This window comes from Zalophus californianus, chromosome 4 (assembly GCF_009762305.2).
Source record: "Zalophus californianus isolate mZalCal1 chromosome 4, mZalCal1.pri.v2, whole genome shotgun sequence".
NCBI classification, from domain to species: domain Eukaryota; kingdom Metazoa; phylum Chordata; class Mammalia; order Carnivora; family Otariidae; genus Zalophus; species Zalophus californianus.
In genome coordinates this window covers 13,426,692-13,568,573 of record NC_045598.1, presented here as the reverse complement: position 1 = coordinate 13,568,573, position 141,882 = coordinate 13,426,692, and the positions used below count along the sequence as shown (strand labels likewise).

The 141,882-nt window shown below is 53.9% G+C and overlaps 1 protein-coding gene across 2 annotated transcripts; it reads right to left on the bottom strand.

Annotated features, from left to right (window-relative positions):
- Nucleotides 1-22,979: 22,979 nt before the first annotated feature.
- On the bottom strand, nucleotides 22,980-117,226 carry PAX7 (paired box 7). 2 transcript variants are annotated; one of them, XM_027570309.1, is made up of 9 exons: nucleotides 117,142-117,226; nucleotides 114,314-114,549; nucleotides 113,589-113,718; nucleotides 112,557-112,691; nucleotides 66,635-66,834; nucleotides 60,533-60,698; nucleotides 58,989-59,191; nucleotides 30,091-30,337; nucleotides 22,980-23,095 (listed from the first exon to the last, which is right to left on the bottom strand). In XM_027570309.1, exons 1-9 carry the CDS (start codon nucleotides 117,224-117,226, stop codon nucleotides 22,980-22,982), a joined length of 1,518 nt encoding a protein of 505 aa, XP_027426110.1. The 2 variants fall into 2 exon arrangements, with proteins under 2 accessions (XP_027426110.1, XP_027426113.1); XM_027570312.1 differs by having other exon boundaries at nucleotides 112,557-112,685.
- Between the last annotated feature and the right edge of the window lie 24,656 nt (nucleotides 117,227-141,882).

Sequence of the window (141,882 nt, the reverse complement as noted above, 5' to 3'; positions counted from 1 at the left end):
TGCAGATCTAATGGCTCAAGAAGTCCACCCAAAGCTCTGACCACGGGGATGGGTCGTTCACGATGATAGGCTTACAGACACAGGGAAGAGATGGATTAGCCTAGGAATGACCTTCATCAAAGTCACCCAGCTTGGGCAGGGGACAGAGACCCCCTGTCCTGGGAGCTGAGACCCACTGGCTGCCTCCCCTGTCCACTCCTGATGAATCCCAAAATTCCCTGTCTAGCCCATGGAGCTGGAGCGAACCCCAGGCAGCGGCTGCTCATCCTTCCATCTCCAGCCATAAAGAGACAACAGAATGGAAAAATAATTAAAAAATAACAGTGGAGGTGGGGGGGCACATTGGTAGGGGGGAGAGCTGGGGGCTGGGGAAGCGATTTCTAGAGAAGAGACGGGTGGAGGGTTGGAGTGGCTGGCGTTGAGATAACCAACAGATGCGATTCTTCAGATAAGCGTAGCAATTTAGATAAATCTCAGGCTTTGGAGCTGGTAGCCTGCGTCTGCCTTTTTTCAATTTTATCTCTGAGCCAAGGGAGGGGGAGGGGGAGGGCAGGGAACTCTGTGGGGTGAGGAGATGGGAGGAGGGGAGGGCAGGGAGGGGGGCCAACTTCATCTTCGGGGACTTTGGCTTTTCTTTTTAATGTGTTTTTCCCAGAAGGTGGGAAATGCCAACACACACTCGGAGACCTAGAAGGCGGCCTATGTTTTTTAAAAAGCGGCGGACAAAAATCAAAATATTTGAAAATGTATTTCATGGTAATTATGTCATATTTCATGGGCTGGTGCCACTACTGAAAGAGAGGCTGAATGCCTTAATTTGTATAGAAATTGTAATCATTTGTTCATTTCAAGGTGAAAATTGCATTTTTTAATTTAAATTGTATCCTGCATGATAGTCTATTATCTAGTAAAATTGTCTCCATGTCTGAATGCCTTATATGCAGCTGCAATGCTTGTTACAAATCCACTTATATTCATAAAAGCAGGTGGACATCTCAGGAAATGGAAGCCGTTGTGTGTGCGCGCGCGTGGATGCGTGTGGATGCGTGTGGGTGCATGTGGATGCGTGTGGACACGGTGGCCCCTCTTGCCCGGCTCTCATTCCTGCCTTCTCGTCCTCCTTCCACCCCCCACCTCTGACTCTCATGTCAGCATTTCCAGATCTACTTAACAAATGAGAGTTAGTTGGAATAAATGAGGAATAAATGCACAGTGCGGAAGAGCAAGCCTCGGTCCGAGTCCAGGGGGCCGGGCAGGGCTGGGTGTCCCCCTTGTTGTGCGCCCTTCTCTGGGCAGCTTGCCGCCTCAACAATCCCCACTCTGGGCCTGACTGCCTGACTCTGAATCCTGGTTCTGCCTCTGGCTAGCTGCGCTCTGGGACTTAGTTTCTTTGCCTTTAAAATGGGGTAACAACAAAATCTACTTCTGGTTGTTGTCAGCAAGCCATGGAGGGGGTGGGGGGGACAAATCTGCCGGCGATCTGTCTAAATGATCTGCCAGCTGAGAATGGCTTTTAGATTTTTTAGTGGGGGAAAAATAAATCAAAAGAAATGATAGGAAGTAACCTGAAATTCAAATTCAAGTGCTTATAAATAAAGTTTTATTGGAACACAGACATGCTCATGTGTTTATACATGGCCGCCCTCCCACCACATCAGAGCTGACAACTGTTACAGAGACTGTAGCCCACAGAGCAGAAACTACGTCTTTATAGACAAAGCGTGCCCATTCCTCAAATAACATAAGTGAAGTGCTTAACCCAGCGTCTGGCGTGTCTAGGCATCCATCCTCATTAGTGGTTACGACAGGCTGGGGACTTAAGGAAGTTTGAGTGTCCAGAAGAAAATCAACCAACCAGTATTTCTGTGGCAACAGTTACCATCTACCCAGCTTACATAGGTGGCATGTACTGGTCAAAGATACAGAGTTTCTCTCTGGGGCAAAAACTGGAAATGGGGACCTTGTTTTCCCCCCCAGGAATTTCGTACAGGGTTTTCTTAAAAAGTCTAAGACTTTTTTTAATCCCTGAGATGTCAGAAGGGGTTCTGGACCAAGAGTTAGATACTCTATTCATCCACTTCTCTGGGGCTTAGTTTCCCACCTGTAAAATGGTTCCCTTCCAAGGGGCGTCTGGGCGGCTCAGTCGGTTAAGCGTCTGACTTTTGATTTCGGCTCAGGTCATGATCTCATGGTCATGGGATCAAGACTCCACAGCGTGGAGGCTGCTTGAGATTCTCCTTCTCCCTCTGTCGCGCCCCCTGCTCGCATGCACTCTCTCTCTCAAAATAAATAAATAAAATCTTAAAAAAAAAAATGAGTCCCTTCCAGGGAAAGGTCCAGCTGCAAGTGCCTTATGACATGTGCAAAGGGTCAGCACGTTCCTGGCATATGGCAGCTGTCCAGATGGTCCTTTTCTTCCCCTCCTTCCACTGGGGTAGGTTTGGTGGTCCCTGCAGGACCCTGTTCAGGAGCACCAACTACCCATCTTTTAGTCCATCCAACCATCCATCCATCCATCCATCCATCCATCCAACCATCCATCCATCCATCCATCCATCCACCCATCCATCCATCCATCCACCCATCCATCCATCCATCCCTCCCTCCGACAATTTCCAAAGCATCTCCTATGTCCCAGGTACTGTCTTGGAGGAGGCTCTGTTGTGGTGTCTCTCAATTCCAGGCAACCTTGGGCAAAGGAGATAGAAAATCTACACTCAAACACAAGCTGGGTGTCCCTTGGTGAGTGACTTCATCTCTGACCCTCATTTCCCCAATCCCAAAAATCATTGCCCTCTCCCTCACAGGGTTATGGGGGAGTGCTAGAGAGGGTGTGTGTCAAAATGCCTCGGAAACTAGAGAGCCATGCAATTGTTATTTAAGGATTTACCTTCCCCAGGAGTCAGGTTGGGGATGACTTGCCCAAGACCACACCGGGGAGAAAGTAACGCAGTTAAGTTTAAGGACAATGCTTGGTGTTACAGACTGGATGTTTATGTCTCCCCACACCCCAGTTCCTGTGTTGAAGCCTTAACCACACTGTGATGGTGTTTGGGGATGTGGCTTTTGGGAGGTAATTGGGATTAAATGAGGTCATAAGGGTGGGTCCCCCACGATGGGATTAGCACCCTTATAAGAAGTGGAAAGATGCTGGAGTCCTCTCTCTCCATGCGCACATGCCAAGGAAAGGCCACGCGAGCACACAGCTGGACACGGTCTGCAAACCAGGCAGAGTTTGCACCGGAACCCAACTACACTGGTACCACGATCTCAGACTTCCAGCCTCCAGGACTGTGAGAAAGTAATCATTTATTGGGTTTAAGGTAATTTTTTAGAGTCCAAGCCGACTGAGACACCCAGGTTCTTAGCCCCCCACCCCACTTCCTCCCTGGATGTATTTTATGAAGGGAAGAGAATGCTAGCCTTGTTGTGTAGCCTGGAGGAAACTGGGGTTCGAGGGAGCCAGGGATGGGGCTCTGGGGCCTCAGTTTCCCCATTGGTTGTCAATACCAGCTGTGTGACAGAACCAACAGGGGAGCTAAAATAACAATAAAACAATAATAATAAACATGCCTGAGCACCATTCCCAGAGGGTCTCCTGTATGGGTCTAGGAGGGGCCTGGACCCCAGGGCGTTTAGTGCCCCTCCCCCACCCCTCTGCGATTCCACACAGAAGATTTGTTGGGTGGAAGCCCTCCCCAGGCAGCAGTGCCCTGAGCATGAGGTCATCCCAGCCCTTCCCGTGAGCCCAGGGGAAGCAGAGGGGCGCCAAGGGGAGCAGTTCACATGGCAAGTCCGCCCATGCCCCAGCCCCAGCCAGAATTCCTGGAGGGCTCCCAGTGCTCCCTGCCAACTCCGGGGAGTTTGGGAACATGGGCATAATTCAACTGGGATGGATCCTGGGGCTGGGAAACTGGAACCTGGGGCCCTGAGCTTGTGCCTCTTCCCCAGGAGCACCTGCTCTGTTCAAGAGTGGTCTACGTGGGTGGGGCGCTCTCCTGGCCATCTTCCAAGCAGGGTTCCGCATTCACAGGGGCATTTACCATTTCCCGTGGGCCTACTATGTTCTAGATGCCTTGCTGACCACCTGCCACCATGAGGACCTCACCAGTCGTTCTCCCGTCCTGGCTTCTGGTGCCATTCTTCCTGCTCTCCTCTTGCCCCCTCTGCCTCTTTTGCATGTTCCTTCACTGGATTCCTCTCCCTTCGACCTCAGACGGCTGGAGTGCCTGCAGCCTGGTCCTTGGCTCGCTTTTCTTCTCCTGTCTCTACCTCACTCATCCCTAAGTGACCTCAGCCAAACAAATACCAACTGAATTTCCCGAGTCAGCCGCTGCGCCCCCTCCTCTCCCGCACGCTCCACAATGGCCAGGCGCTGCCATCTCCACTCGGGGCCCCTAGGCGGTTCTCCGCTCCCACCTGTGGGACCCCTTCCCCGCCCTCGACTGGCTCCTCCCCAGTCTTCCCATCTCTGTAAATGGCCTCTCTGCCACCTACTTTTTAAGCCAAGGCCCTGGCCAGTTGCCTCCCACTCCTCCTTTCTTACCCCCTTCCACATCCCAGGTCATGAGCAGGACCGGCAGGTTCCTCTTCCAAAACGGGTCCTGAATCTGTCCTCTCCTCTCCACCACCGCATCTTTTTTTTAAAGATTTTATTCATCTATTTGACAGAGAGAATGAGCAGCAGAGAGACAGGGAGAAGCAGATTCCCCGCTGAGCAGGGAGCCCGACATGGGACTCGATCCTGGGATCATGACCTGAGCCGAAGGCTGACGCTTCACTGACTGAGCCACCCAGGCACCCAGACAACCTTTTCTTGACATAAATCAGATCATGTCATTCAAGATGCCCCCGTGGCTGTCATTCACTCTGGAAATAAAATCCAGCCTCTGCCAGGGTCTACAAGGCCCCTGCCCATTTTGCCCTTCCCATCTCCCACCCCAGATGAATGACTGATTGACTGCCTGAATGAGCAGATGCATGAATGAATGTCCTTGGAAGGGCCTTGGCTGGGAACTGAGAGCCAGAGTCACAAGCCCTGGTTACTCTGGAACTTAGGACAATTCCCTTTGCTCTCAATATTTGTTGCAATAAAATCTCCTGTCAAGTAAGGTCTGTTACACCCATTATATAGATGGAAAAGAGGAGTCTGGGAGGGGTTCCGTCCCAAGCCAAGGTCACCCACCGGTAACTAAGAGGGGTAGGATTTGAACACAGGCCCATGTGGTTCCAAAGCCCACAAACCTTCTACTGTGCTTCTACTCTGACTGTGCCTCCCACCCGAGACCCCTCTCCTTGTCTCCAGGTTAGGGCCAGAGGCTCATCTAGCTGCTGCTTGATGCCCCCCCCCACCCCCGCCAACTCTGACTGGGAGCGGGAGCCCTTACTCTGCAGAATCCTCCAACCCCCAGGACCTGGCCACTCCCAGATCAGCTGCATGGGCTTGGAGAGGACACTTCGTAAACCACAGTGTACCGGACGGCCACATCCAGCTGTCTTCCTGAAAGAACAGCTCAACTGCTACTCTGGTAAGGATGGAAAAATTCCATTAACTTAGTGGGTCTGGACGCAGTGTAGGACGGCTGAGGCCTCTGTCTCCCAGCCTCTGGGCAATGGAGCTAACCCCTCCTGATCCCCCTCCAATCTAGAGTTTCTCAGCCTCGGCACTATTGACATTTAGGGTCAGATAACTCTTTGTTGGGGGCGGTGCTGTGCATTGTAGGGGGTTTAGCAGCATCCCTGGTCTCTACTCACTAGATGCCAGGAGCAATCATACTCAGGTGTGACAACCAGAATGACCTCCAGACTACCAAATGTCCTGGGGCACCAGTAAGAAGTGCGGCTCTCATCTTGGGTGTGGCCTGGTCCTTATCTGCCGTAGCTTACAGGATAGTAACCGTTCTCCCAAATCATACCATGCTACGCTACAGGCTTCTAAGGTTAGTGACTCATGTTGAGCACCTGCTAAGTGCCAGGTGTTAAACATCTAACACAGATGAACTCACTCACTCCTTACGGCAGCCCTCTGGGGTAAGTATGATTATTACCCCGTTTTATAGATGAAGAGACACAGGCCCAGGGACATTGGGTGAGTCACCGACAGGGCTCTGTTCCTGTAGAAGGTGTGTGCCCACAGCCACGTTCTCACTCAATCCTGGCACCTTTGCGAGTCATGGCCTTGTGTTGCCCAAATTCCAGAGGAGGAACCTGCAGTTCGTGCAGTTTCCACGAGTTCACCTAGTGCCCACCAGTCATGGCAATTGGCAGAGTCAGAGTTTGACCCCCAGCCCTTATGGTAAAGCCCATTATCTTCCCACCACTCTCGGCTGCCTTTTAGACTCATAACTATGCTTCCAACTTGACAGGTGCTTGGGGATCGTTCACTTATTCAACAGATATTTATTGATGTCTACTCCACACCAGATCCTGTGGTTAAGAATGTGGGCTCTTCTGGGATGCCTGAGTGGCTCAGTCGGTTAAGCGTCCGCCTTCGGCTCAGGTCATGATTCCAGGGTCCTGGGATCGAGTCCCACATCGGGCTCCTTGCTTGGCGGGGAGCTTGCTTCTCCCTCTCCCTCTGCCTGCCATTCCCCCTGCTTGTGCTCTCTTTCTCTGACAAATAAATAAAATCTAAAAAAAAAAAAAAAAAAGAATGTGGGCTCTTCCTTATCTTTTAGACACAGGTGCTGATGTATCTAAGGATGAAATGATGGGGACCTGGAATTTGCTCCAAAGTAGCCCAGGATGTGGAAGGGAGGTGTGAGAGGGTACAGATGAGATGAGCTTGGTGGGGAGTTGATAATTACTAAAGCCAACGGATGGCTACATCTTGTGATCTACTCTCATGAAAATTTCCACCGTATAAGGCATCTAGCAGTGTGAACGCTGATTCCTTGTTTGGGTTCAAATCCCAGCTTCACTACCTAGGGTGTGATCTTGAGTAATTCTCTTTGCCCCTCTAGACCTCAGTTTTCTCATATGTGAAGTGAGGGGACAGCGATTTGTAGCTCGCAGGGTCTTTATGGGGATTAAATGAGGAAGCAGAGAGAGGGCAGGCCTAGTCCCGTACAGTGTGGGGACCTGGTCAGCAGTGGGACTCCCGGGGGGCAGGTCATAGCAGATCCTCATTCACTGTCTACGGGGGGAAGTGGGGAGCCAGTCTCATCACAGGGCTGACCCTAGCGGTCTCCTTGTTCTCCTCCAGCCGTGGTCACCAGGGAGGCTCTGAGCCCTGCGATGGCCCGGGAGGGACTGTAATCCCGAATTACCCACAGAGCGAGGAGGAGACAAAGCTCCTGATCCCCATGAAGAACTCTGACTCTGTGCAAGTCCGTCCCCTTGGCCCCAGCATGACGAGGTCTCGTCTGGAATTCCTGGTGGCCGAAGTGCCACCTTCCCACCCACCCAGCCCTCTGCCTCTTCCTCTGTGCTCCCTCGGGGCTGACCTCTTTCCCTCAACGGCTCTCTGGGCCGCTTGAATTATTCTCATGTTCCCAGACTCTCCGGAGTTGGCGTGAAACACTCGGATTCCTCCAGGAATTCTGGCTTGGGATGGGGCACGGGCGAGCGTGCCATGTGAACTGCTCCCCTTGGAGCCCTTCTGCCTCCCCTGGGGATCGACTCATGCTCGCAGGGCTCCTGCTTGGGGAATGGGCCTCCAGCGAACAAGTATTCCATGAATTGCCTTACATTTCCCAGAAGGTCTTGCGCTAGCAAGTTGGAGCCATGTGACCAATTCCATATGAGAAAATAACGGTGTAATTTCTGAGTTGAGGCAGCTAGAGCCAGCATGCCCCAGCCACCCTTCTCTTCCCTGACTAGGGAGACATGGGAGGCCACGCATTCCAAATGGTACAGCAACATGGAGGAGAAAACAAACCTTTCTAGTATTGGCCCACTGAGATTTGGGGTTTATGTGTCTCAGTAGCAGAGCCAAGCCTCACCTGGCTAATATAATAGGGCCTTTAAAGGGGTCAGCTCCACCTCCAGAGGGTCTGGAGACTAAAGATGAGCTACGTGGGCAACTGGACATAGCTCCCCAATAAAATCTCTGCACACTAAGGCTCAGATGAGCTTTCCTGGTTCGTGATAGTCTGTGTGTATTGTTATATCCCGTTGCTGCAAGGAGTTATCACTGGCTTTGACTCCACAGGGCAAGAAGCTCTGTGTTTGGAGGCCCCCCGTGTTTGGAGGCACCCCCCGGATTCCAGCATGCATATCTGCCCCAGCCTGATTTGTCTCTGCATCCCTGTGCTGTCGTAAACCATAACCACGAGTGCAACAACTTTCAGTGAGCCCTCTGAGTCCTTCTAGCAGATTATCAAACCTGAGGGTGGTCTTGGGAACCCCCAAACTCCAAAAGAAATGAGTGTCAGAAGTAGGGGTGGTCTGGGGGCACTGTCTTTGCCTTCTTCTGTCATGGAAGAATTATACCTGGATGTGGTACCAGGTGAACAGACCCGTGTTCCCCGGAGGTGTGAGTCATGGGCTAACCTGTCTTCTGGAGACATAATCATAGATGAGGAAGGTGGTGATGGAGGTCACCCTCAAGAGCACGGTGTTGTCCAGCAGGGCTTGATGCCCCCCATCCCACTCCCAGGTGTTTAGGCCATCCCATAAGGGGGCTGGCGCAAATGTTCAGCCAGTACCGTTTATGGGAGTGGAGGCAGAGGTGAAATCGAATGGACTATTACCTAGTACACAGCGGTGATGCTCAAATATAGTCCCACGGCGGAAGTTCAGCATCACCTGAATATGCGAAGAAACGGAAGAAAGTCTACAGCACAAAGATATTTATGTAATTCTTCACACACACACGGGTATTTTTCAGGAATCTAAGGATATACATTCAACATGGAAGACGCTAACGGATGAAGAAAATGATCAAAAAATAAGACCATGAAAATTACATTTGATTAGAGCTTACAGAGCTACAGGAGGGCACCATAGTTTATAAAATTACTAGCAGAACTGGGGCCCACTTGTCTCGTCTTTTTTGGGAAGTCTTCGCCTTGCGCTGCCCCCTTTTTCTGGCTTCTACCTCAAGCCAGTGCACCAGCTAGCATCGATTTTGACACAGTTCCTTTTGCTTTTTGTACCTCATGTCTCCCACCTGCCTTCAGCACCCCATGAACCCAGAAATATGGGTAGATCTTGATGCCTTCTCCCAGCTAGTCAAGGGGTCTCAGTCCTGATTGCAGCTTAAAATCACTTGGGACTCTTAAAAATTACCTGCACCCCCACCCCTGCACCAAAATGCTGACTCATTTGTCTGGGGTGGGGTCTGGCATTGGCCCTTTAAATGGCCCCAGGTTGAACCCATGGATGGGAACCAATGGGCTGGATGCTCCTCATTCCGGCTTCCCTCCGTCAGAGCCTGTTCTCTGGCCACTGCCATCATCCACGTGTGTCTCCCCAGCTCGGCTTTCTAAAACACCTTGAACAGGACCTGGCATAGACTGGCCTCTCAGGGGAATGCTTCTTTGAGATGAACTGTGTTACAACTGTTCAAACAGATGAGTCACACATGTCTTATTCAGTTCAGCCTGGTGCTGCAATCATATATAATTTTTTTTTCAGTTGCTCCCAGGTTCAGCAACTAATTTCCACCTGGATCTTAGATCTCTTACTTACAGAGGAAAAAATAGTCATTTTTTTTATTTTTCAAGTTTTGAACAGCTGGGATCCACCCCCTTGCCTGTGAGCCTACTGCTTTATGTGGAGTCCATGGGTTTGAGGCAGTAAGTGGGTAAGGGCAGGCTCTGGGGTCATTTGGGCCTGGGCTTGATGCTTCCCAGGCATGAGATCCAGAGCAGAATACCAACTGCTTATCATAAAACGGGCTCACTTGAGAACGGAGAGAGATTGTATATGCAGAATGCTTAGTGCACTATCTAGCACATATAAAATATATCATAAATAAAAACGTATTCTTACCAGCTTCTTTTGGTGATGTTAGACATCTCCAAGCATTAAGACTGCCTGCAGAACCAGGGGCCCAAGAGGGCACAGAAACTTGGGGCCAGTAGGCAGAGAGTTTATGGAGAACTCCAGGACCAGTGGTCATATGGAGCCCATTTACCTGCACGTGGGACAGAGCTAACCTTGTCTTTCTGGTCGGAGGATCATGAAAAAAACTTCCTGTGAGTCAGAGAGTGTGAGAAATCTCTGGGGTTTTTAAAAATTGATTTTTTAACCTTTGCCCAGCTCTGAGACCAACCCCGATGGTGGAGCAGCATTGAGGTGATGGCAGTGGTGGCAAGTGGTCCTCTAAAAGCCAGAGAGAAAACCCTTCTGTCTGGATGGAGGAGCCAGGCAAAGGGGCCCCATGTTGTGAGGAGTGTGGAAGGAGTCCCAGAGTTTAAAAAATATATATATATTTCTCTCCTGTGTCTTCTCCCTGAAGGCAGGTCCAGTCACATGCAACTGTGACAGTGTGGGAAGCTAAACACTAACAGAACCCCATCTTTCCAGCCAGAAGGACCAGAAAAGGGGGCCCCTGGGAGCCAGGAGTTATAGGGAAAATCTCCAAGAGGAAAGAGATGGAGAAGAGGAATCCTTAATTCTGTGTATGAATTGACACAAATACTTGCCTCACCCTCAAGCTGTGAGTGCACAGAACACACATTAAAATGCAAAACAAAATACAGCAAAGGCTTTGAGGACTGAAAGATGCTATAAACCACTACCCTAGTCCCAGAGTGGCACATGAGTGGGATAGACCCAAACAGCATAGCAAAGGCTTTGCATACTGGGCTCAAGTTGAAACTGCTCTTCCTGGAAGGCAAGACAGATCTTGAGATCTGAACTTAAATGGGTTGATTGTCTGCTAAATTAAAAGAGCAACAAAACAAACAAAGACCCCATTCTCCAAGGGATTTTAACAGGATCCAGAGTCTCACAACATAATGTTTCAAAAGTCCAAAATCACTTGATGTATCAAGAACCAGCAAACTCAACTGATTCTCAAGGGAAAGGACAATCAATAGATGCTAACCTTGAAATGACCCAGAAATTGGAATTATTAAAGGTTTTAATATGGCTTTTATAACTGCACTCCATGAGGTAAGGTGAACATTCTTGAAATGAGTGGAAATATAGCAATTCATAGCAAGGAAATAGACACTACAAAAAAGAACTAAATAAAAATTTTGTAACCAAAACATACGGTATCAGAAAAATAATAAAAATCACTAGGTGCATTTAATAGCAAGATGGAGATAACAGAAAGTAGTCACTGAATTTGAGAAATGATTTAATCTGAAGAACAGAGAAAAAAAGATTGAAAAAAATGGACAGAGCTTTGGAGACTTGTGGGGTAATAATGAAAGACCTAGTATTTCTATCATCAAAATCCCTGAATAAGGGGAGTAAGAGGTAGATACAGGAAAAATATTAAATAAAAAAAGTGATGGCTAAAGTTTTCCCAAATGTAAGTGAAAAAACATAAATTTACAGACTCAAGAGGTCACTGAGTCCCAAAGAGGGTAAGCTCAAAGAAAACCATGCCTAAACACAATCTAATCAAACTTCTGCAAATAAAAGATAAAGAAAACGCTTTAAAGCATTCAGAGAAAAACAACACTTACACAAAGGGAGCAACAGTCTAAGTACCTGTGGGTGTTTCATCAGTAACCACAGAGGCCAGAAGACATTGGAACATCTTTTCTGAAAGAAAGTAAACTGTTGACCCAGAATTCTATACCTAGCAAAAAAATCCTTTGGAAGTGAAGATGGAAATATATATACTCTTGGATGAGGGAAAGCTAAGAGAATTCTTAACCAACAGATATTCTCCAAAAGAAAGAGTAAAGGAAGTTCTGGCTGAAGGGAACTGATACCAGAGGGTAACTTGGAAGTTCAGGAATAGAGAAAAGGCAACAGAAATGGGAGATATCTGGGGAAATATAATAGACTATTTTTCTCCTCTTAAGTTCTTTAAAATATATGATTGTTCAAGGGAGAAGTATAATATTGTTTGGGAGTGTTCAGTATATGTGCATGTAATACATGTGTCAGCTATAACATCAAGGGTTGTAAACTTCTATATTTTATTTGAAATTGTAAAATATTAACTCTAATTAGACTGCAAATGGTAGGTATATAATAATCGCTAGACCAATCACTAAAAAATATTAAAACATGTGCCAAAAAGCCAACAGATAAATTAAATGGAAAACTAAAATATACCTAAAGAATCCAAAGCAAGGCAGGAAGAAAGAAAAGAGAAATTTAAAAAGGAGATTACAAAGAAATAAGATGGTAGACCAAATCCAATTACATCAATCATACATTAAATGTAAAAGGCCTAAATATAGACCTTAAGGACAGAGATTATCAGACTTTAACAATGCTGTCTATAAGAAACTTGTTTCAGTATCTGTATAATTATACTCTAAAAATTCTCCAGGATGTTTACTGTCCAGCTTTTTTACATTCAATATTTATCAAAAAGCTCAGTTGGGGAAAAAAGTCATGTTAAGTGTGATATTTTGTTTATGAGCTTACCCTCCCTCTTTAAGAATTCCAAATGATCCTTGGATCAAGTGAAGTCATCAGAGAACCCAGTGTCCAGATCATATCTTGTTCTTATCTCTCCCCACCTGCCACCAGGGTTACTTTTATTGAATTACCATCAACCTGTATTGAAGACCTTTATAAGAAACAATTCCTCAAGAACAAATCAAAACCACAACGAGATACCACCTCACACCAGTCAGAATGGCTAAAAATAACAAGTCAGGAAACAACAAATGTTGGTGAGGTTGTGGAGAAAGGGGAACTCTCTTACATTGCTGGTGGGAATGCAAGCTGGTACAACCACTCTGGAAAACAGTATGGAGGTTCCTCAAAAAGTTAAAAATAGAGCTACCTCATGACCCAGCAATTGTACTACTAGGTATTTACCCCAAAGATACAAACATACTGATCTGAAGGGGCACCTGGACCCCAATATTTATAGCAGCAATGTCCACAATAGCCAAACTATGGAAAGAGCCCAGATGTCCATCAAAAGATGAATGGATAAAGAAGATATGGTATATATATCCAATGGAATATTACCTAGCCATCAAAAAAATGGACGCTTGCCATTTGCAATGATGTTGATGGAACTAGAGGGTATTATGCTAAGTGAAATAAGTCAAAGAAAGACAATTATCATATAATTTCACTCATATGCGGAATTTAAGTAGTAAAACAGAGGAGCATAGGAGTAAGGAGGGGAAAAATAAAATAAGATGAAATCAGAGAGGGAGACAAACCATAAGAGACCCTTCAATATAGGAAACACACTGAAGGTTGCTGGAGGGAAGGTGGGTGGGGGGATATGGTAACTGGGGGATGGGCATTAAAGAGAGCACATGATGTAATGAGCACTGAGTGTTATATACAATTGAATCACTGAACTCTATCTCTGAGACTAATAATACACTATATGTTAATTAATTGAATTTAAATAAAATGAAATTTTAAAAAAGAAAAAAAGGAAACAAACCTTCACAGCACATCTTTTATATTTCGGGAGTTTGTTCTTGAGTTCTTATTTTTGACATCACACTGTCCTATTTAAGAGGACACCAGGGAGAACTATCCTTTAGCAAGTTTCTTATTTTCTCATTGACATCAATACTTGCATAACTCATGGGTTTTCCTATTTTCCATTGGCTGCTAGGAAACTCCAGGCATCTCTCTATAATGTTAATAAACATTCCTACAATAAAAGATCCAAGGGTCACATGAATTTGTGAAACACAGGGCTAAAGAAAGTGAAATTGGTTTTTTTTATTCTCGATCTCATATAATCTTCACAATTGCCTTGGAGGTTGGTACCATCGTTATGCCATTTTTATAGATGATGAGAAAACTGAGTCCTCAGAGAGACCACTTCCCCAGCGTTAACTAGTAGTGGTGTTAAGATTAGACCATGCTGTTTGATTTCAATCTGCTCTCTTAAAACCATAGGCAAATCATGTATGTAAAATACCTAGCAAAAGCAAATGTTTATCCATATGACATAGGCAGCTAAAGAGCAGGCCTTAAGGGCTAGCTTCACAAAAGTAGGGAGTTCTGTAGGGTCAGGTGGATGTGGACCAGCCCAAAGAATCAAGGAATCCAGCCACCCATACCCCAACATTTACCTAAGCCCTTCTGCCTGGGAATGCTCCAGTTCAATTTTACCCAAAACTGTTCTTGATAATCCACAAACTTCATCCTGGTACCTGCTCCTCACCCTGACTTCTCCCAGTTCCTACTTTCCCTTCTTGGAGGTCTGCTCTCCATGGACCAATTTGACGGGGCTGGGAAAGGGGGCTCCATGGGTTTCAAATGTATGATGGAGGTAACTACTTATGGTCAGCTGTGTACCACTGGACATGGAGAAGGTAGAACCAGACAGAGGGATTTGTGTGTGTGTGTGTGTGTGTGTGTGTGTGTGTTAAATTTCCCAAGTAATGGGTCCTAATTCTTAACTCCTCTGTAATAGATATCCAAACTCTTTCCATGCCTCAAGGTAGGTGGAATGGACTTCCTGGTCCCTTGATCTTGGGCTTGACTATGACATTTGCCTTGGCCAATGGGAGGTTAATGGATCTGACAAGAGAGGAAACTTGAAATGGGGCTTGAAATGGACCTTCACAATGCCCTTTGAACTCTGGTGATACGTACTCATGGCCCAGTAGCAATCTTCTTCATGGGCCCCCAAGAACAAATATCATCAGACCTAGAGCCAAAAGTCTTCTTATTATTAGTTTTCTATTGCTGCATACCCAATGACCGTAAACTTAAGAGGCTTAACACAACCTCCCCTCCCTGCTTTATTATCTCACAGTTTCTGTAGGTCAGAAGTCTGGGCACAGTGTAACTTGGTCCTCTGCTCAGGATCTCACCAGGCTGGAATCAAAGTGTCACCAGGGGCTGTGATCTCATTAGAAGGCTCAATTGTGGGAGAATCTTATTTCCAAATCCATTCGGGGTGTTGGTAGAATTCAATTCCTTGGGTAAGACTGAAGTCCCCACTTTCTTGCTGACTGCTGACTGACTTTCTTGCAGCTCCTAAAGGGTTCCCTAATATCTTAGCAATGGTTCTGTTGTGCTATAGCAGCTTACTTCTTAAAGACTGCGGAAGATCTCACTACAGTCTGCTGTGATGGAATCTTGGGTAATGTAATGTAATCACGAGAGTGCCTACACCACCATCTTTGCCAGACAGTGTAACCGTGTCAAGGTAATGACCATCCCATCATGTTCACAGATCCCACCCACTCTCAAGAAGACATATACCAGGGAACAGGAATCTTGGTGGACATCCTGCAGGTGATCTGCCTACCATACCACCCAAGCCTAGATTAGCCAAACCATGGTTGACCCACAAAACTGTGGAAGTGAGAATTAATGTTTGTTGTAAGCCATTATGCTTATTATGCAGCATTACTGTGGCAATGGCTGACTGATACACTTCAAGAAGTATTGTCCTCCTGGTTCACACAGTGTCCTATTTGCACTTTGGGGAGGCAACCTGTTATGATGGACAGGATACTGGGACAAGTCCTGGGTTTGAATCTCTACTCTTCCACCTCCTAGTTGGGGACCTGGGGCCAATTGCCTCACTTCTCTGGGGTCATTTTCTCATCTGTATAGTAGGGTCCACAATGCTTACCACAGAGGTTTAGTGTTAACTAAAACAATGGCTGAGGATCACCTGGTACACAGTAGGCACCATAAATGTTAACATCTTTTCTCTCTAAAGCTCATATTTCTAGCCAACATGACCTTGTCTTCCAAGAATGAGTGTGGTAAAAATTCTGGGAGGGGTCACTGCCATGCTGATACCTGTGGGTTATCTCACTGGTGTCTCCTCATCAGATGACAGGGGTGACCTGTAGGGCTCTCTAACCCTGAACCAAATCGTGGAAGAAAGCCCTACTTGGTTTCTATGGGGTACAGACCCTTGGCATCCACCCTCAGACCAGATCCCTGCTCCATGTCTCCAGCACTTCAATATTAGGATGCGACATGGAAGCCTTCTTTTGGAGAGTTCAGTCCCTACTGGTAACTAGCTGTGTGAGCTTGTGCAACTTTCTGACACTTGGCTGCTTTCCCCATACATTAATGGTGAATTCTGCGCCCCCCAACATCATTGTCATGCTGATGATAGGACAAAAAGTGCATGCATGGGCACACCACAGGAGCTTTGTAGTCAGTGTTTTCTCTCCCTCAGAGAAGAAACCATCTTTGTGGTTCTTTTAGTGCCACTCTCTGCCCCACTCTACCTCCAGGGTCCACCCTGGCAGGGTGTTCAGAGCAGGTCTTTACAGAAATATTTGTTTTCACATCATTAGACTCACTTGAATCTCAGGAAAACCCCCTGCATAGGTGGGCATGGTGGTCCCAAGTGCTGTTCCTGACAGTCCTGCCTCTCATCTCCCAGGCACAGGATGGATTACACTTCCTTTCCCCGTTTCAAGGTCAGTGTGGCCATGTGACTTGCTTTGGCCAATGGAGGGTGAGCAGAAGTGTACACCAGCCACTTCAAGTGGACGCTTTAAGAGCCAGTGCACAATTTACCATATCTCTCTTTCATTCTGGTACCAGCAGCCAGTAATGCTCAAGACAATGCCCATTCTCCATCAGGCTGACTATGATGAGTAGCGGTCACAAATATGAAGGAGAAAAAAAATTAAACTTTTCGTGTTTTAAGCCACAGAGATTTGAAGTTGTTGGTTACTGCATTCTAGCCTGATACACTGGGACAGATATTATTCCTATTTGAAGGATCAGGGGAAGTGGCTTGTCTACAGTCACACAGAGGGTACCTGGGACCAAGGACAAGGCTTTACATGAGGGAGCATTTTGATTCTTTCCAGGGGAGAGAGAGCACAGAGGTGACTGGAGCCCTGAACATACTCTCCCTGGTGCCTCTGGGAAGTGAGTCCCCACTCCCTGCAATAGGTATTTACATCACCAGGGCCAGGAGATTGATTCTCTGCTCAGAGCAAGCCAGTGGCAGCCTGGGGAGTGGGGGGGGGGGCTTCTGGAAGCTGTGCTCTCAGGAGGACCAGGTGTTCTAGACTCAACTCCACAACAGATAGATGCCTCATCTCTCTGTCTTCTGTGTCCCTCCCCACTCAGGGCTCATATATCTCCTGTCTCAGGAATTTCTTTCATTCACTAGTAAATTTTACTCCAGGAAAGATTGTGAAACTCATTCATATAAGATGTGCATGAGCAATGAGACCAGGAACAGAGGCTACTATGTTACACAGCATTACTGTGGCAATAGCTGACTGATACACTTGTCCATCCAATAACCGTTCTTTCCTTTTCCTTCAGACACAGAAAACTGGTTTTATTCTGGGCAGTAGTATGCCTGGGCAGAAAATTACATTTCTCAGCTTTCCTTGGTCTGTTGGATGGGATTCTTAGAAAAGGTCTAAGAGGGGGGGCAGAGAGCTCCAAGGGAAAGTTGTGTCTGGGAGCAATTTGGCATCACTCAGCACACAGTACCGAGTATTGCTTTCCCAGCACTGGTAGTGGACAGCTCTGAGCCATTGGGGGCACTCTCTGGGCCACCTTCCAGACCAGCTTTCGGCTCAGTTTATTATCAGGGTAACCTGAAAGATCCTTAGGGATTATCTAACCTGCTTTTTAAAAATATATAGAGGGGCGCCTGGGTGGCTCAGTTGGTTAAGCGACTGCCTTCGGTTCAGGTCATGATCTCAGAATCCTGGGATCAAGACCCACATAGGGCTCCTTGCTCAGCGGGGGGCCTGCTTCTCCCTCTCCCTCTACCTGCCACTCCACCTGCTTGTGCTCTGTCAAATAAATAAAAAATCTTTAAAAATTTAAATAAAAAATAAAAATAAAAATATATAGAAATAGGGTCTGAGACAGGGAGAAAATTTTCTCAGGACCCACATCGAGTCACATGCAGAGCTAAGAGCAGAACTTGATCAGTTGTTGACTCTCCCCCATATCTTCCTGACTTACTGAATAACTATACAGTTGGGGGTGGGAGGGTGGGGAATGTGGCTGGGAGCCCTGATTCTGACATAAGCTGCCTGGGTTCCTAGAGAGCTGGTACAAAGCTCTGTAGGGATACTGCAGGGATACTAAGTAGAGGAGGGAAGACCCAATCTCCCTCAGTCCTGCCCTGGAGCACTTGGCTGGGTTAGATGGACTCGGGTCCATAAAAATATCCTACCAATCCTTAATGTACAATTTCTCCCAGCAACTCCCCCACCTTGCCCTTCTTGTTCAGATCATCCAAGTAAACCAGTATGCTGGAATGACATGGGTATCCTGGTTTAGAGCCAGGGGAACATATGTGGAGTAGATGTTGCTGTTCTTTGCCCAGATCCCTTTTACTGGGCCAGTGTACCTGTCCCCTAACGGATGTGATGTTGCTGCTAAGGGTGCATTGCTGCATCTTTCTCTGGAGAACTGCCCTCAGCCCACAGGAGCCACTTTGACCAGAGTTGCTTGGGCACATTAGCCTTTACCTACCTACCCACATCCCCAGGCACAGGCAGCAGCCAATGAATGACTGACACTTTGGAACAAAAGACCAGTCCTCCAGGCTCAAGGTGAGACTAACTATGTGCTACTTATGCTCCAGAGTTCCCTGCACTATCAGGTTGAAACTAGATTCCAGTTAAGACTCCCTCTTTGCTTAGCTCCTTCCCCTGTCCTATGTCATTTCCTTCATTCCCTTATGCATTTCTCTTGAGGGTTCCCCCTCCATAAATCCACCTGCCCATGAATCCCCATATCAGGCTCTGCTTCTTAAGGAAACATGGAAGCTTCTCCTCCTCCTCCTTCTTCTCTTTCTTTTTTTTAAACATGAACACTTCTGAGTGCTCTCCTACCTTCTAAATTCAACGTACTGGGAGAGGGCCACAGAGGGCTCTAAGCTTAGCAGCAAGAAGTCTGGCCTAGTGAGCAGAACTGAAATTTCATCAGAGAGATGCTTAAGCAACAGCATTCATTGATCAAATATTGATTAGGCATCCACTACATGCCTAACAGCTGCTTGGCACTGGAGGACCCTGTGGTCCTACCCTGACCCTCTAAATTAGGACAAAGGCCTTCTCAACCACCCCTTGGTTCCTTTTAGGGCAGCTGCCTAATGACAGTCAATTGAGTACATGGAACCTTGGAAATGCTTTAATTTCTTTTAATGTATAACAGTTACGCCTGAGTTACAGAGGAAGCGCTTACAAGCAGGTAGTTAAAGCAAATGCCAGTTTCTCTTTCTAGTCTACTATTCCATATAGCTGAATAAATTATGGTGCGATTATATTTAAACACACACCCTTGCACCCACAGGCCCACGCACACACCCCACTCATACTCTCATGCACACACACTCACTTCCACATGGAGGAATATGGCTGTGAGTCAAACACGGAAGTAACCAGGTTGCAATTATTAGGCAGAAGGAATGATCTAGAGTGCTATGTAGGTATTTCCCAGGTGGGGAATTGGCCATGTTAGAGTTGACAGAAAAAGCATTCAATACACAGTTGTCTGAGCATTTCAAGATGGTGGCCAGAGTACCCCCCATTTGGTCTTGGTTAGGTGTCTTTGCAGGACAGGGCTGTCAACTTCAAAAAGCGTCCAGTAGTGAAGGGCACATCGGGAGCTCGGCGAGAACATCAACCCGAGAGAGGCCCCAGAGAATGTCTTTTTTGGGCAATCATGGAATTTCACCAAGTTCCAGGATCCAAATCTCAGAATGCTTCGCCAGCTCCATCTAAAACAACGTTGGATCTCGGTGGAGTCTGGGCAAAGTCTTGGACCTGTTCTGCTCTCAAGCCATAGTCAGATTGGAAATCTGACCTTCTCATTTTTCTTCTGGGCAAAATTCCCTCTTCATCCTTCTTTCCTTCTCTCTTATTCATCTATCTCTCTTCTTCATGTTCTTCTGGCAAAAGAATGGCAAAAGTAAATCAAGTAAAAAATAAGAGTATAAAGCATAGCTTGGTTCTTACACATCACTTTTTTTTTTCATAGCAAGAGAGAAATACCAAATGAGAAAACAAAGCAATAAAAATGAAAGAACCCAGCAGAGCCTGGAATGTATACTTTGAAACACACAATATGCAGATATATCCCTACAGATGGTCCCTGGCACTAGCACGACACACACTGTGGGGGTTTTCTTTCTTTTTTAGTGTATATATATATATATTTATATAAAAGTCAACTTCCTATAAACGAACAGCACATCACCACATTTCCAACTAATGTACAATGAGTTCAGAAGAGGGACCCCCCCCATAGGTAGGACCAACAGCTACTTGTGATAAGTTGGAGGAAACATCTCTTATTTTGCTACAGATTCTATTTACAGGAATGGATAGGGATTGTTTCTGGGCTGGCCTGGCCATTGCGATTCAGGCCTTCTTTCTCAGGCTGCGGTCAACCCTCAAGAGTTTGAAGCCTTGTACCTCTTGTCCCATGTTATCTCTCTGGTAAAGATGTGAGCTGCCAGCATGAGACTGAGTTTTATGAACTGAGTTGGCTAGACATGTTAATACACAAAGTTTTAGGGAAAACCTGCCAGGGTCAGGGTCTCTTTCTGAGGGGGGTGGGGCTCCAGGGGGGAATAAGTCCCATTTACTACCAAGATGGCAGCTTGGGAGAACTCCAGAGAAGTTGGACATAATGAGAAGTCACTTGGTTTATTCCCATTTCATCACAGGGGGCAGATATTTGGGATTGGTCCTAGCACAGGAATGTCGCCTCCCGGGGGTAAGGCTGGGCAGTTTTGATGTCATCTGCCTGAGAGCCCTGCTCGTGTGTATGTAACCGGTCTCAGATGATTTCTGAGCCAGGCCTCCAGGGGGGAGGATTGACCATTCAAGGAATGTCAGTGAAGACTGTGGTTGATCTTAAGAGCTGCTTCCTGGCTGGGATGGTCACAAACACAGGAACTGGGTCATCAAGAGACGACACAGTCTTCCTTTCCATCCAGAGCTTGAAGAACCAAAAGTCTTCTGCAGTAGATGCTCCAGTTGAAAGCTTGGGTGAACTCCATGGGCTACACATGTCCAGGTATCTGCTGCTACCAGAGAGTCTATTTGTCCCCATGTATGAATAGGTTTCTCTAAACAAGAGATATGAGCCACCCTGGCCACAGTCCAGGGCAGGCTTGATATTACCACGTCTGAAGATGAGAAACAGGTGAGCATTTGTCACTGAGGTGGCGTCCATGCAGGAAAGTGTCCTAGCATCTTGCCAGTCCTGTTCCCCAGTAGGGAGGAACTCAGGTTGACTCATAAGGCAGCAGCCCTTCCTTCCAGGAATGTCTTGTTGGCTGAGAGCAAGCGGCACGGGTTGAGCAAAGAGGTGGCCTCACGTACCCAGGTGGGGACAAGCAATCTGGCCCAGTCTCTGCGGATTCAGTGCTGTGTCTCCCGTCACAAGTGCCTTTAACCTAGTAGCACTTGATAAAGGTTATCCAAGTGTAGATTATAATCATGGTGATGGTGAAGATGAATATAATTTTGATAAGTAGGTGAAGGTGGTGAAAAGTCCCAAGGGAGGCATAATCAGGGGCTTGAACAATTCCCCAAAGGTCTCAACTTTTAAAGAGAAGGGATATGAGGAAGCCATGGGTGTGGCCAAGGAAGGCGCCTTTCCCCTATTCTCTGAACCCTTTGGCATCCCCCACCTGTCCAGGAGCGGTGGCTTGAAGACTGGTTACATATGCCCCCGCCTAGCTGTGCTGGATGAGCAGACAGGGCCCTCTCAGCCTAGAGTGGATCCACACTGAAAGGTGCCACTGTCAGTGGGACGGGGACACACCCCCTCTCCCCCCAAATGTTAAGGGGAATCCGTGGGTAAGCAGTCCTTACTGGTCCAAGAAACCTCCTCCAGAGCTCCAGGGGAAGCTCTCTGCACTCCTGAAGCTTAAAGGGCAGATGGAGGTCCCCTTCCCAGAGGGTCAGGTCTCCGAGGGACACTCTGTGAGAAATCACAGCTCCATGGGTTGTGGACTCGAAGGCAAGTGCTGAAGTCTTTTGGTGACAAAAGTCTGTGCCCACAAGCAGAGGGACCCCAGCTATGAAGACCCCTTCTGAGCCGGCCCTATGACTCTTCACACAAGACTTGCTCCCCTCCCCCTCCCATCCGATTCAGAGAATGAGAAAACTGAAGGGCCCGTGGGCTCCCCAGGCCCCACACAGGGTGGGCAAGGTTGGAATCTGGGCTTCGGTCCAGGAGCCTGCTGCCTCTGGGTGCCTGGGTTGGGTCCTTGTACCCCTGGCGGCCCACTGCTGGTGAGCCCTGCCCCCTGGTAGGCCTCTTCCTGCCCTTTCTGGTACCCCGGCCTGGGCTAGATTCCTCTCCTACACCCAGCAGAGGTGTGTGGGGGAGGGTCCTGGAGTCCTCAGAATTCCTGGGTGATTCTCCTGGGAAAACCCCAGGGCTAGGGTCCCCTCTCTGCTGATGTCCCAGCATCCAGAGGAGGAATGGGCTGTGGTTCTGGCCCTGAGCCAGAGATCCACCTGAGAGGGCTGCCTCCCAGCACTTCCAGCTGAGAGTGACCCTGGGAGGTACACCCTCACCTCTGGCCAGGGTACTCGCTGGAGTCAGGTCCAAAGGGCTCCAGTACCTCATTCCAGACACCATCCTCCTTTGGGTGCCCAGGGTGCTCTATTCAGGGTGAGCTTCCATTTCTGTGCCTGAGATAGCACAGAGGCCAGGACAGGGTTTGACTGGGGGGAGGGTTTGACTGACCCAAAACCCTCCCGGGGAGAGAGTGGAGGGGCAGACTCCAAGGGGGTCACTCTGGGGTCCTAAACATAGGTGAATGGTAGACTGGCTGCACATCTCCAGAGGGTTGGCTATGAGAAGGGAATGGGCTCCTTCCCTGGCCTCCTGGGACCCTAGGGCGATGAAAGGACTGAGGCCGGGAGGCTCAGGGATCAGTAAGGGTTGGGCTGGGACTTGGTCTGGGGCAAGTCGCCCCAGGGGCCCTAGTAGGCCTGGCCAGTTTCCACAGGCAGGAGTCCCAGCACAGCAGAATGCTCCCCAAGCTTCATACGACGCTGTGTGGAGAGGCTCACGTTTTTGGCCAGGTAATCAACAGCAGCTGGAGGGAAAAAAAAGAGAAACTCCTAAAAATTGACGTTCTTTTTACCTATTCTTCCATCTGCTCTGCATCCATCCATCCACCCATCCATCCATCTTTCCATCCATCCATACATACATTTATTCATTCATTGATTCATCCATTCACCCTTCTGTCCACCTGTCCGCTTGTTCTTCCATCCATCCAACCATCCATCCAACCATCCATCCATCCATCCATCCATCCATCCATCCATCCATCCATCCATCTTTCCATCCATACATACATACATTTATTCATTCATCGATTCATCCATTCACCCTTCTGTCCACCTGTCCGCTTGTTCTTCCATCCATCCATCCATCCATCCATCCATCCATCCATCCATCCATCCATCTCTTCATGAAGCTCTTTCTCTTATCTCCTCTCTAACCATTGAGCAAATATTTACTTAACACTTATTATTTGCCCAGCTCTCTCGTAGGTTCTGTAAGAAGGTACAGAGGATATCCACATTGCTGAGTGAAGAATTAGTTCCAACACACCTGTATGTATGTCTGCTATGGGAAATGTCCAGTGCATCCCACAGAACCCAGGTAGTAATGAGGGCAAGGTCCTTCTGCCTTCTCTGGACCCTGAGCCAGCTCATGGATGAGGCAAAGCAATATCCCTTACTCAAAAGCAAAGCAGCTTTTGCAGTTGAGCCAAGGGGGTCCATGCAGAAGGAGGAGCCAGGACCTTGATATGCAGGGAGCTGAGACCTTTAGTCTTGAAGTTCTGGCCATCCAGAGGAGGGAGATGAGAGTCTGAGGGTGTGTACTTGTGTGTATGCGTGAACAGTGGAAACAAAAATCTCTGTGTAGTAATGGGCACTAACATGAATGTTCACATATGATCAATGTTCACACAGGTACATGTGGATAGATGCGGGTGAGCTGTGCATACCTGTGTGAGTAGAACGTGGGGATGCCTGTGCATGCACAGGTAAGTGCGTACAGGTGAGTTGCCCCTAAGCCAGGTACACGTGTGTGTGTATGTGTGTGTGTGTACAGGTGTGACTGCTAGGTCTGCATGTGCATGTATTCTGTCTTGATTGTATGAACTGCACCTGCCTGAGGCTACAGCGGAAGTCAGCCCTGACCAAGTGATTTGGCTGGCATGTGACCAAGGCCTCTTGAGGCAGAGATGCCTCCTCCCAAGCTGGAATCCATGGCTGTGGCCAATTCAACCCCTGGGGCCTCTCAGATCCAGAGGTGAGAAGAAATGTAATGAACGCTACCTTGGAATCACGAGGCCTGGACCAATACTCTCCCTGTCACCTGCCCACCGAGGGACCCTGTGGGTAGAGCCAGGAGGTGTGGGCACAGCCAGTGGGCAAGGCTCAGGGGGGTGAGATGGCCAGTACCAGGAATTGAGGCCCTATTCCCTAGGGTTTCAAATCCTGCACGCGCCAACTTTTACTGTGTGATTTAGGCCACACCAGCTCACTTATACAAGCCTCAGTTTCCTTGTCTGTAGAGTGGGGATGCTGATAGCACCTAGGTCAACGAATTATGGGGATGAGGTGAGCAAATGCAGATGAAGAGGTTAGTCAGCACTGCGCCTGGTACCCGGTGAGCTCAATGGCCTTGGGCTCTCGTACGATTGGGACTCAGTGAGCAGATGTGACCTTTGATGGAGGCAGGAAGGAAAGGAACAGCAAATGGAGCAACTCAAGAGTCCCACCTATGTCCTGTTCATGCGGCTTTGGGCAAATCACGTTGCTTCTCGAGACCCATTTCCTTGTCTGTAAAATGGGTAGAACAAATCCCAGCCTCCTCAAGGGCTCTTATGAGGATCAAATGAGATGATACGCTTTAAGATGCTGGGCATAGAGGGCTCAGCAATTGCACCTAGATTCGCAAAGGATATGCAAATGTCCTGGGGCTTTAGGAGTGCCTGGCTGGGCCCCATGTTCCTCAGCTTCCCAGGCTCTAGGGCCGGAGCTGAACCCCTGAGTGCTGTCCCTGAGGTCACCCAGCCTCCAGACTCCCAGCTGGTAGCACAGAGGTGGCGGTGGCCAGCCTTGCCCTGCCTTGGGGCTGCCCCTCGCTCCGGGTGGAAGCGTGAGAAGCTCTGATCTCCGGCCTCAGGGGGAGCCTGCAGCTCAGGCATCTCATCTCTGCTACTTGGAGCAGGTCTTATCTGAGTCCCGGGCGACCTCGACCTCGACCTCACCTCGAAGAAGCTAATCTGCAGAGTAGCAGTAGAAAGAGAGGGGGATCCTGGCCTAAGCCCTTCCATGCACTATCTCAGTTCCATGACCCCATTTTACAGGGGATGCAGCTGAGACCCTGCCCTAAGACACTGTGTAACTTGAAAGGTCACATGGCTCTCAGGTTGTGGAGCCAGGATTCAAGGCCAGGCGGTTTGATGCCAACTCCTAACCACCCCCATGCCCTTCACCCACAGCCTCCTACAGAATAACCCCTGGTGTGTGCACAGCACTTCAGAGGCTAGGAGACACTCTACACTCCAAATCCTGCATTGGCCCCATTTTTCTCCTCCAGGAAATGTAAGTGACTTGTCCAAGGGCACATGGCCAAGCCAGGTGACCTTTCCTGACTCACCGAAGGCTCTGCCTATTCCCCCTGATTCTACCTCATGCCCAACTCTGTGCCCACCTCTGCAGTGCTCCCTGGGGGTGGATTGGAAAGGTCTGGCTCCAAACAGCAATCAGAACGACAAAGCCTGATCCCCTGCCTATTGTGTGCTCCCTGTGGGCTGGGTGGACACAATCTCATTTCACTTCTCACCAATCCCAACAATCTCAACAATGGTACAGCTGTTCCCATTTTACAAAGGTGGAAACTGAGGCACAGCAAGATTGTGCTGCTTGTGCCTGTGGTCACTCCATGTCGTCCTTTTTAGCCTCTCCCGGCTGCCAGCGCGGGCTGAGTACACAGTAGGACCCACGCCCTGTCAAGGTGGGCAAGGAGACACCAAGAAGCCCAACTTTACTGATGAGCAGCCAACTTCAAGGGCACCCCTTGTGTCGCAGAGCCTGCCTCTCCCTGGGGTCGAGCCAGGGGCCGGCGAGGGCAGGGCTGTGACATATCTCATTACGGCCTCTGTCAATGGCCCTCCCTGTCCCTCTGTCTCTCTGTGTCCCCTCTCCTCTGCCTTGTGCCCGCGCCTGGGCTCTAAATGTCTCAAATTAGATTAATCGGGAGTTGGCAGGAGATGCCAACCAGTAAACAAATCTCAGCCGTCAGCGCCTCGTCAGCCCGCGGCCCCAGAGGAGGACCCTTCTAGACACAAATTCTTATTAGACTTGTCAGATCTATTAAAATTCTTTTCACACTTCTGCGTTCTATCAGCCCCATCATTAGTACGGCCCTGGCCTCTGGGAACACCAGGGCCATATTAATCTGCCATGTGCCCCATCCCTGCCCCCTGCCCCCACCCCCTTCAGGGACAGGAAGACAGACAGATGGACAGATGATGACCAGGAACAGAAGAGAAGGTGTGGAGGTGTCCCTGGGAAGACAAGGGGCCCGGGAAGAGGAGTGGACTCTCCTGCTAGGGAGTCTGGCCACGGGCACACTCCTGGCCACGGGCACACTCCACGCCCGCCCACAAGGGAGCCTCTCTGAGGGCTGTAGGCATGGCTGTGTTCACATGGATACGGGCTCTCGGGCAAATAGCCTTTCTGGGATCCACTTCCTCGTCTGTCCAGGAGGAATAACCACATACACCACACAGGGCTGCCATGAGTGCCAGACACACAGTAGATGCTGAATAAACCTCGAAGCCATGTGTACAGACACACACTAGTGAACCCTCAGAAATAAACTGGTGTGTGTCCAGCTCTTCACACGTAGGTGCCTGTGAAGTCACGGACGGGAATCCACACAAAGGTGGGCCAAGGTGTGTATTGTTACTGAGTGTCTTACACGAGTTTGTGGTCTGGCCAAAAGAGAACCAGGTTGGAAGTTAGGGGACCCAGGGTCCACCATTCACCTATTGTGGCCTTGGGAAAGTCTCTAGAGCCTTAGCTCTTGCATCTGTAAGCTGAGGAAAAATAAAATCTACTTTGGGTGGGGTTTTGAGGATGGCATCAAATGAGGAACATGCAATTTGCCACACGCCTGGGCTAGACTCATGCACGGGACAGAAGGGAGCAGGTGATGGGTGCACCTAGGCACGCACAGGGGCTGTCTGGGATGTGCACTCTTGCACATGGACTGGGAGCTCAGTCATAGGTGTCTTCAGTGTCCCATGAACATGGGGCAGGTGGTCAGCGGCAACATGACGTGTCCCTGTCCCTGACTGTCCTGGAATGTCAAAGGTGAGGAAGACGGCACAGTGGAAAAACTCTGGGTGTCTAATCCCTGGACTCCCATTTCCCAGATGGCAAAACTGAGTCTCAGAGGCAGGGTGACCTGGCGGCAGAATCAGTGGTAGTGGGGCCAGCTCTCCCTTGGGCCCCTCCCAGCTGAAGCCTGGAGCCTTTGTGGGGGTGGGGTAGGGTCTGCCCCGGGATTCCCTCTGGATAGGGCTGGAGAATATGGCTCAGGAGGAGCTCTGAGCCACCCCTGGAGGAGCCAGGGGAACAGGGCTGGAGCTAGAGGGGGAGAGTAGGGGGAACGGAAAGGAGGGAGGGAGGGGGAGGGGAAATGGCTCTGAAGAGCTTCTCCCCTAGCGAAGGAGGAACAAACACTCCTTTCTCGCCTCCTGGGCCCTTTCCCTTTTGATCCCCCCTCCCTTGCAGCCCCCATGCTGACTTTGGGGTTAATTTTATTTCCGACTTGGGCAGGCACCCCTGGAGCAGGGCGCGGGGGCTCCGGGTATGACTAACGCCCGCCCCAGGCCGGGGCTGCTGCCTCCGCGGAGCTGCTCTCAACTCTTTATCAAGAGCATGTGTGTCCCGCTCGCTCTGCCCGGTAACGGGGGCTGGGGCCGGGGATTGCCCTGGGCCCCTCTGGAAACACTCACGTGCACATGTGCGAGCCCAGCTCTCAACCCTACCTGCACACACGTGCTCTACCCCCTCACACACTTGCTCCTCCCGTGGCAACTCCACGCAGTTACACGCACAGGCAACACCATGTGTCCACGGCCCGATGCACAGCTAAACACAGGTACATGCAGCCTCGCCTATGTGCGCACCGTAGCTCCCACGCACCCAGATTTACGCACCGCATGTGTAGTGTGCATGCCCGTACAGAACATCTATGCACCCACAGACACATACAAACTTTTGTGCACGCCGGAATGCACATGTATACAGACATAGAGCCACGCATATCCTCACACTCTTACACACATCTGCACACACGCATACGTTTGTTACACATGCCCACAGAGTGACATCTGCCAATCACGTGTCACACATGCAGGCACACACGGAGACAGCCAGCCACATGTACACACCTGAATGTACACTGAAACACACATGTGTATGTGTGACAGACTCATATACTCACGGGACCAAACGTGAGCACTTGTGTGTTCACATACAGACTCACGTGCGTATCACATGGCCGCAACAGGCTCATTTAAACTCAGCTATGTGAATAGCCAGGTGTACACATACGTGTACCACTCACATTCACACATACAAACACACACCTACACACAAGGATGCACACGCAAACACGTGTGCTGAACGACACAATATACACAGACACACGAATCATACGTATCCATGACACACGTGTTCTCACACACGCACGCACACACACACACACACACCAAACACACACATCCATGGGGCGGGGGCCGTGAACACAGCTCAGAGGTGGAGGGTGGCACAGCTGGCCCTCATTTAGCTGTGGAGGCCAAGGCCGAGCGAGCAGGAGCGGCTGGTGTGGGGGCAGGAAGCAGAGGTCAGTGAGGCTGGGCTGGGCGGGGGGGGGGGGGGGCAGAGGACGCCCTCGGGCTGGGACCTCAGCCTCGCCCCGCACGCCCTTCTGATTAGTTTGACACCAGCAGGTGAGGCCTTTGCCAGGAGGGGGGCAGGAGGGGAGCCCGGTGACCTCGGCTCTCGGTGCCTCATGGCCTGCCCTGACGCTGCCCCATCTGGCAGCCGGAGGCTGTGGCCGGGCCTGCCTTTTGCAGCCTCTGGTCCGAGGGTCAGCTTCCCCCCTCCACCCCACCCCTGCATCTAAGCAAGGTGCCAGGGGGATGGGGGCTGGGGAGGGCCCAAGAGACCAGCTCAAAGTTTGGAGCAAACAGGGCTGAGGACGGTTGGGGCTGGGATACAGGACAGAGATGAAAATCCAGCTGTCGCCCACACCCAGGGGGCAGAAGGGGGCAGGGTCTCTAGCACCACACCATCCAACATGGCGGCCACCAGCCACACGTGGCCACTGAGCCCCTGAAACGTGGCCACGCTGCCGAGAAACCGGATTTTACATTTTAATTTAATTTTATCTAATTTAAATGTGAAAACTGAAATTCGACTTAGCTTAGTGGTTGGGAAACTTTACAGTATATTTGGAACAACTTGGGTGTGTAAATCCACTTCTCAGTTGTAATTTTATGAAATTTAAATACAGATCGAGTAGTTCCAATGAAAACTTAGTGTCTGAATTAAAACGGGCTGGATTTCAAAGACACCGCATGAAAAAAGAAATGCAAAATAGCTCACTCATAACTCTGTATGGATGACATGTCAAAATGATCATCATTTCAGATATACCGGGTCAAACAAAATACATTAGTGAAAATCATTCCACTTGTTTCTTCTTGCATTTTAAGCTGTGGCTACTAGGACATTTTAAACGCCATTCTTGGCTCCTGGTACGGTTCTCTGGGACAGCACTGCTCTAAGGCCACAGTAGGGGGAGTGCAGGGGCCGGGCTCAGTATCAGCTTAGGACAACAGTCCATTCTTGCTGGGCCTCGATTTTCTTATCTGTGAAATGGGCACCCCCACCCCAACACCGCCTCGCAGCGCTCTACAAATAAGCAGACGGTCCTCGGAGTGGGGCACGGAGGGGGAGGGGGACGCCTGGGGCGCCAGGCACTCACTCTGGCTGTATTGGCCGTACTGGTAGCCAGCCACGGGGTCCACGCTGTAACCGGTGGTGCTGTAGGTGGGCGGGCAGTAGGACTGGGAGGTGGGCAGGCTGTCTCCCGGCTTGATGGAGTCGGCCCGCTGGCTGCAGCTGGCCGAGATGGAGGTGGCCGAGTCCAGCCCGCCGTGCAGCGGGGAGATGGAGAAGTCGGCCTGAGGCTGCGGCGGTACAGCGCTGGGGTTGCTCAGAATGCTCATCACCTGCGGGGGAGAGATGGTCAGTGCGGCCCGAGCAGCGGGTGTCGGGGGCTTGGAGGACGGGCCCCACAGACACGGTGTGTGGGGGGACGGTGCCAGGCTGGCCCCAAACAGGCCTTGGCTGGGGTTGCTCCCTTGAGATCCCTGCACAGCCCCAAGAGCCTCAGTTTACCTGGTTTGCTTGCCCTTATGGGTAAGACGGCTAGTGGTTTCTCCTGGTTAGGTCCTGACCCATGGACTCACCCCTTGCAGAGAGCTCCAGGGGGCAGGGCAGGGCCTCATTCCCCTCTTCGATATCCCCAGGCCTGGTTCTAAGGGACATCTGGTGTGTCTGATGAATGAATGAATGCATGAACGAACGAACTAGTTGATGATGTCTCTCCCATCAGACAGGGGCTCCTCCAGGACAGGAAGCCGAGCCTCCCCTGTCAGACTCGGATGCCCCCATCTTCCAACACAGAGTTAGAACAGGACTCTGGATCTAGTCTGGCTTCACCCCTGGTCCTGTGGTACGCCTGCTCTGCTCTTGACTTTGAGATCCTGCTTCTACAATGCCAACATCCATGGCCAACGCTTTCAAAGAGCCTCGCGGGTACCCCTCCTTGACTCTGGTAGCTCTCAGATGTCTGTGATCATCACCCCTTCCCTGCTTGGCTGGGACAGCAAACAGGAACTCACCACCAGTGCTGGTGACCCCAGACTGGCAGGGTGAGGCTCATCTCTAGATACTCAGCTTAAAGAACCTGGCGTTTGTTCACTGATGTGTTCACTTATTCATTCAACAAACATGCATTGATGGGGACTGCAGCCCCAGGCCTCAGGCAGGGCCCTGGCTCTTCAGAGGAGGAAGAACCATGGTCCCTGCCCTCGGCAGGGGGGATGTCTGCATCAGGAGGGGGAGGCAACCAGGAGAAGACCATCAAGATATGAAGTGGTGAGGGGCATGACAGAGGCCGCTCAGGGGGGCTGTGGGAAGGGAACTCAGCCAGTCTGGTGGTCCAGGCAGGCTTCTGGAGGAGGTGACACCTGCTGTCCAGCTCTCCAGGACAGAGAGTGGGGAAAGGTGGTGCAGGCAGCAGGTGTCTCTCCGTGTGGGAGCACGGGCGTCCCGGCCAGTCCCGGGAGACAATGGAGAGGCAGGCCGTTGTGCAGCCGACCTGCAGGGCCCAGGACCCTGGTGACCTCTTGGTGATGCCACACCCCCTGTGGGAGGGAGGCTTCGGTGCCAGGTGGGAAGCCGAGCTGCTAACCTGCCCAGCAGCAAGCTGAAGAAGCAGGCTGTGGTCCGTGCTGGGCACACGGCTGTGTTCGCTGATTTCCCCACTTGCCTCTTGGGAGAAGGCAGACTAGGGGCACTGCTAGAAGCAATCTTGCTGCCGACTGGATACCTTCTGGAAACTTCTACCTTCTCCTCTGTGACTTGTCCCTACCATAGGCACTGAGGCAGGGCAGGGGTGGAGGGCATGGATGTGGAATCCTCAGCCCAGGGACAGCCCCTGGGCTTCTCCACTTACAGCTTCAGATGTGCCTTAGCACCTGTGACTGCCCACAGTCTTGAGGAAGAGACATGACGACTGTCCCTAACTCAGAGGGTGGCTGGGGGGATGAGGTGGGGTCTGCATACAGAGGGCTTTACGCCTGGCCAGCGCTCCCGGGAGCAGGGCCCCAGCTCCCCGAGGGCTCCTCTTCCCTTCCCCCTTCCTTTCCTTCATCTTGGCATGAACTCACATGGCTCGCCCAATCCAGAGCCCTACAGAGGTGCATGAGGCTGAGCCGTGATGCCCCTTCCTCAGATGAAGGAACAGAGGCCTTCAAAAGGCTGTGTCTTCTCCAGATGTCACCGCAAGTCTGTGGGGAGCAGCTCGGGGTCCAGAGGCCTGAGCCCACTCGCCTGATAGGGTCAGGACTGACTCTCAAGGATGAGTTTGGGCATCTGAGCCCTTCAGAGGTCCTCAGTCCAGGGGCCAGCAGCAGCCTGTACTCTGGGCAGCCACTGGCTGGGGGTGATTGAGGTTGGGGCCCCTCGTGGCTGGGGCATGAGCACAACCTCTCCCTGACCCTCCCCTGGATGCTCCCAACAGAACCCCCTCACTCTGGGGTCACCCTCCTGGGTCCTTGCACTCCCCCTCCCCCCAGAGCCAGAGTCAACGGCACTGGGCCTGGGGGGCTGGTCTTTGCCTCCACTGCAGCTAGTAGGGCTTAGGTGGGACTTGACAGTGTATCAGCCCTGTCCACAAGGCAAAGACCCGAGGGGATGGGTGTGTGAGAAGGGGAGAGTCTGGGCAGGTGTCCGGCTACTCTGGGCAGTGGCCTGACCTGTGGAATCTCCTACATGGGAGGGTCCATGTAGGGGTACAGGGGTGGTGGCAAGAGGGGCCCCATGAAGGGGGTGTTGTGTGAGGATGCCTGACACCGTTGGGCAGTGTTTGTTGCTTTCTGACTGTGGAGATGGGTTCCCCAGGGCCTAGGAAATTTGGTGTATGTTTGGGTGGGATCTTAGGGGGAACTAAGGAATCTAGCACTTGCCAGGGGGTTAGGGGACCTGATTCTCTTCCATGTTGCCTGTCAGGTGCCCAATCTAGACTCCACTTTCCATCTAAATTAAGAAAATCACCAGGGCGCCTGGGTGGCTCAGTCGTTAAGCATCTGCCTCCAGCTCAGGTCATGGTCCCAGGGTCCTGGGATCGAGCCCTGCATCGGGCTCCCTGCCCCACGGGAAGCCTGCTTCTCCCTCTCCCACTTCCCCTGCTTGTGTTCCCTCTCTCGCTGTGTCTCTCTCTGTCAAATAAATAAATAAAATCTTTTTAAAAAAAATCACCGCCAATCCCACCCCCCCGCACCATATAAACATTAATCCTCTTCTCCCCTCGAAGGAGGCCTGGACTCCAAGAATAGACTCAGAGGCTTAGGGAAAACACACAGGCCCCATGTCCCTTCTTTCAGGAGGATAATTATGGGCACGGGGAGACTCTTGGGAGGGTCTGTCAGCTCCGGTGAGACCCCAGTTTAATCCTTCCCTCCTGCACACGGCCAAGACGCCAAGCTCAGAAGAGACAATGGAATGGGAGGGGAGGGGTTCGGGAGAGGAGGAGCATGTTTTGGGATGGGCTGGGAGCTATGTACAGACAGTACTCATCCTGCAGGACAGAGAACTGCCACAAATCTGACCACAGCACTCAAGAATTATCAGTGGCGGGGCACTTGGTGGCTCAGTCATTAAGCATCTGCCTTTGGCTCCGGTCATGATCCCAAGGTCCTTCTCTCTCTCCCTGTTGCTCCCCCAGCTTCTGCTCTCTCCTCTCTGGCTCTCATTCTCGCTCTCAAATAAATAAATAAAATCTTAAAAAAAAAAAAGAATTATCAGTGGCTCCTCATTACCTCCCCGATAAACAGGACAAAATCTTCTAGTGATCAGACCGCTACCTACCTGTGCCAACCCCTCCCCTTCTTCCTGTCTTACACTTTGTGTCCCAGCTAGACCGCATGATATGGTGTTTCCCAAAGACATCTGACATTCGTTCATTTATTCATTCAACAAACATTTCATAGAGTGCTACCAGTGCCAGGCTGCAGAGAGGGCTGGCCCATGAGCTCTTTGAGGGCAGGACAGGACTGGGTCTCACCTACCCTCGCTGCCCCTGCACCGAAATTGTGCCTGCTACATACTATGAGCCCAGAAAAACCCAGCTGAATTCATGGATATCACTTAACAGATCTTAAGTGAGCACCTATTATGTGCCAGACACTGAGCTGAGCATGGAGGACGCAGCAGTGAGCACCAGCCCTCCGTGCCCTCCTGGAGCCAGCTTCTCATGAAGGAGGCTGACAATAAACCAACAAATACATAATATAGTTTCTGATACCGGGAAGTGTTTATAGAGGATAAACGAAGGGGACAAGCGCAGTAGTCAGGCAAGAGCTCCCCAAGAGGTGATATCCAGCAAGACCCAAAAAAGCCAGCTATGGGAGGATGTAGCAGAAGAGCTTTGCGGGCAGAGGAGTCAGCAAGTGCAAAGGCCCTGGGGTGGGAACACACCCAGCAGGTTTTAGAAATAGCAAGAAGGTCAATGTGGAGAGTGAAAATCCTGAGAGCTGCAAGGCTTCCTAGAGTTTTTCAGAAGGGGCTTGTGTGGTGCCCACTGGCTCAGGAGTTCTCAGAATCAGCTCAGGCCTGGGGAGATTTTCCTGTAATGGGATTTGTTCAATGGGATTTGCCCTGGAACATCAAATCAAATCCACATCTGGGATAGGTGTGAATGGGGATGCGAGGAGGCTGCTTACTCTCTCTCAGAGTCCCTGGTGGCCTGTGGATCAAAAGGGCTGCCATTTCATCCAACCCCCTGTCTCCAGGCATAGCAGTTTCCAAGCAAATGGGACAGGACCCAATTGAAGAGACGTGGGAGCATTGACTCCTTGAGCAAACAGGCTATTGTTACCTAGATTATGCAGACGGGGAAACTGAGGCTCAGAGAAGAGGAAAGGCACACCCGAGATCACACAGCCTGGAAGCGGCAGGGTTGGGATTTGAACCTGCGTCTCCCTGACCGGGAGCTGGGCTGCTTCTCACCAGGCTGTGCCAGAGACTGTGGGGAGAGAGGCCCTTGACAACTCTGTGGTGGGGAGTGCTGTGGACCTAAGTGGCCCTCCGCGGCTGCCGGTTGGCCCCTGGGCCCCTGGGAGCCCCTCTTTGCCCGCAGAAGCAGGAAGCTTTGCCCAGGGTTAGGGGCTCAGCCGAAGTCTGGGGCCTGCAAACTTTTGAACTTGAGGAAGTCCCAGTCTGATGCGGTAATTCACCCCCCTCAAGAATGCTAAGGCCTCTCCCCCGGTGGGTTTTACTTTTTTCCTGGTGACCTTGCTTTCGCTAATGTATTACTTCTTGGTACGTTACCGTTACTAACTCAAAATCAATACCGACCTCCACATCTGTAAGGTTTTATCTGAAGGCAAATCTCCGGGCTGTCCATCAGGCTGAGTGACAGCCATCCCTTCCTCGGCCCCCACCCGCCGCGGCCCCCGCCCGCCCCCAGTCCCTTCCTCTCCCTCTGCTCTAAATCAGTCCCAGCCTCCACCAGACTAAATCAATAAGGGGCGGCCTCATCCCCCTTCCGCCGCTGGGGAGAGGCTTGCAGGTTTGGGGGGTGGGGGCTGCGGGAGCCCCGTGCCAGCCCTCCTTCCACATCCTCCGCTCGCCACCCCCTCCCCGAGATGTGGTGGCGAGCTCCCCTCCTTTAAAAGAAGGGGATGGGAAAAATGTAATTAATTCCCTCCGCTCCTGAGCTGGCCCCAGGGCCTGGGACCGAGGAGGCTGAGCGGTGGGATCTGCACCCTCTGTGATAACCGAGCGCGCTTCGGGAGTGAGGCTGCAATTAGAAGGGGATCGCCATCACTGGGGCTCCGTGGCACGGTGCGGGGTGGGTGTTTGGGAGCCGCAGGGGAACAGAGAGGAGACAAGGCGGGGCAGGGATCACGCCTGGAGAGTTCGGGACAGTGGGACCCAGAGATGGGACCAGGGCTGGAAGGAGGCCAAGGGCCATCTGGACCCATGGGCAGGTCAGGGAGCCCCACCTCCACAGCCGGAGGGGATCCCGAGGCCCCAGAGGGACTCAGCCGTTCCGTGCTCTCAGGGGCTTCCCTGTGGCGCCGTGGGCCAGAGTATCAGCACTAGCATCCGGGCTCAGCCGCGGGTGAGCTGTGACTCTCCACAATTTCTTTAACCTGTGCCTCAGCTTTCTCATCTGTATAACGGGCACGGCAAGAATTGTAGCTACCTGTAGGGGCGTTTTAAGAAATAACTGAGTAAATGCACCTTGCACGCTTAAGGCAGTGCCGGGCACGCGGTCTGTTCTCAGCACAGGCCCACTCTCCCCCTCCACTTTCACCTGGATGAGGAGGCACCTGGCCTGAGCTTGAAATCATTGCTGGAAGGCGGACTCCAGGAACTCCTCCTGGTCCTGACTGTGTCTTTCTCATCTCTTCTTCCCCAGGGGCCTGGTGCGCAGTGGGAGCTTTCTGAGTGGAGAGGCCCTGCCCGCACACAGAAGGGCACGGGGCCCTGATGGCCAATCTGCGAAGTCTCCAGCAGAAACTGAGGCCCAAAGGGGGCAGTGACTTCCACTCCAGGAGAGTCACCACAAACTAATGGCACACCACGCCGGGCTTACTGCCACTCCCTCGGGCCCTCCGCCTGGGGGTGGGCTCCAGAAGGACCTGCTGGTGTGGCTCACTGAGCACCTTCATCTCCGCCTCCAGCCCTGGGCCCCCAGCTCACTAGCTTGTTCTCCTGACTTCCACAAGAACTGAGGGAGGGGGCAGGTTTGGGGGGCAGCCTAGCTCACCACGTGCCCTGGTCCCCAAGGGCCTGGGGTCCCTCCTTGTGTGCAGATCGAGTTCACGGGGGCAGGCTGAGGGCTGGGGTGTCGTGTCTGCCCCATTGGGCTCTGTCTGCTCGGTTACTGCCCCTCCACCTTGGCTGCCCACTGGAATCAACCGGGGAAGTCTTTTAAAATGACGACGCCGGGGGACGCCTGGGTGGCTCAGTTGGTTAAGCGTCTGCCTTCGGCTCAGGTCGTGATCCCGGGCTCCTGGGATCAAGCCCTGAGAGTCGGGCTCCCTGCTCAGCAGGGAGTCTGCTTCTCCCTCTCCCTCTGCCCCTCTCCCAGCTCATGCTCTCTCTCTCTCTCTCAAATAGATAAATAAAATCTAAAAAATAAATCAAATGCAGATGTCAGGCTCTCACACCCTGTAGATGCTGAGTAGTTGGTCCGAGGGTCTGGGCATCAGGAGCGTTCCCAGCCTGCTGCCCCAGGTGATTCTAATGTGCAGCCAAGTTTGTGAAACACTGCTTTCAAATCAAATCATTGTTATTCTTGCTACACACGCATAATAACGACCGCAAGTCCTCATCCACACGGATGAAGACACGGGCGCGCACACAAAACACACTGACACTCACACCGGTTGCACACAGCATTATGCAGACACGCCAGCACGAACACACGAAAAAGTGCGTGTATGCACACAGCTAGGCCAAAGCCCATCACATGCCTCACAGACCCACACTCAGGCAAACATGCACACACATTCACACACACCTCAACCTCACAACTCCACAATCGTCAGCTCACTGATGCAAGCCGACGAGCCACCGTTCACCCTGCTCCAGCCCCCAACGGACACCCAGACACACATCACACAAACACACCTCCAGCCCATCCCACCGCCTGTCCCCAGCTCCACACTGGGATTAGTGCAAGCGAGAAATCACCCACCCAGGCAGCCAAGCACCCGCCCCATTCCCCCTCTCTCCTGCTCCCGGCTTGCTAAGAGGATCGGGCCCCCTCCCCTCTCCCTGCCCCCTGTGGACAGCGGTAATGGGCTTCGGGTGCTGACTTTGAGCTTCCAAACAAGATTTCCTGCAGGTCTCCCCGTCCCCGCCCCCCTTCGCCTTCCATCTCTCTGCTTATGGCCCTCACCCTCCCTCCACCGTCCACACCTCAACCAGGAGAGCTGGTGCCCCGCCTGGCCAGCAAGCTTGCCTGCCCCCGTCCACCCACCCCCAGACCCCAGCCCCTCTCCTGCGTCACCACCAGCCTTCCGTGAATGCTTTTCTAAGCCTGGCTACTGCCATTCTCTTGCCCAGCACAGCACCTTACAGTTTCCAAGGCATTTCCCTTCAAGCCTCAAACCTTTCCAGATGAGGGACAGGCTTAGGGGCTCACCCAGAGTCACCTAGGGAATGAGTGGTCTCAGTGGGGCAAGAACCCTCGACCTCTGACTTCTAGTCCAATACTCTTGTTCTGCACCTGACGGTGGTCTTCGTTTACCATAGACAGCTCTCATTCTTAAGTCCGTGTGTGTGTGCATGTGCGTGTGTGCGTGTGTATACGGTGTGGGTGCACGTGGGAGTATCACATGTGGGAATATTGCTCCCTAGCCCCAAACTCCTTTGGGTTAACTCTCCCTTCCATGTAAGAGTCCAACATAGCTGACCCGAAAAGACTCAGGAGACAGGCAGGCTCTGTTTGATTGCAGAGGGAGGCAGGGAGGGGAATCTCTGCAGAGAAAGGCTTCAGCCTAGGCTCTGTTAAGAACTCCCAGAGTGTGGAGGAAGATGCAGGAAGGCTAAGCTGGAAAACAGTGGGAAGTCTTGGGCTTGGGCCTCACCCAGAGGATGCTATCAGCCTTACTGTGGCCCTACCCATTGACCCTGATCCTGACCCTGACCCAGGAGGTCTATCCTATTCCCAGTGCCTGGCACATAGCAGGTGTCCAACTGATACTGGTTGAGTGAGTGAATGAACGAATGAATGAATTTATCTGTCATCCCCAGCGCAGGGCCTGGCATAGACTTGCATGAATGAAAAGAAAAAATGGAGGGGTCTTGTGGCACATTCACATGGTCCCTCAACTCCATGGATTTCAGAGCCTCCTCCCCACCCTGGGGGTCCTTGAGGCTTAGCTAAAGACTAGAAGGAGGGGGGATGGACAGAATGACTCCCACTCATTGTCTAAGAAGTTAAAGACTTTCTCTCTCTCTCTCTCTCTCTCTCTCTCTCTCTCACACACACACACACACACACACACATTTCCAATGTTTGCTCTATGAGATGTCAATCTCCAAAATCTAGAAATATCTGGAAGCACTGGAGGGGGGCTGGCTTTGGCGTCCACTCCCTGGGTGGTGCCTGGGTCAGGTGTCCATGCCAGGATGAGTCCAAGGACTCCTGGCTCCTGGCAGGGGCTGGAGCTAGTGGGGTATGGTGGGATTTGGGGACCATCTCTGATGGCACGATAATGGTGGAGGGGGAGTAGAGCGACTGCTGTGAGCGGCGGCGGCGGCAGTGGCGGGGCTGCAGAAGGAAGGGGCCGATCGCTGGGAAAGATATGACTATTTAAAGATAATGATTGCATAAATTTAATTAGCACACTTTCACGCGGCAAATGGCCGTTTTGTAATTAATGTATCTGGCCTTACTAAGCATGAAAGATTCCATCTCCTCCCCCTCCCCTCCTGCTCCCCCTCCTCCGCGGCCCTAATGAAAGACAGAGAGCAAGTGACAGAAACAGTTTGTCAGTGGCTCCAGGTGTCAGGGGCCTAATTGGCTGAGCTGAGGGGAGGGGGGGTGGGAGGGCTGAGACGGGGGCCGTGGGGGGCGCCTCCTGGACTCCGGGCACAGGTTGGGAAAGGAGGAGGTGGGGAAGGCCCAGGCTCTCGCCCCCCTGGCGTGGGGGGTGCTCCCCCTTGGTAATTGCCAGAGACGAGGACGCAGATTGGCCGTGGCAGGGAGTGAGTGGTGACAGGGAGGCCTCGTTAGTACCTGGGCAAACAAGCTGGCACATATCACAATGCGTTAAGGACTCCCAGCCATGATAGCTCAGGGCCCGCTCCCCCTCTCCCAGGAGCCAAGTCCCTTGAGCAGAATGAACGAATGCCCTCCCCGCCCCCCTGCCCCTGGGTATGGAGAGGCTCAGAAGGAAAACTGATCGTCAGCTTCCATTATTAAGCACCTACTGTGTGCCAAGCACCTACTATGGGCAGGCAGCACTGCGATTCACCCCTTACACCTGCAGTCAGGAGGATGGGTGTTTTCATTTTGCTGAAATTGGAATGCATTTTACCACCCGGAACGCCTTGCTGGGGCTGTCCTAGCAGCCAGGTAGCATCGGTGTTAGGCAGCAGTGACAACGGGGCTGGGTGTGAAGCTCCTCTCGACACCTTCCGAGAAGATCAAGGATGGGCCAGCATCAGACTGTCTTAGGTTCCAGGAAATATGGGTATTGGCTGTTCCGTGTTACAGGTCAGGAAACTGAGGCTCGGGGAAGCCCCAGGCTACACAATGAATAAGTGATGGGGCTGGGATCTGAGCTCAGGAGGTATAATTCTGAAGATGATTCTCCCTCTAGCATCTACCTAAGGGACCCACTGCAGGGCCGGCCCAGCCCCCTTCCTACCCCCACGGTGCCATCCCCTGCAGGCTGGCTAAGATGCTTGGCGGACTCCATAGGAAAGCCTCTTTGTTAGGTGCCTACAGCTATCAATCACAGTGATGTCCTCTAGAGTCAGAGCTGCCTGGTTTTCCTGGAGGATGACCAGGGAGGGAACAGAACTGAGAGGGTTCCCGCTGCCATGTCCCTTCCCCTTGCGCCATGGCTGTCTCGGGGCTGTGTGCACACCCTCCTCTCTGACAACGACCCTCCACTGTCTTCACCAGCCACCCTCTGCCAACCTCAGCCGCCAGCCCCTGCCCAGTGTTCTCCGAGGAAGGCGGGGCAGGGAGGCCTGGAGCCAGCCTTGGCCGGGTGGAGCAGGGCCCAGCCAGCCCTCTCCTGGACCAAATTCAATTTCAAAGCTTAATGAGTTTGCAGAGGAGCCCGGTGAGCTCGCTGACGCTCCTCCTTGCCGGCTGGGTGGTTCCCGGCCGGGCCACCGAGCGCTCAGCGGCCCGAGCAGGGAGAGCCCTGGGCTCCATCGAGAGTGGCGGGGGCACTGAGCGAGTGAAAAATGTCAGAGCAAATTGCTCTTGACAGCGTTAATATCTGCACCTCATAGCAATAATTACATGTAAATAAATAGCAAAATCACACTCAGCTGGAGGCAGCTTGGGGAGGACAGACGCTGCTAAGGACCAGCTGGGGACACGGATGCTCTGCTTCAGCCTTTTCTTTCCTTCTTAGAGTCTCTGCGCGCCCCCTCGCCCACAGCCAGAGTCTTGCTGCAGCACAGAACACAGAGCGCTCGGGCTCCTGGCCGCTCGGACTGAAAATGGGAGGGAAAAAGAAAACATCTGGATCCCCACCCCCTCCCGTTCCCATCCAGCTGTGGGAGAGCGGCTGGAACATGCATCCTCCCAGTCTCTTCCTCGCCTCTCTCCGCAAGCGTATTATTCCACCTGGGGGTCTTTTAGAGACACTCACCTCTGAAATCCACATCTCTGTCCCAACCCCTATCGCCCCTATCCGGGCACCCTGCAGGCCGCCTCCTGGCCTTGACCTCCACACTGCTGCCCTGGCCCAGGTCCTGCTTCTGCACCCTCTGCTTCTGTGATCCTATCAGGCTCTCAGTCATCCAGACCCCACACGGCCCCGTCATCTCCAACTCCCCGGCCGGGCCCGACACCCATGCCGCTGAGCAACGTCACGCGCCATGCGACGTCACCAGCTGAACGTGGCGTGACTTCCTGGTGAGTCAACCTGACACGATGCTACTTTATTACCTTATTAGGACCAACAACTATGGCGGCGCAATGGCAAAGACGCCGTAAGGTGCCTGCACGTCTGTGTCACAGGTCTGTGTCCCCACGGCCCCAAGAGTACACACTCAACCAACAGCAGGGGTACTTTGGAGAGAAGCTGAGAGGCCCCGGGTGTGCAACCGAAGTCGCCTCTTGCTATCATACTGGTTTGCTTCTGGGCTTCTGCCTGCAAAAGCAAGGACCATGTCTTACCCACGTCTGGATTCACAGTACTTAGCGAAAGGCCTCCGGAGGTGTTTGAGGGACCAGGAAAAGATGGTCCCATTTCCACAAAATGGAAGTGGAAGGGCCAGGGGGACAGGGGAGGAAGGAAGGGAAAGGTGTAGGGAGGTGGGAGGTAGGGAGGAGTATCAGGCACCTGATACTCTTCAGACGAGCCCAGGTGTACTGCAGTGGCTGGGTTTAATCCAAGGTTCCATCCCCACCCCCTCCCCAGAGGGACCCAGGGGCCTGTCCTCCAGGGGCCCAGCCTCCCTCCCACTTCCTGTCCGCCTCATAGAGAGTTCCCAGTCTGGGCTCCGTGCCCCAGGAGGAGGAGTGCAGAGGGCCCTCCAGCTACTTCGCTGCCCGGCCTGCTTTGCCTGCACAGGGCAGGGAACGCAGGCTCCATTCTTCACGAAACAAATATCTTCTCCAGAGCAGCCCCCGCGTCCCACACCGTCTTATTTAGTTCACCGACTAATCCACTTATCGAGAATAAAGCGCCCGTGAATCCCCATTTGATAAAGGCAGTCACAAAATTAGCAAAAATGTGCCCACGGCTCCGACGCACCAAACAAACAAGAGGCTGGGGGCGGCTGCGGAGAGATGTTGTCTCCCTTTGGTCCCCGGGCCCCGGAGAGATGCGGGAAGAGATAGCAGCCCTCTCACGGGTACTGCAGGCTGCGAAGGCGATGCCACGGGTTATTAGGGAAGGGGGCTGGGCGAGGTGGCGAAAGGAGCTGGAATGGAGTCCCAGCTCCACCCCATGCCAGCCCGGGGCCCCAGCTCCCTTTACAGCCCAACTCCGTGACCCTGTGCCCAGCACACCTCCAGATATAGCCGCTCGGCATCCTGGCTAGTAGTTCTCCACGGCTTTCGCTCCAAGCCTTGCCTGTGCTAACTCCTTTGCTCCTCACTCCAACCCTGGGAAATCGGTACCCCGGCCACCCATGTTTTATAGATCAGGAAGCTGAGGCACAGAGAGGTCAAGTCACTTGCTCAAGATCATACAGCTGGTAGCCACTGCCCCCAGCTGGAGAATTATTATCGAAAGCTCTCCCGTTCACCCCTGGCCAATTCAAACTCAGCCGCCATCTCCAACCAGGGTCCCCAACCCTGACGGCAGTCCCCCAATTACCTGGCCATACCCCCGTGATTCATGATGCCGTCCCTGCCACTGCACAGAGCCTTCAAGTTGCTGGAGCCTGTATGCCCGCTCCCCCACAATCTGATGATGCCAAGTTCACCTCCCTGTACCTCTGTCAGAGCCAACGTTATTCTGTGCCCCACGTGCACCATCAGTGACTCTGGCGCCAGGGCTGTGGGGGCCTTCTCGCGGAGCCCAGAGGTCTCCCGGCTTTGCCCCAAGGGGCTCCAGGCCCTTTGCAGACACCACCTCCTCCTGACCACAGCAGCAGGGTTATTAATGCCATCACACAGATGGGAAAACGGAGACTTGAATAAAAACTCGGCCAGAGTCAACCGGCCCATCTGAGGGTGGCTTTGAGGAGGGGTCTTTTCTCTGCTCTTGGTGGCTGGAGAAGGTCCAGGAAGAGGGAGGAACCAGGAACAGGATTCTGGAAAGCTCAGTCCCTGTGCTGCCCACATAGCCACCAGCCTGGCTTCGGGAGGAGGGGCTGGTCTCAGACCTAGGGGGCGGGGACATTAATCACAGGGAGCATCTGTGGGGGGAGGAGTATCTGGAACTAAAGGGAAACACTCATCAGAAGGGCAGGACTTCTCACCCCAGGCTCCCGGGGCTCTGAGACCAACCACCACCACCCCCAGAAGGCCAGGGCCGGGTGCAGGGCATCTGGGGTTCAGGCCCGGGCAGCCCCCTTTGTTTGGGAAAAGGCCCTGCCATGGATACCTGGCCTGTCGGTGGGAGGAGGGAGAACAGAGCAGCAGGACTCGGGGGGATGAAGGCACCTTTCTGCTGTTGCCTTCCTGCCGGAGGGAGCCAAGGGGACACAGCTGGGAGGTGGTGGGGCTGGGGTCCATGCTGCAGAGTCCGCTGTGTCTCTCTCAAGCCCTCTCTCCGTGCGCCCCCTCCAGCTTTGGGGGCCCCCTCCTGTCTCAGATCCCTGTCCCCACCCCACTTCTGTAAGTTTGTGTCCCTCCAGCTGTGTCCCTGAGTCCCCATCACGCCTTGCTCGCTGGCCTCCCTTGTTTGCTCTGTCTTCCTGCCCCTGTCCCTGCCCCTGCCTGCGTACCCCTCTCCGAGTTGCTCTGTCTCTCCTTCTTTCCTTCTCTCTCCTCCCGTTTCTGTCTCTCACAGTCTCTGGGTGTCTCTCTCTTCCTGTTTCTATCCCTTCATGTGCTTCTCCAGACTCTATCTCCCCCTACCTCTCCCCCTCTCTCCCCGTGCCCCAGCCGGTCCCTTTCCCTGATGTTCTCTACACCAGCATCTTAGACCGTTTCTCTCTATGGGTCTGTCAGTCGGTCACGGGCACCTCCCTGCCTCTCTGCCCATCACTCCTGCATACCTCCAGCAGGAGGTACCTCCCCAATCAACCTGGAGCTCCTTGCACCAAACCTGAGCCCACCACGCCCGGGGTGCCAGGCTCACACCCTGGTCCAGCTGGCTGTCGCCATAGCACGGGACTGCCGGGCCAGGGGAACCCTCAGCCCACCTCCCCTGCTCCCCTGCTTCTCCTCTGGGCCTTCCCTCCCAGGCCCCTCCTGTTCTCCTCCCTCTGCTGTCCAGGGTGGTTCACTGAGTCACTGCAGGGAGCTCACAGGGATTGTGAGAGCTGGGCGGTTGGGGAGGGCACTTGAGCTAGTGCTTCTCAAACTTTCCTGCACACGGGAATCCCCTGGAACCTTGAAGTCCAGACCAGACCCAGAGCAGCCAGGGTCTAGTCCAGCCTCTGCCTGTGCTGGCAGCCCAGCCTGGAGGAGAGTTTCATCTCTGCCATCCGGCAGACCTGGGTTTTGGATGCCGACATTATCCCTTGCTGCTGATCTTGAGCTTTGCCTCTCTGAGTCTGCAAAACCGGCATGACGATTCCAGAGCCTCAGGACTCAGCGAAGATCAAATCACAGAACGGCGCAAAAGTGCCTCATGGACCCCCATGCTCTAAACAAATTGATGATGACATTGCCATTATTACGGACAATATCGGTGCTGAAAGAGCCACCCTGCTCCTGCCCCTTCGGGGGCCAAAGCAGGGCGGGACCGCAGTTGGGACAGCTGCTTCCTCCCTAGAGAGGGAGCATGGTATCAGCTGGGGTTGAGGTCAGCACCCAGGGGGCCTGGGGAGTTAGGGGAGCAGGGTAGTGGGGGCATTATCTGTGGTGGGGAAGGGAAGGCAGGCCCTGCGGGAGGCTCAGGGACTTCGGCCCTGGGCATCACGTCTCAATTTCAGCCTGGATGTGCCCTTTTGTATAAGATGCTTGGCAGGGGCCCTCGCAGGACCTTCATCTTCCGACCCCAAAGGTCAGACCCACTGTCTGGAGAGAGGGATGCATGCTGAGCCCTCATACTCTCTGCGGGTCCCCAAGAGACCAGCAGGATGGAGGAACAGGAGCTGGCCAGGGGTGTGTCTTCCTCACACATCCCACCCGGCTCTGCTCCATGCTCCAGATTTCCCAGGGCTTTGCGTCAAAGTGGGGATTGCCCATGGCACTTGGAGCAGAGGCACAGCTGAAGGTAAAGGCTGTCCTTCCAGCCATGGCCACGCCCACTCGTGCCCTCGGAAAAGAATCCCTGAGTCCTTCTAGGCAGTGAAAAGCGTGCATGGCCATTGTGGTTATCTTTCTTAGTAAGAGGAAGCACTGGGTTAACTATTTCTGGGATGCCTTCGGCCTTGGACATTGCTGAAGAAGAGATCTCCGTTCAGTTCAAACAGACCCTACTCTGAGGTCATTTCCTAAAGAAAGGGGAGGTCAAGGTGCTCCTGGGAGGCTGACAAGGTGAAAGGTTGCTAATCCAGTGCTTTGATAATCCAGGCTGCCTCAGTTGGTGTCTTCTTTTAAAATATAGATTCTCCTGGTTCCCATGCAGACCTATGGCATCAGCCAATCAGGGTGGAGTCTGGGATTTAGATTTTTAACAGGCATTCCAGATCATTCTGATGCACAGGCTTAGGAACCACAGTCTCTACTGAATCCCCGACACCAGATTCTGCTGCTGCCCCCCCCCCCCCCCCCCCCCCCCCCCGCCGAATCGGGACGCTCAGTGCTTTACAAGGCCAACCCTTCCATGCCGGCTTGGATGCGGACGCCCTGAGCTGAATTCTACCCCTGCCCCGTGACCTCCACCCCCTGCCACCAATGGGAACGCGCGCTGGCTCTCTCTGCCCCCAAAAGACAGCTCTGTGGAGGTTTCTGGTAGAATGATGCAGGTTCCCTTTTGGCTTACTTTACAAAATCTGACCTCCCGAACCTCCAAGTCAGACCGCAGCCTGCCAAGGGAGCTGGTTGGAAGCACAGCTGGACCCCTCCAGGTCATCCCTGTCCAGCCCAGTCAGGTCAGACCTGAGGAAGGGGTTTCCCTTGTAAGGGGACTCTGGGGGCGGTCACAGATATCCCTCTACCCCCATCCTCTCCTTGTCTGGGGCATCCCCTTTTCTCTGGAGGCTTTTGGCTCCTGGTTTGCTTGCTTGTCTCTTGCAGAACCAACCGGAAGGGAGGTCGTCCAAAGCAGGGGCCTTGGAGTTGGGCAAAGAACGAACGCTCAGGGTGTCCATCCATGCCCACAGCTGTTTATTGGATCCCTATTGTGTGCTAGGTTTTGTGGTGGAGACATGGGCCACCAGCAGAACCTGGTCCTGGCTTTAGGGGCAGAGAGCAGTATCCAGAAAGTTAGAATTCAGAGCCAAAACTGCTACCCTGGGAGGGGGTGTGGCCGCCCAGACTGGAGGGTCGGGAAGGCTTCCTGCAGGAAGTGGCCTCTGGGCTGAGACCAGAGAGATGAATGGGTCTTGGGTAAGTGAAGAGAGGGAGGGCGAGCATGTTCTAGGCGAGGGAGGGCCAAGTGCATTGGTGCAAGGGGGCAGAATGAATGCATGGGGAGTGGGGGAGGAGCCCTGGCCCCGCCGAGGAAGCGAGTCTCCGGAGCGCCGGCCGCTGGCTCGCCCACCGTCGCCGCCCGGCCCCTGGGCCACCGCGTGCTCCTGGGTGGACGGCCGGGCCAGGCGGCGCGCGTTCCGGGGGCGGCCGGGCTCGCGCTGCTCCCCAGTCCCGGGCCCGGGCAGCAGGAATTAAGCAGGCCACCGAGCCCGAGCTCGTCCTTATCTCGGGGAGACAGTTGTTGGGAATCACTTTGACTGAGTGGTTTTGTCTCCCCGCATTTTCCACTGTCAGGCGGCCTCAGGCCATGGATCAAAGGCGCGGCGGCGGCGGCGGCGGCGGCAGCGGAGCGCGGGGAGGGGAGGGGTGGGCGCGCGGATCCGGCCGATCCCGCGCCCCTCTGTCCCCCCACGGCCCGGACCCAGCCCCGCCTCCCCCGGCCCGGAACTGCGCCCAGCCCCCGCCCGGAGCCTCTCTCCCCCAACCCGCTTCCCCATCCAGGGTCGTGAGCGCGTGAGGTCTCAGAGCGGGCAGATTGGGAAAGGAGAAATGGGGGGTGGGAGGGGCGGGGGCTGGAGACATAGGGAAATGAGAGAAGGAGTGGAGAAGAATAAGAGATTAGGAGAAAGAGAATGGGAAGCAGGACTGGATTTGCGGAGAGATGGGAGAAGGAAGGAAAGGGGTCTGAGAGCCGCCTGGGTGCAAGTGGGGTGAGGGACAAGGGGTGGGGAGCACTGGGGTGCTGGAAAGAGGAGTGCGGTCAGCAGAGAAATGGGAAGCAGAGGGAAGTGCCCAGAAGAAACCCCAGGTTCATTTCCCATCAGGTGGCACCAAGAGAAAATTCTGGGCTGAACCACGGGACATGGAGGCAAGACTGGCTGGAGAAGGAAAGTGGGGGACATGTCTGGCTGGGCTGATGCCAGGGAGTCTGTCCTCCCTCTAAAGAAAGTGCTGGCCTTCATCACTCACAGGGGAACAGGTGCTGAGTGGAAGTGACTGGCCAAGGCCATACAGGAGGGGCGGTGGCACTCAGGCCTGACCTTCCAAAGGTCACCAGCAGTGCCTTAGGGGACACTGGTGGAGATCTCAGATGCTCCCAGGAGCCCCAGGCGGGGGGAACGTCCTCTGCCAGTTTCCTCCCCATCAGCCATTATCCTGCAGCCTAACTCCTAGGGGTGGCTCAGAACACCTGTCCCCACTCCCAAAGGTGTTGGAGAAAAGTTCACAGCTGGGGAGAGGGCCAGGAGAGAGGAGGGGCTGTGGGAAGGGTCCGCAGAGAGGGGAGCCCTGGGGCTGAGGTTGGGGCAGGGCAGATGCCTAGACAAGGAAGCAGGAAGGAACAGGGGAACTCCAGGGCACCAGGGGAACATTAATTCTGCAACAGGAGGTCTGGGGCCTGGCCCTGCCCCAACTCATTGTGTGGCCTTGGAGCCCCCATCTGCAAATAGCTACCCTGAAGTGTGCCAGATGCCAACACGCTTTGCATATCACAACGGGCTCATTCCTCAGACTACTCTATGAGATGGGAACTACTGCTAGCCTTGCTTGATGGTGGGGGAAACTGAGGCAGAGCAGAACCTCTTTGGAATCATGCAGGTAGGAAGTGACAGTGTTAGAGACTGGGACCAGGCGCAGGGACCCTAGAACGCACGTCTTGACACCCCTGCTCTCTTGCCTCTTGGGGCTCTGGGAATAGTGGAGATCAAAAATCTCACCGGCAAGTGGGAAACAGACCATTCTCATGACATGTGCCAGGTGAGAGCATGGTCTCTGGGGCCAGGCAGGCTGGGTTCAAGTCCAGGGCCTGCCACTTGTTAGCGGTTTATCTCAGGCAAATGATTTAAACTGCTTGGTTCCTCTGTCCCCCCATTTGTGAAGCCCTCCCCTTCCAAAGGAGATGGTGCAAAGATTAAATGAGCTGATCCATGTGAGGGGCTTAGCACAGCGTCTGGCCTGCAGTAAGTGCCCCGGAAAAGAGAGCAGTTCTTTTTATACAATTATTTGTCTAGTAATACAAGCACTTTTAATACACCGATAAAATGTGATAAATGCACAGGCAAATCACAACTAACCCACCAGGAGGGGGTGAGCAAAGGCGTCCCGGAAGGTGGCCAAGTCTTAAGGAATAAGCGGGAGTGGTTTCAAGATGACAGGGTGGTGGAGGAGGAGTCTCAGCAGAGAGACGCAGAAGGAGTCCCGGCAGGCACAACGTCCTCGGGGCAGGGGAGAGCGTGACCCCTTGGGGACCTTCCCAGTCCCCTTGCCTGTCCTAGCTAGGGTACTGCCCGGCCTCCCAGGTCCAGTCGCTGGCCGTCCTGGTGGCCTCCCTCCTGCTGGGGACCCTAGGGACTGGCCTTGAGCTGCTCAGTGCGTCTGCCCGCTGTATTAATTGCTAATCTCCCTCATTTTCTTCCCCTCTATCTGCCGGGACTGTCTCATTCCAAGTCCCCATGCTAATCAGAAAGAAGGGCAAATCCGCTATCTGCATTCTTTCCCACCAAACCAGGCAGCTCTAGGAGGCTAAAGCCCCGGCCTGCTGGGAAGCCCGGAAGGCCCAGGCTGGGTCCCCATGAAAGTGAGGAGGAGAGATGTGGGACACAGAGGAGAGCCAGCCCCTGTCCACGGATCTACAGGCTGTGGCTCACGTGCTCGTACAAAGAACCCACAGAAATCACAGACTCTGAGCAAGAAGGTTCCTTACTAGCAACTGGTCCATCTTTTTCATTGCACAGATGGGGAAACTGAGGCCCAGAGGGGTGGCATCTACCAAGGTCACACAGTGAGTGAGAAGCAAAGCCAGCAGGGAGCTCAGATCTCCCGAAGTTCTGATTGGAAATTGGCCAAGCCAGACCTCCAGTCCCAGAAAGGAAATGGCCCTCTGCTTGAGGATGGACATCGCTCATTCAGTTTCTAATCAGGGCAGGGAGAAGCAGAGAGGAGAAAACTGTCACTTAGTAAGTTCTTACTATTTGCCCCGCATGGTACTAGGTGTTTCCCATGAACAAGGTCTCATTATTGCTCATAATCTCGCAAGGTGAGTAGTATCGGCCTCATCCTACCGCTGAGGAAACCGAGGCTCAGAGAGCTCGTGTAACTTGCCTGTGGTCACACAGCAAGTAAGTAGAGAAGCTGGTATCTGAACCCCAGGCTGTATGATCATTCCACTTGCTCATGATGCATCTGCACTAGACACTGGTTTAGTAGTTGCCCTATGATTTGCTGCTGTCCTGCCCGCACCAGCCCCCTACCCCTTCCCTAAATATTGTCTCCCCTGAAATATACTTGGTTAGAGAGAAACAGCCATGTCCATTTCTTTTTTGAGCCTCCCTATAGGCTGCATTAATAACAGGAGCCAGGGAAATGAACTTGAAGGGAATTGTAGGTAATGACATTCAAGTACAAACTGAACGATCAGCTGCCTCAAAAACCTTTTGGGAACAGAGCATGGCTGCGTGTGATCAAGTTGCAGAGGCCCGGGGGCTCACCACTGGTGGCTAGAGGCCTACCATGTGCCAGCCACTGGGTTCTGTGCTGTGCCAAAATGAATCAATAGCCACCGGGTGCTGCTGCCTCGCCTGTGGTCCCCCTGAAGAGTGTGGTCCCTGCCATCCAGGCTCCCCTTCCCCACTTGCTCACGCCAGGCCTTATCCTGCCTGTGGGAAGCCTGCACCCATAGCTTCTCAAGGTGCGAAGATCGGATTGCTGCACCTGTTTGGGTGGTGGGCAAAAGAGGGGCCCAGAGCAGCCCTGACTGAGGGCAGCCCTCGACCCACACCTCTTGTCCAGACTCAGAGATGTGGACTTAAGATGCTCTTTCCAGAATCCCACCCGGTCCTCTAAGGAAGGAGAAAGGGCCAGGGTGACCCTCCTACTTCTCCCTCGACGATAAAAAGACTCTAAATTCAAGCAGAAGCAATAAACCCGGCCCCCCAGTTCCTGGCAGTTCCTGCACATAGGCACAACCTGCCTCCCTCAATCGCAGTCTGGAAAGTTCCTGATCCCAGGCTCGCCTCCCCCGCTCCTATCCCCTCCACCCAGGAAAAAGGAGTGAGAAAGGCAGAGAAATAAACAGGGGTCTGTTTTCACCGGAGATGAGGCTCTGTCCGGGCCTCTCCCTGTGGGCTGGAACTGAGCCTCTGATTGACGTGAGCAGGTGGTTTTGTTTGGCGAGGAGCTGCCGGGAGGGAAATAACTCAGCTTTTCCCACTGAGGAGGGTTAACTGTGGACAAAGGCAAAGCTGGATGTGAGAGCAGGATCTTGGCAGGGTCTGTCCCTCTAGGGGCTGGCAGGGCTCGAGGACGCCCAGGGCCCCACTGCCGATTCTCTGAGCCTTGTGGCTCATCCCTGTCCCAGGGCTGGCCTGGCAGGAGTCAAGGGGAATGGGCACTTGGGGTGTGGGGTCATCCGATGAGCTGAGTGGACACGACTCACCACCCCCACCTGGCACCCCCATCAGGGCTCTTATGAGAGGGTGGCAGATGTGGCTTGTGGCAGAGGGGTATCTTGAAGCTGGGCTAGCACTGGGTATGGTTGGGGAGGGCAGATGCTGCCAAATGGCATCTGGCTTCAGGGCCAAGAAACTCTGGCCATAGACTGTCGCCCTTCCCACCAGCTGACCCCTGACCCCATCACCACTGGTCACGGTGAGAAATGGGTACATGGGTTGGACGGGGTGACTCAGCTCTTCCCTAATCCTGGGGAAAGCCACTGAGGGTCAGAGCCATGTCCGTCCAACCTGAGCCCGTCACTCCCTCCTTCCTTGCTCATCCTTTCCAGGGACCCGAGGCGGGAGAGCAGAGATAGGCTTTCCCCGTGTTTTCTGCAGAGAAGGGTGCTTTCCACACCCAGCATCCTCTCTTCCCAGGACTGGGGTCAGGGGGACATACTACACTGTCCTGGACTAGAAACCAACTCAGGCATTTTCCAACCAACGGAAGGGAGGGTAGGAGGGAGAGGAGGGAAGGGAAGGGGGAAAGAGATGGAAGGGAGTAAGGCAGAGTTGGAGGCCAAGGCACAGATGCGGGGAGGGTGGTGGGCGGATGGAGAGTGGATTCGAATTTATTAAGCACCTACTATGTACCAGGCACTTTACTCAAATTCTCCCTTCGTCCTCAGCACCACCTGAGAGGTAGAGATTATCACTCCTGTTCTCAGATGAGAAAAATGAAGCCCAGAGAGGTTAAGCAAGCCACGCCAAGGCCACACAGCAACTCACTAAATGGCTGAACCAGAACTCCACCCCAGAGCTGCTTGTTGGCAATGAGCCTTGCAGTTTCTCTTGCCCACCCCCCTTCCTCCTACTCGGGGGACTTGCGGGAGAGACCCTCAGGGAGGGGGCAAGCCTGGAAGAGATCCTGAGAAGGCACAGGGAAGGAAGCTGGAGGCAGAAGAGGCGCCCAGAAGGGAGGAGAAGAAGGGCTGGGCGGGGCACAGAGGCGCGCTCACTCGGCTGGGGGCTGGGGTTAAAGCCCCGTGTTCCTACAACCCACTAAGCCGGAGAAATGAATCCTGATCCCTCCAAAACCCAACCTTGGAAAATGTGCGAGAGAAGGGTCTCCTTTCAGGGGAGCAGGAAATCCTCCACACCTCCTCCCGATGCCCTGGTAATGCCAGGATGTCCCCAATCTGCTTTGAGGAATGGAGAGATTAAGAATAATAAAAAAATTGCAATAAAATACGTGTGAAGGAGGGGGTAATTGTGGACAAACGCAGCATTCAAATTCATTTTTCAGCTCTTTTACACACCATTTCAATCTTATTTTCTGCTTGTTAATGAGATCTTGTTGCCTGGGCTAGGCAAAACCTTCCAATATCGGGACGTAATTGCACATAATTTTCTCTCCTACCAGTGATTTGCATCAGTTTTTAAAAAATTCTGGGCTATTTAACACCCCACCATCCCCCTCCCCGTCTTCCTGCCTACAAATCTCCCACTCCCTCCTCCTTCCTCATCCCTGGTCCAGCAAGACTCATTTTAAATGCTTATTATAAACGCAGTGTCGCCAATAAAGAGAAAAAAACACAAGGAGGAAGTGAGAGGAGAAAGAAGCACGGGGAGTTTCCAGGGCCCACCGCATGAGGGGCACAGCTCGGTTCCCTAGAGCCAGCGGAAGTATCCTGCTGAGGGTCATCGCAAGGCGCGGTGCGTGGGTTCGGTAGAGCTGTGTCAGGGTCCCGGCTCTGCCGCTCAGCTGCTCTGTGGCCTTCAGGAAGTTGCTGAACCTCTCTGAGCCCGTTTCCTCAGGCGGAGGGTTTCCTCAGAGCTCGAATGACTTCATAGAGCCAAAGCGCTTACGTGGGATCTGGCACTCTGTAGGTATTCAGCTGATGGAGCATCTCCCCTGGCTGGACTAGCTGCCCTGGGGCCCTCGAAGGAGGCCAGGAGGGGGATCTGCTATGGTGAGCCATTCAGGAGACCCCTTTCATGAAGAAATTAAAATAAAGCCTTGAGCTTTATTCCTGCGGGTTTTCGGAGGAGGGGAAAGCTTAGCATTTGTTGATTCGGACTCTGAACCTGACTATGCCCCGTGGGTGCAAACCTCAGCTTCACCAGATGGGGTGCAGGACAAACCTTGGGGGGTGGCGTGGGGTGGCAGATACAACAGAACAGCAAGCACAGTGGGCTCTGGACGCAGACCGGTCCAATCCCAGCCCTGCCACTTTCCAGAACCTACCACAGAGCCTGGCACACGGTAGGTACATGGATGGATGGATGGATGGATGGATGGATGACCCTGGACAAGTCGGTTTCCTCATCTGTAATTTGGAGATCACAGGATATGGCCAAGGCTCTGTGAGTGAAAGTGGCTACAACATTTGGCTCCATCGGAGCCGGCCCTCCAGGAACGTCTACTCCACATTAGCTGTCGCTGTAATTATTCCGGGCAAAAGAGGGAAAGGAGAAAAGAACATCAACGAGCCCAAAAGGACAAAAAACCTTGCATGGTGATCGCGGCCGTGTGATGAACCACACACTGACGGTACGTTTCATTAGTTCAGTGTGGGGGAAATGGTAAATATGTAAATCCCTTTTACAGGTTCCTTCCCGTTAAGCTCCAGAGAGAAGCAAGGACACGATGAATGTGGGGCCTTATGAAGGAGCAAAATGAACTGCGGTGGCAAGAAAGAAATGCCCCCTTTCTGGGAAGCAGTGGCAGGGGCCCTTGGCTGGGGGTCTGGGGCTCTGGGGGCTGGTCCCAGCCCTGCCGCTAACCCGACGAGGATTTGGAGCAAATTTTTCCCCCTGTCTGGCCCTCAGTTTCCACTTCCAACTCTGACAGAATCTGCATCTAAAAAGACAGGGGGAGAAGGAAGCTCAAGCCAAGGGTGGGTCCTCTCGCCCTGGGGACACACCCACAAGGACCCCAAAGAAGCCCCCAGCACAGGGCACCCTGCCCGTAGCCTTCAGCCAAAGGACAGAACTGCGCTCCTGGTTCTTTCTTCGGGACTCTGGATGGTGAGCTGCCGTGAATGACTTTCTGAGCCTGTGTCCCCTCAAACTGGGAGCTCTCCAGGACAGCATTGGCTTCTGCCGTCGCCCTAGGGCATCTGAGGACAGAGTTTTTTCCACTTCTGACTGTGAGCTCCTGAGGACGGGAGGGGAGTCCTTCCTCTCTCAGACCAGGAGCCCCTCAAGGCAGGCGCCGTGTCTCCCCCATCAGACTGGGGAATTCCCAAGGGCAGGTATCCTAAGGGACCAATACATAGGTGTCCCCTTTGTATCTCTGCCCACTTCCCCTACCAGCGTGCCCTGCCGTAGCAGGCATCAGATTGCTCGCTGTCGTTCACGTTCACACCACAAAAGGTTCCTCTTGCCCTAAGTTGTCCTGAGTTGTTTTCTAAGAGTTGTTTCCAAGGACCTCAGCCTAGGGGGGCTGCGAATCCTAGTTCCTGATGTCTCATGGGCAGTACACTGACCCCTGAGCAACATGGGCTTGAACTGCGTGGGTGCACTGAATACACTCTGCCCTGGACCCCGGCTCTCACATAAGGAAGAGTTTTGGGGTGCCTACTATGTGCCAGGTGCTGTCCTAGGTGCTGTATTTCAGTAAATACAGCACAGCACTGCAAATGTATTTTCTCTTCCTTATACTTTTCTTAGTAACATCTCTAGCTCACTTTCTTGTAAGAACACGGTATAGAAGAAATAGAACCTACAAAATAGGTCTTGATGCACTTTACATTCTCAGTAAGGCTTCAGGGCAAGAGCAGGTTATTAGTAAAGGTTTGGGGGGAGTCAAAACTTACATGTGGATTTTCAATGGTGTGGGGACGTGGGGCATCCCTAATCCCTATGTTGTTCAAGGGTCAACTGTGTTGGTTTTCCTTGTACCTCTTCAGAAGGACCCCAGGCACAAAGCTGGGGACGTCCGTGTGCTGAGCGCTGAGTCCCTGATCTTGTAAAGCTGGGCTTGGCAGGTGGTTGAGGGGCGGGGCTACGAGGGAACCAAGCCTCACTGGTGTCTGAACCTCTCAGAGGCTTTTCGGCCCATGTGACTCAACTCTGCCCAGTGGCCCCTGACCTGAGGCCCTGGCCTCAGTCTTCTCATCCAAGACATGGGTTGAATGAACTTTCCCCTCCTCCGAGCTGAAGGGGGAGAGGATTTCTTCTTGCTGCCAATCTCCAAAACAGAGGGTAAGTGTGCCCATTTCTGAGGCAGGAGGGCAGTTACCATTCTAGGCTCCAGAGAGGGGGGCTGAATCCTGGCTTTGCCGCCCCAAGTAGTGAGGGTATAGGAAACACTCAGAACAGGGTCCGAGTCACAGGGGCTCGAAAGTTTAGCTGTCCTTGTCAAAGTGGTATCAGACACATTCCGTGAACTTGCTGTTAATTATTATGTATTGTCTGTCTGTCCCGTTAAACTGCTGGCTCCCCTAGGGCAGGGGGTCTCCATCCCTTACGTTCACTGATTTATCCCCAGGGCCTAGAACAGTGCCTGGCACATAGCAGGCACTACGTAACTATTTGTTCTGTGAGAGCCAGGGTCCAGGGCAGAGCTGAATAAATGGCTTTTCCATGGGATTCTGCTGGGCAGTCTCTCCGTGGAATTTCTGAGGCTTGACAGCCCCCAGTTCCCAGGCTGGGTCTGAGACAAGGACCCGGGTCTGGCCCCGGGAGGGGGCACCACTGCAGGCAGCACCAAACTGGCCAGTGTGATGAGCAGGTGCTCAGCAGAGCCCCAATGTCATCCCCGAACAGAATCCCCTTGGGCTTTTGTAAGAACAAGGGCCAAGGCTATCTGGGTGGCAGTGGTGGGGACCTGCAGCCTGGGGGGAGGGGAAGCCCCATCCCAGACGGAGCCCACCCCATCCCTCTTGAGCCCATGCGAGCTCCAGACAACCGCCCTGCTGTTGGGGGGACAGGACCCAGGGGAGGGGATCCGTCCTGGTGGAGAGCGCCACCCCCCACCCCTCCCGAGACCACGGAGATGTGCCCAAGACGTGCAGTTGGCCTGCTCAGAGGGAGGAGGGGGCGTCCCAGGACTCACAAATACCAGGAACTTTTGTACAGACCCAGAAACACCCACTTGCTGCCCCCTTCCTCCTGAAGTGATCCAAGCTGAAGCCCGGCAGTTCACACGGACAGAAGCACACACAGCCGGCCCTCCTGTGCTGCCTGTGCGCAGCCCCCTCTCCCTGCCGGCAGCTGTTCACCTCCTGGTCCCCTCTGCCCCTGTCAGACCCTCCATCTGTCTTCACACCTTTGGTGGGAACCTCTGGGCAAGTCTCCCGAGTTGGCCCAATCCATCATGTCCTCATAGCCTCTCCGCCTGAAGTGCAGGGAGGAAGCCTCCCAAGCAAGGGTCTCTGGGAGGAGAGGTGAGGATCCAGCTCAGGCGGGGAGAAGGTTGGGCTACTGGCTGCTTACAGTAATGGCTGTTTTGTTTTGTTTTGTTTTGTTTTTTCCTCTCTCCTCCTTCCCTGAGGCTTGTTTCTGGGCCCACACGGTGCATGGGCATCCTCACCGGTTATCCCATGGCCGAGCCACGCTCCGGAAGCCAAGGTCCCCTTACTGGCTTGTCTCTCCTCTGCCCCGTGACAAAACTGTCATGTTGGGGAGAAACCTCAGCCCACGCTGAGACTAAAGCGGGCTACGAAGAACAGTAGTCAGCGAGCCAGGTGCCCTAGACTCCTGGCTCTGGCCCAGCCAAGGTGTCCCCCGGCCCCCATCCCACAAAGTGAGAAGGCTGGCCCATGTAATCTTAACGTCCCTCTTCAGATTTCCAAGTGACGCTCCTCTAACCTGTTTCGTACTGTGAGGCCAGGCCTGGACCACATCTTCAGGTGTGGTCACCTCGGGGCTCTGCTGCCACAGTCAGCCGGCCACCTCTGGGGTCCTGTTCTGCCTGTCTCTCGACTCTCTGGAAGGTTAGCTCAGCCAGTTTGTCCTCAGTACCGAAGCCAAGGCCTTGAACCCCAAAGAGGCCAACTAGGTTCCAGCGGGTAAGCATTCTGGTCTGCAGGCTGCATCACCCCCGCCCCATAACGTGGGCCCCAACAGGCCTTGGTGCATCACCACTAAGAGCTCTGCATGGAGCTGCTCAAGTTCCCCAGAGCTCAGCTCTGCCCCAGCCCTGGGCTAAGTGTTCTATGCGCATCAGCTCATACCTTCCTCAACAACCCCCTGAGATAGATGCTAGTGTCGTCCCCATTTCATGGGTCGGAAAAATCAAGGCAGAGAGAGGAGAAGGGATCTTACCCATAAATAAATGATGACACAAAAATGCACTCAGCTGTCAACCACACTCATTAACAGAGGCAAACAGGGATGAACCCAAACCACACAGAAAATGAACATTCTTGCGAAGGTCTTGGACCAGGGGTTAGCAACTGTTTTTCTGTAAGGGCCAGATGGCAAATATTATTTGCCCTGTGGGCCATGTGGTCTGTTTTGAAATTTCTCAGCTCTGGTGTTGTAGCCCTGAAGCAGCCATAAATACGTAAATAAATGGGCATGGCTATGCGCCAATAAAGCTTTACTGACAAAAACAGGAAACGAGATGGATATGGCTGACCGCCCCTTTGGCCCCCTTTTTTCTTCAAGTAACAGGTTTCTCATACTAATCGTATCGTCCTGGTGATGGTGGGTGGCGGCAGGGAGGGCGGCTGGCAAGAGGACTAATGTATTTTTGGCCTCTATTTTGTGCCATGCTCAGTGCTAAGGCTTTGGCCAGTTAGAACACCCTTCTTAGGAGATCAGCAACACCTGGTTTCATCACTCTTTAGTTCAGTGGGGGATAAACTGAGGCTCAGAGATGCTAACTTCCCAATGCCCTGAGCACTGGAGCTGGGATTCAAGCCCCTGCAAGCCTCCACCTTTCCTCCTGAACCACAGCTGTCCAGAAAACCTTGCGCCATGTGTGTTCCCACAGACATGAGAGAGGCCACTCAGAAGGTGGGAGGCAGGGTGAAGCCAGGCTTGGATTTAATTCTTTCCTCCATGGATAGCTGAGAGCCTGCTGTAGCCACAGAAAGGAACCCTCAAGGTGACCAGTATCAGCACGACCTGCTCCCCAGACCCACCAATCACTGCCATCAGCCTCAGCACTGTCTTTCTGACTTGATCTAGGGTGGCCCCACACCTTCTAACAGCAGGGGCAGGGAACGAGGGACTTTGCCAGCAACCAATCGCACGTGAGTGAATGAGCTCCAAGACCCAATGGGAGCAGAGTTCCCAGTCTGGAACCTCAGCCGTGTTTCTCGCTACAAATCGGATGTGGTCCTGCCTCTCACTCATAGGTCACTCCTGGGGAAAGGCAAGAGATGGAGCACAGGATGGAATCCAGGAAGGACTCCTGGTTCTAGAACAAAGCCCAAACCACAGTCAGCATCCCATAGGAAATGGTACAAGGCTTCCCCCCACACGCTCTCTGAAGATGCCCGACTTTTATGGACCAAACAGCCATGAGGTGGGTGGGGGGCCAGTTTCATAAGCTCTGGGACGCTTTCGGGCCCAGAGCACATCTCTAATACGGTCTCTGTGTGTTTCTGGTGGACAGAACCCTTTCTCCATATCTGCCTGCTGGGTCACCCAGACCGGCAGCTTGAAGAGCATAAACCGAGGGCGAAGGATCCCAGAATACTGACCAGTGAAAGTGGAAGGAGCATCTCCACTGGGCACTGTAACTCTCTCAAGATACCCAAGAGCCCGTGGCTTCCTGGACACGGGTCCAGTGAAGCCACCTACCTGGGGAGACAGGCCGTTGCTGACGGGGTTCATGTGGTTGGAGGATGCCGCCGGGTTCATGAAGCTGTCCGAGTAGCTGGAGAAACTGTGGCGGGCTCCGTAGGCAGAGCTGGTGTCGGCGGCTGCGGCGGCCGCAGCCAGCCCCCCCTGGTGCATGGTGGACGGCGGGAGAGGCTGGGGCCGGTGCACGGTGCTGCCCCCATCTGTGGAGAGACCCACAAGAGGGCCTGAGCAAGTGGCCCCAGCCCAGATGGTGGGCGTCCCAGCGCAGGGAAAGAAGCACCTGCTTGGAAAACAAGCCAGGACCCTCCTCCCAGTCTCCATCCAGCGGAAGGAGAGACCACCTACTCTCACTACTCAGGATGGGACAAGCTGGCTTCTGGGCAGGGCACTAGGAACTAGCCAAGTCTTGACTGACAGCTAAATAACGTTCCACGTAACCTCAAAGCAACTGTGAACCAGCCATGTGGCTCAGTGTTTGGCACACAGTAGGTGCTTGATAAATGTCATCTGGACTCAAAGTCAGACCTTGCTGGGGACTCTGTTAATCTAGCCAGGCCTGTCCCGATGGCATTTTGTGGGCACCAACCACTTGCCAGGTGCCTTTACAAGTACTGGCTAAGGGTATGAGGCAAGAATACGATTCCCACGTTATAGATGAAGAAACCGAGCCTTGGAAGGGTCGGGGCACTCGTGCAAGGTGACAAAGCTAGTGAGTGGTGGGGCCAGGATTTGAGCTGCCATTTCTGTTCCTGGCTGTGGGGTTGTTGTTCTGTTTGCCAGGGCTCCTCCATGCACCCTTGCAGAGAATGGGATGGTCCTCAATTTTTCATCAAGAATCATAGGGAGGGTCTCCTGCCTCTCCAGAACTCCAGTCTGCCAGCCCTTTAAGAGGGAGCCACGGGGACTTCATGAGTCAGAGGTCAAGTAGTGGGACTGCTCATGTGTGCTGGGTGGGGGAGAGTGTGGGAGGAGGGCAGAATGGAGGGAAGGCCCAGGGAGGGGGGTAGCCTTGTACGTCACTTCGGCATTTTAACAAGACTGCAGGAGATGCACATGACTTTACAATTTGAGAAGCTCTGTTCTAAAGGTGTGCAGGGAGGCTATGTTGTGCATCCTCACCTGGATGCTCTGTGGTCTGTTGGCAGAACAAAGAAGTTCAATGGCAAAACCTTTTTTTTGTCTTAATCGCCTATCCATATGCAAATAGACAAATGGTCACTTAAAAACATAGTTCTGGGGCGCCTGGGTGGCTCAGTTGGCTGAGCGTCTGACTTGGGCTCAGGTCATGATCTCAGGGTCCTGGGATCGAGCCCTGCATCGAGCCCTGCTTTGAGCCCCACATAGGGCTCTGCGTTCATCGGGGAGTCTGCTTCTTCCCCTGACCCTCCCCCTGCTCTTGCTCTTTCTCTCTCTCATATAAATAAATAAAATCTTTAAAAAATAGCTCTTATGATTCCTTCTTGGTTAAGGAAGGGAGGACTGGGAAGTGGGGGGGGATGAAAGGGTGTGGTTGATGTACCCGGGTAGGCTTGCGCACTCACCTTGGGAAATGGTGGTGGTGGGGTAGGTGGAGTCCGGCAGCTGGTAGGGGGGCAGCGTGGGCATGCCGGTGGGCGGGAAGCCCCCTGGCAGAAGGTGGTTGAACGCTGCAAGCTGGTTGGCTCCTGCCTGCTTACGCCAGCGGGCGCGGCGGTTACTGAACCAGACCTAGGGGTGGAGAGCGGAGAGTGGAGAGCCCTCAGCCCGGCTCCGGGTGGAGAGAGGAGACACAGCTAGAACTGGTCCCCAAGGCATCACCCTCTGTCCAGCCAGGATCCTCCTCCGTGGGAGGAGATCCCCACCTTCCTGCAGCTCGGGACAGCGAGCAGAGCACTTCCGTGGGCGTGATCCCGTCCTGCCCTCACCACCACCCAGTGAGGGGATGATCGCCGTTATCCCCATTTTACAGATGAGCAAACGGAGATGCAGAGACAGCGGGTGACTTGCTCAAGTGACAAGGTGAGCTGGAGGCACAGACAGGTCTGGGTGACTCTGGGTGCAGTGTTTTTCCATTACAGCTGCTTCCGCCCCGGTGGATGGACACGTGGGTGACCATCCTTGTTCTAACACACGCTCCCCCCCCAGGAAGCCCCATGAGGGGAACCTGCCTGAATGAGACCCACCTGCCAGAGGCAGATGTGAGAACCAGTCCTTTGTCCGGAGCCAGAGGCTTGGCTTTGCTAAACTTTGCTTAGCCAGCATGGGCCCCCTTGATCAGGAGAACCCACCTCACACACACGCGCGCGTTTATCAAGCATCCGTGGAAAAATAACACATTTGAGTCTTCCTCTGATCCAAGCCCTGTGCTAGTGCTTCACGCCCATATGGAGACCCATGAGACATGTCCTCCTATTCCCATTTCACAGAAGGGGAAACTGAGGCTCACACAGGTCAAATAATTTGCCCAAGGCCACACAGCCATAGCTGTAATGAAGCTGAGGTTCCAACTTAAATCAGTGTGACCTTCTAGAACTCACCTGTCTGGATTTGCAATGAGTTCTGGGCCCGAAAAGGAGAATGGGTGTGGGACACAGGGGCTACTTCAGGGGGGCTCCTTTTCCAGCTCTGGGCTTTGCACATGCTGTTCCCTCTAACCCAGACCCTCTTCCTGCAGCTGACTCCTCGACCAGCAGGCTCAGCTGCAATGCCTCCTCTCTGATTCCCTCATCACTGGCTCCGAGGCAAGTTCAGGCAGGTCCTGCCTCCTCTCCAGAGGCCTCCAGCTTCCCCGTGAGCTCCCCCCACCCCCCACCCATGCGGTGGGATGGGTGACCGCTCCTGGCACAGGATCACCTAAGACTCCCCAACCTGTAGACCAAGTCTGCAGACATGGGGGAGGGCAGTCTCAGCTGGATGGAGGGAAGAAGGGTGTTTATGTGTCCCTGGTGTCTTCTTTTGTTTTCCGGATCCTTCTGGAGGAGAGAAGCTATGTTTAGCTTTCCGAGCCAGATGAACAGAATAGCTGCCCCTGACGTGTTTAGGACGTACGGAGAAAGGGGATGAGGCAGTCAGATCAGGAGTGAAAATGGGCTCTGGATCAAAATTAAGGTCCCAGCTTCTCTCCACTCCCCAGGGCACTGAGGGCCTCCCCGGGGGCGTCCTGGTGGGATGGAGGCCACCCGTCGGACCGAGGGGCTTCTAAACTGGCGAGGAGTGGGCAGTGTCTCCTCACTCCCTGCTTCTGGGAGCGGGTGGGGGGCTCATGTTTGTTTCCATTCCGTGTTCCCCAAAGGGTGGGTCTCCTAGCACCCCACGCTGGAGGGACATCCCAGTCGGCAGCGACACAAACCTTAAAGAGCCCCGAACCGCTTTACTTGTCCTCCAGGCCTTCCGGGCGTGTGGAAGGCAAGGTCTGGGCTTGGTGCTGATGAGGCCTTAGTCCCTTTTTAACACACAGAGGGGAGCCCCTGCATGTGCTCTTCTCCTGCTGGACCGCCATTGTGTTGTTTGGTCTTCCCTGGTGTGTGTTTCCAAAGGCCTTCCTTATGTGACAGTGGTAGATGCTTTTATTTTAAAATATGTTGATTTTATTTTAGAAGTGAATAACAATATGGGCAATCTGCGTATGTGGCAGCAATCTCGAAGCTGGTTGGAGAATGACTTAGGTGTGGGACCCGCTGCTCCCGTGTGGCGTGCCGTCGTCGCTGTCCCTTAGCCGGGAGTCACCCTTTCCTCGAATAAAGAATGCTAAAGAAAGTTGGAAACGTTCTTTCCCGTCTATCCTTCCCTGTCTTTTCCTTCTCCGCCCCTCCTTCTCCTCTCAAACCTTTGCTGGGACTCTGCTCTGTGCCAAGCAAGATGCTAAGGATGGAGAGCTAAAGGGGACAGTCCCAGCCCTCCTTCAAGCTGCCCTCCGCCTAGGCACACGACAGACAAGGCAAAGAATGCCTGTTTCCCAGGGTGGTAAGCGCAGGGGACATACAGGTGCTGGGAGGAGGTCTGAGGACAGGCTTCCAGCTTTACTTCTCAGAATCTGGGAGGACTTCCTGGAGGAGATGACATGCCCTTGGCTATCAATTCTCTCACCTCTTCTTCCTCTATTGTTCCGTTTTCCTAGGGATGTCTCCATCCTCGCAGGCACCTCCCTCCTCACAAAGTGTAGCTGGATGATTAAGAGCCGGGACTCTGGAGCCCGACAGCCTAGGCTTGAATCCTGCCTCCAACTCCTAGCTAAGATGGGCAAATTCCCTTATCCCTCTGTGTCTTTGTTTCTTTGTGCCTCATAATGGCAACCCCCCCCCTCCGGTGGCTCTGGACCTCAAATGAGTTCGCACCGGCAAAGTGCTTAGAGCAACATCTACAACTATCATCCTGCTGGAAAGCCTCTGATGGCTCAGCTGAAAGAGCAAGCTGCCCATTCACAGGTGGGGAATGGAGGCTCCAGCAGGGACAGGGGTAGCCCCAGCACCCACCCAGAATCCCTGATCGGGGCTGCGTTCTTTGAGAGCAGAGGCTGAGTTTTAGTATCCGTTCTTGATCCTTCCCTCAACACCTCGCACTGGGAGCAGGACGCTGCAGGAAGCAGCTGTTTACCGAGGGGAATAATCCATCTGGCCCCTCTCTCAATGGAGCACAGAAGAAAAGAATGGGACAGGCAGACCTGGGTTCAAGTCCCAGCACTGCTGCTTAGTAACTGTGTCTTCCGGAAATTTCTGCCCTTAGCTAAAGCTCAGGTTTCTCACCTGGAAAGGGAGAGACTAATCATACTTACCTCCTAGGATTACAGGGAGAATGATAAAGATAATGTACGCAGAACACAGCACGTCATGCCTGGCACATAAGAAGTGCACCATAAACATGATCTACCGTTACGGAAAGAATCAGATCCGTTTACCTCCAAGGAAGATGCACGGTTGTCCCCTAGCTATTTAAAAATGAAGATTCTTCCAGAGGAAGTTATTGGTCCCCAGGCATGTGTCCTCCTGCTTGATCCCCTTTCCCACACGTCCTGGTGGATTGCTGCCAGCTGAGACAGGGGTGTCTCCCCCAGACATCAGGGATGCCATGTAACACCTGTAGGCTTTGAAAGCCAGGCTGGAGCAGAGCCCAAGGGAGGGAACGCACTTGAGTTACTAGAGCCCCACCTGACACGTGTTCCTGTTTCCTCGCTTCCTGGGGTATCAGCTCCATGACAGCAGAGATTTCTGTCTGCTGAATCCCCAGGGCCAAGAACAGCGTCCCGCACAGAGTAGGTGCTCAATAAGTGAGTGCCGGACGAATGCACCAGGAGTTTCCAGCGTGGCCAGAATTGGAACACCAAGAACAGGTGCAGTTTAATAAGAATGTACCCCACTTATGGTGCTACCTGACCTTGAGTGTGTGTTTTTTTTCACGTGTAAGCATGGAACCCTTAGAACAAGGCGGTGGGGGGGGGGGGAGGCTGTTACTGCCATCTCTGTTTTGCAGATGTGGAAATTAAGGCCGGAGGTGTACGTGCTGGAGCTGGACCTCACATATGGCTCTGAGCCCGCTCCCATCATCTCCCTAGGGCCACTGAGATGACATGTCTTAGGACTGCAAAATCCCAGAACCACAGACTCTTAGAAACAGAGACCCGAGACCCCAACACCACAGAATTGGAGCAGTGCTCAGGAGGCTTTGAGCTCCCTGCTCTACTCTTCACAGCAGGAGCACTTTCACCAGGGTTTCTGATCGACTGGACTTTGTAGTTTGGCGTGAATGCCACTAATGGGGATCTCATCACCTCACAATGCAGCTCTGATTGTCAATAAGTAAGGATCCTAGAACTTTAAGAAGCTTAGTGATCACTTAGTTCCTTTCCTTTACTTGTAGATGGGAAACTAAGTCTTAGGAAGGGAAACTGATCTGTTGAAGGTGATCCAGCTGATCAGAGCCAGAGACCAGTGGAAACCCAGGCCTGTGGCTCCCAGTCCCCACCCTCTGGGGCCTCTTAGCTCCATCTTCCAAATCTCTTCTCCAGGTCAAATGTTCTATCATTCTTGTCTTGATTTTTGGGGGGTCAGCCTTTGTTCATTCTTTTCAAACTCAGCATGTACAGACCCCTCCCCTGCTGGAATCAAGCTAAGTTCTCAGACCAGAGTTGGGGAGACTCACTGCCCTGGGGGAGCCCAAAGGATGACAGAGGAGTCAGCATGTGCAAGAGGTCTGCCTGGGCCCCCTCGCTATGGGTTTGCCTAGGCTCTGGCTGCTCCCCCTGTTCCCAGCCCCCCTCCCTCCTTGGACCTTGAGTGACACCTGTTTCTGGGTCCCCTGGGCCAATAAAAGCATTGCCCTGACAGCCAGGAAATTTTACAAGGAGCGGTCAGGCTTCAAGGTGGTGGGAAGCAGCCGTGGCCGCCAGACGTGGGAATGAGAAAGCACCCAGGAATGTGCCCAGGAGAACAGCTGCAGGAGGATCAGAGCAGGGGGAGGGAGGTCCGGAGGCGAGGGCAGGCTCGGGTATCAGCCTGGAGAGGAGGGTGGGGATGAGATGAGCTGGCTGCTGCCGCCTGCCCCTTCCCCTGGGGGTCTCCCTCCAAGGCAGCCACGGACCCCCCACTCCAGGAGTGGGGGTGGGGAGGGTGGAGGGAGGTACGCTGGCTCCTGGAGCGTTTACATGCCAGCTTGTTTCTAGAACTTTCCCTATTGCTGTCACATCCCAGGCTCTGAGTCAACTTATTCCTGAGTTCCGAGCCCAGCTCAGCCCCAGCTGAGCTCTGTGCCCCTGGGCATGTCGCTTCTCTGAGCCTGTTTCTGCCCCTCTGGCCTGCCCGGAGGTGACCTGCCTAACAAGGAGGTCCGAGGTTCCACCAGGTCATGTGTGAGAAGGCCTGAGCGTTCCGGCGGGAACAAAGTGGGTGTCCAGCAAAGGCTGGTACCCCTCAGCTGGGAGTCCCCAGTGAGCAGTTTGGGGGGGCCCTGCCTACCGACCCACCTCCCTCGCTTGCGGAGAAGACAGGCCGGGAAGGGGTTCCCACAGGAGATACACAGCACGACCCTCTCTGCCTTCCTTCTCCACCTGGGGAGAGAGGCCTGTTCCCTCCGCCGCTGCTGGCCAGGGGGGCAGGTGAGGGGCCGGCCAAGCCCAGGCTCTGCTCCTTCTCCACACTCCCTGCCCCCAGCCCCCCGCTGATGAGGAACCGCACACTCGAGGGCGTGGAGGGAGTGTTCGAGGTCTGCCCACCCTCCCTCTGATGCTTCTAACCCACCAGGAACATGCCTGCACCCTGTGCTTGCATGCTGCCTGTAACAGGAAACTCTTACCTATCTTAAGAAGCTAGGCTTTTCAGGAATTTTCCTCCTAATCACTTCCTCCCCTCACCAGAGATTTGGAGCCGTTTTATGCATCCCAAGCCCTCTCTCCCGGCTCATCCCTGGAGGGATGAGCGTAATCCAGCAGGCCTCACTGCACATCCTGGCTGCCCCGGGGCTGTCCACCCCTTGCTCAGTCAGTCAAGCACCACTTGCTGCCCACTTACTCCACATCAAGCACCAGTGGCATTCTTTGTCTACACGGTCCCTGGACCACCCGCTGCAGACCCCTCTTGGGGCCCACTAAACCCTGGGACGCTGGCCACCTCCCCCTTCTCCATTCCCGCCTCTTCAATATGCCCGCAGGGCAAACACCCAGGGCGCCGCCTCACCTGGACCCGCGCCTCAGTCAGCTTGGTCCTCTGCGCCAGCTCCTCGCGGGTGTAAATGTCCGGGTAGTGAGTCCTCTCAAAGGCCTTCTCCAACTCCTCTAGCTGCTCAGCCGTGAATGTGGTCCGACTACGACGCTGCTTGCGCTTCAGAGGGAGGTCGGGTTCTGACTCCACGTCCGAGCCCTCGTCCAGCCGGTTCCCTAAAGCCGGGCGAGAGGGAAGGAGAGGGTGGGGGCCCAGGGAGACGGTGGGCTGCTTTGTGCCCACCTTCCCACCCATTGCTGCATTGACATACAGATCCCTCCTGAGCACAAGGAGCATGTTTCCCACAGCACTGTTTACCAGAGCGAAGGGTGTGAAGCAACCTCCATGCCCAGGCTTAGGGGATTGGTTCAATACTTTAGGGCATGACTGTTTTGTTTTCCAATTCCCTATTGTTGGGCATTTAGGTTAGGTCCACTGACACGGAATGATGTCCCTGATATAGGACTCAGAGTAGTTTCATGATGAAATACATTTGCTAAAATTTTCTAGAACCATACTCTCCAAAATGAAAGAGTTTTGCTGTGCATGAACTGTATCTCCATACACCTAACTGTAAGAAAAAGGTGAGGTATAAACCAGTGTGCAAAGATCGATCCCACTTATGGGAAAGGAAGCATGAACATTATGAACACTATACTCAAAAGATGAACAAACATTAGCCTTCAGGGTGACAGAGCTATTGTTTTTTTTTTCTTTACATTTGTTTATAGTTAGTATTTTTTAAATGACCATTTAAACAGCAATGCTATTGAATTTGGGGAAAATATTGCAAAAACTAAGGAAAGGAGGAAGGCCAGAAGAACGGGAGGGAGGGAGACAGAGAGCACATGCATGTGCTTAGGGCTGGCAGCCAGGAAGCTGAGACTCCAGATTTTGCTCCACCCCTAAATGCCCAGAACTGTGACCTAGGAAGGCTACCTTCCTTCCTTGGGCCTCAGTTTCCCTGCTTGTAACATGAAGGGTTTGGACTTGTGACTTCTGCACACAGGCCCTTCCTGGGATGTTTCAGGATCTCTGAGTAACCTTCGAGGCTGGAAGAGGAGACCTTACCTGATGACCTTAGTAGTGGCCATGGCCCCTACCTGATAGTCCCCACTAATCCCCACCCTGGAATCTAGGAGTGGATGAAGGCCGTTGCTTCCTGTGCAAAAAGAGCCCAGGAGTCTGGAGCCAGCCTACTTCTCAGCCTCGGAAGGGGTTATCAGGCCAGGTCCAGGCCAGGGTGGTTGCAGGAAGGGCTTGATCAAGCTCCTTGGCATCAGAACTGAAGACGCCCTGGGGACTGAACTGGCTTCTCAACCCCATCGATCCTGTGCCTCTTTCCCATCTTGGTCCAGCAGAGGGAATGCTAGCAAGGAATGGCCTAGTCAGGGCTCTGGAGCTGCACCCTCTGTGGCCCCTGGGGGACTGTGGGGAGCACGGAGGAGAGCCAGAAGAGGAGACCAAGGAAGGGAGAAGGAAAGATGAAGCAAGCTGTCAGAGATTATTTTCCTGCCATTCTTGCCTTCTTTCTCTTTCCTCTTTGCCTTCAATTTCTCTCCCCTTCCCCTGCCATCTCCATCTCTGGAATTCCTGGAAGCACTTCTGTGTTCTGTCGTTCATTTGTTCACCAGAGCATCAGTAGAGCACCTCTTAGGTGCTGCCCCTCCCCCCCTCCCCGGGCTGGGTACACTGTGCTCACAGCGTTCAGTCTGAGTCAAGCTGGAAGAGCCTCAGTGATCATGTGATCATACTACAGATGGGAGAAACTAAGTCACAAAGTCTCTCAGGAAGTGTCCACACTGGCACCCCATCCCCACCCTGTTCTCGTTCAACTGTTTTAAATGTCTGCTATACAAATAAGTCTAGGCCTCTTCCACAAGGGACAACCTCCTCCTCCCTCCCCCAAACGCCTAATACAGCCTCTTAGATGTTAGGTGATGGGACAGGCATTCCAGGTCAAGGGAAGAGCATGTGCCAAGGCCTGGCATGGCAAAGGGCACGATATGCAACATTGTCATGGGGCTGGATGCACGGCTCGGGCGTCATGCCATCTTGAGTAATGCCCCTCTGTCCCAGGTCCCCTTCCCTGCTCTCTTGGCCACTGGGCAGACCAGTGTGGGCCTGGCGATCCTGAATACCAAACAGGCCTGGGCGCAGGTCTTGGAAAATGGAAAAGTCATTTACATTACATTACAAACAAATCCCTGCTTTGTCTTGGCTGTTCCTGATTGTGACGCCACATGACAAGGGAGCCCTCCCTTCATCATTGCCTACACCGTCCCTAAAGGCAGAGACCTGGGGTCCCATCCAACCTCTCGACTCCCCTTTCCCGGCTGCCTGGCTTCCCATCACTGAGAGGAGACCACGCTGACACAGCTGGCCTCCTGGGGCACCTTCCCCAACACATCTGGGGCTCAGAGCCAAAGACAACTAGTCCCAACGATTCAATCCTGAAATTCACTGCATAACCCAGAGGGGAACAGGGAGGGGGTCACGTGGGCAGAGTGGACATGGAGCACGTTCACTGAACAGAGGATTTGGGGTGGGCCCCTGCCCCCACACAGCTGTGAGATGGAAAGCTCCCAAAGAGGGGAGGGACAGGGCTGGTGCAGGCGTGGGGAGAGCCCCCAAGACAGAGGGATATGGGGAGTCCAATACGGAGCAAGGATACAACAGCCCCACCTCCCAACCTTATGGGGGAAAAACAGTCTCCGTCTTAGGAAGCTCTCAATCTGATGGAGGAGGTATCACCCCCTACTCTGGGCATTTCCCAGTGCGATGGAGGAAACACAGCTTCCGTATGAACTGGGGCCAGGACAGGCATAGAACACAAGACAGCTGCAGGACTTCAGAGAGCCTCAGAGTGCCCTGGGAATAGAATGGATGAGGGACGGGAAGGGTGACGGGAGCTGTATGGTTTGTTGAAGCTTAAGAGTGGGCAGGAACGAGGTCTACTCAGGGCCGAGTCCAGCCCAGGCTAGGCTGATGGAAGTGGATAGAAAATCCCCGGGGTGCATCCTTTCCAGCTTCTATCTCAGCCTCTGCCCCTCCTTCCAAGCCTGCCGGCGCTCACAGCCGTTGACTCTGGAAGCTTCAGTGATGCCAGTGAGGCCCCACCACGTGGGCGGACGAGCCCGTCACCCCACCAGCTTCCCTGGCCAGCTCTTGGGATCCTTAAGTGACCGAACCAGACTGTCTCACACCACCCTGCCTTTAACCGTGAGCTTCCTCTGCTTGGAATGCCTCACCCCGTTCCACTGGGCTCCCTCCTGCTCATCCCAGTTTATGGGGGGCCTCCCCCAGCAAGGCTTCCTGAGTGCATCCACGCCGGTCTCTGTGCCCCTTCATGGGCTCTCAAAGCTCATCAGGGTACCCCGAACCTGCCTGTTTCTGGGTCTCTCGGTCCCATCGGACTGGGAGATCCCCTAATGGAGCAGAGACTGTGCCCAGCACACAGCAGGGGCTCAATAAAGGCTTCTTAGATGAATAGGCCTTGGCAGGACAATTACAAAGTGCCTTTTGAACTCAGACACACAGCAATAGTCATCACCCAATGCATGTGAACCTCACCCTACAGTTTACAAGCTCTGTCCCTGTTCCACCACAGTCTCTCCCAAAAACCCTGGAGGACAGAGCAGGCAGTATTAGCCCCATATTACAGATGATCAGTGGAGTCCTGGGGCAGCGAGGCTGGGAAGAAAACCCAGGACTCAGGACTCACAGCCCAGTGAGAGTCACCTTTGCCCCAGAGTATTGCCAGGTGGTGGAGAATTCCATTTCTGAGCTGGGGCGGGGGTTGGGGGTGGGGGTGGGGGGGCGGGCCCAGGGAGCTTGTTTTCCATCCCCGCCCCCAAACTTTCCCTGCTCTCCCTCTGGCCAGAGGAAGACGCTTGAAATGAAGTGTCTCAGAAGGCGGGAGCCCTGGCCTCCTAGATCTGAGGAAGCCAGCGGGGGCCTTGAGGTTTGGGGTCCTTCTCTCAGTGCACCCCCACACCCCCACCCAGCGATGCCCTCCCCGCCAACTCCTGCGCTCCCCCTCCCTGCTGCCTCCTAACCAGGTCTTTATTACAGTTTAACATAGGCCCTGCTCGAGCTGCGGCAGAGAAACGAATCACATAATAGTTGATATGCGTTTTAATCAAGTAATTCGGGCAGAGCCGAGAGCTGGCTGAGTGTGGGCCTGGCGATCCTGAATACCAAACAGGCCTGGGCGCAGGTCTCGGAAAATGGAAAAGTCATTTACAGCTCAGCTGGGGGTCCGGCGAGCTGGGGCCAGGCGGGAGCCCCTCCCGGCCCCTCCGCAGAACTGCTCAGCTGTAACCCTGTGGGAGCCCGGCCCCATACAAGCACTGGGACCCGGGATTCTGGGCTCGGGTAGACAGAGAGGCAGGGCTCGGACCCCACGTGAAAGCTCCCTGGAAGCCAGCCCCTTCTGTCCACCACCTCTGCCCGCACTTCTCTTGGGTGCCCATCTCAGCACTGCCACCCCAGTGTCCAGATCGAAGGCCTGGCGCTCAGCCCTAACACCCTCTTCCTCTTTCTTCATGCCTCCCATGCAGCCAGCCCAGCACCGAAGCCGGGGGACTCCGAATCCCCATCGGCTCTGAACACCCTCCCCTACAGCTGCCGCACCCCCGGCTCTGCCTTCAGTATGCCCTCTCCTCTCTCCCTGGACTCCAGCAACCCTCTCCTCCTGCGGCAACCACAGGCCTTTGCATAGGCTGTGCCCTCTGCCTGGAGCGCCCTCCCTGTGCCCTCCTCGGGCTGCAGTTGGCCGCCGTCCAGGCCAAAGTAGAGCGGGCATCTGGGAGCACAGGCTCCTGATGCAGCCTGCCTGGATGTAAAACATGGATGATATTAGGGAGCACCCTCTGCCCACCTTCCTTGCTTTGCCTTTTTCCACACCACATATCACAATCAGATGGGCTAACTCTTCTATTTTATTTCCCACCCCCACCATCGTCCTGGCCATCACTAGAGCTCCATGAGGGTGGGTGGTTTCATCTTTTTTGTTCACTGGTATATCTCCCGTGTTTGGCACAGAGTGGATGACCAAGTAGCTGTTGAATGAATGAGTAAGTAAATAAAAGTGCCAGGGACAACATGAGCTTCCTTTGATCCTCGCCCTTTTCGATCAGCTTGGGATCCCTCCTTCAGGAAGCCTTCTGAGGTTGTCCCCCCCACATCTGGCTTGGAGGCGCCCACCTCTGTGCTCTCATTGCTGGGGCTCAGCAAAACTGTCCATACTTGTTTCACTTCAGTCCTGCTTTCTGGGAGGCCTCCTGGGGGTTGAGATGCCCTGGCAAGGTGGGGATTTCTGTCAGACTCTACACCAGCAACTGAGTCAATGGGCCCAACTCCCAACTCTCCCAACAAAGCTTTTGTTTCTCCAGAAAGTCCCTATTCATCCCCACCAGGCTGCTTTTTTAAAACTTGAAACTTCAGGTATATAATTTGCATGACAAAATGTGGAGCCCCTGTGGGGTGTTCTCGGATCCTGGCTTCTCAGCTAAGAGCCTAGTACTGTTCTCAGGCACTAGAGGGCACTCTTTATACATTCCTGCCAGGAAGCGGGGGGGGGGGGGGGGGCCTCTCTAGGAAGAAGGAAGTAGTACTGTTTGAAATGGTACTGTGTGGTTGCACAGCCAGAATTCAGAGCCACACTGTCTCACGATGGAACCAGAGCTGTCTCTGCACGGAATCGTGAACCAAGCACAAGTCACATGAGGGAGAGAAGAGAGGGTTTGTAGAGGGCTGGAATTGTCTGGGTGCAGATATTCAAAACTAAGGTTTCCCTGCTAAATCAAGAGGTTGAAACTAACGAGGTCAAGAGGGTCCTTCCAACTCAGTCTCTTTAACCTGTTGGCATCATTCGCAGCAAATGTGGAGTTCTGGAAGGGGGGACAGCAGCTGTGCATTAGGGGCGGGGAGAGGGCAGGATATGTTAAGCAGGTGACTTGGGGGCAGGAGAAGGAGGAGCTATAGGAGCTCACCATCTACTTTAACACTCTTCCTGTGACCTTAAGACAATCTTGCAAATAATCACCAGTTTTTCTTTACTTCTTCTTTGGGCTATTTCAGCCATTTACTCACCGACCTCATGTGAGGACAGGAAGAGCCATGCTTGGTGTTGGGCGGACAGCAGAACTCGGTATGTCAGGGCCTAAAGGAAGCCTGCCAACAGGTCCCACCTTACGGAATGTGGCTCAGGCAGCCAGGGGCAGATGCTGGTGGGCGGCGGGGAGAGAAGCCGTGGGGTCAAGATGGACCCGGGCTTGAATTCTGGATCTGCCCCTGACAAGCTATAGATGTTGGGCAGTGCTGTTTAACATTTGAGCCTCATCTTCATTTTCATTTCTAAAATGGAACAGTGCAGGGATCCAGCCCCCCCCCCGCCCCCACTGAGCAGCTGTGCCTCCAGATCCAGAGTCTCCTCTCATTCAGAGAGCCTAGCAGGGGAAGCTGGTCCTCCAGGCTCATGTCCTGAGCTGCTGTGTGACCCTGACCATGTCACTTGCCCTCCTGGGATCCCCGTTTGCCCACCCGTCCCTGGGAATAAGAACTCCGCGTGCCTACTCCTCACGGCGCCATGTGTCTGCTTCTCAAGAAAACCAAGTGATGCCTCTGACACAGTGATCACAGTCTGCTCCCCACACTGACTTGGGAGTTACTCCCCGCCTCTGGGTCACAGATTCTTCATCTGTAAAATGAGGAAAGTAATAATAGAGTCGTCATGCATGAAGATTAAATGAATTACTACAAGACCAGGGTTTATAACAGTGCTGGGTATACAGTAAGAGCTCAATATACACGAGCTGTTATTATTATTACTGCTGGGGTTTTTTAAAAAGATTTTATTTTTAAGTAGTCTCTGTCCCCGACGTGGGGCTCGAACTCACAACTTTGAGATCAAGAGTCACATGCTCTACCGACTGAGCCGACCAGGGGAGAACTTAATCTCCCTCTGCACGCCCCCAGAGGCAAGCACGTTTGCTGGGCACATTTGCTGGGCACACATGCTCTCAAAGGAATGAGAGCATGTGTGAATGAATGATTGAATGAATGGCGACCCCTTTGTCAGCCCTCCCTTGTTCTCCTATGGCGAGTGCTTGGCACAAACCCCAGCAGGCCCACAGACTCAGAAGGTGCCCGCCGAGGACAGGTGCCCAGGGAAGCCATGCCGCTGGGGCATGAGAGCAGGCACAAAGGACCCAAGAGGGAGACTGGCCTTCAGGAAGCGGGGCCTGCGGAGGCCTGGCTCGAGGCCTCAAGGTCAGCGAAGGGGAAACAGCAGCTGGGGCCCCAGCGGCCAGAAGAAGCTGCCCCGCATGGCGGTGAGGAAAAGGCAGGCCGGCCACCCGTCGGCGCCCCACAAAGCCACTGTGAAAGGGCCATATGCCTGAGAAGTCAAGCCCGCCCACCAGCCCAGCTCTGCCCGCCACCCCCTCGCCCCTGCTCACTGCTGGAACTCCAGGAGGCAGAGGGGGTCAGCCGGTTGCCAAGTCACTGAAGGAGGCAGAGATGGAAAAGGGCTCAGCACCCCTGGCCCCTGCCTCCCTTCGTCCATCGAAGCCCCTGCCTCCAGACTCGGCCCTGAGGAGGGGCTTCCACCTGGGGGCTCGCTGGACCCTCTGACCCTGAAGACGGGGCTCTGAGGTCGCACAAAGCCTCCTACGGCAGGACTGGGCATGAAGGCCTCAGGAGAATAAACCTAGCAGCGGCTGACGTGTTCTGGCCACACCGTGCGCCTTTACTGCAGCCAGTCACAGCGTCCCGCAGAAGCCCTAAGAGGGATGGGCATGATCAGCTCCGTTTTATAGGCTCAAAGGGGTAAATGAACTCCACGGCAGAGGGATGGTTAAAGCCGGGCAGCTGGCCCCGGAGGACCCCTGGAGCCGGGCATCCAAGGACCTGGCACGGGCCCAGGTGTGCCTTGCCCCGTGGGCTCCTTCCAGGCCTTCAAACCTCGCAGCAGCCTGGGCTGACGCTCTAACCTACCTCCTAGTTCCCCCTCCTGCAAAGCCGCACCTGGAGACCAGGAGTCCACCTAGCCCACGAAGCTCTCCCTAAATCCCCGAGGCATCGGCCACCCGCGCCACCCTCCCAAGCACTGGGCATCGACTCCTGCTGGAGACTGACGATGAACGTTTAATTCATCTGTTCTGTTTACCAAATACACCCGATCAACCGGCTTGGAAGATCGTTAGCTGAACTTCCTGTGCGTGAGGACGGGGTCTCCCCGCCATCGAACGGAGGACCCTCTGACGCAGAGAGAGGTCGTGCCTTCCCAATAAGACTGGGAGTATCTTGAGGGTGGAAACTCTGAGTTCTCTATTATAACTGGGTGTTACTCCGCGCTGGGTAACAGCGCTGTGGTTCCTATCATTCTAGAATGTTCTTAATGACAGTCGTTGGTAGGAACGGCAGCCATCGGTTTCACAAAGAAGCCACAGACCTTGTCATTGCAGACACTGTAAGAAGTGACTCAAGCTTCCCCAGAGCCGTAGATTCTCTCCCAGGATTCTGTGCTGTGTCATTTCCATCCATCAACTTCCGACTGCCCCCACCTCCACCTTTCTTTAAATAGGCCTCCCAGAAAACTCCCAACACCCAACCAATGTCACGCTGCATGTCAAGGAATACGGAGGAGTATGTGCCCAATAGGTATTTATTAGGCACCTACTGGGTGCCCCACAGCCTCACACTAAGAAAAGCTCCAGCAATGAATGTCCACCACAGTGGAACCCAGCGGGTATCTCAGAATCCTGCCTTTAGAGCGAGAACCACTCCCTTAAAGGTGGGCAGGGGTGCAGGCCGAGCCTAGAACACACAGGTGAACGTCAAGCTGGATCACTGGGAAAGCAAGCCAGGCCTCCCCACCGCCCACCACAGGGCATTAATGGAGGCCAGACTCCCTCCTTAGAAACTAAAAGCTTCACCTGGGAAGGCCACCTCATAGAACAGACTTCCTCTCTGTAGACAAACACCAAAGCCATCAACCGGAGTTACTTCCCCACCTATTGCTGCCTCCAGAAATTCCAGAGTAAAATGCAAATATTCACCGCAGAAGTGCCCTCCACCCTGGCTACAGGCACACAGCACCCCAGTCAGATGAGGCAATGGTCACTTGCCCAGAGGCGGGTCCCCAGGGAGTCTGTGGGCTGGTTGGAAAGACTAGGGGCTCTGGATTGGAGCCCTGAATTTTGTTCCTGACTTTGCCTCCAACTTGCTGTGTGACCTTTGGCAAGCCTGAACCCCTCTCTGAGCACAAATTCTCCCACCCCTAAAAACCAGAGGTCCTCCTGGATTTTTAGGAACAATCCTGAGAAGGGGGCCTGGGGTATATCTGATTTACTCACTACTTCACACTCCCAGAGTTCAGTACCGATCCTGGCACACAATAGAGCTTTCAATAAATGACTATTGCTGGGTAAATAATGATCAATCGATGGGGGTAGGGATGAGCTCCAAAAGGGCCTGGGATTCTATGTTGGTGCAGTGTGGGACAGCCTGAGATTATTTGATTCTTGTGGGGACAGGGAAGGACAGACTTCAGGACTCTCCTATTGGGCTTCTCAGTCGTCCCCAGGCTCTTCTTCTTCTCTTAGGGGAAGGGGTTAGGGAAGAAGGCTTATCTCTCCCCTCCCCTCTGCATCCCTCTCCTTCCCTCCTTGCCCCTCCCCAGGCCAGTCCTGGGCCCCTTGTGTCTCAGGCTGGGCTGGTCGCTGGGCAGCCAGAGGCCTTTCATGGTGCATTCTCCGCCGCCCTTCCCCGCCCTCTCTCCCCAGCAACCCCACCCTGTCATGCTCCCATCAATCTGCCGCAACCCGGCCTCTCCAGCTGGCCTGGCTGGGCTGTTCCCAGGCAAAGCAGGTCCACAGTGGAAGGTGGTGGAAAAATGTGGACAAATTTCTGATTTGCAACACTCTGGGAAAGAGTTTATTGCCATTGTTTGAGGACGAATGTATAAATAAAGCAAGGCGAAGATTGCAGGGGGAGGCCGATGAAAGGCAGAAAACGAGAAATTTTATGGCCATAAGGAGCGTACTCTAATGGTGATTTTTGAGGCACTGGACCATGGTAGTTACTTAGCCAAATGATCACTGTGAAGCTGGGCAAGGCGGCTTATTTCTTAATTACTGTTACGTATTATGTCAGGCAGACGCCCCAACCCTGGAAAACTTGGTCCTGAAGCAGACACCGGCTCGGAGTCAGGTCCCGGTGCCGGGGTGCTGGTGGGCCAGTGGGAGGGCCATCCCCTGCACCCACTGAGAGCAGGGGGCCCCCGGGGCCTGCCGCCCTCTCTCCCTGCCCAGGCTCCTGCCCCCCGGATGGGAATCCACCCACTCCACGCATAGGTGTTGAGCGCGTGCAGGCTCTGAGCTAGCCACGGCTGATGCAGCACAGAATGAAACAGACACCACGTCTGGCTTCCAAAGATATTCGTGGAAAGCAGCTAGGGGCTCATTTGGGACTCCTCACTGTGAGTCTCTGTGCAAGATAACTCAGGACAGGACAGAAGGTGGGAAGAGGCGGGCTGAGTGTCCAGAAGAGGGCTGGTGGGGGGAGGACGGGGTGGCTGTCTCGTGCTGTGTCCCCTGCCTCTGTTTCTTCACCTGTAAAAAGAAAGGGGGCGGGACTAAATCATCCCCCTTTGAGCTGTGATTCCAAGATGCTGTGATTCTCTTGCTCTCACGGTTGGCGAGGTTGGTTTTCAAAGGTGACCAACATTTGCCCTGTGGAACACTTTGCTCTTCTCCTACTGGTTCACCGCTGACAAGTAACGTAGCGACAGAAGGAAGAACGGGGCTACGGCTGACTGAGGGTGTCCAGTGTGCCGGAAGCTCAGCGTGCGGTATGGCCTCTCGCGGGATTCCTCCCGGTCTTCTCGGTGCTCCTTGGGAAACGCTCAGAAAGAGGTGGAGGCTTTCCAGACGCTAAGTGGTAAAGCCTCCATTCACCCAACCCAGGTGGGTCCCCAAAGTCACCAAATACATTTCAAGTAAATCGAGCCCCCTCCCTCGCACCTTCTGGACCAGCGTTAGGCCATCAGAAGACCCTGGAGGGCTTGCTGAAACACAGAGTGCTGGGCCCTCGGGGGGGAGCTTCTGACTAGGTAGATGGAGCCAAGAAGGAGCATTTCCACCAAGTTTGCAGGTGGTGCTGATGCTGCTGGAGGGGGCCACACTTTGGAACGACTGTTCTACAGAAATTCAGAGAGAAACAGCAAGAGCAAACACAAAAACCATGCTGCTCTGTGGAAAGGCAGAAGCATACAACTCTTCTTACCTCTTATCAGAATGGAGGGACTAAAACAGTGTGCCAGGCCCTTAGCCCCACCGCCCCCCACGGACCCCAAACCTGACAGGTTCTTCACACTGGGATTGGCAGGAAGAAGACTCAGCCCAAGGTGGGCCCAGCCAGGGGGCAAGCTTGGCAGGTGAGCTTTCTTCTCTGTGGTCCCTGCTCCGGCCTCTTGCCATGGTGTCTAGGACATCAGAGTCTTTTTTTTTTTTTAAGATTTTTATTTATTTATTTGAGAGAAGAGAGAGAGAGAACATGAGCAGGGGTAGGGGCAGAGGAAGAGGAGGAGGGAGAAGTAGGCTTCCCGCTGAGCAGGGAGCCTGATGCGGGGCTCGATCCCAGGACCCTGAGATCGTGACCTGAGCCAAAGGCAGACGCTTAACCGACTGAGCCACCCAGGTGTCCCTGGGTCATCAGATTCTTGACAGACCACAGCCCCAGGATACCTGGAGTCCTCACCAGGACCCAGCCTGTCCCAACCCCCCTCAGCCTCCGGACCTACCCCTTTCCACGCCTTCTCTCCACCCTGGCTCCCTACCTAGGTCCTCTTTCCCTTCCCCCACCATCCTTCCCTCGGCATTCACCAGTCAGATTCTGTCACTGTTATTAACAAGGGGAAAGAGTTATCACGGTATCAGGAAACTGACCTTTACAAGGCTGATGTCAAGGACCATGCCTGACACCTGCTTCCCCCGTGCCCCATCTTCCCGTCTCCTAGCTTGAATTATTTGGAGGGGCAATGTTTCTGCTCCAGAAAGAGGATGATTTTTTTTTTTTAATCTGTTTTGTTCATTGCTTTATTCCCAATTCCCAGAAGAGGGCTCGACCCATGGGAAAAGCTCAACACGTGTTTGTCCTGTGACTGAATGAATGAATGAGCGAGAGGGTGAATGAATGAGTGGCCTCTTCCTATGTGCCCAGATGCACGCAATAACTTGGAACATTTCCACAGATGCCTGTGACAGTTTGTTCTCCAAGCCAACGTGACTACTGGTGAGTGGGTTAGGATCATCCTGCACAACTGTCTCATTAGAGATGGATTTATGCAACACCAGACACCTGGCCCCACGCGGAGAGCCCCAGCCAGCCAGCTGGACCCTTCCAAGAGGTCCGGAGGATTGACACTCTATAAACCAACACACAGGTACTCCACTGAATTCCCCCTTCTGCATCCAGATGTTTGGTCCACTCAGAGGTGGCCCACATGCAAATGTGGTGTCTTAATGAAGGAGGGATGATCCCTCAGCCACCCCGAACTGCAAGCTGCAAGCGTCCCCCTGCAAAGAGTCCAACGACTTTGGAAGTGGGTTGCTGGAGGGAGCCAGTTTTTAAGGGAGTTAAAATCCAATTTGATCCTGCTGCTTACGCCTTTTCTAGTTTGATGTGTTTTTGATAAAAAAAAATTTTTTTTTGATCAATAAAAATAAAATCTGTTACTCACACCCCGGGGCAATTATTGCTCTGGGCCCAGTTTGCTGAATCTTGATAGAATAAATAATGCTGTTTTTCCAAAATGTGGCCAGCCATAGGTTAGTTACCTTAAACCAGCGGGGAGGGGATGGAATCTGAAAACGTACTAGTTCTCAGAGGGCAAATTCAGGCCTCTAGGGGGTGAGGGATGGGGCTTCCCAGTTCTGAAAGGCAAGTTGTCCTCTCCACAGAGATGAAACAATGATGCTTTTACCTGGAGCCAGGTACTGTGCCCGGTGTACATAACTGGCATCACCCCACAACACTCAGACCTGGCGGGCACTGATATCCCAGCAGTTCCAAGGAGAAGACTCAGAGAAGGGCAACGCTTACCCAAGGTCACACAGCTGCATGTGGCCGTGTCAGGACTGGGGCTCTGGTCCATCAGGACTCTGAGCCCACGTGCAGACCCCCTGCCTTGGAAGGTGGAGAACATTCCCATACCAATGTTTCTTTTCCCACCCTCCCTTGCGCCCTTCCCTTCTCCCCGAGTGGCATACTGAGCTGGCTCCAAATAGCCCTGATCGGGGCAGCTGGAGAGGCCAGCACCCTCTGGCCTGGGGCTGCATGTGGTGGGAGGGGATGTGGCATTTGAGAAACGGATGGATATCATGGGAAGGTGCTGGGTCCTGTGCCTTGGGGAATCAATGTGGAAGGACACACATCTACCGTTAGCCATGGTCCTACTGTGTGCATGCATGTGCGTGCATGTGCTTATAATCGGGGACAATTTTGTTTTCTGTTACCTATTTCTGAACAACGACAACAAAATACAATCTTTTAGTAAAAGAGTCTTATGTATCTTGCAAGAGGTCAAGGGAGGGGGACGGCTTGGTGGCCTCACAGGCTACTCCAGACGTGTGATACCTGGCTAGGGGACCCAGTGACTAGATTCAGAGGGTCAGTGGTGTGAGAGGGGAGATCCTGAGTCAGGAGAATTCTCGAGAGTGCCTGGGGATGAGGAAGGGGTTCGTGCTGGAGGTGTGGAGGCTGGTAACCCCAGTGGCTGAAGGACAGAAATAAGCCAACACTGAGTGCCCAGTGAGTGTTGAGCCCGTCTAAAGACATAAAGCAGAGCCGAGATGCAGGATTTGAATCCAAGCCAGCTGAGCCTCCCACAATGTGGGGAGGGGAAATGCCTCCCCAAAGCCCAGTGTTTCCCCTCCCAGCCCCCTCGCATGCAGCCACGGGGCCCCCCCAGCCCAACCTCCAGCTCCTATTGCTCTCAGGCTCGGCCGCCTGCCTGCTAATTAGATTCCCCTGGAAATAAGAGTGCATTGTACAGTCCCGCTAAAGGCAAACTGATTTCACAATTTCTTTTCTTTCCTCCTCTTAATAACTCGCAATGTCTCAAGGAGGTTTTACTTACAGCCTGCATACTGGAAAATTATTCTGTCTCTCATGCACTCATTTTTCTCTTAAGGAAAATTGAAAACTGGATTTCTCCTCCATCACCGGCCCCTCTCTTTGCCTGTCTTGTGCCCAGACTATTCTAGTCCTTGGCCCCTCTCTACCTTGCAAGCAAGGCCCCCCGCCTTCCTGCCCCACAGCCTGGAAAGCCTGGCAGCCCCAACTGATCTCGGGAACAGTGAGGCGTCTTTCAAAAGTTTAGAGAGGGGGCCGGAGGGAGGCATGTGGTGGGGGGCGAAGTGGTCCGCTTTGCTGCGGGATGCATTTGCCTCCAGAGAACTGGACCGGTTCCAGCACTTTTGAGGTAGGAGCTGGGTGAGTGAGGGGCCTTTATTGGTCCCATCGGGTTCCCGTTAAGTGTCAGGGAGTAAATTATAAACAAATGGGTCCCATTTCCATTTCTGAAGGCATCTCCCGCCCTGCCTTCACCCTCCACATTTAAGGGTACATCCCCTTAAATAGTGCCTGATGGGACGAGGAGCCAGGTGGATGGTGGCACGCAGGTGTGGGCTGTGGTCCGCACAGCCCGCAGCTCCTGCCAGCCAGCTGGCACCCACTCCCCGGGCCCCGGGGCCAGACCAGCAAGTGATGTGTGATGGATGGACAGATGGACAGAGAGACGGACACCCCGGGGGGACTGTGGATCTGGGCTCTGAGTTAGCAGGTTTCATGAATTAGGATTTGAAATCCCCCCAAGGGGGAAGCAAGAGGGTGGAAGAGGGTGCTTGCTGGAGAATGAGGCCGGGGCTGGGCAGCCAGGGCAGCCGGAACAGCCACCACCGTGGGCTGGAGCCAGGGAGGGGCGCAGCAGGTCCCTGGGCCTGGCACTCAGGACATGTGGGACAGAATGGGACCCTGAGCAGGGCAACCAAGAGCCACCCGCTCCACCACCACCCTCCGCACACTTCCCCGCTTCTACTGCCCCTGCTCCCACTGTGAGAGTTGGAAGTGGGAGAAAGATCCAGCCACACCCGTGCAAACAACTGATCTTATGGCAACTGGGATCACGCACCAGGCACCGAGGCCCGGGCGCTTATGATCGCATTGAGTCCTGACATCAGCATCGCCACTTCAGGGACAAGGGCTCTGGAATGCAGAGAGGCCATCACCAGTGGTCGCCCCAGCTTACAGGCAGCGCTTCCTACGTTCCGGGCACCGTGAAGGGCTTTGTGTGCATTAGCATATTTAACTGTTGGAACGTCACACTATTATTCCGTTTACAGATAAGGAAACCAAGGCTCAGAGTGGCAGAGCATGGGGTCGATCTCGGGTCTGGAGCAGGCACTGGCTTCCCTGTTTAGGATGGCTTCTCCACATGGACTGGGTCTCTAACGTTTGAGACCTCCTTTCTGTGTCAGGGGAGTCCAGAGGTTCAAGCTAGAAGCAACCCAAGAGATAATTCAGCCCCATCTCATTGTCTTTCAGATGAGAACACGGAGCCCAGAGAGGGCATGTGACTTGCCAGAGGCCACACAGCAGGTCAGTTGAAGAGCTCATACTGCTGTCAAGGGTCAGGCCCCCTCTCTAATCACAGAGACCCACAGACACTCTCAGGATCTGGCCCACAGCAGGCCTCCCCAGACAGGTATGCCCTGACTGTGCCAATAACTCCATGTTAGCTACGTCCTGGGGCTACTGAGTCAGAACAGGCTCTGGAACTCTAAAGATGCTCTGGATTCCTGCTGGCCTCCCCTGTCAGGCTGGAAGCAATACCAGGGGGCTGCCACCACCAGTCTGAGGGTGCTCCAGACCTGGGAGGAGGACAAAGGAGAAGGCAGAGTAAGGCCAAGTGCTAGGAAATGAGTCGTGTCCAGCCAGACCTAGGATCCAGAAACATCATTCCTTTGTTCCTGCCATGGAACGGCAGGCTGCCAGCAGGAGGGGGCTCTGGAGACCAAGCACTTCGGGTCCGAATCCTGGGTGACCTCGAGCTGGTCACTTAGCCTCTCTAAGCCCTAGCATCTAGGAGGCAGTTGGGTGCTCAGGCAAAGCAAGTGTCTGAGGAAGGGGAGGCAAAAGAGAGACTCCTGTCCTTTGGCCTCTGATCTCTCCCAAGGGCCCCAAAGAAAACCGACACAGCCCCTTCCCATCTCCTCGAGGGCCCTGACATGTTGCAGGAAGGAACTTGAGGAAGACGGGCCTGGCCTGGGAAGGAACTCTGCTAAGGCTGAGTCACTGTTTGCCGAAGGTTACCTAAGATGTGTCCAGACAAGAACCAGCCAGGGTCCTCCTGCAGGGCCTCCAGACACACCGGCCTGCCCAAAACCGGGACAAAGGCAACCCTCCTTCTGGGGAAAAGCATGCCAATCCAGGAATCCAGGTCCAAAGGAAAGCTTATGTAAATGTATGCAAAATCCCTGGCTCTGAGCAGCTCCGTGAATGGAAACCATTATTACTTTAACAAGCATTTAATGAGCACCTACTAGGTACCAGGTGCTTTCTCACACATGGTCGGTCACCCTTCTATCTGCCTTACTGCTCTGTGAGAGGGTGCTGTTGGCAACCCCCCGCCCACCGTGTTTGCAGGTGAGGCTGTGGGAGCTGGGAGGGTGTGGCTCAGGCATCCCTGTAGCTGCGGCACCCACAGCCCTGACTCTGACAAAGGGTTCGCAACCTGGGCTGCTCACTGGAATCCCAGAAGAATGGTCTGGGGTGCAGCTTGGGCATTGGGAGGCTGAGAGCCACCTCTCTCTGGGCCCCTGGATTTTGCTCTGGATTTGCCCATCTCCTCTTCAGCTCCCGAGGCAGCAAGGCTCAGAAGGAGTATGGGAGGAAGAATCGTGGAGATGTCGGACGGAGGAGACAAGTGGGACCTGGGGATGGGGTATGTGCCCCATTGGCCTTGGCTGGGGGTCGAGAAAAGACCGGACCCTCCCCAAACCCCAGTGCTTCTTGGGCCGGCTCAGGGGCAGGGGTCCCAGACAACGCTGACGGGTGGGGCAGCAGCTCCTGGGACTGGGATGGGTGGGAGGTGGGGGGGGTGTCCTTGACACCATTCCACTGCTTCTACCACATTCTCAGAGCAAATTCCACTCCCCCCTCACTAATCTCCCTCCTCACCCGGAGGGCCCTGTGACTCGTAGAGACCGCAGGTGTGCATTTCCTTAAATCTGAACTCAAACCCCTCCGACGGCAGCCTCCAGAATCCACCTGCTGGAGTTGGTCCGTCTTGGGTTCCCTTGTTGTGTGAGGATCTGGCTTCCTGGGAAAAGGTCTTCCTTTACGGGGTTGTTGCAAAGTCAAGGCTGTGTGCAGACCTAAGCATCCTTCCTTGCCCTGCGGCTCTCTGAAGGATGTAGGTGAAGCCCAGCCACAGAACAAACTTCTCCCTGCCCCTTCCCTCTCTGCAGGACTTCACACTTGGCCAAGAACCTCAGAGTGTTATTATTCTCCCCCGTTTTACAGATGGGGAACAGGCATCTAAAGCAGCCTGCCCAGGAGCACGCGCATCTAGCTGTGGTAGGGTCAGGACTCGAAGCTGGCTCCTCAGCTCAGCTACCGAGCCAGGAGCAAGCGAGGGCCTGCCGTCTTTTGATCTGCAGCAGGAGGGAATGGAGTCAGACGGAAGGAAGAACTGCTCCCTCTCAGTAGTCTAAGCCCTACAACCAGCTGCTTTGGGAGAAGCTAAAGAATGTCCCAGGGGCCTTTCCTGATGACCCCAAAGGACCCCTGCCCCCTTCAGCATACCACTGGAGTCAAGCTCCCAGATGCGCCGCCACCCCCACCAAACAGTCTGAATTTTTCCCCAGGTGAGTTGGGAGGGGAAATTCAATCCTGTTTCCTTTCCTCCAAACATGCCAAAAGCTTGTTTGCTCTGAGAGGCCCTTGAGGCCTTGGCTTCCCTGGTTTCAAATAATTGACTTTCAAAGCCTGTCTTCAGGTGGAATGATGCCACATAGCACCTGGGTGAAGGGCTGAACCCCCCAAGGACTTTGCCAGGGAATGAATGGGAGGTGCCTGGGCTCCAGGATTGGCCTGATACCTTCCACAGTCACCTCTGGGCCCACCAACCCCTCCCCCCACCCCGAAGCCTGTCCCACAGTCACTGGCTGGCATTGGGGGCTGAGATGGGGGAGGTAGGCCCCCTTGTGCTCCCGCGGCTCTTACTGCGCAGCTATTAGAGAGAATGTGGTATGTGCAGGTGTGTTCACCTGTGCCACTAGCCCTTCTGGGGCTTGAGGCAGAGAGCCTGCCACCCCCTACCCAGCCCATGAGTTCCCCACAGGCCTCAGGGTCTCCCTTAGACCACAATTGGGCCACTGTGCATGGAGGGGGCGGTGGGGAGAGGCTTGAGGTTTGGGGTGGGTGCAGAGCAGGGCGTTTTCCCCTCCGCACTAAATTATTTTGAAATGGGATGAATTTCACTGACACAGTCTCACTCCTTGGCCCTCTGAGTTGGCCCGAGACAAGGAAGGACGCATGCTACAGTGTTGTAAAGGCCACTGCCTTGGAGAGCCGTGTCACCGTCAACCCCTCTCCGTCTGCCCTGACTGCAAAAACAATAAGCCGCCCACATTTATCGAGCACTTACGGTAAGCAGGCAGCCTGCTAAGCAGTGTGCGCGCATGTATCATCTAATGGGCACAGCCACTCTATACCGAGCCCCGTGTTGCACCTGAGGAAGCTGAGGCCCAGAGAGATGCGGTCGTTTCCCCAAGGACACACAGCGGAGTCAGGATGGACATTTGGGTCTAGCTGATTCTAGGACCTGGGAGCTTCGCTACCATCCTACACTGCCACGTTTAGAATCACTAGGAACAGAGGGTGGCGTCCCTGGCTGGGCCTCATCAAATGTTCCCTGGGAAAGGTCAGACATTAACCTGTTTCCCCTCAGGATCTGGGGTTCCCCTGTCATGTGTCCAGGGGGACAGCATGTGTCAGGGGAAGAGGTCCCAGAATAGGGAGCTCCTGGCTCCCCCTCCTCTGGGCCTCACCTTCCTCATCTGTAAAACGGGGGCATCGAACTAGGTGGTCCAAAGCTCTCCCCTCCTCCGGGTTTGACACTCCATCGTTTACTGTGTGACTCTGAGCTATTGGTGTCAGTCACCGTTTGGGCCTCAACTTCCCATGTGTAAAACAGGGGTGACAGGCTACTTCACGGAGGGTTGTAAGGGTCGCGGTCTTGGGGGCCTCCGCCTCGCCCCCCCCACCCCGGGAGCAGCTCCTCTCTCCAGCCTGCAGCACCACACCCCCCACCCCTAGGCTTTGTCTTCCTTTTCCCAGGTCACCAGCTCCCCATTTGTTATGCCTCCTGGCCTCCTCCAGGTTCGGAACACTCTCAACCGTGGGGAAGGAAACACCCAGATGTGGCTACAGGCCATGTGGGGGCCACAAGAGAGGTCACCGCTGCCTCAGAGGAATAAGATCATCTTTCCAGCAAGATGGGATGTGTGCAGGCCCTGCTGCTAATTAGCGGTGTGACCTTGGGCAAGTCACTTAACCTTTCTGGGGCCTCTGCCCCTCCATCTGTGAGCGTGTGAGGGTCAGACTGGATGCTTCCAGAGCTGACATGGGAGGAGGCTCTGATGTAGGAGATGCTTTTTTTCTGCTCCAAATCCTAATCTTTGTACAGTGATCTGTGAGCTGCGAGTTTCAAAATCCCAGATCAGGAAAGAAAACTAGAGCCCAGGCACCCTGCATTCTTAATGCCAGTGGGTGAGGTGTGGGCTTACTAAGCCTCCCCATCTCTTTCTGGAGGCAGAAAGGGGAGGCGGTGGTGGAAGGGACCCGTCCCGGACGGGCTGGTAGCAGCCGACCTTCACTTCTAGTTCGTGTTAAAGCCCCCTAATGGCTCCTGGCCTGTCAGGAGAACATCAGTGCTGCTAAGTTTTCGCCTCAGAGCGAGGCTGTTCTTCTAACCTAGAGTCTGTCCGCTGAACGCAGCGGTTGTATTTTCAGGTGGAGCCAACCCCTCCACACACCACAGAATATTTCAGAGGACTTAGACTCAGAAAACTCACATTCACATGCCAGCTCAGCTACTTTCCAGCGGGAGGCCCGCCGTGATCATTCCCATCCTCTGAGCCTCAGTCTTACCTTCTGTAAAACAGGGACAGCAATGGCTTCTAGAATGAACAGGTGAACGTGACAGGCACCGGGGACAGGCACTTCCGTCCTCGCCTGTCAGATCGACAGCAACTAAAGCAATTGATAAACGCATTGTCGGCGAGGCATCAGGAAGAAGCAGCCCCTTGCACCAGCCTCCAGAAAATGACATCCCTGATATGCTGTTCACTACTGAAGTCCTGACCAGTGCATGTTGCAGAGCCCATTTTGCCAAAGTAAGCATATGTGTGCATGCGCACATTTCCCCGAAGAGAAATATCTAGCTGATCAGATTCCCACAATATTTAACTCTGGGCTCGGGGGGCCGGGGGTAGGGGGGGGATGACAAACCTTTTACTTTCTATACCCTTCTAGCATGTGACTTTCTTTTTTCCACCACAAGCGTGTCATTCTCGTATAATAAAGAACCAATACAATGTTTTCAAATGTGGGAAACCAGCTTCCTTTTTTCCCTCATTCCAAGTGGAAGCCTGACCTGAAGCTGCAGCCTCTCTCACGGGGCAAGCGCATAAATGACGGCACAAATGAATGAAGGAACGAGCGAACTGCAGAAGGAACAAAGACGCAAACGCCAGGCCTTCTTCACAAAGGTTACCTAGTGTTATCACACCACTGAGCAGCCCTTAGTGCGTCCGTCAAGGACGCGGGGCAGGGGTCACCATCCTCAGGCCCCTCTCGAAGACAAGATCACTGAAGCTCAGAGAGGAGGCGAGGCGTGACTTGGCCTGGGTCCCGGTCACAGGCCTCAGAAGTGCTCGCTGTGGGCTTTGGGAAGCCAGAGCCCCCACCCCTTCCCCCCAGCCCCCAATTCGGGGTCCTCCCCAGCCTGACAGAAGCTGATGGAAGAGAGGCTGCTCCCCGGCCCCTGAGTGCTCGCCCTGTCCCTGGCGAAGCGCCAAGCCCCTTGGGCCAGCCCCGGAGCAGACCTCTGAGGACCAGGCTGTGCTCAACCAGGGACCAAAAAATAAATAAGGCTGTTCTCTGGGCTCTAGGGGGCTTCCACCCCCTCCTTGGAAACGTTCTTTGATTTCAAAACAGGCTGGAGTGTAAAACCAATAAAGCTTCCTGGGCCCATAAACAAACAGGCAGCCGCTTAACCTCCCTCCTCCGGCTGCCCCTCCGCCCACCCCCTGCCACTCGAAGGCGCGGGCAGAGGGCAGGGCTGAGCGCCATTGTCCCGGGTAATTAATTGCGGTAATAAGGAGCTGCACAAAACTTCAAAGGCCAGGCCCGGCCACGGGAGCTGGAGCCCGGGTTCCTGTGTTGCAGCCAGAAGCCAGCCTGGGCTCTGGGCCCGCCTCTGGCACCAGCACCCAAGCTCTGAAGCCCTACTGTGCACAGACACAGCACAGGCACTCGGCTTTTTCCCACACTGTGAGTTGGGTGTCATTCACCCTGTTTTCCAGATGAGAAGACTGAGGCTCAGAATGGTTGTATCTTGCCTGAAGTGACAGAGCAGAAAAGAGCTAAGTTGACACAGTACCGAGGCCCACATGGATTTGGTGAGATACGTGGGCGACAGCCATTCCCATGAGCCTGGGGCGTCGTAGGGGCTCAGCAGTGCCGGAGGGGAAAGATGACGAGAACAACGGGATCAGCCGGGGGCACAGACTAGGGGTCGAGGGAGGATTTCAGGAGTTGACCCTATTGTCAGGGGACCCTATTCCAGAAGATCTGGAAGGAGAGTGGAGACAGACCGTTTCGCTTCTTCGGCCTCTGCTTCCCCATCAGGGAGACGGGGGGCTGGGGGAGAAGCTGCAGGCTAACGCAGGAGACATGGACACATCATGGCAAGTCTGGGGTGGGCAAGAGTGGTGGATGGGAGCAGAGATCAGAAAGTTTCTGGAAAGATGCACAGGAAATGTGAGTTTGAAGAAAGAAAGAAAAATGCATTTCCATCTCATGAACCCCAAAGCCCGAATCTCCTACAGTGCCTGGGCCCCACCCCAAGCACCTCTCACACTGAAAATGGGGGGTATGTTTTCCTGTCTCCCCAGCAAACAAGGGGGCCCCGAGGGCAGGGACGTTCCCGTGTTGCCATCCACCTCAGCCTTGTGCCTGGCATTTACTGGGTTCCCAAATAGGACAGACTGATCCCCTGACAATAGGGTCAACTCCTGAAATCCTCCCTCGACCCCTAGTCTGTGCCTCCAGCCGATCCCGTTATTCTTGTCATCTTTCCCCTCCGGCACTGCTGAGCCCCTACGACGCCCCAGGCTCATGGGAGTGGCTGTCGCCCACATATCTCACCAAATCCTTCCACAAACCCTACTGGGGACAGTGGTTCTGGTTCCATTTTAAAGGTGGGAAAACAGGGTCAGAGAGGGGAAAGCCGTTCTTAGCCGAGGGGCCAGCTACCACTTCTCCCCCAAGCCCTTCCACCTCCTGACAGCCCTCCTGCCCATACCCACCCCCTCCTCGGCCATGTGCTCACAGGCCCCACCTCTGGGCCCCTTCTGGTTTTTCGCTCAGGATTCCTGAGCCCAAGGAGCCCCGCTTGTTTATAGCCCTGCCTGCCCGGTTGCCTTGGTCCCAGCTCAGGTCAGCTCTCTGGGGCTAGCAGGGGCTTTTGAACGTGCTAAATACAGGTTACAGGGGTCAGGGGTCATAGCCCTTCCTTGGGGGAAGTTCGACTTGAATCATCCATGAAATAGCAACTCTTATCTGCGGGGAGGGAGGAGAGGCAGATTTCTTACATAAGGATGATTCTTAAACAACCTCCCTGCCCCACCATGCCTTACTCACCTGTGCCCCACTCACCCCTGCCCCACCGTGCCCCACTCACCCCCCACCCCCCTGCCCCCCTTCAGTCTCTGGATAGATTCCGCATCTGGATTTCCCGTTTCTTCCCCTCTAATTCTGTCCTCGAGCCAGAAAAAAAAAATCAGGGGTCTGGGGGATGAGCAGAGTAGAAACGGAGGGAGGGATTTAGCATCTGCTGGAGGCCCACTTTGTTGTGAACAGATCTGGATTTGGATGGTATCACTTTTGTGTCCCAAGCCCAGGGATGACTCTGCTGAAACCAGCGAACTCCCTCCGCCCTCCCCGCTGACATGTTCCCCCAGGCTCCAGCCACGGGGGACCCCCCACACCCAGACACCCAGCACAAAGTGCAGATGCCCAAAAGGCTTCTCCAAGGGAATGCCTCCAAGCACTGGGCACCCCCATGCTTTTCAAAGTCCTTCTGCAGGCCCTCTCCCTGCCCGCCCGGCCTTTTCACAGAGCCAGCGTGAGGCTGAGATGCCCCCACTGGATGGTGACAGACCTGAGCCTCACAGGCCACAGGGCCTATCCCAGCATGCCAGAGAACAGAATGACCAACCACCCAGTGTGCTCAGGACTGAGGATTTCCTGGGACATGGGACCCTCAGTGCTGAAACCAGGACAGCCCCAGGCAGGCTGGGACAGCGAGTAGCCCCACGGGGGAGGAAAGACCAGGGGCCAAGGCCAGGGTCCTATCTCTGGGGCAAGAGTGATTTTCCTTCTACCTGCTGCTTGCCTGAACCCCCATCCCAACTCTTCATCCCTTTCCCCAGGGAAAAACCCACGGGAGGATGGCTGCAAACACCCTCCCTGGCTCTGTTAAGAGGCCAGCTGTTCAGAAGTTGAAGGTAAATGATGCCATGATCGTTAGGGACGCTCCCTTTTCAGGCCCCCTGGGAACCCAAATTAAGACAGGTGTGGGGTAGGGGGAGAGAAGGAGGAGAAGCAGGGGAAGGGGAGGTGAGGGAAGGGCTAGGCCTTGACGCTCACAGAGGCCTGGTTGTCCCTCTCCCCTCCGATGCCCATGTGTCTCAGGAAAGTTCTAGATTTAGGGAGCGCTTATTAGGTACCTACTCTGCTTACCATGTTGTGCTGGTACGGGGTAGAAAACCCTCAAAGGACATTCTGACGTGGCACGGGGATAGAAGCAGAGAGCTAACCTCATCAGGACAGTGAATCCGCAGTGCACACACGTGCATACACACACATTCACATGTGCACGCACACTCCCCATCCCAGGTAGAGGGCACCAGGCCTTATCGGAGCCGTGGAGTCTCCTCCTCCAGCCGCGATGGGCAGGAAACGATTCTCCCAGGGACACTTCATGTCCCAGCCTCCCATCAGATCGCTCTCAGCCTCGCCCGCCTGGCGAGCTGCGGTCTAGGCCTCCCGGACAACCTCCCTCTCGGAGCGCATGGATCCTCCCTGAGCCCACCGAGCTCCAGCCTGCCGACCCACAAGCCGCCATTACAACTGGGGCTAACATAGGCTTTTGGCCTCAACCCTTTCTGAACGCAGCCGCTGAAAAATGGGGGGGGGGGGGCGGGAGGCTCCAGAGTCGGCGGGCCCAGTTACCCCCCAACTCAACAAGTCCCAGGAAAGGCCCGCCCGTCCAGCCTCACTGCTCTATCCTAACTTGCAGGAAGTAACACCCACCTTGCTGTAAATGCATACATAAGGTCCTCCTCCAGCCCCAGGCCACAGGGAGCGCTCAGTTAGGGTGCTTCTTACCATGGGGACAGACACGGCAAGAGCCAGAGGCTTGAGAACCCCATTCTCTGCTCTTCTCCAGAAACACCCACCCTGGGGTCCCTCAAAGACACAGAGGCTGCTCTCGCAACATATGGCTGGAGGGCCGCTGGCTGGGCGAGGGGGCGGGCAGGGCTGGGGAGGAGGGGCAGGTGGGGGCAGGGGAGAGGCGAGGAAGGGTGTATTTAGGAAAAAAGAAAAACCCACACAAAACCGACAGAATTCCAGCCGATTATTCCTCCCGCTGCAGATGTACATTAATGCAGGGGGAGTGGGGGGCGGAGCTTCGGGCCGGGAAAAGAGAAACAGCTCGAAGTTCCTTTTAACAAGCCCTTGTCTGGCTTGATCTTGTCACTCTAAAGAGGGCCATTGAGAGGTATTCATGCGTCGGCCCTGGGGGGACAAAAGGGCCCAGTATATATACTGACTGCTCAGTTGCCTGTGGGCCTTGGGGCTTTTGTCTAACCTTCCCTTAATAAACTTTTGGGAAGAGTTCATCAATCCACTTCAATAGCTGATGTTCTCATTTTCAGAGAGAGAAGAAAAGTAGCAGAAGGCCGGCGTGTTTTTTTTTTTTTTTTTTAAGGAGGCATTCTCAATAAGAAGGTGAATGGGGGAGAGAAAGGGAGAAAGCCTGTAGACACCCCACTTTAAAGGCAAAAAGAACACATCGCAATGACAGCCACAAATCCTAAATGGGAGCCCAGACAAAACCGCTATTCATCAGGGCCCTGGAGCCAGCCTCGGGCCTCGGGTCTCTGGGCCCTCCAGAGCCCGGTCCCTTTGGCTGAGGTGGGGAAGGCTCAGTTCGCAGCTGGAGGGAGCAGAGAGAGAAGGAATTTCTTGGAAGCAAAGTGTGTATTAGAACCAGCAGCAGGCAGGAGCCCGTCCTCCAGCTTCTTTCTTACATCTGGGGTCACCTGGTTGACTTCCCGTTGGGCAGTTTTTAAAAACTGGAGGTGTTTTTCTTCATTGAGGGCAGGGTGGGCGCAGTTTTTCCTTCTGCTTCTAAGGCCACGGCGACCTGTGCCCTCAGGTGGGGTGGGGCTGGCATCCCTGGCCTCTCCTGGAAGCGGAGAGTTTTGCTTTGGGTTGTAGCAAAGTGCCCCCGGTGGTCCTCACCAAAGGAGCGAGCTCTAGACATGTGCCCCGCGTTGCGCGCTGCATGGTAAGGTATGGGAAAGCGGGTGGAATGGGGGGGGGGGTAAGGGACAAAGAAGGAAGGGTATCACTCACATTCCTACAGTGCCAGACACCGCACTGGCTCCCGCTCCGTCTGTGCTAAGTCCCTTCTCAGCACAAGCCCATGTTCTGACACACATTCTGCTCATCTTCCTTGGGGAAACTGAGCCTCAGAGAAATGAACCCCGATCCAGGGTCCCGAAGCAGGAAACGGAGGTCCAGACGCGAATCTTATCAACTCCAGATTTCCAAGTTCCCAACTAAGCTGTCTCTTACATCTTAAACTATTATTTTTTTAAAAAATATTATTTATTTATTTATTTGAGAGAGAGAGAAAGAGAGAGAGAGAGAACTTGAGCAGGGGGAGGGGCAGAGGAAGAAGCAGACTCCCCACTGAGCAGGGAGCCGGATGCAGGGCTTGATCCTAGGACCCTGGGATCATGACCTGAGCTGGAGGCAACCGCTTAATGGACTGAGCCACCCAGGCGCCCCCATCTGAAGCTATTAGTAATAATAATTACTACTACCACCAACAGTAATCGCTACCAGTGGCCGTGTTCTTAGAACGTGCCAGGCATCCTTATGAGCGCTTTCCACGTGTTCCTTTCCCAGCGGCCCAATGAGGCAGGTCCTATTAAAATCCCCATATTACAGATGGGGAGGCTGAGGCATAGAGGGTACGGGACTGGCCCACGTCACACAGGCAGGAAGGCAAAGGCAGATTCCAACTGGAGTCTGACTCTGGAACCGTGCCTCAACCCCCACACTGTTCCACCTTCGATGAAAGGCACATGCAGGAGGAAGGAATCGGGACTTCTGCCCCAGCGAAGCCTCAGAGGTGGGTCTCCCAGGGCCTGGTTCAGCTTTGCAGTGCATGCTCCCAGACACACACACACAGACACACACAGACACACACACACACACACACACACACAGACACACACACACACCCCTCTGCAAGTCTCCCCAGTGGCTCTAGTTCAATGTTTTACAGGCCTAATGAGTGTTGACAAGTTTAATGAGTTTGTTTTAAAGAGGGGAGGGGGAACCTGGTCAATTTGAGATTTCCGAGTCAAATGAATTAGTGGCGACCGCCAGACTTCAACTGACAGGTCTGGAAACCCTCCCGCCGACAGCAGCCTTGGGCCACGGACCCTGGCTCCCCTCAATGGGACCGGGCCCCACGCCAGACACCGGGAGGGCTCCGGGGGCCTCTGAGCGGCCCTCGGGTGCCTGGGTCCCAGCAGAAGCCCATCTCCTCATCTTGCAGCCCCCTTCCCTACCAGCCCACCCCTGATGGGCCCCCCTTCTGCTGGACTCTCCTCCCCCACTGGGTCCCCAATGAGAAATTTGATTCAAACCCAGTTTGGCACTTGTTTGCATATTGATTGCGTGGTAATTAAGTGGCTTCATCTGCGGAGGGGACGCGCCACCTGCATTTCTAAGCTTCCCAGGCTTGAGCCGGGACCGGCCGCAGCCCTTGTTTCTGACCGTGGAAACTGGAATCCAGGGAGACCAGCTTCTGGCTGCTGGAAGGGAGTATGTCGCCTTTGTCTAAAATAGTATTTATTTTTTGCAGAGAGATGAACTGGGAAGGAGCTTGCAGAAACTGACCAGCTCCCGATGAAATAACAGAGTCAAAATGAAATCCTAAATATTATGCCAAAAATAAAGGGATACGTATGTGCTCTGGCCTAGGAGCAGATGTCACCATGGCATGGTAGGCACGTTCAAACCAAGATTAGCTCTCCCCTCAACTGACCCCTCCTAAGCCACCCAGGGGCTGACATGAGTCCTGGACCCAAAGCAGAAAGGAGAGGCCTGGTTCTAACGCCTTCCGCTTCTTTCTCTAGTCCTGATCTTGGGAACTCTGAGCCCCAGTTGCCTGATCTGTAAAACGGGATTAGCAAGACCCGTGATATTCGCAGGACTGTGGGGCTTACAGGGGGATGTGCCCCTCACATGGTCCGTCCTCCACGGTCCCGAGGTTGCTTCCCAGAGCTGCATCCCCGCTGGAGGTGAGCATGATCTCTTCATCTCTAATTCTTGCAGCCTTGCCAGGAGCCCACCCAATGTTTGGTTTTTCCTCCTCTGCTAGCCTGGGTAGCCTGTGAAGTTCTCAGGTGCTATCTGTCTCCCTTGCCACTCACCAGGAGGAAGTGGGTGAGCGGAGATTCAGGAAGGACAAAGGTGTTGCATCCCTGTGCCTGGGTTTTATTTATTTTGTTGTGTTTTGTCGTCCGCATTCAGAACAGAGTTGGAGGTGACGCATCTCGGGCTGGGTCACAGGGTCTGGGTGGGATTCCAGCCACCGCCCTCCCTGCTTCTCTCTCTCTCTCTCTCATGTGCTTCTTCATTAGCTATTTCTCCCTGGGAGGGGCGCCCCCTCCTTTAAGCTTCCCTTAACCTCTGGTCCAGTGCAGGGCACTTTGTGAGAAGCGTTCTTTCCAGCGAGAACTTCTTTACAGACTCTGTTTTCCCTTTCCAGCTGGGAGCACAGAGCTGGGGTGGGGCGGGGGGGGGGGGGTCACTCCGAGTCAAGTGAGCAGACCCTGTGAACCGCCTCTCCCGACGGGGCTGTCCCCCGTCGTGGCTCTCTGGCTACTTCTTCACTTCCTAGACCTCACCATTGTTCAGGGCTGCAGCCAGCTGCAGTGTTAATCTTTGTCATATTTGCAATCCCAAGAAAGAAAGGCCCCCATGCAACAGGGCTGGGCTAGGGGCCCGGGGAAGAGGCAGAGGAGAGGGACATGCATGTCACCGCACTTACATACGTCCCCCAGGCTCTCCCGGGCATTTAAACCTTTTGCTGTCACTTGAACCTTTCCTGGGGAGCCGGGGAAAGAGGCTGGACTCGGAAGGCAGCCCGCCCTGGTTTCCCTTCCTGGCTCAGCCACTTACTGGCTGGTGACTTCTGGCGGACCACTTGAGTTGACTTCCCTAAGCCTCAGTATCCTATCTACAGAATAGGGCAGATGCATTTAGAGCAGAGGCAAACGCACTGCCCCCGCACCCTTGAGAACTGATGCAGCCCCACGAGTACACACACTCCTTATTCTCCAGGCACAGCCCCGGGGCCATCCACCCCAGCGCACCAAAGGATGCACACCCCTATCCCCACAACCACACATCCCTGAACACGTTCACCCAGCTGTCACACTTCATGTCACAAGAACCTACGCACACACACCAACAGATGAAGACAGACCCCCCCTCCCCCTGCCCCAGGCTACTCAATCTAACCAGGACCCGCTCTCTCCCTTCCTGACTTCCAAAATATGGTCCATCAGCAGCCGTGCATACACAGGACAGTTGCAACAATAAAATGCACGCAACAAGGAACACTTCCTCAACAGAGTCCCAGCATCTACCTTCCAACACACTCCCAAGGCCAACTGGGATTTCTCCGTTCATAATCCCAAACGCAAGTCATGCATGTGGGGAGGCCACTCCTGCAAGAACACGCATCAGCAAGCCTTCCTGCTGCATCTCCGGTTAATGACAAGCCCTTTCCTCCAGAGATAGGGATGCCACTTCCCAGGAACACAGGGCTCTGTGGATCAGAGGAGGGAGGGCATCCCAAAGTCAGGTCCCTGCCAAAGAGCTGGTGTGTCACAGCCGGAAGAGTTTGCGGCACCCGCCTGTAAGACCTGGTTCTGCTGCTTGGCTGTGTGACTCTAGGGGCCTGAGCAAACCTCTCTGAATTCTGCTCTCATCTGCAAAGTTGGGATACTAGATCCCTGTGGGGCAGGGCTAGGGGGCGGTGGTCAGGTGACAGGAAGTGAAGAGAGCACCTGGCAAGGCTCCTGACCTGTAGCAGGAGGTGGGCACGTTGAGAATACAGGCTTCCAATGAGACGTACCTGCCCGTCTGTGCCCAGAGGGCCTAGGCACCTCCTCGTGCCTCAGTTTCTGTATCTATAGATGGGTATCTTAATAAATCCCTCCTTTAAGGTACCCTTGGGAAGATTTCATGGATTCACGAAAGTGCTTAACCCGATGCTTGGCACACGGTCAGCTGCCACGAGGCTATGCTCCTGAGTAACAGATGTTCAATAAACCGCTGCCGCTTTCCTACTACCCAGGTCTCAGATCAAATATCACCTCCTCGGGGAGGGCTCTGTGATAACCCATCACTTCCCCAGGTGGCCACTTTCTATTGTGACTCTGCGTTTGATTCTCCCAATCCTCGTCCACCTTCTGAATGTATTCCCCACTCCGTGCTCCTTGGCTCTCCGCCCCCAGGGCGTCAGCTCCGTGAAGCCAGGGCCTTGTGCATTTCGAGGCTGCACTTCCAGCCCCCAGAACTATATGCCTGGCACGTAGTAGGTGGTCCGTACATTGTTGCTGTGGGAATAAAATGGTAGTTCTAGCTCCATCTTCCCAGGGCAATAGGGAGGGGGGAGGGGAAGAAAGATGGTGGAGGCTGCAGGTGGAGGGGGCCTCCCTTCTCCTCCCGTGCCCTGCCCTCCCTGCACACACTTCGCTCCCCCCACCTTGGGAATGTGATTCCCAGCTGTTGGCCCAGCCTTTCCACTGTGGGCCTGGAATTCTCTTGGCGCCTCCCGCCAAGAGCCAAGAGGCCGGTGAGCCTTGATGGGTTTACCTGGGTGTTAATCCCCCAACCATCCCCCCCTGGCCTGACCAGACCGTCAGCCTCTATTCTTGTTCTGGGTCTAATTAAGTGCCTGAAATGTCACTTCCCCTTTGGAGGTGAGGCAGGTAAAGCCTAGCCTGCCGCTTTGAAGCAGGGGAGGCCCGGAAGCCCCGGCAGGTGCACAAGGGGAAGAAGGAGGGGAGAGGCACTGAGGGGCTGTGGGGAGGAGTGGGGAAGAGTGGAGGGGGGTGGGGGGAGTGAAAGCTTCTGCTGCCCCTCCTTAGAGAGGACAAGCAGCTGCAAATCTCCTACCTCGAAGTGCTTAACCTTTTGGGGACCCTGAGCCCTAGAGGCCCAGGGAAACTAAGGATCCCGGGGAAATGCACGTGTACCTACACATACCTACAACTGGGATTCAATTCTAGGGTCTCATGCTCACCCCCGAAGCCTCTAGAGTCCCCAGCTTAAGTTGCTACGATGCCACTTTATTTTAACTATCCATGTCTATATCTAGATGCACAGCTGGGTGCATAGATGCGGATACAGATCTGGATCCATGAATCCAGACAGCAATACCCCCAAACTCAACAAGATCATCTCTAGGGAAGGAGAAAGATTTTCCATTTTTATTTTGTCGGTTTTTAAATAATTTGAAATATTACAAGTACATATGACTTCGGTCATAAATCTTTATGGAAAAATATGCATATGTATCTTAGAGCCCCCGATAAAACCATCTGCATTTGATTTGGGAAATTCTTACCTTAGAAGCCTGTATGGGTCCTCTGTTCCATACCCGCTGCTTTCAGACCTTTCACCTCATTTTGATCATGCACTCCCTAGGGGCCAGCCCCCTTTTCTGTGTCTCAACTCCTGTGTTCCTTTTGTGGTTTGTATCCCCATGGGATTCGTGGAAACACCAAGGCCCAGAGAGGTGAGCAGCGGGCCTGGGGGACCCGCAGTGGGGAGGCTCCACCTGGTCCTGCTGATTATGAGTCCAGTGCTACTTCTATCGCCCACGGCTCCCTTTGGATGTAAGGGCTGCGCCCAGAGCTGAGATGAAAGGGGACGTCTGGGAGGCCGTGCCCGTGGTGTGGGCAGAAGTCCGGCACAGCAGGACAGGCAGGGGTCTTGCCCTGACAGCCCCCTTGTTCCTGACATGGTGCCTTGCTGGTCAGACCCTCAGTAGGGGCAGGCGACAGTAATAAAAGTGAAGGACCCAGGGACTTTGGAAGAATGGTCCATTCATGGTGCCTGGTTGAGCAGTCTGGAGACCGGGTCCCCGCTCTGACTCTGTTCCCGATTTGCTGTGCAACAAGGAACAAGTTTCTTCCCTTCTCCGGGCCTCAGTTTCTCCATCTGTAAAATGGGGTGTTGCAGTGGACCAGTGACTCTCAACTGGGGTGGCCATCAGAAGGACCAGGGCAGCTCACCCCCAAAACCACTCCTGTCCCATGTCCCAAATCAAGAAAGTGCCTGTGTGTGTGCACGCTTTGCAAAAGCACCAGGATGACTCTGGGACACACCATTTGCCGTCCTGGCTCACGGATCTTTCCGTCTCCTACACTCTGCATTGAATCCTGCTTCTCGGACCATGCCAGGATGGCACCGCCATCCCGCTGCACCACCGGTACTCCCCAGTGAAGCACAGAGGGCCCTCCCTGGTCACACAGCAAGCTGAGCAAGGACTGAAAGCGTAGACCCCAGTGTCTGGAGACCAGCCATGCCTGGTCTCCCGAAGAGACCTCTTAGCCAGGAGAGAAAGTTCCCTAATGCAGGGAATAGAAGAGGAAGGGAATCATTTGTCACCAGATAAGCAATATCAGCTTATCTCTGAAGACCAATAACCACAGCCCCGGGGCTCTGATTCCAGGCATAAACAAAGCTTCTCTGGCCCTCCCCCTCCTCAGGGCAGCCTCCTTTGGAGGTAGTCCCTGCTCCTCCCGGACAAAGCCCCGCCTTGCCTCACCAGAGTTCCCTCTGTCAATGGGGAACACGCTGGGTTTTGACTTCCTCCTGGAGCTCCGGTGCAAACATGCCCAGAGGGTCAGAGCTCCAAGGGTCCCCGTCTGCTACATCTCCCCAAAAGCTCCAGCTCAGAAAGCCAAGGCTCTGTGGAATTCACTTTGAAAACCACTAGACCGATTGTGCCTTGCAGACAAAAAGCCCCGATACTGCCGTAGGTCCTTTCCCTCTGGGCTTTTAATTTTCCTTGCTCTTCCCCGGAAGAGGACTCTTCCCAGGAAGGTGGCCAAGTCTGTGAGTTCTGTCAAGTCTCAAGATCCCAGCAGGTGCTCATGGGTGCTGGGAATGTGGGTGGTAGTGGGGGGTGCTGGCTGGAGCCACAGGATCTAGGGTTCCTGAAGAATGGGGGCAGGTGCTGGTGGCTGCAACTGTCCCGATGGGACGGGAAGAGCTGCCGGACTTGCGCCCTCCAGGCCTCTGAGGGTAAAGGTCTCGGGGTCCTACAGACACTATTAGGAGAAAACCCTCCTCTCCCTACTTCCTTGAGCAAATCTCTCTGAGCCTCAGTTTCCCCCTCTGTGACATGGAACTAAAAAAAAAAAAAAAGCAGGCATCACATGAAGCACAAAGGGTGACAGGCGGCAGGGATGGACAAACCCCAGACTTCCCATGCCCTCACGCCGCGCCTCCTGAGCTCCTAGAAGCAAGACTTCAACTGCCAGCGAACCAGAGTTACCTTTCTGTCCTCTGGGCTCACTCACGCCACACTCTCTGGACCTCAGCTTTTCGTCTGTAAAATAGCCAGATGAGCTCTAAGGCCTGTTCAACTCTGCCTCACCCTTTGGGATCTTGGCCTGGAGTCCTCTAATTCTGGGGTCAGGCTAGCTGTTCTAGGAGCCAGCCACAGGCTCAGCACCCCTAGGTATCTGGTAAGGGGAGTCTTGGAACAGTGCCTCCTCCCTCTCAGGCAGGGGTCATCTCTGGACGCATCCTCTGCTCTCCACCTCCTCTGTACCTTTCTCCTACTCCCCTTGCAGGACTAAGCTCCTCGCTGGCCTTCCCAACAGCCTCCAGTCCCTTCTCTGCTCAACCCATCACTCTCCTGCTGAAGTCTCTTCCTTGGCTCCCCACCGCACTTGGAACAAGTCCTAACTTAACTCAGCCTGGAGATGCCCACCACTTGGGCTCTAGGGGTATGACCCGCCCCCCCCCCCCCCCAGGGCAGCAGCCTGCAGGAAGCCAGGCTTAAGAGACAGTTGTGGGATGAATGGATGAAGAGCCAAGATGCCTTCAAAACACTTCCAAGTCTTTCCAGCCAGTGCCTAGACCTAACCCCTATTTCAAGGGAACGGCGAGTAGCTATCCTTGGAGCAGCTATCCTTGGGGAGTGGATGTGATGGGGGGACTGTGTCCCATACCCTCCCCAGCCTCCTCTACACCTGGAGGTTTCTGCCCTCTCCTTCAATCACCAAATAAGGCTCACCCTGACTGTCCCCACCCTGCTCACCAAAGCTGGGAGGGGACAGAACTCATCGAGGAGGAATGATTCCACATTATCTAACAGTGTCCATAGGGTCCCAAGAACTGGCTCTGTTTGTTTCTGCCTTCTTTCCCTGGCCTTCTGTTGCATGAGGAGCTGCCTGCAGGACCCACTTAACTTCTTTTAGATCAGGAGAGACACCATTCATTTGTGCCGGGCTCAGCACCTGCCCCCACCCCACCCCAGCCCAAATGTGATTACTTATAGATTTACAGCCCCTATTACTTCTCAAGTCACAGGGGAGTGGCCTTGGAGAAGAGATAGAAGGCATTGGGGAATACTATTTACCCAGCCTCCTAATTTGCCCTACAGTTTATGTAATTCTATCACCGACTCTTCCCCAGGAACTTTGCAGGTATCATGGGTGGATCGGTTTTGTGGGAGCACTGAGGCTCCAGGGGCAACCTCATTCAAAGTCCCCCAGATCTTTCAGGCTGGGGAAGGCGCTCGTCTTTCTCCTTCATCTCCCTCCTCCCCAGCAGCCCTCACTCAAGCACCATTCAGAGAGCATCTCAGAGGAGTGGCCTCTGCCCACCAGATGTCCCCATCACAGACCCGCAGGTGGCCACGCTGGACCCAGCTTCCCAGGTTCACAGAGGAGGAAGGGAGACGCTGAGAGCCAGAGCCTCGTGCCCAAGCCACCGCCACGCTGCTCAGCGACAGATACACCAGTCTCACCGGCCGTGACTTTCTCCTCCACCCCACCTCACCGCCCCCCCCCCCCCCCCCCCCCGGCGAAAGCCACCAACTCCGTCTCCGGCGGGCCCAGCTCCTCGGCCCAGCTCCTCCGACCCGCACCCCACTCCTCCGCCGGCCGCCAGCCTGGGACAGCTGACCCAGCAGAAGCCCAGGGACGAAGCCCTCCGCGCCAGCTTCCCTCGCCGGCAGCTTGGGTTTTGTTGTGGGGTTTTGTGCGTCCTGTTTTGTTCAGGTCTCCCCGCCCCTTCCCGCGCGGGGCCGGCCCCTCCCCCCTGCACGGCGCCCCCGTCCCCCTCCCCCGGGGCTCCCAGCGTGCCCGCTCTTGACTTCATCCACTAAGTCAATAGCCCGGGCGCGGGCGGCCCGCTCCCCCCCGCTTCCCCAGCCCGGCGCCGCCCCCGGTTTTCTTCTTGGGATAATGGGGGCTCTTTGTGGCCTAATCAGCCTCCTGAGGGGCCGGGAGGCCGGGAGCGCTTCCCCCGCGGCCGTCGGTGAAAATGAAAGCGGGATTAGGCCGGGGCCTCGGCCCACACCATAGTAAAGCGCCACCAGGCATTCGCCCCTTCAAAGCCCCTTTCGGGGGTTTGGTTACTTTATTTCTAAAGTTGTTTGTATTTCTAAAGTGGCCATTGAGGCGCGAGCGGGGGGGGGGGGGGCGCTGCGCGGCCGGGGGAGGAGAAACTCCTGGAGCCTCCCTCTCCCCCTCCAGGGACCCGCTGACCAGTTTCCAAGGAGTCTTCCCCGCCCTTATTTCCTCCGCGGCTTCAGGAGGTGGGGAGGGGCTGTTATCCCCACTAATCAGACGGGGAAACTGAGGCTCGGGGCCCTGGAAATCACTGAGGCGGGCTCCTCGGCAGAAGATGAGCTCCCAGCATTCAAACCTACCCCTCAGCCAAGAGGGGGAAAGGTGTTTTTGTTTGCTTGTTTGTTTTTAGCAAGGGGAGGTGAAGGCGCTTTTACAGCGCTAAGCGCCCCCGATGCAAGCTCTGAGCGCACCAGCTACACTTAGTCCTGTCACCTGGATAGGCCATTGAAGGGAAAGTCCCTACCTGAGCACAATTTGACTCCCGACAGAGGAAAGTTGTCCCTCCCTCATTTATTAAAGAAAGTTCCAGAGCCTCTTTAATTAGGGTTCACTCCCAGCACCTCCAATCAATCCCAGAAATGCCAGCACCATAATTCAGAATCTTACCCCATCACTAAAGACGGGAGAGGGTGGGAATTTGCTGGCAGCGGGAGTGACCATAATAGAGGTAGGGGTACAGACTGGGGCCGAGGGGACAAAAAGCGGTAGAAGAAAGCAGAGGGGCATCTCGTAGCTGTGCCCTTTCTCACACACACATTCACTGGAATTTCATTCTTTCTATAGGACTTCTGATTCTCCGAAGAGTGTGAATCTGAGCTCAGGAAGTCCAGGTGAGGAGAAAAAACTGCAAGGATGAGGAGCAAGAAGGTGGAGGGGGTGGACAGGGGGTGGGAGGGTTTCATGCAAAGTTGGTCTGGAAAGTTCCAGGTTCCTCCATTCTGCCTCTGCACCAACAGTGGGAGTTGGTTCTGTGGTTACAAGAGAGTGCAGGAGAAAGAAGCTCTTCTGCAGGCTTCCACGGGGGCTGAGAAAGTTCTAGAAGGTTCCTTGGAATTCCCCCTGACCCCTACCAGCCCCAAAGTTGTTGCTCTGGAGGCGAACTCTGAATCTGATTTTTGTGCAGCCCAGATAAATCCGGTGCGGACTATAGGACAGGTACGTTTCCAGGGAACCGAAGGGCTTGATCCCAGACACACAATCTCCATGCAGAAGGATACACAACACACCAGCCAAACACACAACACCCCACAAAACTTCCCCGAATGTTGCCTTCTTTCCACCTTCCCCAGTCGCCTAGAGACCCACAACTGCAATTCGAACCAGGAGTGGACCCTCTCCACTTGTTACCCCACAGAGGCTGGCAACCGGAGGGAGGGTCCTATGGAAAGGCAGCTACCCCCCTCGAATGGGGCTCCTCTGGGTCTGGGTCCCATGGAAAAGACCCCAGAAGAGTTCAAGGTGGAGTTTTCCAAGCTACTTCTTGGGCTGACGCCCCCCCCACCTTTTTTCTGGCCCCTTCTAGGGTCTGTTTGATCTTTTTGCAGCGGCAGACAAAGAGCACAGTGAAGGGGAGAGGCTCCGGTGCTCAGCGGCTGGCCTCTCCTACCTCCTTCTCTCAGCTCGAACCCAGGGCGCTCCCAGGTCCTGTCGGATGCCTGTGACTCCTGAAGCCTGGTTGGGGGCTGCCTGCCATATCCGGCTCTGGCCCCAGACACATCCTGTTGTTGCGCGCTGTGCGCGCGTGCGCGCGCGCACACACAGGCAACACTCACAAACACCAAAACGTACAGGCAGCCTAGCAAGGCGGCAGGCACACACAGAGACCCAGGTAAACACGCCCAGAGACACATGCACTGAGGCAGGTCTCTTCATCGTAGGCTTGTTTATTTTCTGTCTCAACCACCTGGCTCAAAACTCTCTGAAGGCAGGGACTTTCCTGATGTCTCAGGTACTCCTGGGCCCTTAATGCAATGCCTGGCACATAGTAGGTGCTCAACAAAATTTCACAGACTGAAGAAATTCACCCTTTGAAACAAATTTCAATTTCTTTTTCTTTCTTTCTGCCTTTTTTTTTTTTTTGTGGGACAGACAAAAGGGGAACACAGCATTTGTGCTCATTTCATCCTCAGAAAGGACGCTTCCAACAAATGAATGGGGGGGGGTGGGCTCTGCTGCCTCTGTTTTGGAAAGGGGAGGAAGCAGCAAGGGCCAGATGGAGGGCAGGCTTTCAGCCTCAAACTCTACCCTCCTCCCTCCCCCCAATTCCATCTCCTCATCCTGAGCTCCTAGGCTCCCGCTCCAGGGATGAGCTGCTCCTCTGAGAATATTGGAGTCACCAGGCAACTTGCAGATTGGAGGTTCCCAAGGGGGTGTGGCCTCTAGAGGCCCAGAGACCTCTTTATACTGTAGGCAAAATTCTGAATGTATGGACTTGTATGATTGGTCAGTTTTTTTTTTTCATTTTATCCAATTCTCCAAGGGGTCTAGGGTCCCCCCAAAGGACAAGAAGCTTTGACTCAGTCCAGTTCTCTGGCTTTCATGGGAGAAAACTGAGACCCAGAGAAATTGAGCAAGTTGTCCAAATGACATTGCTCATGAGCTGGGGCCAGGATAGACACCAGAACCCTTCCTTCCCGGGCCCACCACGTGCACTCTGCCCCTGCCGATTCCTCCTGCCTAGCGCAGCTGGCTTCAGAGGGAGACAGGGAACGGGGCTCTCAGCCGCTGGGAACCTGTGGGTATGAACTGGGCCCAGAGCAGCACGAAGCCTTCAGCTCTCCAGGGTTGCAACCTCGCCTTTACTCACCCTCCGTTCTGCCGCGTGGGAAGCCAGGGAGCGCAGCGGCGGCGGGCCTGCGCGCCACCCCTTCCCAAAGCTGGGGCTAAAACCCGGAAGGCAGCGAGCCTCCCTCTCCGGCAGTGAGACGGGCCTGTTTATTTAGCAGCGCTCTGAATAAGGGTTCCCCGCCCGCCCCCCTCTCCTTGTTCCTAGTCCCGACTGGGCCAGGCTCTCGGGGCCGGCCCCTTCCCAGAGCCCCGGATCGGAGCGCGGAGCTCAGGCCCCCGCCTCGGGGTCGGCCTCCCTCCCGCTCCGCCGGCCTCCCTCGCTCGCCTCTAATTAAGCGGCGGGATCGCAGCGAGCCGCCGGGCCGCGCTGTAATATGATGAACTGCCTTTGTGCCAGTGTCACCGAAAGCGCTTCTGATAAGGGGAAGCCGCCGAGGATCAAAAGGACCACAGCGGCTCGCCCGCCTCCCGCCGCCGCCCGGCTTTGCGCGCTCGCCCTCTCCGCCCGCGCTCTCCCGCCGGCTGGCTCCAGGTCCCGCGGTTTCTCCTGATCTGCCTGTCCCATGCCAGCCTCTCGGTGGTGACTCTGCGTCCTTTTGTCTTTCTCCCTGCTGCTCCGCGCCCCTCTTGGTCCTTCTGCATTTCTCAACGTCCTGGAACGCTCCAGGCAGGTTCTCTTAGGCCCGCGCTCCGACTTTCTCACTCTTCAATTTTCTAGCGCACAGCGTTCTCCCTCTCTCCCCACTGTTGCTGTTCTCCTCCTTTCTGACTCTCTCTCGTGCCACCTCTGTGGCTCTGTGGCTCCCCGGTGTCTGCCATCCCTCTCTTGCTCATGCCCTGGGCTCAGGCCCAGCGCCCAGCCAGGGCCCTGGCGACCAAATCTTGGACCATTAGCTGACCCGCTGTCTCAGGGAAATCGGAGGGATCCTTCCTCAGCAAGCTTGCAGTGCTCTGCGGCTCCTCGAAACCCAGCCTCACTCAGCTGCTCACCAGAGGGCCAAGCAGGAGTGCCCCAGGCGCCCTGGAATGCCCCTGGGGCCTCCTCCTGGAAGCATAACTTGGGGTACACACTCCTCCCCTCATCCCTCCTGAAGCTGCAGTGCGGGGAAACCTTTCTTCTCCCCCAGTTCCAAGTGCAGGGGACCCCCCCTTTGGCGTCCCCTTCCCTACACCCCCTCCTTTGGCCCCCATCTCCCCTTTGCCCTCGACCCTTTCTCTTCCTCCTCCAGGCCCCTCCCCTTCGCAGGCTCCTGGTCCCCTCTGTGCTCTTTTTCTGGACCCCTTCCCTGCCTGGCCTCTGCCTACCCTGCTTCACTGCTCCCTTCCCCCCTACCCCCACCCCACTTCGTTTGAAGTTTTTGGAGAGATCTATCTACTAATGGCGAAGTTTCCCCCTTAGGTCACCGTTCTGCCTTGATTCGATTTGGGAAGGCAAGTTCCCTCCCTCCCCCTGCCGGACCCCAGCCGGGGCCAATCGCTCCAGAGCAGGTCAGAAAGCGCTGACCCCACTTCCACCTTTTCCTCTTTCAGCCAGAGTTGGGGGGAGGGGGGAAAAGAAGGAAGGCGTAGGACAGCAAAAACTGAGGGGGGCAACCCAACCTTCCAATCCCCTCTTATCCCCATCCCCAACTGGGTTTCCTAATTACCTCATTAGTCTGGGGTGGGAGAGGGGGAAGAGCTATTTTTCTGGAATTCCTGGAATGTGCCCCCCCATCTTAGTCATGGCCTTCAAGGCCCCCAAACCCCAGAAGCATCTCTCTTTTGGGGTTTCTCTTCTGTGCTCCTAACAGTAGGAAGGCTCCCCCCTCACCAAGCTCTTCTGGGTCTCTTCTGTGGGTGTGAGTTTTGTCTGGCTTTAGGCGAGCTCTTGGGCCAGAGCCAGTGGGCCTTACACATTTCAGGTTTCGGTAGGTGCCCATTAGGAACCAAGCCCTCATCAACTTTGCCCATGATGGCAAACGGGAACTCCAAAGAGGCAACCTGGAAGGAAATCTCATTTGCTCAGCCCTCTCTCTCCCTATATAAAAATAGGTGTGTTTTTATATAATATTATTTATATAAAATTTAGTGTGTGACAACTCTCATTTTCAGAAAGACATTCTTTTTAAAAAAAAAAAAAAAGCCCAAATAATCACCTTACTGCTTTAAGGCTACTGTTATATGTGCTTTTAAATCCTTCCATGTAAATTCCACTGAAAAATTTGGAAAGCTGTGAAAGGGGAGGGGGCGGCGGGGGTGGGGGGAGGTTAATCCGGGTTTAACGCCGAGATGCCGTCTTAGGACCAGGGTTAGCCTGATTGCCTTATCTCTTCCCAACATTTGAGACGCCCATATTTCACCCAGCCAAATAGCTCCAAGAGCAGCGCAGATGGCTGCCGTGGTCGCGCCTCAGGAAAATGTGTTATTAATATCTAAATAACTTCCCAATACTGTCTGGTAAATCTCCCCTCAACCATTCCAAATGATGAATTCGTTTGAAGTCTTCCCCCAGCTTCATCTTTTCAATGTCCCTCTCTCTCTCTCTCTCTCTCTCTCTCCCTCCTCTCTTCTTAGCCAGGCTTATTTCAAACTGGTAAATATCTAATTCCTTTCACGGCTGTGCCGAGCACACGAGTCTTTTAGGTACAAACGCCTCCAAACAGCCGGTGTGTGGCGGTGCGTGCCCGGAGGTGAACATAAAACCCGCACGCCTTCGCGGTGGGGGACCTCACCCCGTTTAGAAACGCATTCGGGAGACTGGGGCTGCGTGGGAACCTCAATCTGGGAGCCCAGCCCTTCCTCTGCAGGCCCGGGGGGCCCTCTCCTGGTTCCCCGTGAAGTCCCAAAGGCACCCCCCCAACACGCATCTCTTCCGCGCCTCCTGCCCCCCACCACCGCACCCGCAGCCCTTCAAAGGCTTCCCTCGATCTCTGGGGCGGATAATTACCCTCCGCTCGCCTGTTCTCCCTTGTTTCAAGTTTGTTTGCTAAATGTCTTCTATTAGATTATGTTCGTTCATTCCCCCTCCAACCTTATCTCCTTCTGTCTCTACTCTCCTTGCCCGTCACACTCGATTTAGGCACGAGTTTATCTGGCAAACAGTTTGCCGACTTTGTTTATTTACCGCGGGTTCCGGGGCTGCGAGCAAGTGAGCGAGTGAGCGCCAGTGTTTGCCTTTGTAACACTTATCTCATTGTTGTTCTTCGTTAGTCTCAGCTCCCTCCTTCCCCTCTCTCTTCTTCGGTTGGGGGGATGGAGGGAAGAAAGGGGGAGTCCTGTCGGCCCAGTGTGGGCTCGCCCCCTCTCCGCTCACCCCATCCCCCCACTGCCCGGGCGCGGCGGAGCCCTCGCCCCCCCTCCCTCTCTCCCTCTGGTCTCACTGAATATCCACCACTGAGCGCAGCCTAAAGCCGGGGAATTGCCTGACACCCTCCCATCTTCCTCCGAGCCCCCATTATGCGAAGCTGATCCCACTCTGAACAGCCTCAAATCCCGCCTGGACTCTGTTTGATTAGATTGCCAACCCGGGGTAATCCTTTGATTTGGTGGAGTGTCAATTACCTTTCTCTAAACACACATTTACAGAGGAGGGAACTTGTTGGTTTAAATCAATGCAGATTGTTTCTTGATAAATGGACTATCTCCATCCCCTCCCTCGCTCCCTCTTCCCAGGCCCCTCTCCCTCTACGCCTCCTCCCCTTCCTTCTGCCGCTCTCGCCATTCCGGTAAACAATGCCCCTTCCAGGTGTGAAGCCGGGGGAAAAAAAATGGTGTGGGCTGAGGGGAGCCGTGCCCCCCTTCCCCTATTCATGAGCTCCCCCGGAGCCTAATTAAATTTGGCAGGTCCTTGTACACACAATCAAAACAGCTTCCTCCAGTGTAGCAAACGACCGAAAACCGCATTAGCAGCTAGTGGCGCTGCCAAATTAAATTGTTTCCCACCTCCTTTTACAAGTGTCTAAAACCGACACTTTGGGCTCTCGCCTCCTTTCTGAGCCTTCTCGGTCATCTCCCACACACCTGTAAGTTTGCTGCTTTAAAAATAAATTAAGGAAAAATGCACAGAAACACAGATCTGCCTCACACACACCACCTTCGGCCCCCACCCCAGATGGTCTTTGATCGGGTGAAGTCGGCAAATTCTTGGATGGACTTTGACAATGGCACTTCTCCCCACAGAGGAAATGCACGCTCTTCTTCTAAATCTTGTGACACCCCCCCCCCCTTATTTCATATTAACTGTGACCTCTCTGGGCGTTGTGCCCTAGAGACCCAGGTGGAGCCCCATGTCTGATCTGGTCAGTTTCAGCCTAAGTTTGTACATAGTCAGATGCATGAGGCTTTGGTGTTCTTATTGTTTATTGCTGTTGTTATTGCCTTTTAAAAATTATTATTATTTCTTCACACTGACTCCCTTAGCTCCCTCAGAGAAATGGTTTGACTTTTTGCAAACCCCTATCAAATTTCCCACCAGAGTTTCCCTGGGCTCAAGCTAGGAAAATCTTTTTCTTTCCCATCCGTCCTCAAATCCTTTCCCGGTTGGGTCTCTGGTCTGTGTCTCCCCTGATTCTCCCAGAAGGGGTGAGGAGAAGAGAGTCCAAGTGGATGAGGGCAAGGAACTGTCCATTTCCCTCTCCAGGTGAGCAGAGCATGGCTGGAGCCCCTATCCTCTGTGGTCTGAAATTCTCACAACCAACAATCCTAATAACTCAGTCTTAACAAGGATAAGAGCAAAAAAAAAAAAAAATATGAACAGCCTCATGAATATCAGCCCAAGGGGAGCAGGAGTGAGCTGTTCAGAGATGAAAGTGCACAGAAATAAAAGCTCAATTTAATCTGCTTTAAAACCCTTCAACTTAACGTTTGTGCTTCAAACTCTGAGAGTGAGGACTGATTGCGGATAAATAGTTTCTTACCATGCCTGGGAGCTATAACACCCTTCTGCAACACAGTTTCCTATTCAGCAGCCCCAGTTTTCATTACCAGCTCTAATAAGTCTTAACATTATTAAATGCCAAGCGGACGATAGGGAAAAACGGACTCAGGGAGGGATCTCTCTTTAGCGCTTAAAGAGGAGAGCTCTTAAACCCCTTCTTGGAAGGCTCCCCGCCATGAGAGGGGCAACCCCCGGAGAAAGCATTTGTCAAGAGCAAGAAACCAAAACAAAGTTTGTGGGTGTGCACCCCTCCCCCTGCTCTGCCCTTTGAGGCATCTCTGCCTCTCCCCACCTGGTCCACTTGGGTGGAGGTTAGGAGGTCTTTTCACTTCTAACTTGGCCATGAAACTGATGGCTGGGGCCTGGGAGAGAGAGGAGAGGTTCCAGCTGGGTGGTTCACTGGGATGCCTGCCTACTGGCCCAGGTACTCAGGGGACCAGTATGTTTTGTCCCCGGAGGGACAGACAACCCTCCCTCATCCCCACTGTCATTCTGCCCATTCCCACCCACGTACAGACACCCTGCACATCCACGCAGAACCCCACTTGCACACAACACGACCCACGGCACAATGATCCAAAGGCCCACGGACAAACAGCCACCCGGAGAGTCACATGCGCTTACGCAGCCATCCAGCTCACGGTCCCAGAGCCGACGTGCCCACTGTCACTCAAAACCTGCCAGGCTCTCTGGATACCAGACCCACGGATTCCATTTCGTTTCTGCAGCTCCTCTCCAGACTCGGCTCTTGTGCTCTCTGCCTCCCCATCCGGAACTGCCAGGCTCCTCCTAAACCCTTGGAGATTTGGAGCTTCCTGGTTCTGCTGCGGGGAAATCCTCTCTCCAGCGAAGCTGCCTGTGAGCCAGTTTTGTGTAAGCCCTGACCCGCGCCAGAAGCACCCAAACTCCCTGGAGCCAAAAGGGTCCCCAAAGCACAGGCTTTCTACCCCCTTCCTCTCCTTTCCTTCTTCCTCAGAAAAGACTTATTTTGCTTCCTCACAGACTGAGCTGGACAACCCCCCGCCACACACACACACACACACACACACACACACACACACACACACGCGCGCGCGCGCGCACGCGCGCGCGCGCACACACACACACCTAAAGTCTCTCCAAATAAAACCAAACCTCCTTCTGCCTCTCCCGGGTACTTCTCAGAAACGGTATCTGTTGTGTGGTATTTCTCCAGGAAAGATCATTTCAAGTTCAATGTGCCCCACCCCACAAAAAAGAAGTCCAAGCAAGTCCCTTTCGGATACAAACTGAAGTCAGGAGTGGGCTCTGGGCTGCCTCCGCCAAGCCTGGGGCTCCTGAGCAGCACAGGGGTAATTCCCACTGCAGACCCGAGGCTCCGAGGCCGGCCCCGCACAGCGGGGTGCCAGGCACAGCTCGCTCCCTTTCATCCCTCGCCCTTTTGTCCCTGGCGGGACAGGGCTCCACTTGGGGCCCTGAATGTCAGTAGCCCGCCCCTTCCCCAGCTCTAGGCTGCTCTCTCAAAGGGGCTGCCCCTGCCCCTCCTCCCACCTTCCCCCTCGACCAGGCCTGTGGGGGCTGGGCCTTCCTGGGTGTTGTCTTTGGAAGCAGGCTTTGTCTGTGAAGTTCATCTTCAAGGTTGGGAGAGACTACTGACAACTGGAGAGAGACCTGGGCTAGGAGTTCACAGGAGGCAAGGAGAGGGGTCCCCTGAGACACCTCTGGAAAGAAACTCAAGCCAAATGTGCTCTTCACAGGTTTCTAGGTTTGGGGCACTCCCCCACTTTTTCCAAAGCGACCGCTTTGCAGGTTTTCGTGACCACTGTCTTTCCTGTCTGCTGCTGCCTCCCGGCATGCCCGTCTGTGGGCTCGCTCCTTTTCCCCAGCCAGTCTTTGTGACTCTGGGCCTTCTATTTCTGTTTCTCACCCTCCCTCCCCCGCTTAAGGCATGCTTACCGAGTCTCAAAGAGAACGTCAAGGGGAGGGGATAATGAGGAAGACTTTCCCTTCTCCCGAAACTTCCCCTGCCAATAAATACAAGCACACTCCCCTCCCCCGGGTGTGCAGACGCTTGAAAGATAAACGCCTTCCCTAGCAGACCAGAGAAAAAGAGGGGCGCAAGCCTCAGACTCCAGCCGTCGGGGCAGCGGCGCTGCAAGGGGGGGAGCGGGTGGGTGCAGTCGGAAGCTTTCTCCCCGCCTGAGATCCTCGGATCCTGGGACTTGGGGAACTCGGTCTCAACGACTGGCCCCGCCAGAGGCAAGCGCCCGACTGGTGCACCCATCCGCACCCACCCGCCACTCTCTCGGTTCGGGGCCCTGGCAACGCGGGGCTGAGGGTTAGGCGGCGGGCCTCGCTAATTTTTATTGATTGCAGCGGTCAGTCAACTGTCAGGCAGGGTTTCAAGGGACCGTTTAGAGAGCGTGTGCGGGTCTGGTTAACAAATTCATTTAGGGAGCCGCAGGTCGGCTCCTCCTTCCTCGCCCCCCGCCCCCTTGTCCAAGCATCCTATAAATAATAGACCGGGACTGGGACTAGCCGCCAAAACGCGGGCCCCGCAGGGCGCACGCCCCGGAGTGCCCGGCCCGGCCCTGCTCGCGGGGCTCGTGCGCTCGGGGACGCCCAGTGCACCAGCCTGCAGCCGGCTCCCCGGGGACGCCCAGGCCGTCTGCGCCCGGGCTCCGCGCTCTGCCCTAGTCCGGGGCGCACGGAGGGGGCACCCTCCGCAAACCCCGAGGGTCTCCCGGCTGCCCCCCGGGGCTGCGAGTCCGCCAGCTCAAGTGCTGTCGCTAGCCGTGGGCGGCGGCAGAGAACCACTGGCCCGCACCCTCGCGAGCAGGGATGCGGGGTTCGGCGGCGGAGGCCCCCCTCGGAGGTTCCCTACCTTTGTCGCCCAGGATGCCGTCGATGCTGTGCTTGGCTTTCTTCTCGCCGTCGTCCTCCTTCTTGTCTGCTTCATCTTCCTCCTCTTTCTTCCCGAACTTGATTCTGAGCACGCGGCTAATCGAACTCACTAAACCTCAGAAATTCAAAGGCAAAAGAGCAAGTATAAGTTGTTGGGGCACTGGAGCCAGGCGACCTGGGCCCCCGGGAGAAAGCGGCGCAGTCCGGCCCTGCAACACACTGCGAGGGGATTCACACCCACTGCCAACCCCCCTTCCCCATTTAAGCATTTACATCCAAGTACAGTCGCCGGCTAGGGAAGCTGGCTCCCCTGGGACACTCTCACGGTGGCATTCCTCTGCTCCTCCTTGCACACACTTGTGCCTAACACGGTCACATCCCCTAGATGCACTCACACCCACACCCACTTCCCCAGGACCTTGCCAGAGGCCCTCCAGCCCCTGCGGCTGCCACCTCTACACCCAGGTGTGTGTCCCCTCGCTGCACGCCTGGATGCCCCCCGCCACGTGCACACGCGCACATTCACCCCAGGCTGCTTTCCGTCTCACGGGCAGCGTGGTGGAGGGCCTCCATATTTGGGAGCCACTGCTGGCTGGTGACACTGACAGGACAGAAGAGTGACTTGGGGAAAGGGGTCCAGGGAGCCCCAGGGAGATCAGCCCTCCTAGGACAGACCCATCTTTCTAGGCCACTTCTCTGAGAAAGAAAGCCCCAAGGGAGCTTCTGTTATCACCCAGCCTTACAGGATAGCCTTCTGTCCCTCCTTCCTCCTCTTTCTTCTTTCTCCTCTCTCTTTCCTCATTTTCTCTCTTTTCTTTGCTCCTTCTGTCCGTCCATCTTCCTTTCGGTTTTGATTCCCTCCTTTGCCCTAACTCTTCATTCCTGCTCCCTTTCCTCACAAGTCTCCTTGGAGCTCCCCATCATTCACCTTCCGTCTTGTCCTGTCCCGCCTCCAGCCCCGTGCAGCGGCGCCCGGCCAGACGGTGCTTGGCCGGCTCAGCTGCCTTCTCACCTGAGGGCACGGTGCTGCGGTCACAGTGTCCGTCCTTCAGCAGCCTGTCTCGGATCTCCCAGCTGAACATGCCTGGGTTTTCCCTCTTGTACTCCTCGATCTTTTTCTCCACATCCGGAGTCGCCACCTGCTTCAGAGGTGGAGGTGGGAGAGCAGGAGCGGAAAGATGGCGTTGGGGGGAGGGAGACACTTTTAATATCAAACTCCCAAGAGCCCCAGGCCAGGCTGGTGGCTCTGGTTTCCATGTCCCTCCCCTTTCCCCCCTTCGGAGATTGACTTTACCCTTTCACAAAACCTGTGCCTGGTTCCCAGGAAGGCAGCCAGGTGCATAGGGTAGTCATAGGTAATAAGATAGAACCTAATTAGGACTCTTAGGATCGCCCCCCCCCCAACTGCCCCGCTCACTATTTCAGGCAAGACTGAGGGGGGAGATTTCCCTTGGTCTAGGATGATGCTGGAGGTCGGGGCCGATGTAGGGGCAGCCCAGGGATGACTCGTTGGCCGCAAAGACCTGGGCAACCTGGAACCTCAGTTATCTTATCTCCTAGAAATCCAAATAATGAGAGGGACATCTGGGGGTGAGGACACCCTCCTCCTGTACTTTCCATAGGAAGCATTTGGACACCCCAGTGGTGCTGGATGACACAAGGTAGTGAGAGGGGCCACAACCAGGATCCCCCAAACATTGGAAGGCCAACTGCCAGCTCTGCAGCAAAGACACTCACTCTGGGCTTGCTGCCGCCAATGGCCCCAGGCCGGATGGACCCAGTCTCCTGGTAGCGGCAGAGAATCTTGGAGACGCAGCCGTGTGACACACGCAGCTGACGGGAGATGACACAGGGCCGGATGCCATGGTGGGCCATCTCCACGATCTTGTGGCGGATGTGGTTAGGCAGGGGTCGCCCGTTGATGAAGACCCCACCAAGCTGATTGACCCGGCCTTGGCCAAGTGGTGTGGACACTGGAGAAGGGAGGGGAGACGAGGAAGGAGAGAGGCACAGGGTGAGGATGGGGAGGAGACAGCGAGCACACCCCTTGACTCCAGTGTTGTTGGAGCCCCAAGACCCCTGACAGAGGGACTGTGAGTTCCCCACGTTTGGAGGTGCGGCAGTTCAGAGGTCAGGAAAAAACTGTCAGAAAGCTGAGAGAGGGTCCTGGAAGGATGGAGAGAAAAGTCACAGCTGGCTGCTACAGTCCCCCAGATGCCATGTGCCCCCATTCCTGCCACACTATGGGGAATGAGGACACACTGGAGAGGGATCTGATGCTTCTGAGAACGGGAGGGAGAGGGCAGAGCCAAGAGGCTGATGGAGTCTCAGGAGTCTGTGGGACCAGGGGCTCGGTCCCCCAGGATGCAGTTTGGGCCGCAGGTCTGCCTGCCTCTTCAGGAGGCCAATTGCTGGCAAGATGTGGCCCCTCTCTCGGCTCAGTTCCATGCCCTAAGTGGTCAAGACTGGTCCATTCTGGGGGGAGCCAGGAGAGGCTGGTTAATTACCAGCATTTACAGCCCTGGCCTGGGCAGCAGATCTGTCCTACTTGCACTTGAACAGCCGAGGGACTGGTGACACGATGCTGTTGGTCGCTGCCTCTGGGGTCACCGGGCTGTCCCTTGAGGGACTCTCCTTGCTTCCAACCCCTCTCAAAGTTCTAATTTCGTTTTGGGGTGATTTGGGGAAGACGCTCTGCTGTCAGCGAGCTCCCATATCAAATAACCTATTCGGCTTCAGAAATCCATGATCTGTCCCTGCAGGCTCTGTGAGGGTGGTGCACGGAGGGGCCAGAGTCTCCCAGTGTGGGTGACTTTGGGAACCAGGGAGACAGGCTCCCCTGCTGTATTGCTGGGGAGGGGAGAGCTCCTCGGAGGCCTTAATGCAGTCTACACAATTTCCTCACAGAAGGTTGGGGGACACCCGGTGCACTAATCCAGCCTCCATCCCCCCAATTTGGGGACCAGGCGGCTGCAGAGATCTGGCAGATTAGAACGATTTCACAGACGCGGGAGTGGAGGGAGCTGCCAGTATAATTGGAAGGGAGGAGGCGAGAAGGGGCTCGGCTGCCGAGCGGTTCCTACCGCCTCCTCCCTTGCGCTCCCGGTCCCCCCACCTCTCTTTGTAAAAGTAGGTGTCTGAAGCCACCTTCGGATTTAATCAGAAATCGTGCGTCGCCAAGTCAGAGTCACTCGGTCTCCGTGGCGGGATATGCCATTAGCGCTCGAGAGCTCTCGAGCGCCCAACTTTATATTCAAGAGCCTCTTTAGCGACCGGCGCTCGGCTCTCCTCAGTATTCTCCGTCATGTTGGGCAAATATTGTTCTAATCCGCCGCGCGTCCTCGGCCGCCTGTTTTACTTGCATTCGCTACAGGAGAGTGCTACCGCAAATCCCCGGGCTTGCGCGCTCTCCCGCCTGCGTGGTTGCTCGCGCGCACTTGATCACGAAGCCACTCTCTTCGCCTCTGTCTAATTCAGGGACCCGCGCCATCCCGCTGCCAGAGGGACCCCTCCCTCCCCAGATCGCGGGCGGCCCGCCCGTCCATCCCCTCCCCGCCTCCTTTCCCCTTCCTCACGCACAAGGGGCTCAGACAATTACAAGAAGAGTAATTAAAAAATGAAAGTGGCCCCTATCTCTCACCACTCCCCTATGACACCCTGGGCTACCCACCCCCCAGAAACCCAGTGATCCCTCGGTTGACAGGTCGAAGGCCTTCCAATTAGTTTAAAAAGAAAACAAAACAAAAACGCAGGAAAGGGTCTTGGCAGCGCGCTCCCACCCTTTCCTCCAGCCGGGAACCCGTCCCCTGCCGGTCGTCTCTGCTCGCCCCGGTGCTGGGTATTGACGGAGGACACATTACAGAATTCACGTTTTCCCCCTGTCTGGACACCGCGGGGCCCGCTCACGGTCCTGACGGTCTCTCCCAGGAGGGTTGCAGAGTTCCGAAGCCCAAGTGAAAAGTTTTTTGGGGGGAAAATCGTTACTCTTTATTATTTCAAATGACTTTGCTTCCAAACCAAAAGGCAGGAGTTTCTGTCTGGTGCTTTGGAAGAAGCGGATAGCCTTCCTAGTTGAGACACAGAAACTATCCCACATCGCTGGTATTTCGAAATAAAAGGGATCGGAGGACCATGCGAGGAGTGAAAAAAGGAACAGTTCAAAACGAGAGTGGAAAGCACTGTGGCCGGCGAACGCAGAGAGCTGAGAAAGAAACCGCGGGGAAAGTATCTGAAAATAGTGGAAACGAACTGAAATTCGCTAGGACTTGAAATTTACTAGCGGCCGAGATCCGCCGGGAGTTCGTCCTGCGGGGGAAGGCCAGAGCCCGCGACCTGTGAAGCCACGGCCGCCGGTCACTGAAAGCCGCGCAAAAACGGACAGGCGTCGGCCCCTGGAAACTTCCGGGGGTCCAGCGCCCGGACTCGGACCCCAGAAGAGAAGGGGACCCCTCCTCCTCCCCTCCCGCTGCCGCTGGCGCCGCCACCCCCTTGGAGATCGCTGCCTCTCCCAGGACCTCGGGTTCCCGGCGGAGGAGCCGAGGCGCGGCGAGCCCAGGAGCTCTTACCTTCCAGAGGAAACCCCGTGCGGGGATAGTTCTGCCCCGGAGCCGGCCGCATCATCCTCGGTACGGTGCCGGGAAGGGCCGCCATTCTTGCGCACGCCGGGGACGAATCCAGAGTCGGCAAAAATCGCCTCCCGTCCGCTCCCTTCACCCCTGCTGCGATCTCTTTCTTTCCTTCTTCTTCCACTTCTCTTTTTTTAACCTCTTCCCCCCTCCGCCCCTCCACACACGCTCCCTACCCCCACCCCCCCACCCCCGGCTGCAGTCCAACGCGTCCAGAAGCTGGGGAGGGGGGCGAGGTGGGGGCGGAGGTTGGGGGGGGAGGGAAGGTGGTGACAAGGAAGTTCAAACAAACAAACACAGCCACCCCAAGTCCGCCTCTGCCCGCTCCGCTCGGCCAGAAGTTGTGCGGGCGGATGCGCCGGGCGGAACCGGGAGGCGAGGCCGGGCGGCCGAGCGGGGTTGAGGGGCGGCGTCCGACCGGCAGCCGCGCGCTCTCGCGCTCCGGGCCAAAGTTTCTGCGCCGAGAGGCTGTCGAGTGGGTTCGCTTTCGTATTTATTTATATATTTATTCTCGCGCTCGCTCGCTCCCTCCCTCCCCGCACGCCTCTCCACGCCTTTCTCTAGACCACACTCCCGACTCCCTCTCGCACCCGCTTTCACACCCCGCCCCCCACCAGGCTTGCGGGGGGAAGGCGGTGGCTCGTGAGTTTCGGGGCTTGAGGGGAGGCGACAGGGGGTGGCGGGGGTGGGAAGAGAAGAGGGCAAGCAAGGGGGCGAGTGATCCGCTGGGTAAGTTGTGCAAAAGTGCTCAACTGGAGTACGAGGAGGTGGGGGGAGGCATGAACGAGATCTGATAGGTTCGGACTTTTCTTTTATTCATGAGGAGGGAAGGGGGCCAGGGCGGAAGGGAGCCGAGGACCAATAACGAAAAGAAATCGCCAACGAATATATTTTTTTTTCTCTTTTCTGATCCCCGGCTCGACCTCGTTTTGGGGGGAGAATTTGAACCGCCCGTTAACACATAGGGAGCGAGGCCCGGGGGCTGGGGGAGGACGCAGAAGGGGAGGGGGGCCAACTTTGTGCAAGTGTCTTCTTTTGACGAATGGGCCAGTTCGGCCGAGTGCCCGGCCCCCTGGTCGCCCGCCGCCCCTCTCGGCATCCCGGCTGCTTGGGAATGTCTGCCTCCGGTTGGTGGCTCCTCTGGATTCTCGCCTTTTCTCTGGCCTCCCAGGGTCAGAGTCGGCTGACTGCACATCTCCTTCATCTCACTCAGACACTCCGAAATTTCCGCCAGTGGGGCACATGGGGGACCGGCCTAGGGTGACTTCAAGGGAAGGGTTTATGACTTTCTCGGTGAAATAACGTTTCAGCCCCGGTGTCCAGTTCTTGCCCAGCTTCCTGCAGCTCTGAGAAGCCCAGACTGCTTAGAAAACTGAGTGTGCCAAATGTTAGGGACTATCTCTTCTCCCCTCCTCTTCCCCTTCCCCTCACCCATCCCCAGCCGGGTTGAAACTCCTCTTCCTCTTCAGGCCCCCTGGCCACAAACCAGAACCCCTTTTCAGCAGACAGTCCACTGCCCTGAGGCTGACAGCAAGTGGGTGCCAAGGATCTGGGAGGGAGGCGGGTGAGGACTTGGTTCCACCTTCAGCCCATCAATTCTGAGCTCCTCCGTCCGCTCAGAATTTAGAGGGGGGAGGTGTCCCAATTAAAGGGTCAGGAGTGGGGGTGGTGATCAGCGGTCCTGCAATTCTGTGCTCTCCCCTGCCCGAGTGACCAGACGCCCCTGCCCGGGGACACGAGTCCCGGGGGCGAAACGCCCTCCCAGCGGGGCAGGACGCCAGGACAGCAGGCCTTTTGTCTCCCCCGGGAAAGAGTGTCTCCGGCCCAGCACTGGAGGCAAAATACAATAAAATAAACCCAGCCCTCCATCTCGGCCCCCACCCCGCAGCCCGCCCCCTGCCCGCCCTCTCCCGGTCCTGGGGTCAGCCTTGTCTTGGCCTGGGGGGCTCTCCTTGGGCTGGCCCTAGTGTGCCCCCCTGCCCTCCCCTTTTCCTCACCTGTGACCTTTGCCCCTCTCAGCATGTGACAGACACCCTCCTCTCCCTCTCTCCCAGCAAAGGGGCTCATCAGGCTCTTGGCGGGGAGGCGCTCTGGGAATGGGGGCCTACGGAAAAGCAGTTAAACCCACACCCTCTGGTGGCTCCAGAATTGAGGGGGAGGGTCCAGGTCGCTTTGGAATTGGAAAGGGGGACACCAGGGTGCCTTGCCCAGGTCAGGGTGCCAGGCTGCCTCAGTTATAGGGGCCCTACAAGGTTTTCTGGGCCCCTTTCTTCATTGGAGGGGTACCCCACCATACCCACAGCCCCTGAGAGAGGGACAGGGCGATGCAGTTTGAAGCCGCAGTGTGTGTGTCTGGGGAAAATGAATTAGATTTGGGGCCCTTTACTTCTTGTCTTGCTGGAGGGTCTGGCCTGCCTTGACTTCCAGAGGTGGCTATGTATTTTATATATATATATACATTTATATATATATACATACAGATAAACACTTACAGATAAGCACACAACACACACACACACACACACACACACACACTTATATATTACAGAATGTACACTCACTCACTCATTCATTCATCGGTATTTTCCGTTCTGGCTTGGAGGGATTTAAGGCACAGATTCTCTGTATTTGTGGGTGGACCCCAGGGCGTCTTTGCCTGTGTCTGGGTGAAGTTGGGTTTGTGTGTAGGTCTCCTGTAGGCCAGTCTGAGTAGCTCTGTGTTTCTAAGGGAGGGTCTGTGTCTGTGTTTATGTTTTGGGGTTGCTTCCATGCTGCCTTGGCTAGTTCTCAGCGCAGTCAGGAAGGTGTAAATGTTTGTTTCGGTCAGTTCCCGGGGCCAGGAAAGACCTCTGGGGAGCGCCAGCGTGGACCCTGGAGCCTTCAGTCCCTTCTTGCTGACTGGGGAGAGCACAGCCCCACCTCTCGGTTCAGGGCCCCCCAGTTGGCTGAGGCTGGGGACATTGAGCCCCAGGCGTCCCTCGCGGGGCTCCACCTAACCTGTCGCCTGGTTCCCACCGTGCCCTGCAGAGGACCCAGCAGAGGGTCCAGTTGCCAGGGAGGCCCCCGAGCAGCCTCCCCTAAATTCTCTGCTGGAGGCACCAACCCTGAGTTTTCACAGCTTGGGGATTCCATGGGCTCCCGCGGGGCAGACGGAGGGGGAGGAAGGGGGGTGTCTGTCGGAATGAGCGTGGCCATTCTCGCCTGTTGGAGACCAATTTCACAAATGATTTTTGCAACAATTAAGAAGTGTGGCGGGGTGAAATGGCGATTTCACATCCAGCGGGGGAAAGGGGGGTTCACCTGGGAACTGGGGCGGCTGCAGCTGGAGGTGGGGAAAAAACTTTCCCTCTCCTCTCAGCTCCCCATGGCTAACCCCCTTGCCCAAATTCACTCCCCACACAGACGTTCATCAACTCCTAAGACCTCCAGCCGCTACTGTAATCTGCTGAGGGGCTCAGGTCTGCATTGCGTGTGTTAGGCTGGACTTGGCCTGGAAAGTTTCCCTTCAGCCCCTCACCCTAATCTCTGTCTCTCTCCCTGCTTCTTCCTCCCTCCCTCTTCTCTCTCTGTCTTGGTCTGCCTGTCTCTCTCTGTCTCTGTGTCTTATGCGCGTGCACGCATGCATGCATATACACACAGACACGCTTTTCTGTCTCGTGGGCCCCTTCCATCTCTTTTTTGTTCCCATCCCCTTTGACTCCTTGCCTTTCTGACTTCTCCCCAGTGTTTTCCTCTCTCAATCTATTCATTGTGGGCACTGCCTCCTCCCTCCATGGTGTCCTGAAGTATGTAGGGACCTCCATCGCACGCACCAGGCTATACCTCAGACCTGTTTCCTGGGAAAGCCCTTTCTTTGGTCCAGATGGGGTTGGGCAAAGACCTTCCAGAAGGGGCCCTCCTCTGCTTTGCATCTACTTGGGGCTGTCTCTAAAAGAACATCTCCAGGCCCAGCCCACCTGATTCTAGCACCTCCTCCCTCTAGAAAGCACTCTTGTTTTCCCTCTCTCTGGCTTGGGCAACGGATCCCTACCTCTACCTCTCCCTGTCCCATCTGAGTTCCTTGTCTGTCCCCCACCTCCTGCTCCGCCACACCTCCTTTTAAGGGCAACAACAATGTTCCTAGGAATTCCTCCTCCCAAGTTCCCCAAATGAGCCTTCCCAATGGGAAAGAGAGTCCTACGCCCAAGGATCAGGAGCAAGAAGCCAGGTTGACATCAGCTGGGGAAGCTGGCCTTTCTCTGGATGCTCCCGCCCCAGACTGTGAATTGATGGGTCCAATGGGTAAGAGACTGAGGGCCACACTGGGGCTTCCTTGTCCCTGCCCCCGGTGGCCAGTGGCCCGTTCCCCCAGGCCAAGGGAGAGGACACTCTTTTTATTTTAGATCCCTGTGCAATGGGCACTTTCTGAAAGTGATTACCCAATGAATCTCCCTTTAAAGGGTGATAAATCCACCTTGAAAACCAGGGGTTTTGATTTCGGCGGGCCTTTTGCGTTTTCAGAGGCTCTGGCCAAAGACGCCAACAAATGGAATTATTCAGTCTTCAAATGTTTGATAATGAGAGAGGAGGGCGTGGGCATGGGGGTAGGGAGAGAAATGGAATATCCATGAACAAAAGACCTTCTGGAGGCTCCCTCGGTTCCGGAAGCTGGAATTCCTCAGTGCCGCCTATGAAGGGGCACCCTTGAAAAAGAATACCTTTCCCCCACTCCCACAATCTTCTATTACGATTTCTCTCGTAAGAAGTCCCACTCTTGGAAGAGCGACTTTGAAATATCTGTCCAAACCAGAATAGGAAAGGGAGGGAAACGGATGTTTTCTGGCTTGACATTTTCCTTTGCCCCAGAACAACAGAACAGGACCAAAATAGTACTTGTTGGAGTCCAGGTCCCAAGGTAAGTAACAACAACAATAGTAATAGGCTTCTCCCAGGCCCACCTCTTCATAGGATCTGGGTGACCTTCCTCCTGCCCTTCCTCCACCCTCCTCCCCGCCCCTCTCCTCTTCTCTTTGCCTCATCTTCCTCCTCTTCTTCCTCCTCCTCCTCTGGCAACCTCTGGGCTCCTGCTAACTGCTTTCCACTGGCTTCCAGAAATGCAAGCAAGGCTATCTTTACAGCGTGTTCCCTAATATCTCTAGAAACCTTCCCCTCTGCCAGGCAGTCCCTGTCTCCTCTTCACTCCTGGGGTGGGAATGAGAGGTTTCTTCCATTCCGGTAGCCCAAAGGGGATGGAATGGGGGCAGAGGTGACCGACCACGTGAGGGTGCACGTAGCCATATGTGAGGCTGAGAGCGTGTGTGTACCTGTGTCAGAGTGTAGGAGAGCATGTGAGCGTGCCTGTACATGGACATGTGCGTGTTCGCAGGTGTGCACCCAGGAGTGCATGTGCGTACCTGCAGGTAGAAGGAGGTGGGGGTGCGTGTGCAAGCGGAATCTCCATTTCCTGGAACCTTTGGCAAGCCTGAGGAGGGAAGACTCCTCCCAAGCTCCCAGCTGCCTGAACAAAAGACCAAGTGTCCGATGGATGGCGATGGGCTGCCTTCTCTGGCCCCTTTAGATCACCACGCCAAGTTCAATTTGCGCCGAGTCCAGCGTTAATGGGTTGTAGACTGCGCCCTTGCACAATTACCTTATCACAGCCGAGCATCTATGGAATCGGCAAAGCATTTTCACTGAACAAATCAAAGGGGGGGGGGTATTGGCGCCCAGCTCTGGCTGGCCTGGAGCTCCGGGCTGTACACAAGTTCCCAGGAAGCTTTCTCTCCAGGCCCCCAGGCTTTTGGGGGGTGGGGTGGGGTGGGAATGAGGACAAAATGATCAAGGGCTGCTTGGTCCCCACCCCAAATCGCTAAGGGGAGGCTGATGGAATTGGGCTCCTTTGGTCCCCAGGGCTCCTCCTTCCTGGTCTCCTTGGGAAGCCCCCTCCTCTACCATGGCCTCAGTAGGGAGGGGTCTTTCCTCTCCTGGGTACAGGAGCCCTTGTAGCCCAAGTTCCATAGGAGATGCTCTGTGAATCTTCATTGGCTGAATGAATGAACGAACGAATGAATGATTCTAGCACCAGCAGGATATCTGGATTTGGGAAAAGGCAGGGGAGACCTAGGCTTGAATCGTGTGCGGCTAGTGATTCTCAGTGATATCGAACCTTTGGTGTGTGCCTTCTGTGAGCTAAGATCTCCTGGGGCCCTTGGAGCATCGGGAGGGTGACAAGCCGTACCTGCATGGTGAAAGGTGCTCCAGTGGAACTAAAACATGGCTGACCTGCAGTGTCATAAGTGGCAGTGATGAGAGCTGGGTGAGCCTCGGTCCGCAGTCTGTACTCAGTGCACGCTGGCCTCCTCGCTTCCCGATTCCTCTGCAGTCAGCCACTGGAACCCTTCTGTATTCATCTCCACAAGCATTCTAGGGCTGAGCTCAGCATCTAGAAGAACACAGAGGGTGCTCGATAAAGAGCTAAGTTGAATGATCATATTACTTTTTGCTCTTGGGCACCAATATTAATAACTAGCATTTTTGAATGCCTACCCTGTGCCAGGCATTGAATGGCAAGCCTGTTTAATCTCAAAGCCCCCGTGTGTGGTGGCTATCAGCATCTCTATTTTATAGAGGGGGAAACTGAGACTCGGGGATGTCCAAGGTCAAACTAAGATTGGTCCAAGGTCAAAGAGTAGCAGGTAGTAAGGAAGGGATTTTAACGTAGACTTCCTTGACTCTGAAGTCTGCTCTCTTTCTTGCTCCCATGTAGTCTCTTGCTGCCTCAGTTTCCCCTTTGATAAACCAGATGATCTCCAGCACTGAGCACAGAAACTGGCACATGGCAGGTGCTCAGAGGTGCTACTGAATGAATGAATGAATGAATGAGGCTGAAACATTCTAATGACCATAGCATTGGATGTCTTGCCTCCGGAGTCCATGGGGGTGGGGATGGGGGATGCAGGACCAGAGAATGCTGGCTCTGTGAGGGAGCTTTTGAGATGACCTTGTCCAAGGACTTTTCTGCTTCAGGAGCCCACTTCCCTCCTGCGGGCTCTGGGGAGGCCAGAGGGGCTTTTGCCTGGCTAGAAAGTGCCTACCCCGAGGGAGGAGGTGGCCAGTCTGGGGGTACCCAGGAGCCCCTGGCTAGTGCCAGGTCTTCATTGAAATGTATAGGCAGAAGGGAGGGTGCGCTGCATATTTGTCTAGGTGAATTAAAAGCACAATCCCCATTTCCCAGAGGGAGCAGTTGGTTCATATTCATACATTTAGTCTTACAGGTGTAAAATAGGCTTCCTTTATGCTTATATAATAATTTTTCATTTGAATTTCAAGGCTTTATTCCCTTCTTTGGATTCAAGTCTTCCACCTGAACCCGATTCTCTCCATAACCATTAATTCCTTCATCATAAAAATGAATTCCATCTAATTCTCTATAGTGGCAGTTAGAGCAGATCAAAAAGTGCCTTCGCAAAGGGGCTCCCCCCGCCCCCCGCTTCTGCCATTGTAGTTTTCAGCGGGCCTATTCTCCCCACCCCCTCCCAGTGCCGAGTTTCAGAAACCAGGGCTGGGAGCAGAAAAACTTATTTCTTTCACTCAAGAGGGTGTGCGTGTGTGTGGGTGTGCAGTAGGAAATGCTCCCCAGTTTCAGAAAGACAGCGACAACAGCAATGGTAATGGTGATGCGGTACTTATGAGTCAGACACTTGCTAGGCACTTTGCATACAGTCTCTGATTGAGTGCTCGTACACATCCGTGAGGTAGATACTGGTAACTTCATAAGGTAGACGAGAAGCCAAAAGTCCATAAATGTGAAATAAATTGCCTGAGGTCACACAGCTAGGAGCCAGTAGGGCTTAAGATTTTTTTTTAAAACACCTTATTAAATATTTCATCCAGACATTATAATAGGCTGGGTCTTTCCAGACACAGTTGACACCTTGACGTACCTGTCTCCTCCCACATTCCCTTTCTTTTCGTCCAGAAGAAACCACAGTCACGAATTTGGCACATTTCATTTCTATACATGTTGTCATAGGTTGAATCATGCGTCCCAAAGATACTGTGTCCTAATTCCTGGAGTATCAGGAATTACAGTGTAATTACCTTACCTTACAGTGTAAAAGGATCTTTGCAGATGGGACCAAATTAAGGACCCTGAGATGGAGAGATGATCCTGGATTATCCAGGTGGCCCAAAATGCCATGACGCGTGTCATTATAAGAGAGAAGAGAAGGGGAGATTTGACACAGAGGAGGAGAGGGTGCTGTGGTTGAAGAGGCAGAGATTGGAGGGATGTGGCCATAAGCCCAGGAATGTGGCAGTCAGCAGAAGCCGGAAGCAGGAATGGAACGTCCACAGAAACCTCTGGCAAGAGCATGTCCTGAGACACCTTGGTTTTGGCCAAGTGTTAGAGTGACTTGGGACTTCTGGCCTCAGGAACCAAGAGGGAATAAGTTTCAGTCATTTTACTTCATGAAGTTTGAAGTTGTTTGTTACAGCAGCCCTAGGAAATTAATACACACGCTTTTGTGAGTTCACTCCATATTTATATGAAATCCTGTACTTTTTACAGTTTACATAATGGTATGCCATGAATACCATTCTGAAGCTTCACACAGTGTTTTTGAGATTTATCCTTATCGACACCAATAGTGTTGGTTTATTTATTTATTTTTTAAAAAAGATTTTATTTATTTATTTGAAAGAGAGAGAGGAGTGAGCATGAGCAGGGGAGGGGCAGAGGGAGAGGGACAAGCAGTGTCCCCGCTGAGCAGGGAGCCTGATGCGGGGCTCGATCCCAGGACTCTGAGATCATGATCTGAGCCGAAGTCAGATGCTTAACCCACTAAACCACCCAGGCGCCCCAGTAGTGTTGGTTTAAAGGCAGAAAAAAAAAAAAGAATCTAATTTTCTGGGCAGATACAGTTCGGTCTTGCCCAGCCTCATTTTGCCCTGCAGAGCGCTCTGTTACACTTGCCCTCCCTGGACCTGGGGGTCCAGGGACTCTGTGAACTTGGATTTGCCATGTGTTGGGACTCACTGGAACAGGGGAAAGATGTGGGGACCTGGTTCCAGGTGAACTCAGGATTCTGTGTTGTTGAATGAAACAGCGTGTTAGTGAGTCCGGGGGTAAGGGGCTGGTGATAAGTGTCCCTGGCTTTGTATGATTGGTTTAAGTTGATACACGTTGATGAGAAATACAAGCTGATACAAAGTAAGCTTTGTTGGACACTTTTACAGTCTATGGAGTTGTCATGTCCATTTTAAAAGATTTTTATTTATTTATTTGTCAGAGAGAGAGAGAGAGAGAGAGAGAGAGAGAGAACAAGCAGGGGGAGCTGCAGAGGGAGAGGGAGAAGCAGGCTCCTCACTGAGCAGGGAGCCCGATGTGGGACTTGATCCCAGGACCCTGGGATCATGACCTGAGCTGAAGGCAGACGCTTAACGACTGAGCCACCCAGGCGTCACTGTCATGTCCATTTTAAAAACTTGATTCTTGTTTCCGTATTGTGTGGTACAGGGACAGGTACGTCACAATGAAAGAAAATGGGATTAGGGTGATGAAGTGGTTTTCCTAGTGTCCTAGAGCAAGCCGATGGCACAGCGGGGGTTAACCCAGGTGGGTCCACTGAGCGGGGCTCTGTAACAGAGAGTAGGCGTTGAAACCTGATGAGCTCCATTTTAATCTTGGTTTCCGTCCTCACAGCTGGGTTTCCTAGGGCAAGTGACTTCACCTCTCCGAACTTCCATTTCCTCATTTAGGAAATGGGCACAGCAACACTCAGCATGTGGAGGATTGCTGGAGAGATGATGTGTGCACAGTGCTGGCACTTAGCAGGGCTCAGAAAGGGGCAGTTTTTAGGGTTTGTCCTCAGTTGAGTATTATTTTTCCTCTTGAGGTCCTGGGCTATAACTTACATTCTACCAGAAATTATCAGGGAAATTTAGAAAAGCAGGCAGCCAAACCAGTTGGCTGGCATCAACTGTTATCACCAGGGGGCTTGATTTATTCCTTTTTGGGGGTCATTGGGGCGTGATGACCTGTGACCTGGGCTGCCAGCAGGGGTAGGAGCCCAGCAGATTTGGGGTCATCTAGGACTTCTGGACAGACCTGATAGACCACTTTCCAATTGGGTTTTTCATTATGTAGGGGGCAGTAAATCAAAGGGACTGCCCCAGGCTACAAACTTAAAAGGGCCCCAGGCTGATGGAACCCGACTAGGAGGATACTGATGGGGGGGAGAGTGAGGGCACCTCTGGCTGGTTAACAAGTGGATCTGAGGGGAACAAAGTATCACACAAGGGGAAAAACCCACCAAAAATAAAATTAAGAAGTAAATGACAGACCAGAGAACATGCTTTTAATACTTCAATGTCTTTGCTATATAAAGAGCTCTTGCAAATCAATAAGGATGATGCACCATCATTAGGCAAAAAGACACAGACAGGCAATTGATTAAAGACATACATCTTTAATACACGAGGGCTAGAAGCACATGAAAAATTGTCCATCTTACCAGATACCTAAGCAAAGCAAATGAAAACAATGAGTTGCCACATTCACCCATTAAAGTGGCAGTTGTGAGGGGGAAAAGCAATATTATCCAGGGTTGCTGAGAGTTCTGGAAGCTGAGACTCTCATATGCTATCTGTGGTGGAGTAAATTGGTACCAGCTTTCTGAAGGGCAACTTGCAAAGTATGTTTTAAAAGCTCTAGAAATATTTAGAACCATCCTTGGGATATCACTTTGTACTTCTAGGAACTTATCACGCACGTGTGCAAAGATACAAGTGTGTTGTTCATCACACTTTTTTTTAATAATAAGGAAACTGGGGGAAAAATCTCAAACGATATAATATTGGCGAATATATCATGAAACATGCATATAAGGGAATCCTCTGGAGCCATCATAAGGACGCATGGTAAGAGGTGACACTTGTGTAATGTTTCTTTTATCATCGTAGCTCATTTAATCCTCACGACTGTTTGAGATCTGTACTAATATTATCACCCCTATTGTATTGGCTAAGAAAGTGAGCCACTGAGAGGTCAAGTAGCTTGTCCTTGGTCCCCTACCTGGTAAGTGGCACATACAGTGTGAACTCAGGCAGTCTGGCTGTAGGGTCTGTTTTTTTTTAAATTATTTTTTTAAAGATTTTATTTATTTATTTGACAGAGAAAGACACAGCTAGAGAGGGAACACAAGCAGGGGGAGTGGGAGACGGAGAAGCAGGCTTCCCGTGGAGCAGGGAGCCTGATGCGGGGCTCGATCCCAGGACCCTGGGATCATGACCTGAGCCAAAGGCAGATGCTTAACGACTGAGTCACCCAGGTGCCCCTTTTTAATTATTTTTATTAAAAAAATTTTTTTAGAGAGAGAGAACAGGAGCAGGGAGAGAGGGAGAGAGGGAGAGAGAGAGAGAGAGAGAGAGAGAATATTAAGCAGGCTCCACGCTCAGCACAGAGCTTGATACAGGGCTTGATTTTACAACCCTGAAATCATGATCTGAGCCAACATCAAGAGTCAGATGCTCAACCGACTGAGCCACCCAGGCGTCTCTAGGGTTTGTGTTCTTAAGTGAATGAACAGAGATGATTCTGGGCAGATGCAGGTGGATCTTGAATGGCCCCATTTTTGTCTCTGCAGGACGCTGTGCTGGGTAGGAGTTGGAGTGAACGGTACTACCTCTCAGAATTTTTAATCATCAGACAAAAAGTTCATGGAAATTGAGTGGAAAAAAATGCAGCTTCCAAAATAGCATGATCCTACTTTATTTTTTTTAACGATTTTTATTTATTTATTTGACAGAGAGAGAGAGCACAAGCAGGAGGGGCAGAGGGAGAGGGAGAAGCAGGCTCCCCACTGAGCAGGGAGCCCAACAAGGGGCTTGATCCCAGGACCCTGGGATCATGCCCTGAGCTGAAGGCAGATGCTTAACCGACTGAGCCACCCAGGCGCCCCAGCATGATCTTACTTAAAAAAAAAAAAAAAAAGATACGTATATCTAGAGAAATAACCTCAGAAGAATGCACAGCCAAATGCTGAGTGCTACTACGGGGTAAGATTCTGGGTGATACTGATTCTCTTCTTTTTGCCTCCAGGCATTTTCTAAAATTTCTGTAATGAGGATTGCACCTTTAAATAATGAAGGCATCCACATGGAAGTGATACAATGAAAAGAAACAGACTTTGGGGCCACGTTCATGCCTCAGCACCTAAGTGCCCCCCCAAACCCAATATCAAGGCAAAGAAATGAGTCTCATGGGTCACTCTTGACGTTCCCCTAGACGCTGGCCATCTCTTGCTTCCTTTCCGCTCGGGGAGTGGGCAGGCACCCGTGTGATTGCCTCCACCCTGCAACAAAGGGAGCATCCGGAAGCACGCATCCGTCTGGCATGGTGATGTGCCAGCCCTGGGGCCAGGCACGGGTGCACAGCCGCAAACAATCCTCTGCCCCTGGCGTGTGGCAGAGCTCGGGGCCAGTCACCTCTGCCCGACTCTGAGTCTTGTGCCTGACCACCACATCATTCTGCCCCCAGGTGAATTAATTTTTTTTTTTTCACCCTTTTGTCTGGGTGAAAAATAGCTTCGATGGCCCAGAGCGTTGATTCTCAGTGTGGTCCCTGGACCAGCAGCATGGGCATCACGGGGAGGCTGGTTAGAAAGGTGACTTCTCAGACCCCACATCAGACCTGCTGTATCTGGGGCGGCGGGGGGTGGGGTGGGGGGTGGGCAGCAATCTGTGCTTTCACAAGGCTTCCAGATGATTCTGAGGCATGCTAAAGGGTGAGTCACTAAATCAGAAGGATCATCGTGCAGGTTTAGAGCATTCAAGGGTGTGAGAGCCATTTCTCATTTTTTCAGCCTCCCCCAAAGTGACTGGCTCTGCTAAACTCGTTTTTGAAATCCTGGAGACAGGCTCTGGAAAATGAGTTCGTCTTCTCCATTCTCCACTCCCCTCCCCTCCTCTCGCTCAGAACGCTGCTGACAGCTGATTAATGGGGAACGACTCTCCAAAGATTTCTTTACATATATTAGGTTAGGAAAGGCTTTGAAAACTTTTTGTGGCAATTGTGTCTGCAAAGTCTCCCTCCATTGGCTCTCCTCAGGGATGGAGAAGTGGTAGTTGTCTCCTTTGAATTTAGACAATGACTTCTATTCTTGTACCTCTCTGGGCAGTGCTGGACTGGGGGCCAGGGGGCCTGGGTACCCACGTGGGCTGTATGACCTTGGGCAAGTCACTTCCCCTCTGAGTCTCAGTGTGCTTCTTTCTTTAATTATGGGGTCAGATGGTCCCTACGCTTGCATCCGTGATTTGAAACCTGGAAATTTTCTTCTGTCCTGAATGTCTAGAGCTGGGCATTATCCAGAAGGTTCATGGAAGTGTATCTCACATATTGATTAATTTTAGGGAAGAAACCCATGGAGTTGTAAAGGGTGTGCATACATGTGTGCATGTGTATGCCTCTGCGCCCAAAACACTGATGTGGGCTGATGTCCACAGGAAGGAAGGTGCATATGGATGCAGATAAAAAGAGCAGATTTCAGTTTTCTTTATTCCCTGAAAGACATGTTTACAGAAAAGTGTTGACTGATACTGGGTTGCTGTGATTTGCAAAATATGGGCCATTCAAATGTGCTCATTGTCAAGTCTAACGTATTTTCAAGTACTCATGGACACCGATGGCTTTACATTAAAGCTGGGAATCTGCATTAAAGCAGCGCTTCCTTGGAATGAGCTGGGGGTCCTTTAAAAATCCTTTAGAAGCAAATTCTTTATTTTTCTTTCAGGTGAAAGGTAAATCCTAGAGGGTGGGGTTGGGAGAGGGTAGTGAGGAATACCCCTGAACCATGCCTCCCACTTTGTGTGCCAAACTTCGGACACCCCAAAACCTGGGGTGGGAGTGCAGGGGTGTGGGGTCCTGAGCCAGTTGCCCCTGGCTGCAAGTGGTTGGTCTCATCTATCCCTTTTATGATCCATTTCTGTGGGTGCTATGATTGTATAAAAGGCTGGGAAGTAAGCACCTCCATTTTCTCAGCAGGTTACATCCAGGGTCTGGCTGGAAAAGAGCATCTTACCTTATCTCCGGCAGCTGGGTAATGTCCACTGACCTACAGCTGGCTTATAATGCCCGCCAGTCCACAGCTGCCTAACGCTCCCACAGTCTTCATCCTGGGAGTCTCCATGTACCAGCTCTATGCCCCGTGCATTGCCGCCCAGCTGTAAGCGGGAGCCAGGGATCAAGATTTCCAGCAGCCCTATTGGCTGAGCCTGCTCTGCGCAAACAATCCATTTGGAATCCATTACCCCCGGTCCTATACAGATAACAGTTGTAATTCCCAAGCCACAGAGCCAAAAATCTTCATCTTCAACCCCGCAGACGCTCTTGGGTTTAGATCCCCTGATTTACCAGTTCTGTGATATTGGGTGAGTCAGTTTGCCTCTTGGTGTCTTCATCTCTTCGTCTGTTTACTGGGGATATTAACAAAGCTTACCTCTCAGGGACTGTTGACAGATGCAAGGAGATAATGTATGAACAGCACTTAGCACAGTGGCTGACAATCAGTAGTCGCACAAGGAAGTATTATTATTTAGATTCTGCACAAATGTTTACTGAACCAGATGTGGTGTTCGTCCTCAAGCTGCTGTGTAGCCTGAGGGGCAGTGTGGACACAAGAATGAGAAACCAGTGGGGCGCCTGGTGGCTCAGTCGGTGAAGCGCCTGCCTTCGGCTCATACCAGGTCATGATTTCCGGGTCCTGGATCCGGTCCCACATCCGATCCTGCATCGGGCTCCTGCCCAGTGGGGAGTCTGCTTCTCCCTCTCCCTCTGCCCCTCTGCCCCTCTCCCGCTGACCGTCTCCCTGCTTGTACTCTCTCTCTTTTCTCTCAAATAAATAAATAAAATCTTTATATATATATATAGATATATATGTTTTAGAAGTATTTTATTTATTTATTTAACAGAGACACAGCAAGAGAGGGGACACGAGCAGGGGGAGTGGGAGAGGGAGAAGCAAGCTTCCCGCTGAGCAGGGAGCCCGATGTGGGGCTTGATCCCAGGACTCGGGGCTCACGACCTGAGATGAAGGCAGACGCTTGATGACTGAGCCACCCAGGCGCCCAATAAATAAAATCTTTAAAAAAATGAGAAACCATTCAAAAGAGCTTGGGTCCTGCAGCCAGGATTTTGGGTTTGAATCCTGGCTCTCCATTTTCCAGCTATGTGACTTTGGGCCTCTGTTTCCTCATTGGTAGAGTTGACGCTGATTCGGAGGGTCTCCCGATAGGTGAATAATCAGACCCGATGGCCTGAACACAGGGTTCAAGTCGGACTTGCTCATTTGAATCTCACGGGAACAAGCATCTCTTTTTCCTGGTGAGGGATTCCCATGACTCGCCCAAGGCACACAACCAGTTAGGCAGAGCAGCGGGGGTGGATGGAAGACTCAGGGAGAACTGTCCGCACTTAGATCTAAGAGGACACTTCCGACCTTCTCGGAGAAAGAAGTCCATCACGGGAGGAACGGGGGTTGGAGAAAAACATTCCTGGGGAGAGGTTGTGTGTCCCGCCAAAAGTCCCATTACCTCTCTTGGGCTGGGTTTCTCTATCGCTCTGTGCCGAGGCTGCATCTTCGGGAGGTGGCCAGGAGCAGCCTGCAGCCCAGCAGCTTCGTTGCCTGTGATCTGAATTTCCCCCACTGCAGCTGCAGGGACAGCCAGAGAGCAAAGACAAGTGTAGACAATTTGCAAGCTGGAAGCCATTTCAAAGGGAAAGCTGGTCCTTGATATTCCCTGCAAACATTTGGAAAAAAAAAAAGTTTTTGGATTATAAAAGCAACACTCGTTCTTTGCAAAGTCTAAGAACAAAATCGGGACTGCCCATCACAAGATATTCCTTGCATTTTCAAGTATTTGCTGCCAATATTTTCCCTGGACCTACATTTGCAATAATCCCATGGGTTCAAGGGCTGTTTTACTCAAATTTGTGTGAAAATGTATCTTCGTGTCCTTAGTTTTTTGTTTGTTTGCTTGCTTGCAGACAGCATATGTAATAGCTACGGAACGTGCCATTGTATGGACAGAGGACAGTTTCCTGAGGATTCTCAATTGCTTCCCCCGTTAATAATAATGCTGGGGAGAGCCCCCAGCACACCTGTGGAAGAAAAGCCTCCCCTTCGGGCCCCAGGGAGGAGTGAAGCCCAGTAGGCTCCCTGAGCCCTTTTCCCATGGCTTGGAGTGGGCTCCAAATGCCTAAGGCCAGACCCTTCAAAGAAAGGACTTTCCCCCTTCTATTAATTGGGCAATTTGGAAACCCAGGCTTGAATAAAAATATTATTTTTCCCCAGTCATTCTCAAATTGCTTATTCACCAAGTTAAGGCAGCCAGTCAAAGCGAGGGAAAAGAAAATAAAACCCCAAACTTCGAACCAGCTGTGCCGTGTTGTGTAGACAAAATAACCCTTTGACAGACCGATCGGATCACCTTTTTGACCTGTTGATTCTCCACAATGTTAGCAAGACTCAGCTGTTCCAGTGGTCTGGGTTTTGTTTATTTCTTCTTTTTGTTTTGTTTTCTTTTTGGTTGGTTTGCTGTGCAAACAATATTCCAATATTAGAGATGAAATGAAAAGAAGAAAAAGATGGTCACACACTCCTAACCCAGAGGAGTCAGACTGGTTCTGCCCATCCTCCCTCCCTCCCTCCCTCCCTCCCTTCCTTCCTTCCCTCCTTCCCCTTTTCTTATTTTCTTTTATTAATCTTTATACATTTTTAAAAATTATGGTAAAAGTCACATACATGAAATACACCATGTTTTACCGTCTCACACTGTACAACATAGTGGCATTTGATACTTTTATAATGTTGTGCACCCAGCACCACTATCCACTTTCAGCACATTCTTGCCCATCCAGAGGGAGAGGGCCACCCATCAGCAACCACTCCCCATTCCTCCCCTTGACCCCAGCCCTAAGCAACTACTAATTTACATCCTGTCTCTTTAGATCTGCCCCTTCTGAGTATTTAGGTGCTATAAATGGAGTCCTACAATACGTGTCCTTTGGTGTCTGGCTTCTTTCACTCAGCATGACATTTTCTTGGTTCATCCATGTTGTAGCGTGACTCAGGACTTCGCTCCTTTCTATGGCTGGGTAACATTCCACTGTTGGGTTGTACCACTTTCGCTGTTTTGAGTTGAGTGTTCCGTCAGGCAGCCTGGTGCAGTGGAGGGCAGGGGGTGCTGGGGTGATGAGGCTGGCTGACAATGGGCAGTCAGCACCAAATGTGCCAGCCATCTGGGGAACGTAGCCTGTGTAGACCACAGAATTAATCAAATTGTCTTCTGGATGAGGATACTAAGTGGGTCATCCACATTGGTTGGGAATGTTAGGTTTCTCCTCTTTAAAAAGGAAATAATGTCATTTTTGAAAGAGTTGCCGTGGGGATTAATTGGTTAATGTATTAAGAGTTATTACTCTTCCCTATCGAAGCACATCGATAGGATTTCTTCAGTCGCTGACATTTCATTTAATTCACATGAAAGTCCCAGTTCCATTTACTCACAGAGATACTTGGCTGAGCCTGCTTCCTCTCCTACTCGCCTTTTATGGCTTTCCAGAGGACGGTATAAATTATGAGAGAAACTGCAAGCCATAAAAATCTTTAAAAATCCCTTTAAAAAACCCCAACAGGGATTAGCTTTGGTTTGGTTTATTTGTCCACTTCCTATAACAATAAAACATGATTAAAATGAGACAAAAATTTATAGGCCTATTTCGGAAAGGTTAAAAGAAGATATAATTAAAAATGGGAGCGGGGCTAAGAGTGGAATCAGAAACCTTGGCCGAGAGAAGCTGTGACAGTTGAATATAAAATTTTGCTCCGAGCTTCCTAGTGGCCAGGGCAAAAAGGGAAAGCAAGTGGGTTTGATCAATCTGATGCAGGGTCTCTCAGCCTAGGTACCATTGACATCTTGGGCTGGGTAATTCTTTGTTGTGGAGTGCAGTCCCTTGCACTGTAGCCTGCCCTGAAGCACCTGCCCTCCACCCAGCTATGACAATGATGTCTCCAGGGATGCCTGGGTAGCTCAGTCAGTTAAGCATCCAACTGTTGATTTCAGTTCAGGTCATGATCTCAGGGTCATGAAATCAAGCCCCACATCGAGCTCCATGCTCAGCACAGAGTCTGCTTGAGATTCTCTCTCTCCCTCTCCCTATCTGTTCCACCCCCCCTTTCTTTCTCTGAGTAATAATAATAATAAATGTCTCTGGACAATGCCAAATGTCCTCTGGGGGTGAAAATTGTCCCATGATTGAGAACTGATGACCTAATAAAAGGACACAAACTTTCATGTGGGGTCGTTGGAATAAGAACTGGACAATGTGACCACCAGGGTTTTCAGGATCAGGTCTCAAAAGCCAAAGATAAAATTTCACCTGTGATGTGCTCAGCTCAAGAAGACATCAGCTCTAGCCCCAGTGACTGCCATCATTGGTGTTCATCTTCTCTGGATGACACAGTCTGTTCCCCCCAATCATGATCATTTCCTTTGATTGCACACACTTGCCAGATGCTGGGTTGAGCCCCTCACATGCACCTCATGGAACCCCTAGATTGTATCTTTGCATATCATTATCACCTGCATTCTACAGGTGTGGAGACTGAGCTGTAGGAAGCCGAGTAGCATGCCAATGATACCACTAAGTGGCAGAAAGGGGCATTTGACCCAGGGTAGCCTCGTCCCTGTACCTTTCACTGCTAGAGCAAGTGGATCTGCAATGGGGGATAATTTTGTACCCCAGAGAATCCTAGGCACTACCTGGAAATATTGTGGTTACAGCAGCTGGGGTGGGGAACTACTGCACCCACTGTAGAGGATGGCCCCAGCCCACAATTATGGGTGCCCCCTGTCAGCGCTGAGCCTAAGAAGCCCTGCCCTGGGGCCTGGGGGTTGTGTGGGGTGGGCAGGGGGTCTGTCGGAGGAGGGGAACCCGGAGGCTTAGGGGTTCTGGCAGAAGAGGAAAGATGGTGAGTGCCTTCACAGGGTCTGTGGCAGGTGGTGCTTGGTGGACCCGTCCACCTCCTGGAATAAAGACCCAGACCTGGATTTTCCCCCTTTCAGCCGGCGTCCGCACAGGCCCCGGAGAGAACTGCCACAGCATGGGAGCTCCTCCGGAAGTCCTTAAGATTCCAGACACATTTCTTTCTTTCTTTTTAGTTGATGAGGAAAAGTTGGAAGATGAATGTATAAATCCTAGGCCTGTGGAACTGTCCGAGGTAGTGGCGTAGGGTCATCCCGGGGTGGGGGGGGGGGGAGCCAGGCAGGATGGGGTCCGAGCACCGCCCCTCCCTGCCCGATGGCGAGGCTTCCTGGGCCTGGGGCGGGGCGGGCCATGGCACTCTCGTCGCTCCTTCTCCGGCCCCACACTGCACCCTGAGGATAACGGTACCGGCCACGCTGTTGCTGGGAGGACTCCGTGAGATTGTGTACATGGCAGCTGGTGCATTAGCGCTCGTCATTGTCATCATTGTCATGATCGGAATCAGGAATATCCCTAGAGGTGACCTGATCTGACCCCTGGGCTGACAGATGGGGAAAGTGAGGCCCAGAGAGGCAGCCGTCCGAGCGGCATCCCCAGCGCATGCAGGCTGGTGCTGGGCCCTCTCCTGGCCCAGGGCTCGCTCTGGGGCCCATCCCGGACGGAGCAGGAATTTCCACCGGAGATCGGAGCTGGGATGGGGAAATGTCTTCTCCAGCCTTCCCCTCCCTGAACCAATTTGTAATTAATGGCTTGTGGCCAGTTTCTCCCCGCCTCTGAGGCAGACCTGTAAAACCTGTATGGGAAGCCGGTGGAGGGCCGGGCAGCTGGCTGGGCAGCCAGCCTCTCTGTTCCGGCCCCTTTGTCCCTCTGCTCCTGCAGGAGGGGTTTGGATGGGCCGCCTCCCCATCCCGGCCTCCCCACCTCTAGGCCCTTTCCTGCCGGCTGGTAATCTTGTCTGGGCTGTAATTTGTGCCTGGTGCTGAGCCCATCGTGGCCTGGGGTGCCTTGCCCGGGGCCACTGGGGTTCCCAGTAGCTGAAGAATCCGGGAGGTGCTTGGTGGGGGCACCGGAGGGGGTGGTGTGGGCAGCGGCCGGAGGAATGAGGACGGCAGTGGGTGCCAGCCCCAGACGGGTCGCCTCCCCGCCATCCCTGAGGCCCCGTGGGCGATGCCACCGAAGCTGGAGTTCTGGGACTTGGGGTGTCTCTTGCTGCTGACTTTGGCAAAAAAGAAATCCTCCTACTTAATACACTCTCCTTCCAGATTGGTGGGGGGGGGGGCGGGTTGAAGTTGGCTGTGGAGAGGGAAGACAATCTCGTTACTAATGCACCATAAAGTACAATAAATATTCTGCTGACAGACTCCAAACCCAGGAAACAATTCCAAAACCCTAAAATAATAATAATAATAATAATAATAAAGAAAAGGAACCCACACCTTCCCAAAGCCTCTTTCTCCTTTGGTAAAATTTTATTGAGATGAGAAGTGAAGTCATGCTCCCCCCCCCCCGTCCCCCCTCCACCCAGCCCCTCTCTTTTGGGTCAATATCTTCCTTCTGCGTGCAGACTTCTCTCCGATGTGACAACTTTGCGGGCAGCACCGCCCGTGAGTGGGGTGGGACTCGGTGCCCTGGTCCCGAGCCCTCCTGCTGGAGTGGGGTCTCCTTGGAACCCCCTCCAGAGAAAAACCTTCCAGCCCCTTCTTTTTCTGTACCTCACAAGCATGCCTGGCTTCAAAACCACCTCCAGTTTTCCATTAAATCTGAGAGTCATAGGGAGGGAATGACCTGGCTACTTCAATTAATTTTTTTCCCCCCGTTCAAATTGTAAGGTTCAATTTCCTTTGGAGGAGGGAGTATCTTGCAGGGGGAGAGGGTTGAAAACGAAGGGCTGCATTTGAATGTTTGGTCTTGATAGGAGATAGGGACCAGCATGGAAAATCATCTTTATCACCCCAATATGGAAGGTAAAGCATGTGGCCTGGGCTGGCATACCAAACGGCCTGCGAGCCCTTATCATAATCCCAGGAGTCGCCCCCCTCCCCCACTCTGTCACCTCTGCTATTCCAGGCAAGTGTCAGCCGTCTTCCCTGCTGTAGGGAGCTAGATAGCACCGAGCTGGGCCGGCGCAGCGGGCATAATAAGAAGTGGAAATTGCTCCCAAGGAAAGTTTCCGAGGAATTAACTTCGGATGGGTGGGGGAGACCGTGCAGGGGTGGGGGAGCAGGAGGAGGAAGATGAGGAGCCCAGCGAAGACAAGATTGCTGGTGGCATCTGAGGAGGGAGGGGGCTGCCTTGGATTTATCCAGAAGGGATATGCTGCTGTGCACGAATGACAGGTGGGCCACCAGCACCCATGGGACAGCAGGGGCTTTGGGGCCCCAGAGACCTCCAGCCGCCTGAGAGAAGGGATCTGAGTTCTCTCTGTGGCTGCCAGCCATGCCAGGCGGGCTGGTCTGCGTGTCGGTCCCAGAAACCATGAGGCTTTGCGTCGGAGGGAGCTTTGGCCTGATGCCTTTGCTGATTCTCCGGTGAGCGGCCTCCACCCCACCTGGGCCTCTCTCAGGCCGCCTTTAAGTGCGAGCCTCCCACCCCTGTGCGGAGGGCTCCTGGGTCTACGAGACACTGCCTTCCAGCCCGTATCGGTGCCTGGCACCCTTCCAAGCACCGGGTACCCAGCCCAGCATAGGAGGGCCAGACGAGCCTGCTAAGTCAAGGCGAGCAGGATAAGCACCTTCTTGGACACAGACGCATGAAAAGACTGGCGAGGCAAGCGAGAGGCGCTGTAAAGAATATGAAATCAGGTGGCACCCTAGGCGGTGGGGTGGCTGCATTTTAGCCCCAGGCCTCTAATTCTTGCCCTGTAGCACGAGATGGAAACCCCGCATTTCCTGGGAGGTGAGTTAGATATAAGGGATAGCACTCAGCACTGAGCCTGGTGTGTAGTAAATGCTCAATAAAGCTTTGTTCAGGCTCTATTACCTGTCGGGGTAGCGGGGGTGGGGGAGCAGAAAGCTGGCAGATGTCCCTGTTGGGGACATGGAGAAGGTCGGGGTGGTTCCTCCAAGCTTCTATTGAGCTCGTAGGAGGGACGAGTGGAGCCGGGCCCCCTGGATTTGAAGCCTGGCTCGCTGCTTCCTGACCGTGGGAACTTGGGCAAGGACCTGCCCCCTGGCCTCGGTTTCCCCATCTGTAGACTGGGGACGATCACAGTAGTTTCGTTATGGAGCTCCAGCGAGGACTGGCTGTGCTATATGGAAGCTGCCCCACCCCAGTGTGTTAGGTGAGAGCTACTCTTATTGTGGGCCTGGTTCCCATTCGACTCTGTGCCCCAGGAAGGGGTGGCCAGGCTCAGTGGAGCTGAAGGGCCACATGGGGGCTGAGGGGCAGGCACGGCGCTCGACGGACGTGTTAATTCGCAGGGACCTTCGGGACACCAACGAGGCAAGATACCCAGAGAGGGTGTGTGAACTTCCTAAGGCCACACAGCAAGCTGGAAGGACTCGCGCCCCAGCCGGTGGCACCTGCCTGGCCCAGCCTGGTCCTCACAGGGGCATGTGGAGAGGGTAGCAGGGAGAGGGCAGCTCTTCAGTTATGGCTTCGGGGGAGCCTGAGTCATCACCCCGGAGTAATTGGGTGCTAATACTATTATGCCTCCCATTTCATACTTCCCACGTCCCCAGGGCTTTCTCCGAGGATCTCAAAGCCCTTTACATGACAATGCCACCATTAACTCATAAATCCTTCCCAGCCTGCTGGGAGGAGAGGTGGGTGGTATGATGGAGATGCTGAGGAATTAACCTCAATTATTTCCTCTGATTCAGACTTCACAGAGTTGTCAGGTTGGCCCTGGGGTTTGTCAGGCCCCAGTCAGTCCTTGCGGGGTGGAGGCCAAGAGGCCGGGAGGGGGGCTGGTGGAGTCTGCTGAGCAGAGCTCTGTTTTCTCCAGCTGAGCTGCCTGTCCAGCATTTCACTTCGTGATATTCGGGAAGTGAATATCCTGTGGGTTCGGGAGCAATATTCCCACTTGAGAGCAGGAGAGACTCAGAGAGGCGCGATGCCTCAGGGAAGGTCACACAGCGAGCGAGGAACAAGCCTGGAACTGGACCCCCAGCTGCTGCTCGATCATCAGCACAGGGTGGTCTCAGAGGGGAGCAGGGCGGGGGTGGAGGGCCTGGGCCTACAGTAGGATGGGGCACCTGTCTCCTACCAAAGTGCTGTGTGACTCAGGGCGGTGGCTCTCTGTCTCTGAGCAGGATCCCGTGAGCTGATGCTTCAGGGTCAAGGGTCAAGATCTTAGATTTTGTGATTGCTTCCGGATTTGAAGGGGTTGCCTTGCCCCCCCACTGTTCGGGAACCAGGGGCCCCTGAGGGAACGGGGTAAGGGGAGGAGGGTGGCAAACTCATTTGTGCATTCATTCATTCTTACCTAGAATTGTTTTGGGCATGTCCACTCAGTAGGGTGGACGGTAATAGGACAGGCTCCGGAGGCAAGCTGCCTGGGTTCAAAATACATTTCCTCTGTGTCTTGGGCAACTTCCGTCATCCGTCCAAGCCTCAAGTGTCCTCATCGGTAAGAGGGGCCGCTAACAGCACTCACCGTATTCATCAGCCCATTCATCTGGCCCAGCTTCTCCGAGCCAGGCCCTGCCGGCCAGCCTGGGGTATACAGCAGTGAATGAAGCAGACGGGATGGGCAGAGCCCGTGTGACCTGGCAGGGCAGGCAGATAACACACAGCAAGTAAATCTAGGGCCGCCAGGCGATGAGTGCGCTCATGGGGGTGTGAGGTGGTTGTGGGGATTAGACCAGATAATCCACACAGACGGCTTCATGTGGGGCTCGGAGCAGGACGCTGTTGACTTGGCATCAGAGGGGATTCTGGTGTGCCGGACACTGAGCTGGGGGCTGGGGACATGTGGCATGCACAGCTGGGCATGCACAGTGCTTGGTCAGGGTGGCCGGCAGAGCCCACCGGCTCACCAGCAGGTGAGGCAGAAGCAGCATCTCCTGGGGGCAGGGTGGGTCTGCCTCCCCCGCCCCCCTCCGCCCCGGAAGGAAGGACGCAGAGCCTCTGCCAGGGAACAGAGCCTGGGTCCCTGGAGGCGCACAGTGCTGGGGGTGGGACGATGTTTCTGTAGCGGCAGTCTCTTGGGCCAGGGCTGCAGGGAAAGAGGACCTGGCTCCCATTTCACAGATGTGGAAACTGAGGCCCAGGGGAGTGATTCAGGAACTGACAGATTCTGACGCCACTTGGCTGCCCCAGCACAGAGGCCGGAAGGACAGGGGCTTATGAGGAGCCTTTTGCCTCCCTCCTTGGATAACCCCAGAGAGTTGGGGGCTTTGTGGAAAAGAATTGTTTCCCATGTGTTTGTTCAGCGTTTGCTCATCGCAGGGCCCAGGACTGCGGGTGAGTGTGGCTCGTGCCGGGAAGGGAGAGACACAAAGTCTGGGTTCGTGTCACCCCCACCCATTCTAGCCCTAAGGGATGCGGGGGAGTGGGGAGTGGGGCGTGTCCCACACAGGGCAGCCAGGTTTAGCAAATAAGAAGGCAGGACGGCCAGTCAAGTTTGAATTTCAGATTGACAATCATATATATATATATATATATATTTTTTAGCATGAATGTGTCCTAAACATTGTCCTGTATTTTATCTGGCCAGC

Coding starts and splice junctions, on each gene's coding strand:
- PAX7 (XM_027570309.1), bottom strand. CDS start 117,226: ATGGCGGCCCTTCCCGGCACCGTACCGAGGATGATGCGGCCGGCTCCG. Junction 59,192..60,532: donor CACCACCACCATTTCCCAAG/GTGAGTGCGCAA, acceptor GTCTCTCCACAG/ATGGGGGCAGCACCGTGCAC. Junction 30,338..58,988: donor GCAACGGCCTGTCTCCCCAG/GTAGGTGGCTTC, acceptor TCTCCCCCGCAG/GTGATGAGCATTCTGAGCAA.